Raw genomic sequence first — 144,179 nt, forward strand, 5'->3', positions numbered from 1 at the left:
AGTAAATTATAGTTTAAATGCCTTTGTTTTTAGAAATTCTTACAGCTACAGGGTTGAATACACTAAGAACAAGGTACAGTGAAACCTGTCTGTTGGCCATCATCGGTTCCATCGAAAAGGAGCCAACTTAGACAGGTGGCCAACTTACAGAAAACAAGTGTGATTGGTGTATTTTTTAGAATAGGATTTCTAGTATTACTTGATTGTAAAATTTTAATAAGCAGTAGCACGACAGCTACTTATAAATAATGTATATACGAAAAAATGAAATGAAATAAAGTTTAACGTCCCACGCTTATTGCGGTTAGGCTAAAGGAGACGTGATGATGAGAAATGAATGAAATGGTGGAATGAAGAAAGTGGGAGGAAACGGAAGAACCCCGAGAAAACCCACGAGCACTGTGATAGTCCACATGGTGTGAGCTGGGATCGAATCAGGGTCCCTAACTACCGGAGGTGAACGCTCTACCACTGAGCCACCGCGTCCCCTAATGTATATAGAGTAATCTAAAAATATACAGTACTAGAAAATATTACTATAGTATGATTAATATATGTGCATACTTTTCTCTTCCTGAAAACTAGTCTGGTACATTGGATTATTCGGATTGAAAACAACATAACACAAATAACCACGCGTATGTACGCAGCTTATTGAAATTGATATTATAGCACACTGAGTTATTCAGATTGAAAGCAAGTAAAGCAAAGTTATAAATTGAGATATTCATATGCAATTTATATGATGACTTTTCAGTTGTTACTGAATGGTGGTTCATTCTAGACGTATTTGTTTTATTCTTTTTGGCAGATATGCACATTCTAATATTGTTAACTACCTCTTGTTAATGAGCTAGAAGTGTTTCCCTCGGAGCAAAAGGTGTTTTGAGAAAATCTTGAGGGAATTCATATCTGAAAAACTCCGCTATCTTTTGACAAGCCGACAGGTGCCAATAGTTGACAATTGATATGGTTAGTTTTAACCTTGAGAATTTTCCGGCATTACTAAAGCTCCCCACTGATGAGAGGAGCTGATATAGCTAATGGTTTTACCAAAACAGACAGGGTAAACAAATACGTACAACCATTTCCTGAATTCCTATACGTGCTTTTTCTTATTCACATTTTCCTTCACCACCCCTTTATCAGGGTAGTCTTCTGGCCATTGACGTCCAAGAGCAAATCGCGCGAATCCTTGCTTCTTTTTTCCAGTCACAAATAGAACATCTGCCTCTCATATGGGAATATGAAAGAGTTAAGAAAAATAACAAAACTGTAAAATAACAAAAGTAACAAAACTTGGAAGTTGGCCAAGATACGCAGGTAAATTTATCATTATCATCATAGGATAAACATTGCTTCAGTGTGGCCAACTTCCAAGATAGACAGGTGGCCAACTTATAAAGTAGTAAGTAACGAATGTCTTATGGGAAAATGCAGGTTCAAGACGAACTAGGCCAAGATAAGCAGGTGGTTAAGTTGACAGGTTTCACTGTATAAGCGTTTATTTCTTAATCTCAAACGTTCAGATATCAAGAATGATAACTGAATCACAGTGTAGTGGTGAGGGTTATTTATATCTGAAATGCATACATACCATTCTCAACAATTGTCGATGCATTGCTGGATTAAGATCTTCCTAATACTAGTTGACAACCATCTATTTTGGATAATTTGTCTCCAAGATATTCGTAGTGCTACCTAATTTCGTCACACCACCTTGTATTAGGATACTGTGTGGGTCTCCTCTACCTGTCACTTGTGGTATCCAGTAAAAATTTTACTTTTGTCTACCTTGTATGGTTTATTTCCTAGAGTTATATTTAGATATTTACCTATCCATCTACTACATCTACTCTCTCAATCTCTCTCTCTCTCTGTCATATATATATATATATATATATATATATATATATATATATATATATAATAGAACCGGTTGTTAAAAAAATTAGAATAACACCACTGCTGGTAACAACCCTGCATATCGCTATACCTACTATATCATTTCCCGTCACTAAATAATATGTAGGGTGGACTGTTTCTCATAATACGTCCTTGTAACTTTTAGACTAATAGAAAAAAAATGATATTTTGTACTGTAGCATGCAAATATCGACAGGGGAAGATTCATTGATACTCTGCGATACTACCTGATTAACAGTGTCATCAACCCAACATAACGTTATATTTTTCAAATAGTAGTACTACGTCAAGTTAATACTGATTTCAAATTTACATGTTGAACGAAAATTAATAATATTGTGGTCTGGCTGCCGTGCTCAAGCAACCTATAAGTTCTCCAGATGACCCAGAGTTAGCACCCATTGCTTATTGTAGTCGTAGCTTAAGTAAAAATGAAAAATCGAGACATCCTTATGAACTTGAACTTTTGAGCATTATATATGCCTTTCGATACTTTCGTTACTTTTTTTTACTAGGACGTCGCTTTTTCTTGAAAACCGATTGTAAAAGTTTATTGTTTCTGAAACAGACAAAATATGTTGGTAAATTTGCGAGGTGGCTTAGTTTTATTGAACAGTATAACTTTTACTGTGGCACATGTATCTGGGTTGCCTAACGTAGAGGCTGATGCTCTTTCACGTTTTTCTCGTGCCTCCAGGGACATTTTTGACGAGCAACAGAATGAGGAAGATCCTCGAGTATTTTCTCCCACGGCTACTGAGTGTAATAATATGCTAAGTGACGAGCCTTCTCTCAGAGATGAACAAATGAAGGATCCGTTTTATAAGGATATTTTTGATTGGTTAGAAAACAAGGAAAAGAAAAATCCGAACATTGAAAGACAAGCATTTTATTTCACTGTTAAAGAAGGACTTTTGTGTATATATATATATATATATATATATATATATATATATATATATATATATATATATATATATATATATATAAAACATCTAGTGGTATGAAAGTTTTAGTTGCTGTACCTGTTTCTTTGCGCTATAAAGTTTTTGATGCAGCTCATACTTCTGCCATTGGTTCCATTTACGGAGGTTTTCCTAAGATATATGACCTTTTAGTGAAATCTGTGTATTTCCCTAATATGAAACAATACATCTATCAGAAATGCAAGGAATGTTTAATTTGTCAGACAAGCAAAAACAAACCTGGTTCTGCTTATGGTACATTGCAAACGTATCTCCCAAGTGCCGCCCTTTTTTCTCCTTTCATAGATATCGGAGGGGTGTACTCCCCGAGTAATATTTTGAGGCACAAATATTTGATTGTTGTTGTCGATGCTGCTACCCGTTATACTATTTGTGGTTCACTAGCAGATATAACAGCGTCTTCTGTAAGTGGTTTTCTTTATGAAAACGTAATTTTGAAATACGGTATTTCTAAAGAAATAGTCACAGACAAAGGTCCATGCTTTACTAGTAACTTATTCAAAGAGTTGTGTGCAATGATTGGAGCTAAGATTCGATTTGTAAATGTTCAATCAACCTCATTACGCTAACGGAACTGCTGAGATAGCTATCCGAAACATTGAACAGAGACTGAAATCTGCGTTGTGTAATAAGGATCAAGGAAAATAGGTCGAACTACTGCAATTTGTGGTGTTGGCTTACAATTTAACTGTCAATTTATCCTCTGGATTCAGCCCTTTTGAACTTTTGTATGGATTCAGATGTAGAATGCTACATGAAGCAATTTTAGACACCCCCTGTCAATTTCAGAACAATGCTGAACGTTTACGGCAACTTGGAGAAATACGAGACAAAGCCCATGATAAATGGTTCCAGAGACATAAGACAACAACGAAATTTTATGACAAACGTCATTCGAAACCCAATTTCAAAATCGGATACAAGGTGTGGATTTTGGACAGTACCATGAAGAAAGGATCCATCAGAGCTTTTATTGGACGTTATTTTGGTCCAGGAATCATTCAGGAATTTGGACCACCCAAATTCCTATTTTGTTAAGTTCAAAACTGCGCGAGGAAGATTCAAGGTTGATTCGATTGCAGTACAAAAGTTGAAGAAGTACTACGAGAAGCAGAACGAAAACGAGGAAGAAAGAATAAGATGACGTTGACTTGGATATACAAGACGTAGTGGAGGATGCTACTACGAATGCCTGCCGTGCCGAAGTACAGGAAGAGAAACAGAAGAGAGAGGATAAAGAAAAACACTGTGAAATTGTTTTTAATCCTGCGGTGAACATGATAGGAAAAGAAGATATTCCATCTGTGAAATTTCGTGAGGTTGTGATTGCCAACCAATTACCCACTTGGGCTGAAACAGGGAAGAATTGTTCCGGTTTGAAATCGAAGTTTGGTCCCAATTCTGCAATCAACAAGAAAATTAGTGTTTTTCGAGGAGATATCGCTATGATTAAAGCTGACGCTGTTGTCAACCCCACGAATGAATTACTTATTCCATTAGGAGAACCAGATAGAAGTATCCAAGAAGCTGCAGAAGAATTTCGTAAACCTTGTGAGATAAACATTCTTTGAAACCAGGACAAGTGGAGATTTCTCAAGGCCATTATCTCCCCGCTGATCATGTATTGTTGACGTGTGGTCCGAGAGATGCAAACAAGAAAATTTGGAGAATTGCTATAACAATTGTTTTGATTTTGTGTTGAAAAATCAGTTTTCAACTGTGGCTTTTCCCTGCATCGCTGCCGGTGCATTTCCCTAAAAAAAACCTGCTGCGAGGATTGCATTGTTAAATACACGAAAATTTTTAGAAGATCATTTGGACAACGTAGACTGTATTGTATTGTGTATTTTCGACAAGGAGAATTGGGATCTCTATCAGCGTCTTTTACCTGTGTATTTTCCCTTGGAAGAAGGAAAAGAAACGGAAGCTGTGTCTCTGCAATGGTTATTTTTTCTTAAAAAAAAAAGACGGTTCTCAAAGGAAGATTTGATGAATTAGGAACATCTGTGAAGTTGGTGACGAATTTTATTTTGATACTGGCCATGTCATTATGGAATTTGTTTTGGTTTGTTTCTGTTTCTAACAAGGCAGGGTACCTCGGTGTAACACGCCGATTGTGATGAGATTGCACAAAAATAAAGAACATAAAGAAAGAAGCGACCCGTGTTTTTTTATATCGGCCAACAAGTGCATTGAAAGGGTCAAATAGGGGCATAAAAATGGGGTCAAAATGCGATTATGTGGAATATAGCGAAAACGAGAAGAGATATCGGAAAAGTTTAAATGTACGAAATACTACCCATAGTCGAGGCATTGCAATAAGGCAGAAAACACCCATGAGAAGAAAGCAGAACATCCGGAAATGGACCAATCTTATGTACAACGTTGTCAAAGTGTGTTACAGAAATGAGGAAAAAGGCTGGTAAGGAATAGGAAGAAAGAAGAAGCGAAAACAGTAAATACGTGTTTTTGCTTTGGGTGCGTATGTTGCCCGTATGCGAAAGAGACGCAGATTTATCTCAATGCACGAAGATGGGAGAACAAGGAGGAAGTCTGCCGTTAGTATAGGCAGCCAGCAAGATAATACTGCACAGTGGGTTGCATATATCGCGTAATGGGAACGAAATTTCATAGCACAGTAGAATGTAATAGCAGCTGTTCCACAGCAACAGTAATATCAGTAACATGCATGAGTATCAACATTACATAACTACGGAAATACGCGTACAACATAGATAACAGTAATAGTAATATTTTTGATTTGTGTTACTACTGCCTACACACATTTTCATTTCGAACATCCATCTCATCGTTGGTCCCATTACACGCTATATGCAACCCGCTGCGCAATACTGTCTCGCTGGCTGCTTATACGAATGGCATTGATTGATTGATTGATTTTGAGTTTAACGTCCCGTTCAGCAGCGAGGCTATATGAGACATGGACCTACTGATTAACGTGGAATCCGAACCACATGAGCTCCCGCCGGGAATCGAACCCGGGCCTCCCTATACGAATGGCGTTTGCATCCGTTTGCATCTCATCTTCGTGCATTGAGATGAATCTGCGTCTCTTTCACATACGGGCAACGTATGCGCCCAAAGCAAAAACACTTATTTTCGGTTTTCGTTTTTCCTTTCTTCCTGCTCCTTACCACCCTTTTCCCTCATTTCCGTAACACATTTTGACAATGTTGTACACAAGATTGGTCCATTTCCGGATGTTGTACTTTCTTCTCATGGGTGTTTTCTGCTTTATTGCCTTGCTCCAACTATGGGCAGTATTTCGTTTTTCGTACATTTAAACTTTTCCGATATCTCTTCTCGTTTTCGCTATATTCCACATAATCGCATTTTGACTCCATTTTTATACTCCTATTTGACCCTTTCAATGCGCTCGTTGGCCGATATAAAAATACGTGTCGCTTCTTTTTTAATGTTCTTTATGTCTGTCCAATCTCGTCCCAATCGGTGTGTTACAGCGAGGTACCCTGCCTTGTAAGTTTTGCCGGCAATAACAATTACAGCGAAGAGAAGGAGAAAAGGAGTACTCATATAGATATCATTGTTTTCTCAGTTACTTAGAACTGTTGGTTAACTGTGTAGAACACGTCTCTGTCTCTTGGTTATTTTATTTACAGATTATAACCCGAATAGTTAGTATTTTGGCGCCAAATCAACATCTTATTGATACACTATGCTTAGTAGAAGAAACCAAAAGAGACAGACGCACTGTGAATTGATATTTGTATGCTATCTATGTTATGATAGTAATGAAGAAAGAATTCCTACTTTTTTTTTTTTTTTTTCATTTTCAAGATGCATTTTATGACCCACATGTGGATCTAGATAAGAATGAAGTTTTCTTTTCCTGGATTATTTTGATTTGATCCTACGATTTTTTTATTAGTTATTGGGAACATACTCAGTTAATGTATTCTTTTAAAAGGAATATACACTGATATAGCCTCTTGTGTGATTTTAGTGATTTTTTGAATGGTCAATTTTTCATTGCCTGCAGTGTATATAGTGAACTTTCGTATTTCATCATGAAGATGACTTGGGATTTATGTACGACGAAGATTTGTGCTTCATAAGATATGTATTTCTGTATATTTGAAGAATGGACTTGATTCCACATTTTCCTGAGAGTCCACGTACTTTTACTTTCATACAAGAAGAAAGAAGATATCTTCTCTCTTTTATCGCATATTTTAATTAGGGATTTAGGAATGTGTTTGGTGTTTTGTCATGTTGATTTAATTAAGGTTTTAATAGTCAGTGCAGAGGGCTATAACTCTGTCAATACGTCGGTCATTGTGGAACTAAATTCTCCACAATTCTTTTTTTCTAAAACCTGAGATCAACATTCTTTTGTGTTGTTTTATCTGTTCTTTCTATGGGTAGCTAGATTAATTTTTCTTCTACCGCGTAATAATTGTTTTCATTATAGAGTTAAAATTTTATTGGTATAGGAGTTTTTATTTACTATATATAGATATACTATACGGTTTAGTTATTACTTTTGCTTCCCACTCTGATTTTCGTTGATTTTTATTCATTCCATCATTTTATCTAATTATTTTCCCTACTCTCATATCTTACGTGTTTTAGGCAGTCATTGACTGTATCCCCTAATTTTTGTGATGTTACTATAATAAACCTGTCTACTAGGATGGAGTGAAAAGAGGCCATTTTTTTTTTTTCGAAATTTGATTTTGGATAGGGGGCAAAAGTTGCATCATATCGTAGTACTTTACAACGGGAAATTTCAATTCTCTAAAATATTCTTTAGCTGGGGCGCAATGGGCCTTAAGTTTGATAGATTTTGTAAATGAGTGAAAATGATCCAAATATTTTTTTTTAAAAAATTTGAATTCGGATATAGAGCAAAAATTGCTTCATATTGTAGTACTTTACAACGGGAAATTTCAATTCTCTAAAATATTCTTTAGCTGGCGCGCAATGGGCCTTAAGTTTGATAGATTTTGTAAATAAATACACGTTTATTGTGCATTCGTATAATTATTAGGCTATACGCTTGAAGGAGACTATTGTTCCCAATCGGGCCCCGTGCCTAAGCGTGCCCTGCGCTAGTCCTGTCTACTCTATTCTCCAGTTCCGTTTTAACAGCATATTAGGCTCCAGAGCAAAAAAGGCTCCCTGTGACCAAAGTTTGCTCCTAATACAGTAATAAATGCCATGCTGCTCCCGGGCTCCAATGCTTGCGGAGTCCCCGGCCAAGTATGGCTGTGGTACCCTTAAGATGGCACTGCTACTCTCGGTTCTCAAGTATCGTATACACAACAACATATTGGAATACTGGTACATTCATGCACTCCACGAAGGAGGGTATGTCCACTCCCTAACATGTAAATAAATAGTTTATATTAAGTTTCCCGGCATAAGCAAATATTTCAGAATATAATGCTACAGTAGTTTCTTTTTTACGTTTACAACTACTGTTGTAAAAATAGATATTTTGCATATCCCTGGACATAAAAATATTGTTTTCTTTGAGTTTGTGTAAAAATGTACCGGTATATCATTATTCTGGGAGAACACCCTCTTTTATTTTGAGCACTCCACTAAGTAAAAGTTCCTGGCGTTCTTACTGATTATGTCATATTATACTACCGTGTAACGTGGGTTCCTGTCACCACGGCATGGCGCGTCCTCAGGTTGCGGATCGAGGAGAAGGCCTCTAGATATAGAGGTTAGCTGCGAATATACTGAATAAGCAGTCGCGGACAGCCGACTAGGAGTGGTCCTCCAGCTTGGGGGTTGGGGTAGGGCTAACAACCTCATCCTGTAAAAAAAAAAAAAAAAAAAAAGCATTTGTTCAGAAATATTCACAAAAGCCACGGACAAGGACTGATAACTTGGCACGACCTCAGCAAAAGAAAAATGGACATGAGATTTGGAACATGGAATATTAGGAAAAATGAAATGGAATCTGTAAGTTTTACGTCCCATGGTTATGCCGGTTAGGCTAAAGGAGACGGTGATAATGAGAGATGAGTGAAATGGTGGAATGAAGAAAGTGGGAGGAAACGGGAGAACCTCGAGAAAACCCACGACCACGGTGTTTGTCCACCACAAAGTTCACTTGGCGGGGTCTGGGATCGAACCCGGGACCCCAAGCACCAGAGGTGAACGCTATGGAATATTAGGAGCCTTTATAGGGCAGGCGCGTTAAAATCCGTAACGAGTGAGTTAGAGAAATACAGGATGGACGTAGTAGGAGTTCAGGAAGTTAGGTGGGAAGGAAACGGATCTGAGAATTCCGGAAATTTTACGTTCTTTTACGGGGAAGGAAACAAAAATCACCAGTTAGGAACAGGGTTTTTCGTTCATAAACGTATATTACCAGCAATTAAAGGGTTGAACTTGTCACTGACAGACTTTCTTTTATTACTCTTAAGGGACGGTGGTGTGATATTATTGTTTTAAATGTACTAGCATGAGCAAAATAAATGACGCGTCTCTTTATTTTGAAGTTTTTTTGAAAATATCTCCGTTTTCTTTATATGTTCGAAATCTCGGAAGGTTTCCCCAGCAGGACAGGTTAATAACAAACCCGTTTTTAATATTTGTGTTAGATATTAGCTTAAAATAAAGAAATTAGAAGCAAAAAACATTAAATCGACAGAAATCTCGAGAATTACCAACTCTGCTAAAGTGGGAAATTTTCAAGAACGTGAGGGAATTCTGCAGTTCAACACGAAGCAGCGACATCTATGTCAGTGAGAGAAGCGTGGATTAGATCTACAAACGAAAATTTTAACGAAATATTTCTAGTATGTCTTATTATATGCATTATCAGCGAACTCCAAATATATGAATCTATGCTAAGTATTAACGTATAGATAGTGCAAATAGTGGAAATTACCTATGGAAAAAGACGAATTGTTAGCCCAATCGTAATGAAAAATCGTCTTTACTGTAGAACAGGTTCAGCTTACGCAAGAAAGCAAATAGCTCACTTAGATAAAGCAACGAGTTTGTATACCGAAGGTAGACGGTTCGAATCCCGTGAAGGACTGTTGTCATTTTTATCACTAAGGTTATTTTATTTATTTTTTATTTGGGAAAGAATCAAATTGTAACATATGTGTAAAACTCATGACGATACAAAAAAAAAAAAAAAAAAAAAGAGAGAGAAAATGTCGTCGCATTTGCATTAGTGTCTCTAATTTCTGTTTGCAAACAGATTCGTAATTATTTCCCCTGTGCTCACTGATGCATAACGAATGTTTTCCAGTAAATGTTAATTCTAATTTGGAGAATTTTATAGTTTCACAATTCCTCACTACATAGTCTTCTATCTACGTGTTTGGATATTTTGATAACAGATTTCCCTATTAAATGTTTAATTTTCTCTATAAATATTTGTCTTAAATTGAAATTGTTTTGAATTTACTACATAAGCAAAGTTGCCCGAAGGAGGAGAGCTCAAGTAATAGATATTCTACGTAAAAGCAACCTATTGTAGAATGATGATGCTTCTTACCTTCAGCACATAATCTTAACGTTAGAGAGTCAGAGAAAGAAAAATCCTGTTTTCCCTCCCCTATGACCACTCATCTTAAAGCTCTACCTATAATGATTCGTGTCACATAATTTCGGCTCTCCAAAGACATTCATATTTATTATTATTATTATTATTATTATTATTATTATTATTATTATTATTATTATTATTATTATTATTATTCCTGAATATGCCACCATTACATAATGTTGTAACTTTAGACATCTTATTTTAATGTGCTTTCTTTAGTAATAATTTGAGCAACCACGTCACAAAATTTAAAATGTATGAGGGGGCACGACGTTTTATTTCCCCTCCTCTCTTTTCAGCACCCTCCAACACAAGGTATATAATTTCTGAGAAGCAGGGCAGACAAAATGAATAAGAAATATATTTAGAGCATACTTTCCTCCTTCGTGAATGTAATATCACGTAGCATTTTTTATTCTACTGAAGACGACCCTAGGCCGTTATGGTTAGGTAACAAAAGAAATACCTAATATATTTATAGCGCCCCTTAACTGTAATATTACCTCTTCTTTATTTGTTCGAGGCTTCCCTACACAACCAAGGGTGACAAAAAGAATAGGAAAAGTGTCTAAAGATTACAAAAGACTTTATATTTTGTCAGAAACAAGGCAGTATATACACAACATTGCTTTCGTTAACAAGTGTTTCACCCTTGAGTCGCTTATAAAATTAGGCAGAATAACTTTTGCCGATCATTGTTCTAGAGGGATTTGTCGAGGATGGTTTGGTGTCGAGCTAATAACGATGAGTATGTTTATTTACATCACTGTTAAAGAAATAGCAAACTTTCTGAGAGGAACTTACTTAGGAAACAGATCTTCCTTCTACTTAGCCAGAGCCCACTCTGAAAAATTGCATCTGGCGTTCTGAGTGAAAGTTCTATGGGACTATTAGAAAAATATATTCCCGTTTCCACGTTGATGGTAGAATTTCTTAAACCGTTATTGAATTACGTTCGAAGGGTAGGCGTAAATAGCGCCCCCGCAACAATGTGGCGTGGGGACCGCACAAGCTGCAAGGCCAAAAAGTATACAGAAAGTACGCAGGGGCGGAGCAGGCCAAATTTTCACACGGGCAAAGTGACTTTTTGGCTCCCTTCCCCTAGTAGTAGCCTATATTTTACATTTTATCATAGTGTTTTTAATAGTTTAAACCAGGAGCGTCATTTCAGATTTTGCTTTGGGGGGGGGCAAGACCTCTTGATATAAGTAAAATTTCGCGTTTTTCACTGATTTACTACTATTCTAATGATAAAATCTATATACATCTCAAACTCAGGGGGGGCAAATGCCCCTCCCTGCCCTCCCTAAATGACGCCCCTGTTTTAAACCCATTTTCAAAAAGAAATCCTTACCTAGGAAAACTTCACAAAGAATATGGCCCGCTATAAACAATACCAACTCCACCCCCCTGGTCTAGTGGCTAGCACGCCTGCCTTCTGTGGTACCGGGTCCAATTCCCGGTGGATTACTGTTGAACGATAAAAGTGGTTCGGATTCCACTATAATTAGTATCCACATCTCCCTTGCCCATTAAGGCATAACCGTGGAACGCTAAACTCAAGCAAACAAACAAACAATACTTAATTCCCGGCACTCTTTATTCTACATGCCATCTCTCAATTTTTCGATACAGCCCCCTTAGTACTATGAAACTCTCTTCTTCCATAGTGAAATGGAAAAAGATCATATAATTGCCACTACTTTACAAGAATATAAACCAAAAACGTCAGTAGAAAGCACATTATAAAATTTACTTTTTGAGGCTCGTTTTGGTGCCCCTCTTTCTCTGACGCCCCGGGCAGTCGCCCGGCCCTTATTCCGCCCTTGAAAGTACGGACGCATAACTAAGGACTGCGGAGGAGAGGTTAACCTTCATGTTATGCCACTGCTTTGACGTGTTTGAAATGTTCAGTAAGTGATCGGTTAGTGAAATAATTTCGACAGTTACTGATGTTTAAAGTTTAGCTAAGACAAAGCTACCTAATCAAATACATTTGATATCGGGATTTCACAATTTGATTTTTCCTCACATAAAAAAGATAAAAACAATAGTAATAAAAACCCTTACTCGTACTGGGCTCCTAACTAACTAACAACCTAATTCTTACAGACTAGTTGCTCTGACCAACTGAGTTTCGATTTCTTACGCGAAAGAAGTCTGTTATATTAAGAGGCATGCTTTTCATTATCAAAACTGTTCGAAGTAATACGAACATGGCTTAAGAACAGAGACGGAACTGAATTACCACTCGATTGACCTTGAGGGCAAATCACCAAAGCGTAGCTATAAACGTAAGTTCAGCATGCATTTCTCTGGAGTTGTGTTCAGTATTCCTATCTGCCAGTCATGCTTGTTCGTAGGAGTAATATGTTACAAACCTGACCTTTCGATACAGCACAATAGCAAAAGAATAAAAGGGAAGGAATTCTTGCCCTTGTGAACGTTGGATACCACCATGTGCAATAAAACTGTCGCGTCTCCTTGAAGTGATATTTTATCGAAAATAACTCGTTTTCCTTTATATAGTCTATCTGAAGTTTTTGAGGGTTTCAAAATGAGGAAATGTTACTGACAAACAAGGACGCATTTAGGGGTGGGTCCAGGGGGTCCGGACCCCCTCTGAAACCCCAACTTTTCTGTAAATTTAGCCTAATTTTGGGGATTATCTTTTAAAATTTTATTATAATTTATCCTAATATTGAAGTCGGACCCCTCCCGAAATAAATTACTGCATACGTGTCTCTGACAATTTTCAATATATTGGTTAAATAATAAAGTAAAATAACTAAATTAGGAGCAAAAAGCTTTAATAATAATAATAATAATAATAATAATAATAATAATAATAATAATAATAATAATAATAATAATAATAATAATAATTGAAGCGAGCTTAACGAGTTTCAACCGTACGACTCAACCAACGTTTGGGTGCCTGTTCGTTCGTCTGCTCCTCTCATAAAAGACATTTCATTTTAATGAAACTAGTAAGTGCCTTCTTTTAGCTCTGCGGAGTAACTATTGCTTGGAATATGAATCTGCAAAACATAAGAGGTAAAATTAACCAAATGGTGCAAGTTTCCACTTATATATATAAAACAATTTTGCAATATCAACTACGTGAATCTTGTCCCATAAAGAAGCCGAAACCCCTACACCGAAGAGCCCTCCGAGATTTGATCATTGTCCACACGGACTGAAATTGTCATTTGAAGCCAAGACTTTAATATGAAGCCAATAATTTCTTTAAAATAGACGGAAAATTCGGAAGTTATAAGCATTTTCATATTTTTGCCTTTTCCCATAAGGGAGCCGTAGCCCCCTATACTGAAGAGCCCCCCCCCCGGAGATTTGATCATTGTCCACTCGGACTGAATTTGTCATTTGGAACCAACACTTTAATACGAAGCAAAATATTTCTTTAAAATAGACGAAAAATTCGAAAGTTATAAACATGTTAATAATTTTGCCTTTTCTCATAAGGGGGCCGTATTAGCCTACACTGAAGAGCCCCACGAGATTTGATCATTGACCACTTGGACTGAAACTCTCATTTGAAACCAAAACTTTAATATGAAGCCAAAAATTAAACTTTTACATCAATTTAAACTGACTGGGTTCCGGTTCCCCCCACTATTGTTTAGTTTAGTTAAGTGGTAATTTGTGACAGCTGCACATCATCAAAAGAATGTTTCACTTCCCCTCCCCTCCCCCAGGAGTTCGTGCTGGATCCACCACTGGAATCAATAGACACTCTTCCTATTCTTTTCGTCACCAATGGTGTAGAGTCTCCCTCGTACAAATAAAGAAGCGGTAATATTACAATCAAGGGGCGCTATATATTAGGTATTTTTTTAGTTACCTACCCCTAACCGCACAGGGCCATCTTTCGTAAAATAAAAAATATTACGTGATATTCCAATCATGAAAGGGAAGAGGATGCTGTAAATATATTTCTTATTCATTTTGTCTGTCCTGCTTATCAAAAATTACTTTCTGTTGGAAGGGTAGTGAAACGAGAGGGGAAAAATAAAAAGTCGTACCCCCTCCTACATGGTTGCTCAAATAAGTACTAAAGAAAGCATTTTAAACTAAGATATTTAAGATTTAAACTACGAAACTAAGATATCCTTACATTATGTAAGGATGGCATATTCAGGATTATTATTATTATTATTATTATTATTATTATTATTATTATTATTATTATTATTATTATTATTATTTGAATGTTTTTGGAGCACCGAAATTTTGTGAGACGAACAATGATATGTAGAGGTTTAAGATGGGTGGTCATAGAGGAGGAAAAACAGGATTTTTCTCTGTCTGACTCTCTAACGTAAAGATTATGTGCTGAAGGTAAGAAGCATCATCATTCTACAATAGGTTGCTTTTACGTAGAATATCAGTTACTTGAGTTCTCCTCCTTGGGTCTACTTACCTTATGTAGTAAATTCAAAACAATTTCAATTCAATACAAATACATTGTAAAACTTTTCCGTAATTAAACATCTAGGGAAAATTAAACATTTAATAGGGACATCTGTTATCAAAATATCCAAACACGTAGATAGAAGAGTATCTAGTGAGAAATATTGTGAAACTTTATAAAATTCTCCAAATTAGAATTAACATTTACTGGGAAACATTCGTTATGCGCCAGCGAGCATATGGTGAGCAGTGAGCACAGGGGAAATAATTACGAAACTGTTTGCAAACAGAAATTAGGGACGCTAGTGCAAGTGCGACAACGGCATTTTTTCTTTTTTTGGTATCGTCATGAGTTTTACACATACGTTACAATTTGATTCTTTCCCACATAAAAAAATAAATAAAATAACCGTAGTGTAGTGATAAAAATGACAACGGCATTTCCAGGGGATCGAACCCGCTACCTTCAGCAGGGTTTGTTATTAACCTGTCCTGCTGGGGAAACCTTCCGAAATTTCGAACATATAAAGAAAACGGAGATATTTTCAAAAAACTTCAAAATAAAGAGACGCGTCATTTATTTTGCTCATGGTAGTACATGCCCCAACTGAAGATAAGGATGACGATATAAAAGACAGTTTTTACGAAGAAGTGGAACGGATATTTGACCAACTCCCGCGATACCATATGAAAATTCTATTAGGGGATTTCAATGCGAAGGTAGGACCAGAGGATATTTTCAAGCCGATTATAGGGAACGAAAGTCTGCATAAGGAAAATAATGACAACGGTGTTAGACTCGTAAATTTTGCAACATCCAAAAACCTAATCGTGAAGAGTACAAAATTCCCACATCGCGACATTCATAAATACACTTGGACATCACCAGACGGGAAAACACATAATCAAATTGATCACGTTTTAGTAGATAGAAGAAGGCAATCTAGCATAATTGATGTCCGGTCGTTTAGAGGGGCTGATTGTGACACCGACCACTACCTGGTAACAGCGATAATACGAGAGAGGTTATCGTTGAATAAAGGTAATATTCATTGTCCGAAAACGGAGAGATTCAATTTAAAGAAATTAGAAGAGAGCCAGGTAAGAGAGAAATACCAGATTGAAGTTTCGAATAGATTCTCGGCTGTAGAAGATTCGGAGTGCACTAGTGTTGAGGATACCTGGATTGAAATTAGAGATAGCATTAAAATTTCAGCAAAAGAAAAATTGGGACACGCGGAAATACGTAGGAACAAACCATGGTTCGACCAGGAATGCATAAAACTAGCAGAGAAGAGAAAACAGGCAAAATTACGGTGGCTACAAAATCCGAATGAAATAACTACACAAAATTTCGCAGATATCAGGCGGGAAACTTCCAAAACTTTTAGAATAAAGAAACGCGATTTTCTGAAAGCTAAAATTAAGGAGCTTGAAGATAATAGTAAAAATAAAAACATTCGGGACATGTATAAGGGAATCAACGAATTTAAGATAGGCTATCAACCTCGTGCTTATATATTAAAGAAATCTGACGGTACAGTTCTCACTGACATGGATAGCATCTTAAATAGATGGAAAGATTTCTTTGACGATTTGCTTAACACGCAACCGAAAACTAGTGTGCGTGGAGAAGAGGAGATACACACCGCAGAACAGTATATCCCAGAAACCAACCGAATAGAAGTAGAAACTGCTATAAAGAAATTAAAGAAACACAAATCTCCGGGTGTAGATGAAATTCCGGCTGAGTTAATTTTAGCTGGAGGCGAAAAATTGTGGAACAAGATACACAAACTCATTCTCCTTATCTGGAACAAGGAAGAATTGCCACAAGAGTGGAAAGAATCAATCATTGTTCGAATTCACAAGAAAGGCGACAAAACTGACTGTAATAATTATCGAGGCATCTCTCTTCTATCAACATCCTATAAAATTCTTTCAAATATTCTATTAGCAAGACTGACCCCATACGCAGATGAAATTATTGGAGATTATCAATGCGGATTTAGACGGAATCGATCAACTATCGACCAAATATTTACCATTCGCCAAATACTCGAAAAAAAGTGGGAATACAATACCCCGGTACATCAACTATTTATTGATTTTAGGAAGACCTACGACTCGGTTAGGAGAGAAACATTATACAACGTTCTTACAGAACTTGGAATACCGAGAAAGCTAATTAGATTAATTAAGATATGTTTAAATGAATCCCAAAGTAAAGTCCGGGTAGGAAAATTTTTGTCCACGAGCTTTCACGTCGAAAATGGCCTGAAACAAGGAGATGCGTTCCACAAACGCCCCTTGTGCCACCAGTGACCCACTTTATTTTTCACTACGTTACACGGGCTATATCATTCATTTAGCCAAACCACCGTTGTTCCACTTCAGGCACACTACCCGTTCTCTTGTTGTACGAATTTCGTTCAGTTTTCTTCTCAGGTTTTCGATGTAAGACGGTATTGTTCAAAACAGTTGCTAACGAATAAAACTAGTCTTGGGCGTTTGTGGGTTAACTTCGTTCTGGAATACGCTATAAGGAAAGTCAAAGATAGCAACCTGGGTCTAGAATTGAACGGTATTCACCAGGTTATGGCATATGCTGATGACGTAAATTTAATAGGTGATGATAGGAAAACAATAGAAAGAAATACAGAGATCTTATTAAACGCTTGCAGGGACATGGGTTTAGAAGGAAATGCAGAGAAAACTAAATACATGGAAGTGCGTCGGGACCGGAATACAGCAAATTATGGATGCGTTAAAATATTAAATACCGTAATACTTTTGATAAAGTGGATACTTTCAAATACCTAGGATCAATATTAACAGAGGAAAATCATATTCACGGAGAAATTAAATGTCGACTAAAATCAGGGAATTCGTGTTACTATTCGGTTCAAAATCTCTTATCGTCGCGAATTCTGTCGAGAAATTTGAAGCTTAAAATGTACAAAACGGTAATCATGCCTGTTGTTTTGTATGGCTGCGAAACATGGTCACTTACTCTGAGGGAAGAACATAGACTGAAAGTATTTGAGAACAAGATCCTGAGACGAATATTCGGACCCAAGAGGAACGGGAATGGCGGAAACTTCATAACGAGGAACTACATAATTTATACGGTTTACCCAACATTGTTAGGGTCGTGAAGTCTAGGAGGCTTAGGTGGGCGGGTCATGTAGCTAGAATGGAAGAAAGTAGAAACGCTTTCAAAGTCTTAACTGGAAGACCAATCGGAAAACGACCATTAGGAAGACCTAGGCGCAGATGGGAGGACAATATTAAGATGGATCTCGCAGAGATTGGAATACAAAGTAGAAACTGGATGCAGTTAGCTAAGGATAGAAGTCAGTGGAGAGCTTTTGTGAACGCGGCATTGAACCTCCGGGTTCCATAGGCCATAGAATTAGTTAGTTAGTTATACTACCGTAAACCGAGATGGTATCAAGTATATCAGCCTTAATGTGACTTCATTGCATATCCTTCCTTTTATTATAACAATATAAGAAATACAAAACCAGAGGACAAACTTTGCCCTCTCCTCTGAAAAATCCCGTGGATGTAATTTTATTTTTTATTTTATTTTATTTTACAAGTATTTATTTATTTATTCTTTTTTGAAAACAATCAAGTCAGGAAAACCCAATGTATAGTAGTGCGTACTGAATAGGTGGCTGCTTATGAAGGTTTTTCTTCTAACTCGAATAATCCAATGGAAAATATGATATCCATCTTCCATCAATTCTTTCAAGTTTGTGATCGTCTCATCACCATTTCATTTTATTTGCAGACAATAACGATTTCAAGCTGATTATACCTTTCATAAGTAGCTACCTACGATGTTCTCACTAGCGTACATTAGGTTTTCCTGACTTGAATTATTTTCAAAAAGATACAGCTGTTAAGAAATCTTTGAACCAACGAATTCATATCAATGTGCATTTCATGTCTTATAAATATAAACTTGTACCGTTTTTATGGACGGAAGCACTTTAAATTTTACTTATGCTCGTTTCTTGATGTTCCACACTTCTCTGCCAAGTTTGGTCAAGAAACCAAATTTCGATATCGATGCTGGTACATAACCTTCTTGAAAAATTGCGAGGCACAAGGTGAAATATGTATTTTAAAATTCAACTGTTTGCATTTCCATTTGAGTTATTTCTCTGAAAAATTAGCTGCTATAAGCAATGAAAAGGGTATAAAGGGGAATGGGACCCGTCCATGTTGAGAGATTACTGTTAGTCAGGGCCGTGCCGTGGAAAATCAGCTCCCGGGGCGAGAGTATACGACGGCGCCCCCATACATATATTCCAAGTAATTTTTCCTTTCTTTTGCCCCTTTTTCTCCCAACCTTTTCTCCCTCTTACCGCCCCTTCACATTATCCGGCGATTTGCCGGATCCGTTTCCGGCGGATTGCCGGACAAGGTAGAAAGACATTGCAAGCAATGAAGCTCTTCACATTCTTCAATGCGGCGATCGCCGGACATGTATCCGGCGAGCAAAAACAGCCGGATCTCCCTGCTAGAATCCGGTGCGGCAGATCGCCGTGTATAGCCAAGCGGGACATTACAAGCAATGAAGTTCTTCACATATACGCGGCAAACTGCCGGCTGGGTGTTGGGGGAGGAAGCAAGTGTTGCCAGGAAATAGTAGAGAGTGGCTGCGATAATATGGATGCGTGTGTTTTACGTATATACAGTATATATATGTGTGTGGAGTGTGTTTGAGTATGTGGTTATGTTCTAGCCCAGTATACCTGGAGTAATTTTAACCAAACTTGTTACATACAATATGTTATATACAATCGATGTGAAAATAATCGGAAACGGCCGATACTACCGGAGTGTCGAATCCATAGGTCGTTGATTAAAGAGTCCAAATAAATATAAATTATTTTTTCTATGTAATAGCAGATTGGAAGAAATAAATGTCCGGGCAGCACTGGATAAATGAGCTTGTAATTTGTGGTACCCCAAAATTGAAATATACAGTATCAAATATTTCAGCAATATTATATATTTACTAACAATATCTTTATGTACTTTCGCAAAGCAAGAGAGAATTCATGATGTGATACTTGATAAATATACCGTGCCTTATATTTTATAATTATCTTTAACACTTCTATCGTTGTAATTTCTTGAAAAGTCCTTTGAATACAGGGACTAGAGCAGTGCTTTAAAGAGATTTGAGTCAATAATCGGAACGCTTAAAATAAAAGAATAAACCTGAAATACTATAATAATAATAATAATAATAATAATAATAATAATAATAATAATAATAATAATAATAATAATAATAATAATAATAATAATAATGCCTACAGATTAGCCTTGGGCTCAGTGGTTGTGTTGACTTGGGATTCTGGCAGTGGCGGATCTAGCCCGGGGCCTAGGCCCCCTAGTTTTCAGGGTTACGAAAATAATTTAAGCTATTATTTATATATTTTTGAAACTTTATAGTAAACTCATTATATACTTCTCATACTCTGGAGTCTGGCAGCCTCCCAGTTTTTACCTTCTAGATCCGTCACTGGATTCTGGGATAGATCTCAACCACTGACTGTCCTGAAAGGACTTTATCCTGGTTTTCCCAGTCACAACAGGTGAATACCAGGATCGTATTTTAAATATCCAGAATCTGGCCGCTATTTTGCTCAAGTCTATCGATTGTGGAAACAGTATAGAAAAATCTCCTTCAAGTTACCACTTCTCTAAAAAAGGGTGAACCCATATGTGTCTCTGATTTTTTTTTCCTGTCTATCTTAACAAGGCGAGTAGAAGACACTTTTTGCATCTGTCAATTGCAACCACTACAATACGACAAGAGTCACAAGGTTTTGTTTCTTCAGTTGCACAGCAACCCTGCTCGGATATTTTTCATCTGCGGCAGAACACCGGATAATATAAAAGGGTACACTTTTCATCCGGCAAACTGCCGGAAACGGATCCGGCAAATCGCCGGATAATGTGAAAGAAGCCTTACTTCGGCGCCCAGGGCCGTCGCCCCGCTCGCCCACCTCACGGCACGGTCCTGCTGTTAGTTCCTCCTGAAAGAGAATTCCACAACATAGAAACGGGAAAATGTTTCGAGACTCTTTGCCGTTAATCATTTTTCTTAATCAAGCTTATAAGTAAAGATGAATGGTATTCCGGGGATAAACTTATATGTTCAGGATCTCGACAACCACTAGCTCAGCAGGGGGAGCGCTATATATATATATATATATATATATATATATATATATATATATATATATATATATATATATATATATATATATATATATATATATATATATATATATATATATATTGGTTCTACAGACCTTGGTGCAAGTTAGTTGTAAACCTGGGGCCTCGCAAAATGTTTCCAAATCGGGCCCAGCACCCCCTAAGGCCGGCCCTGCAGCCAGGTTAAACTTAATTGAGTCATGCTACATTTTGGGAGTGTTATCTTCTGTATGTTGCTAATATCTTCCACCAATTCTTAAGGTTTATAAGGATTAATCGATTATATTTTAAAGGGTACCATCAATGATTGACAGTTTGTTTTAGCCCCACTACAGAGTTGGCAACATTGTGAAAATATTTTATGGCAAGTTGACGGCATTGTCACAGGATGATAATTTTGTTTTTTGTATTGTGTGTAGGTAGTACTGTAGTGAAAATTTCCCCGATTCATATGTGAAAGCATAGCATTAGCAGTTGATAATTCAGTAATATGTATGTATTGAATTCCTTCGTACCTGAAAGTTATTCATGTGAGGTTATGACAAGAATTTCATAAGATGGAGAAAGAGAGGTGAGTTCCTTTTCATTTGACTTGAATGTAAAGTTAACTTTCTTAACTTTTATTTTTAAACATAAATTTCTATAAATACGTACGTTTTACTGCATATGTACGTTTCTGGAAATTAGCAATATTTTGTCACTGTGCCAGGAACATTTTTTTTTTCCTTTATTAAGTTGTTATTAATCGGGATTTGTACTCTAAGCTTACTATTTACAAGGAAAATTTACACACACACACACACACACACACACATACACACACACACACACACACACACACACACACATATATATATATATATATATATATATATATATATATATATATATATATATATATATATATATATACGGTGCTGGTGTAGTTTTGGCGCACCACATTTTGGTGGATTTACAGGTAAAATTGAATACTTTGTATGAAAATACATATTTATAAGGAACACATTTCTGCAGGCGACAGAATTATATAGAAAGTAATACAACTGTATTTTAGGTTTACGAGTGTATGGTTACTAGTGTAAAATCATTACAGGTGCTTTACGATAGATAAAATAAGTGAGTACATATGAAAGATGACTCTGTTAGGTGTTATTTTCCGCCGGCAGTATATTACTGCACAGTGTACAGAAGCTGTATTTTCTGTTTACAAGTGGAGCGTTACTAGTATGAAACCATGGCAAGTGCTATTGAAACTCGCATTTTTGCCAAAACCCGCTTTTCACCATCCTCGCTTACGCGTATACCCACCATCGCTGGTGGGCCTGCTCGCTTGGGATACAGTATGTCGCCGGCCCACCAGCTTCGCTCTACCAAGCTCTGCTGCGAATGCGCCATGTCTGGACATTACTCTCTCACATACACGCAGTCGTTTCGCGCGACATACGGTTTCCTAGCTATGGGACGCGTGGGAATCTTACTTTCTGGATGCGTCTCGTACTTTAGTTCGCTTAGCTCGAGAATCTAGAGCAGTATACTATGGCTACAAATACATTTTTATTTGGCAAACAAACGCTCCCTTGTATCTGAAAATGTTTTTTTCTTACGCTGTTTGTACACTGTCAAAGAAAGCTTGAACAAGACCTTGCCACCTCACCTCATATCGCATGAATCCACTATCACGTGCAGTCCACAATTTAACTTACTTTTCCTCAATCGCCCTACAGTAATGACCTTCTAACGTCTGTTACCCTTATAATCACATTCAGGCTGATTCAGTTTATTTCTTCGTAAAGTTTCTATTTCGGGGCCGCCATCTGCGACAGTTAACCCGAATATTGTTCAAGACATTTGAACATTCGAATGAAATTGAATCTATTTGTACACCATCATAGAAGTATTAAATCGTATTATATATAGCCCACTTATTGATAGGTGGTAATCCAAAGCAGATGATCAAAAATATTCAAACAGGTAAAAAAGAAATTGCGAATTGGTTTAGTTTAGACTTGCGCATGAATTTGTGTTTTTTTCCGAACTTTCTGGAAGCATTTGGAATTTGGTCGGTTATATTAAACCTTTTAGAAGACATGTTAGTAGATTTTGTAGCTACACCAAAATTAGCTATATGAAATGCTAACAGTGCTGTTTACGCATAAAATCGTTTCCTGTGTTATATATATAATCTTTATATGACATACGGATAACACAACCACACTCAAGAAAAATTTCTCGAAACGTTTCCAAAAATTGTGAATTAGTGCCACGATGCAGTGAATGGCTTTTGGTTTTATTACGCTATGGCGTTGAAAACTTTTAAAGGAGAGACTTGAAAACACAGAAAATCAGGCGAAGAAGTGATGATTTTGTATTTTTTCTAACTACTAGGCCTACCGTCCATATCTGCATGAAAGTTTCTTCACAAACCTAAACGTATTCGGTACTGCCTCTGAATAGTCCATCATAAAAATGGTAATTTTATGGTTAAAAATAAATCATATGAAAGAGCATTGTCTGGGATGTTAATTTCCACTGTCGAACCATTTCTGCATAGTGTAGGAAATTAGTATTTTATGTTTACAAATTAATATTACTAGTGTCAAACTATTTGAAGGGCTATTATAGAGTTACAACGAGTAAATGGGATATGTGTTTGATGCACTATTCTCATTTATGAGCATACCCTTCTTCGATAACGCGCCTGGTCCCTACCTACGCTCCTTCGCGCGGGAATCCCTATTGCGCACATACCCTGAATCGTTAGATAGCATTCTCGCTTTTGGTGGAAAGTCATTTTTATGACATATGTCTTGACGGGCATTTATACCTGTACGGGGAAACCCTCATAAAGTTAAACTGTCTCGTTCCAAAAGATGCTGTGAAAGCGAAGTCTGATCTCGAGAAGTATATATGTTTCTGTTGGAAGAGTTCTGTCTCGTTTCGTCTTGTGGGCAACACTACCCTTGACAGTACACATTGACAAAAGGTCGCTATGTACATTTTTGTTGTAACTATGGTGCATATATTGGAAAACATCACAATTATATATATATATATATATATATATATATATATATATATATATATATATATATATATATATATATATATATATATATATATATATAAAAGATTTTTAAAAAAAGTTTTTGATGCTTTCAAACCTTCATATTCTGTGAGCATCTTTGTACTTACTGCTGTAAATATTAAAAAAGATCAGCATACATATTATGTTTGTTTTTATAATATTGTGGTGCTTGTTAAAAATCTGAGACCACAGATTTGAAGAATTTACGGAAGAAATGTGTGATACAGGGTGCGGCACGTAAAACCGGCCCGTAAAGTGAACACATAAAATGAAATGTAATGTATTGAATATGATTAACTACAACACATAAATGAAATGTAATGTATTGAATATGACTACTCACCTTCACAGCAGCATTCACAGCAGGTGCTGAAAGTGTCCTCCGCCCACTTCAACACACATGTGAGCACGATTGAGGAGATTCATATATACCCTTGTCAGTTCTTGTGTTGTAATGCTATTGGTGACATCCTGGATCCTGGTCTTGAGTTCTTCAATTGTGTGTGGATTTGTTTCGTATACTCTTCCCTTTAACAGTCCCCATAAGTAAAAGTCACACGTGGACAAGTCTGGTGACCGAGGAGGCCACAAGCCTTCGCTGATTGTCCTCTCTGGTGTAAACATCTCATGCACAAGGGACAATGATGCAGCTGATGTGTGGCATGTTGCACCGTCCTGCTGAAAGTAACATAACTGACGCTCCTCTTCGGTCAAGTGTGTATAAAACTCCTCCAGGATTCTCATATACACGTCACTGTTCACTGTCGTCTCAAAGAATATGGGCCCAATAACGCGTGTGGCGGAAATGGCACACCAAACACCAATCTTCTCATCATGCAAGGGTACCTGGTGGATTGCATGTGGATTTTCTGTCGACCAATACCGGTTGTTTTGGGAATTTACGTACCCAGACAGGTGGAACCACGCCTCGTCACTCATGATGAGCATTAGTGGATCCAAGAAACCACTGGCAACATTGCTCAACAGCCATGAACAGAAATGCACCCTCTTCTGCAGGTCAGGCTCCTTCAGTTCTTGCACAACACTTATCCGGTACGGTTTTAACTTCAGTCCCCTTAAAACACGTCTGCAACTTCTCTCACTCGCATGAACCTGTTGACTCAATCTCCTGGTTGACTTTCGAGGACTTCTTGTCATTATCTCCTCCACCTGCATCTTTAATTCAGGTGTGCAGACAGATGGTCGTCTGTTCCTGGGAGCATTTTGAACCGATCCTGTACGCCGCCATTTTTCAATCAATTCCTGAATGGTGCTTTTTGCTGGCACAGAACGTCCTGGAAATTTCTCCCGAAACAAATTCTTTGTTTTCACAAAAGATCCAGTGAGAATGAACCCTTCAACAATGGCAACACGCTCGGGTATCGAATACAGCATTATCACACACTGACACTCACCCGGCTTAACACAACGAGGCCTTTTTCTCAACTGGTTTCGACAAGTTTCACTGGCTGCGGCTGCACGTGACTGCTGCAGGTCACGTAAGTCGACCCGACCTCGACACGCCATCTCTTGGTAGGAAGGTAGATTATTTAAGTGTTGCCAAAAACACAATATACCAGAATATTACGACGGGCCGGTTTTACGTGCCGCACCCTGTATTATTTCAAAAGGTCAATGTGTAAGTATAAAAAATATATGGTACCTTATCACTAACATGTGCTACAATGTCCAAAACCATAATCAACGTGTTTGCTATTTACCATGTGACTCTGCAAAAGAAAGTCATGATGAAGTTGTCTCATGCATAGACGTGGAGTTTTATGCCATATATTTTTTTCTCTTCAGTATACTTGCTTTTAGACATACTCCCCCTGCGCTGACTGTTAAATACAATTCCTTTTTAGTGGCCAGAACATAGGTCGGTTAGTAGTTTTTGCACAAAAGTTTCTGTGGCATATGTCAGCAGGCTATATCTGTAATTATAAATCTCCTAAATCTAATCCTAAGGTAATCTGTACCAGAAAAGCAACTCCTATAATAGGAAACAATGTCCTAAGAGGTCCTAAGAGTACGTTACATCAAGAAAGAACTAAAGATGTGTATTATAACATAATGTATGGTCGCAGATTCTTAATCTTCATGATTGGTGCTACAGTGGCCCAGTGGTAGAGCATTCACCTTTGGTGTGTGGGTTCCGTGGTTCGATCCCAGCTCGTGCCAAGTGGACTGTGTGGTGGACAAACGCCGTGTCGTGGTTTTCTCGGGTGTCTCCCATTTCTTCCTACTTTCATTATTCCACCATTTCGTTCATTTGTCATCACCACCGTCTCCTTAACTTAGGCGGCATAACCATCAACATAATACTGAAATGTTCATTTCAATTTCTTACTCTGCACGAGTATTTTAAAGCATGCTAATGCCTTAAAAAAGCAGTATGCCTTTAAAGGTATTAGGGACTTGAAATTTTCCACAGACCAAAATTACCAATTTTTTATATTTATTTTATTATTATTATTATTATTATTATTATTATTATTATTATTATTATTATTATTATTATTATTATTTTACAACTCACTTAAAAGAAACACCTCCAAAAATATACTTGGGTTGAAATGATGACCTTAATGTAATTATAATTACTTCTTAATAGTATTTCTCAATACACGTCTAATGTCAGAATTGGCTTAAAATACGAATTTATCAAGAGAAGATCTCCAGCACAAAATACCATTAAAAACAATAATATGTGTTCGGAAATCAGACGAAACGAATTTCGTTCGCGGTCGATCGAATTCGCTGTAATGTTCAACTGTAATGTTGTACAAAATGCAGTGCTACTAGATTCCCATCGGTTTGGTAGTACAAATTCGCGTGTTACTACAAACAAATAAAATATTCTTCTCCATGTCTCAATTTTACAAATCCAAAACGCTTCACTTAAAGAAAGGAAGTTACAAAAGATTAGGGTTGACTGGTTTAACTTTTTAATTGGCAAGCATTGATAGCATTACATTTAAAATATTTAGTTTGCTTTTAGGGTTGAACCATGTCTTCCTGATCATAACTTCGTAATTTTTAAAGTATTTTTGTACTTTGGTTACAAAATACAAGATGTTTATTTCAAACCAATATTGCCATAAAATAGGTCTAATGTGTTGCTACTGAACAACATTGCCGTAATAAATTTGTAAATTAATACCTCAGTTTTAGCGTACTGATTATTTGCGTTTAAAGTAATAAGAGGATTTTCCCGGTGGCTAAGGCGGTAGTATTCCGATTTAAGGACTGACCGGACCACCCAATTTTATAATGAAACGGGACAGTCCTGATTTCCGAATAAGCGAATATACTATTGGTGTTGGAGTGAAGTGGGTGGAACTTCCATTCTGCTGTTCCAAGTCCAAAGGGAGGACAATTTCTCTCGGATGTAAGCCGAGAAGCGGTTTGGATTCCGCTTTAGGCTTGTGATCCCCTTCCAGCATAACCCCGTTGTTGCATAATAACACCAAGGGGAAACAAACCTATTCCTTTCCATATGTAATATAAATACACAGATCAAATTATTTAAACAGAAAAAACCTGGTTTAACCCCACCTCCCTCCCCACCAAAAAAGAGTGTTTTGGTATTTTCAAAAATAACGTGGTTTTTGCCAACCCTGCAAAAGATATTATACTTCTTATTTTCTGTATTTTATACTTGATATTTACGCATATATAACCGAAAAAGAGTTGCATTGAAAAGGAAACAGTCTTCTGTAAAATTATTCTTTGTGTAAAACTGTTTATGACATGTTAAAGTAAGCGGTTCGATGAAGAAGCTAGCAGCGATCGATGTGTCCTTGAGAGATATTAGAAAAGCAAGTTCATTTTCTGTATACACAGTCTTGTTATATTGATTTCATGCCAAATTGTTCATGCGAAGCAAGTTGTGGAATATCCAAAATCTGGCTTCATAGTACACTGCATACTCTGTTGTCGTTTTCAGATCAAGAAATACTGAATTCCAGAAAACCCTCGTAAGCTCTACACGACCAAGCTTTTCCCGAGAAAATTTTGTGGGTAGAGGGGGAAGGGCAAAATCAAAGTGTGAGGAGGCTGCACTTGGACACTATTTTCAGATATTGGCAATAGAGGTATAGTAATTTCTTAGCTCCTATACTTCGAAGAAACACACTACACAAGTCCTGTCTCATTATTATTGTTGTTGTAATTAATGAAAACATTGTCGTCACAATAAAATTCACAATAAGCATTTCCACTCTACCTTTCGTCTGCTGTTTAATTTTCCTTTCTTCCTACTACATCGTCACCCTATCTGATGTAGCACACTGTACTATAGTGTACTAAGACCTTATAGCAGGGCACAAAATTTCGAAATTTTGGGCACTCGCCAAGCCAAAAATGATGGTCGCTAGTATCTCTGACATACAAATTATGAGAGCTCCCCCCCTCCCCCAACGGCCTTTGGATTGACAAAGAAAGAATTACTTCAGGGCATAAAATTTCAAAACCAGACAATTAGATTCAGGATGATCAATTTTGAATTGGACAAATTATATACATATTCCGATTAAGGGTGGGAAAGGAAGGGCGAATTACAACGTTGTGGAGACTTCCCATTCTGTGTTTTCTCTCAGTGACAATTATTTTCGTGCGAAACAGAAACTGCGCAGCCCTGAGAGTTTAGGCAGGAACCATTCCTACTGAACACTGGTCACCACCTTTAAATTTCTAGTTGCCAGTGGCTACCTGGCGACCGGAAATTTTGCACCCTGCCTTATAGTGTACTGTTTTTTTGTTTTTTATTATTATTATTATTTCTGTAGAATTCTTTCCTTTGGATTCCTTTGTCCGAGGGAAAAGTAAAACACACACATCTCCTTATCAGAAAGGTTGATCATCTTTTAAGAGTGGTAGGAGACATGCATTTCAAGTTTTATTTTATTTTTTATTTTATTTATTTAACAATCACCAGATACAGCTCAGAGGCCATTTTACACTGGATATCCAACAACAATAACAATGGAAAGGATTTGGGAAGGTATCGGCCAGGGCCTGTTTAGTAGGTACCATCCCGGCATTTGCCTGGTAGGACTGAGGGAAACCCTGGAAAACCTCAGTCAGGATGGTCGGCAGCGGGATTCGAACCCACGACCTCCCGAATGCGAAGCCAACGTTCTACCACTTGAGCTACTTCGCTCGGTAAACGGTTTGAAAAACGTTTACGAGCCTTGGCTAAAGAATAACGGATCTGGCAACCCTGTCAGTAGTATACATGGAGCAGTGCAGTGGGCATACGCTTAGAGCAACCTTGAACCTTCGAGAAGAGAATAGGGTTCATACACTACCTGGAAAATCTGGAAATCTCAGGGAAATTGAGTTCAGTATTCTTTATATTTTGAATGTATTCAAGTATGGAACAAAAGTATTTACTTATTAATTACCTTAGTAGGCTTCTCAACTTAATATTTTTGTCTTTAACCAATCCTGTACAATATTCATGAATAGACTCTTGTTGATATAATGTGCGCACTAGTAATCTTCGCACTTTTCTGAAAGCGATACTGACCTATAGAAGCAGTTCTTTAGAATTTCATTCTTGCAACCTCAGAATTGACTCCCCCTTTACTAAGACTTAGACTATTGACTAAGACAATAAAGTATTTCGTAGATGTTGCCAAATTCTTGCTACTACTTTTTCTTCAAAAATTTTCTTTTTGACTTCTGTGGTATATTCGATGTATTATCATTTTCTGCAGGTTCATAAAATCCTATTATTTTTCCTATATTGAGAAATGACTCGTGAAAATTAAGCAGTGAACTTAAAACAGCTAGACAGTTATGTCCTCCAAAAAGTCGTATCTACAATTTTGGCCAGAATTAAGTTAGTGCCGCCAACTAGGTCATATCAACGTAATACATTATCTGAAAAAGAGAGATCTCTGAATCTGCAAAATAGCGGAGCTATATGATATAAATTTTTTATCTGATATAAACGTTGTACCTTAAGATGCTGGCTTATTAATAGAGGCACGAGTTTTTCGCAATGCGCGATAAAACGAAATGCGTCAGAATTAAGTAATTTTCAGTTCCTTGACGTTTTATGGTATTGTATGTGTATTTTCATTGGTTTCCGTTGCGCGATAAAACGCGAAATTGGCAGTTTTTCGCGAAATTTCTAACAATACGGGATGTAACGTGAAATTTTAAAACTACGTATTCATTACTTTAAAACGCTAGTTTTCCGCTGACAAAACTAGAACGGGGCATGAACTGTGCATTTTGGGTAATTAGGACACAACTATATGAAACATGTTGCCCGTTAGCTATCACCATCGCAGCTGGATGGGGAGTTCCGAAGTGATGATTGTTTGAAGTTTGTTGTAAATGCAGTTACATATGTGTGGCTTCTTACAAGTAATGTCAATTGTGAGAGATTTTTTCAAAGTCTGGACTAATGATACGTGGCAAACGTACAACAATGAAGGAGGAAAAATGTGGAAACATGTACAATACTTGTGTTTAATGCTTAAATGTAATTTGTGCCTATATATATATATATATATATATATATATATATATAGTTTTCTATAAATGAAATTGACATTGTCATGTGAAATATTCAGTGTATTTTGGTTTTAGGTAATTAATGGTTTATTTTTATAGTGAACTATGAATAAAAGGAACAAATATAAAAACGTCAGGAAATTCTTTTCCACAAAAGCTGCAATTTGCGAAACTATTTAGAAAATGCGACAAAACGCGAAATATAAGAAACGAAACGCGAAATTTTCAAATTCTTAGTGCGAAAAACTCGTGCCCCTCCTTATTAGTAAACAGTAAATAACGATTTACTCAAAGACAGGTTTTCTGTGGATACGACTTTTGGCTTTGAAGGGTAGAATTGTCTAGCTGTTTCAAGTTCGCTGCTTAATTTTTATCTGTTTGCAGGTATATTAACTTTGAATTATAGAGATGTCTGGCCAAAGGTTAGTGTTTAATTGTCAGTGGTCAGATCCAGCATTACATCCTGAGGGGACGACTTGGTTGAAGGAGGTTAAAGTGGATTTGCATAGTGCATTTTGCAAAAGTTTTCATTGAGTAGTATGGGAGTGCAAGCAATTAAAAGCCATGCAAAAAGACCAACACGCAGGCAAAGACTGGACAGTAAAAAATCAAAGTGTTGTGGACATGTTTAAGCCAGTTCAAAAACAAGAGGAGCAACCATCACAGAAGTCAACAGAAAAATTAAAACAACCATCTATAAAAGACTTTGTTGAAAAAGATGAAGTGACATCTGCAGAAATATTGTGGGCAATGAGACTTGTAGTGAACAGAGAATCTTGCAAATTCTGTAAAAATGATAATATACTGTTTAAACAGATGTTCCCAGATAGTGTAATTGCACAGAATTTTAGCATGGGCCCTTTGAAGTGTAGTTATGCTATTTGTTACGGCCTCGCACCATATTTTAGAGACAGTGTTGTGGATGCAGTAAATGGGTGTCAGGACATTGTAGTGCGCTTTGATGAAGCGTTAAATAAGGTAGCCCAAAAGGGGCAGATGAACATTCATGTGAGGTTTTGGAACGATAGAAAGAAGGAGGTTTCCACGAGATATCTTACATCAGTTTTTTTTTTTTTATTTTATTTTATTATTATTATTTTTTTTTTTTTTATACCATGCTACAGCTGAAGATCTCTTATCTAATTTTAAGGAAGGACTTTCAAAAATGCCTCTGAAGATAATTTTGCAAGTCAGTATGGACAGACCTTTTGTGAACTGGAAATTTCTGTCAAATATAAAAGAAGAAATTCAGACTGATTCTACAGATCCACAGTTATTAGATTTAGAATCATGTAGTCTTCATGTGGTTCATGGGGCATTCCAAACAGGACATGGAGCTGCAAAATGGAATGTTAAAATTTTTTAAAGGGGCTTTACTATTGTTTAAAGATAGTCTAGCACGACAAGGAGACTACGTTGCATCCTCTGGGACTTCCATATTTTTTCAAAAATTGTGTCAGGTACGCTGGGTAGAAAATGCGCAGTGCGTAGAAAGGGCATTTGAAGTATTTCCCCACGTAAAGAGGTACTTGAATTTAGCTAACATTCCCAGCAGTGTATCAGTGAAACATGCCAAGGAAGGAGTTGACGATTTGTTAATGTCAACAAAATTGGCGTTCTTCAAGACCTTGGCATCAGAACTAGAGGAATTTTTAAAAGCATTTCAGTTCTCCAAACCTATGGTATCTTTCTTGTACAACACAATTTCCAACCTTGTTAAAAGCTTGATGAGGCGATGTGTTAAAGCAGATGTTATTAAAAAGTGTGAATCAGTCAAGAAATTGTTTTCATTGGATTTGGCAAATAAAGACATTTTGTTGAGATACAAAGATGTTGATGTGGGATTTGGGGCAAGAAAAGTGTTAGCTAAATGTGGAGCTTCTGATCGGCAGAAAGCGGAATTTTCTTTGCAGTGTCAACGGTTTCTAGTGGCAACATTCAAAAAGATCTTGGAGGGCAGCCCTTTAGAGTATCCCCTTGTTCGTGGCGTGTCATCTCGTGATCCAGAAATTATTTTGAAGACGCCATCTTTGGCTCAGGAGCGAAAGAAAACATGTATTCAGATCCTTCATTCCAGCAATCGGTTGTCAGAAAATGTTGCAGAGAGAGCAATTGCTCAGTATGTGATTTTGTGTAGGTTGACAAAAGAGGAATACCGGAGAATCTTTGAAAACTTTTGAGAAACTAAAGATGATGTGGACAAATTCTGGGCAAGTCTGCTTAAGAAAGACAAGAAATTTACTGACTTGTGGGCTGTATTCAAAATTGTTCTTATATGATCACATGGAAACGCAACAGTTGAATCTGGTTTTTCAATCAACAAAAGCCTGTTGGTTGAAAATTTGCAGGCGGATTCAATTGTAGCATTGAGACAAGTACATAATGGCATTCAATATGCGGGTGGCATTAGCAAAATTCAGATCTTCCAGGAATTAGTTAAAGCAGTTAATGAATCTCGTACAAGATATAAAATGGCATTGGAAAGAAGACACCGTGCAGTAAAGGAAAACGATCAGAAAATTCAAATGAAAAAGCGGAAGCTAAAAGAAAAATAGAAACGCGTGGGAAAAAAATAGAAACACTTGGGGAAAGCTCATAGTCTGGAAGCTGAAGAAATAGATAAAGAAATCAGTAAGGTTATGCAGGACTTGTAGAATAAAACTACTTTTGTGTAAGAACATTATATCTTACGTTGTTCATTCTAACACAAAAAATTGTTAATGACAATGAAACAGTAGAATTGTGAATTTTGGTAAAATAAAACTGCGTGGGTAGGGGAATGGCATGAACGATTGCAAATGTATACCGTGATGATTATTTATGTTCTAAAGTTTTATGTCTTTTAAATTTTATTTATTTTAATTACTTTATTAATTTTCTTGTGATTCAATGTTTAATTGCAATCGTTCATTGGGGAGAAGGGTGGCCATTCTTAAATAACTATATTGTAAGGATCCCCACGTCGCCGTACCATGCAATAGCCATGCGTACTACACGTGTTGATTATAAACACAAACAAGCGACGATCCCGAAGAGGAGTCGCTCACCATCGCCAACAGTCGGAAGGACGAGAATCAACGAAGGAAGCCGACAATACAGGATAAAAGGGAACTGCACGCCTCGACCAGCATCAATCTTCCCGGATTGATCGAAACACCTAAAACCCCTCTCACGACGCTCGGTCACCGAGAGGTACCCATACTTATACCCACGACGCTCGGTCATCGGGTTCCTTTCCTCTTCTCACGACGCACAGTCACCGAGAGTACCTCACCTCAAAGCCCACGACGCTTGGTCACCGGGCTCCTATCTAATCTTACCTAAGTATTAGTGAAATTTTATAATTTGTGTCCATAAACTTTTTATAATAAAAAGGTGAAGGGAAAAGTCCAAATCCCGAGTACATTTTATTGCTCTGCCCAAGAAATTTTACAATATTATTCTTAAATTTTGTGTATTCTCTTACTGCTAGTTTCTTCTACTAGACCTGGAAGTTGCAAAATTAATACCTGTAAAACCTGTAAGTCAGATAGTGAATAAGCAGTATTATCAGTGGATTTATGTGAAACTGCGAGGAAGAATGCATGAGAAAGAAAAGGCGCCTCTTGTGAAAGAACAATGAATGGATTGTTCATTACGACAGTGGTCCTTCGCATACTGGTTTAACCGTTAAAAGTTTCTGGTAGCTGAGAAGACTTCAGTGTTGGAACACCTACCTTATTCGTCGGACTTGTCAACGTGCGATTTTTTCCCTTTCTTTTTCGGAAAGTGAAATCCGCCCAGAAGAGAACTCGTTTTCAGACTGTAGAATAGGTGAAGCAGAAAACAGCAGCCGTACTGAAGACGGTGACAAATGAAGATTTCCATAACTGCTTCCAACAATGGAAAGCACACATCGTATGCAAATGTGTATAAAGAGGGAAGAGTAGTATGTTGAAGATAACCACTTTTAGCTTGTAATTTGTAACATTAAACCGTACTTTTGTCACCAGTTCCGTTTTTTTTTTTCAGACCTCGTATATATTCAAACAGAAATTTGTGAGTTTATTATTGTGTTACTTCTATATTCTACCCAGTTTTAACAAAGGTATATTTTGAAGTAACTATGATGAATAGTATATCCATCTATTATGGGAAGTAGTTTCACAGTATGTCAGTCCGGAAAAATCTAATTAGTTTTACCAATTAAATATATTTCTCGAGAATGAAAAAAAAAAAAAAACGCATTCAGTACTAATAAAAAATACGTAAGAAAGAAGGAAGGAATATCTCATCTTTGGCAGTCAGATTTGATTCTTTATGGTGAAATACTCGTACTCTGTACCTTGAATATTAAGAAGGATGGACTTCTTAATTTTCTCTTGTTTATCAATTTTGTATCGATAGTTTTGTAATTTATTGCACAACGCCATTCGCATGTCCATTCAGTATTAAGATAATTAAATAAGTAAATTGAAAACCTTAATCTCAGCTTATGCTGTAACAATTAATGCCTCCGTAGAGAAAAATACACTATATTTATATTTCCCTCTGCAGTTTACTGGTTCTATTGCCTCCTCCGAATTCAGATGTTATTTTTACATCAGATATTATTTTTACTTCTTGTATAGAGGTATTTCATAACAACTACATGGGAATGGCACCATCTTGACTCTTTCATTCAGTTTATCCATTAACTGCTTACACAACGACAGGTAATGTCACAAGATTTCTTCCTCACATATGTTCGTAATTATCAACTTGTCGACGAAGATTTTCTTTGAATTGAACTTAATTCCATGGAATATCAATTTTTTTTTTATTTTAAATTCTGGAGGCTAGTGCACATTCCTAATAATCCTTTTCGTATTAAGTTTTATTCTACAAGGTTTCGCATGTAGAAAAAGTTTGAAGTTAGTTGATTGAGATGGATTTAATATATATATATATATATATATATATATATATATATATATATATATATATATTAATACTTTGAAAAAAGATTAAACTACAATAAGTTCTCTAGAATGATGAATAATATAACTTCTTAACTTAGTGTGTAGTATTATTGTCTGGTATGATTAATACTACGCAGTAATCTAACAAGTTATAATGTTTATTATCGAATTATGCGTAAAGTGAGTATTTTATAGTTTTAAATATTTCAAAATCTAAATTTCTTATACAATTGTTGATCTGAGTTGAAAATGAAATGAAATCAAATCTTTGAGTTGTACGTCCCACGTTTATACCGCCTAGGCTAAAGGAAACGGTGATGATGAGAAATTGAATGAAATGATGGCATGAAGAAAGTTACGGAGCAAACGAGAGAATCCCGAGAACCCCCCCCCCCCCACACACACACGGTGTTTTTCCACCACAAAGTTCACTTGGCGCGAACTGGAATCAAACCAGGGACCCCAAGCACCAAAAGTGAACGCTCTACTACTGAGCCACCGCGGCCTTGATCTGAGTTGAAATAACCTCATTTATCATAATTTCTTTTAGTGTGTAGAGACTGTTCGTGGAAGATTTCATTTGATTTCTGATCTTTTCTATATAACATATGTAGCAGAAATGTAATTTATGCATTTGTTTTGACATAAAATAAAAAGGTATTTTTATTTATTTATTTATTTACATATTGCAGATTTTCATTGTTGTTATTGGAGCCTGGTGAAATATATTTTGAAGACTTCAGTGCCTTTGTCTTTCCTCCAGATGTCACAGTGGGTGACTTCGATAGAAAGAAAGAATTAGGGAGGCTACGTTTATGTTCCAAGTCAATTGTTTTTGATCCTAAAAGTAACGTGAAGCCAATACTGAAGCTTCAATTACGAGAATGCACAAACATATCAGACTGGTCAGAAGAATTCAGTTTGAGGTAAGTAAGGTTACAAATTATGTGAGATTTGGCTATACGTCTTTCATGGGATGTTTCTCAACTGTCAAAGGGCGTAGAAAATCTGAGAAGTTTATTTGGTAGAAACTTTAAATTTCTGAATTGTTTCAAATTGTAGCTGCTAAGACCACAAAGAACAAGTTATGGGGCTACATAATTTGCGGATTGTGACTCCAACATTTTATTTTATTTTATTTTTAAATAAGATTTAAAGATGTAACCAAATATCTTCAAATGTATATAAGCAGTCAGTGAAAAATTGATAATGAGGATCCATATTAGTTACAAAAAATTAAATTCTACTCACGTAGGCACCTAAATGGTAACGGCAGTTCAACGCAACGTTTCAATGACCAATTGTCATTTTCCTCATGCATGTCCCGTAAGAAATTATGCTGCTTGTAGAAGTACATATTTTAATTTGTTTCCAAAATGTTACTGTTTCTTGAATCACTGTTGTTGAAATTCTTTTGTCATAAACCACTCCTTCGTCCTCTTACCAATCCCCCCTTGCCCCCTATAAACCCAACAAACCACAACAGTAATAATAAGTATTAGTGTTAATTAAAGATGGTTTCACGTTTATCTGAATATTCTCAAATTAGTGTTGTTAAAAAGTAATCACTTACCTTGCATCCACAGCTATTGTTTTTTGTTTAGGAATCCATACAGTTTCTTCAATATTTCAGCCTGCTCTTGGGCTTTGATCACGAACAAGTATTTCAAAATCTATTTTGACGCCATACATGAAATAGATCCATGAGCAAATTTGTACTGCAATTTCAAGTCGGTATTCGGATTCTTTTGATCGTGTGCTATATCTCCAAATTAAGATCGCACTCATGTCTACCCTGCTGGTCTAGTGCTGCGTGTCCCTTTGGTACACGAGGTCCCGGATTTGATTCCCGATGAAAGAGCATTGATCGCATTACGGAGGTTTGGATTCTACTGTACAGTGTAGTTGTACCTTATATAGTCTCTTAAGATTGTTTTCCCGAAACGTATCAGCAAGCAGTAAACTTTCTCACTCAGTGAGTGATTTTTCTCTGCTAAAAGAAAGGTTCAAACGGCGAGCTTAGTACAGATGATGGATATTCATCCACAATCTCAAGAAGAATTGTTCATATGGCGCCTGTGAAATAATCACTTGGGAATTGATGTTAAACTCAGTTAATTAGTCCAAACGCCCAGAAGATTTCCTCCCCCCCCTTTTTTTTTAAATGATCTCTTTAAGACAAAATTTTCGGGTAAAAATTTTAATTTAATGAGCAACATAAAAGTTACGTATAACCATTGTGGATCCATTAACTATTTTGTATCATACTAACTACTTGTTTCTTAACCGTACTGTAGTCAACAATAATCCATTTTAATCGAGCTTCCTCATGGCTTTATGGTTAGCGAAAGAATGTCCGGCACGGGAGACTTGGATTTTGATTTGATCTTGGTGTGAATTCGTGTGGTTCGGATGCCACATTAAGCTGTAGGCTCACCTTTTATTTTAACTCAGTGCTGCAAGGGAACGTCAGACTCCAAACTAATCAATTTATTTTGATATAAAGCATATTGACGAAAAGCATATTTTGATGTAAAGATGAACTCTTCAAACTAGGTCCGTGAACAGGACTACCAAATACAAGCACTTAGTTCTTAATACAAAAAATATCTACTTAAATTTCTGCAGGATGAAGACTCAAGGAAACGTAGTCGCTGTAGACTGCAACCAGTACGTTGAAATGCTAGAGGGGAATGTGATTGCTCCGTATAATTTCAGAAGGGTAAGTTTTTTCTTTTTCTTTTCTTTTTTTTAAATTAAATTCTGTTATTTTTCAAGTGTATCGTACTATGAAGGTCCAAAACGGGTTAAAAAGTCCTGGAAAACAAAACCGGAAAATATGAAATTAGTGTAAGATCGTTTCCTGAAAGCTGGTATTGATTCCAATGTAAAAATTCCTTCTTCAGACGTACACATTTATCTCTCAGCAACTTCGCTACCATATACCTTCAGAAGTACGTTTGTGTAATATGGAAAATGTATAAACTTACTACTACATTTTAATTTGGTCGTTATTATAAGATGAGCAATTTTGTTTGAATGAATTGCCAACATGGGTAGATTTTTACTTTCTAATGTTCTGTACAGGTTTTCATAATATTTTTGTACAGGGTGAGGCAAAAGTCTGGCATTTTTAGGCAGAGGCATTTAAAAAAGAGGCATTTTTATACACCCCTATAAAAATCGAACAGCGTGAGGAATTATAATGTTTGGTATGGGGTATCTATAGGTGGGGACGCAACTTATAGGAGCTATGGCAGCAGCGGCGGCCATCTTGAAATCCGCTATCTTGGATTTGGATTACATTTTTGAAATGGGAAGGGGGTCATTTGGCATATCATTTTAGGCTGCCTTTTTCTGAGGAATACACCTGTACAATATGTTTTGCGATATCTTTATTTGTATAGGAGTTACGACCTGTTAAAGTTTGGGCCACTTGTCAGAGTCGGCATTACAGCATATGCTCAATATGACCTCCATTGCGCTGGATACACAATCAAGAGACGTTTTTTGCCAGTCCTGCTGCAAACATCGCAGGGTCTTTGGGTCAACAGAGACACACGCCTCCTCAATATGCTACATTGTTGATTTTTACCACATACACAATTTATTTCAAATGACCCTATAGATAAAAGTCAAGAGGTGTGAGATCAGGGGACCGTCGTGGTTATTCTATAGAACCCCTCCTACCTATCCAGTGACCTGGAAACTGTTCATCCAGAAACTGTCTGACCTCAGTAGCATAGTGGGGAGGCGCACCGTCCTGTTGGAAAAAAAAGTTGGGAAATTATCCTGCGAATTCAACAACGTTGAAAACACATAATCACGGAGCATGTTAATATACCTCTTCCCAATCAAGGTTCCATCAATAAGCACCGGACTCACGATTCTTGTGTCCCAAGTCCCACACCAAACCATCACTTTTCTACCACTAGCACCTTTACAGGGATCCACTCTCGAGTGGTTTGCATCTGGCCAGTAACCCTGATTCTATTTGTTTACTTCACCTTGCACATAAAAGTCAGCTGCGTCACTAAACAACACTTGTCGTATGAAGTTTGGATTACTGTCGCACGGATCCAGAGCCCACTCTGCAAACTCGAATCGCCGAGGGTCATCCTCCAAGAAATGAGGTTGCAACTGTAACTTATACGGGTGCCATTCGTGTGTGTGTGTGCAACACACGCTGGATGAACGCAGACTAACACCAGATATTGCTGATAACCGGTGCGTACTGCAATGTGGACTTTTCACAACTGATGCCACAATTTCTATTGTAGTCTCCTCATTGGTGGCTGTTCTTGGACGTCCACTGCGTGGTTTGCCCGCCACAGAACCTGTTGCATGAAATTAGTCCAATAACTTGGAAAACTGTCATATGTGAAATGTTATTTCTCTTAGGATGCCGGGCATTGAAGTCAGCAGCAATCACTCTGATACTTCGTCCACCACTCATTAACACAATTTCAATGTGTTTCTCCTGTGTAAGTGCCGTTGTGGATCAAGGACAACGATAAAGAAAATTGATCACCTCCTTACAGTTTTAAACTTTAACAGGTCATAACTTTCACACAAATAAAGATATCACAAAACGCATTGCACCGGTGTATTTCTCAGAAAAAGGCAGTTCAAAATTATATTCAACATAACCTCCTTCCCATTTGAAAAACGTAACTCAAATCCAAAAAAATGGCAGATTTCAAGATGGCCGTCGTTGTCGCCATACCTCCTATAAGTTGCGCCTCCACCTATAGACACACCATACCAAACGACATTATGATTCCTCACACCGTTCGACTTTTACAGGGGTGTATCCAGACTTCTGCCTCACCCTGTACTTACCGTTCATAAATTAATACGCAGTTTTCCTGTTTATTTCTGCAACATTAATTTGAAATTAAAGTCTATTAATACGAATGATAACAATTAAAAGGGATTCACAAATTTATTTATATATATATATATATATATATATATATATATATATATATATATATATATATATAAAACTCTTCTTCTGATAATTTCTGCTCCTAAACTTTGTGTGTGTGGCTTTGCTATTAATGAATGCAGATGCCATACAATAACAATTAGAAAACTGTTAATTAATTTTATTTGTAACTGATAATTTTAAATAAAATTGACGTCGTAACTTGAAAGTCAGTAATGTTTGATGTGATTTTTGCAAGCTGATCCTGTCCAAGGTTATTTAAGAAGATCGTTACAGTTTAGAACGTATTTTTGTAATGAGTTACAAAAAGTAATGTAGTGTATCAGAGTGGAAGGTGCAAGTCGAAGTTCTATTTCGCTGTGTACTTGGCTAGTACGTAATTCGCCAATGCACCTCTATAGCAGGAAAAACAAGAAGGCAATGCAGATGGGAATTCTGCAATTCAGATTTTGTGATAGTGATAGTGAAAGATCCTTTCGATTATGGCACATAAGAGATATCGAGTATGTGCCACAAATTCCTCAAGATCTTCTGAAGCGGCGACAACTAATTGCTGGTAACATTTATACCACTGACGTGGACATGCTCACCTGTGTTGGTAGAAATTCAATTACTGCATTGCTGGTGTATGCTAATGGCAGGAAATGCCATATTGAAAGCATGTAACCATAAAATAAAGCTTTGATAGTTCTTTCCGTTAAGATATAATATATTTCACGATTCATCGTTGTGTGGCGTTGTGAACATATAAAGATCTTGTCCAGTCACTCTGTAGTTGTAAACTTTATCGTTTGATAAGAAATAACGTGTCCTAATTTTATCATTTTTCAGGAGAGGAGAAAGTTTCTTTTTCTATTAAATTATGCTCGAGTTGGTGATTGCTTGCCACAAATATGCCAGCTTCATCGAGCTTCAACGTTACCAGCAGCTGAACAAAATACAATGGTTAGTAAGAGTTGCAATTTTACAATTAAAAATTATATGTGGAACTTACTGAACTTGGTGTTATGTGGTTGTGTTGTTAAATAAGTTGTCCTTAGAGTTCTGAAAGAACATACTTGAAACTCTAAGGACAATTATCAGGTGGTTTTAGGCATATCAAAACACCTAAGTGAACCGTAGCATGTCATAAAACAAACCAACATTTGGCACAAAAGTTCTTTGCTTATAGGAAGATAAGTATACGAATCTATCATCATCAGGACCAAGGACACTAAATTTAATTTGAATAAAGGAAACCAAAATAAGCAAAGGAAACACGTCATACATTACAGCAAACAATAAAATCTATTATTTTCAGCAGGGAAAAGGAAGAAAAACCATTTATAAAACATATGACATATTTACAAACAACTGTTATGATTTTCAATTGTTTGCTTAGTACCTTGTTATGTGAAATTGATTCTTGTAAGTTGGCTGAAAATACGAATAGTGTTTGCTTTAGTTTAGCTTCCCTTTTCAGCGCCGAGGCTATATAAGACGGGAACCTACAGTTTAAGATGGAATCCGGATCATCATAATTCGTTCAAATTTTATTGCTGTCTTACCAGGAAGCAACCTGAAATTACGTGCATCAAAGACGTTAGCAGTAACCGCTAGACACAAAGAGGGCAATACGAACAACTGTTCGATGACTTTTTTGACTTGCTGGAATCTGGAGAACAATTCAATGACTAGAATTGAGGATTTTGATGCAATAAGGACGTAAGTCTGAAACATGCAGTTGGAGAAAAACGATGTTGAAATTTTTTTTCTTTCTTTCTTCATAAAACAATGTAATATGCAGCATTTTATTCCGATATTGAATTGAAATGTTACCAGGAGACTAAACAAGCATGGCAAAAGCCACAAATGCGTTTGATGCAAAAAGGGCGTAAACTCGCTTACGCCCTTATTATATTAAACTTCTCAATTGTATTTTTGCCCAAATTCCTGATATACCTCTTCTTCTTTTTCACTTCAGCCATAGGTTGGTGGTCAACATGGAAATTTTAAAACTTTATTCTCCCTTGGGAGAGCTGTTTTATATTTTGATAAGGTCTCATCCTCATAACTGCATCTGGATATTCTATCCTTAGTCTTCCTCTTCCTGGTTTTCCTCCTGCCTTTCCCTCTACCAGCACGGTGATCCAATTGGAGTGCCGGATAAGATGGCCAAGCATGTTGTTTCGTATTTTTCCTATTACCTTCATGATCTGTCATTCAGCTTCTTTTAGTGCGTCTTCATTCCTTTTCCTTTGGGTCCATGATATGTCCAACATTCTGCGCCAATATCGCATTTCAAATGCTTCCAGCTTGGATATTTCAGCTTTTCTTAATGTTCACATCTCTGATCCGCAAAACGCCACGCTCCATACCAGTGTCTTAATAAATCGTTTACAAACGTCCAACGATACAATTTCCTGATGTTAGGAGTTCTCTTTTCCTATTAAATGCTAGTTTAGCCTGCGCTATTCTGGAACTTTCGTCTTTTTCACTTCTTCCGTCCGAGGATATTAGACTTCCTAAGTAGAGGAACGTCTTAACGTCTTCAATTTTCTCTCCCTCCAACCATACGTTTGCCCTTACCTGCCCTGCTCTTGTGCACTTTATCACTTTTTTTTTTCGTATTTATCTTCATTTTGCATGTTGTTTCCAGTTGGTCTCTCTGTAGTAGAAGTAGATTTTTCCATTACTTTGAATATTTTATACTCAAGCTTATTTTTTATTGAAATCAGAAAAGTAAAAATGAAAACGGTAATATTGGAAATATTGAAAATGAATAGATCCTAGTCATTGAATCTTCTTCGCGATTCCAACTCGTAAATAGCAAGGAATTTCGTGCAGCAAGAGATCAATCAGTTCGCTCTAATAGCACAGCTTCTGAGAAGTACTATATTGTAAGATTTTGTAATACTGAATTGTAAACATGAGCATTGAAAAGTATTCGTTATAAGAATATAAGCGCTAGCGTACTGGCACATTTATTTGTCAAATAAACACATACTGTATGAGTTTCAGTATTGTATTTGTGTGATATTATATAGTTATTGAAGGCCTGTCTACATTTGTGAAAACGAAATCGGAGCTTTCACTAGAGCGTGAAATAATGTTTCCACCAGAGCTTGCAGTAGGATTTTTATTTATTTTTTTTTACTTTTTATTTACTTATTTTTGTGAAGATAGTCTGGTTAAGGTTTATATCACTGTTTCTGGTATACTTTCCGCAACCAGGCCCTATGTGGGGATGACGTTATGCTGTTGTTTTCTTCGATCACCCAAATGCAGTAAAGTTTATCGCTGCTGTATCCGGAGATTTCACAGAAATGTCCGAAAACAGTACAATTCTAATATCGGTTTTACATACTGTGAGGGTCATGTATGGAACAATTATTCGAGCCGTATGGTTGAACGCTTTGTCTCTGTGAACGGACACCTTTGATTTCATCACAGTACAAAGAAAAAAACATTTTGCTGATACAACGGCTAAGAACATGCTGTTGATAGTATACTGTATTGACCTTGATATTTGTCGGTATGCAGTTGAAGCTTTCTTTTATAATACAAACCTACAAACTTATCACCACTTGAAGTTGCGGATAAACTTTCGCAGCATGCGAATCAAGTGTAGCCGATCCTTGGCGTCTTTGAAAAGATAGTAAACAGCACGGATCTGCTTGGAAGTTGACAACAAGTTTGTGAATGCCTTATCCAGGATTACATCATTTGCCATTTACCACCTGATAAATACCTCTCATACGGCTGTTCGCTGTGTAGCATGTGTTCTCAGATATATTGTTAGGAAAGACAGTGAACACGCAGCTGATGTTCCATTTTCAGCTGTAACTACTGGCTGATGATCCCTTGCACGGTTATTTTGAGTATGCTCATGCTCTTGGTGATTGTTCTTTATGTTGCATTCCATGCTGACCAGTAGAATACTTGTTGAACCACATTCACTGTAGTTTGGGTTTGGGGTGTTTTCTTGGTGCTATTATAGAACAATCTGCTTGCTCTGATGGCGCATTCTTGTTGCGTTTGATCATATGCAAAACTTGGGGGGTGCGGTGGGTCAGTGGTAGAGCGCTACCTCTGTTAGGAGGAGTCCCTGGTTTGATCCTCACTCATACGAGTCTGTGGTGAACAACATTGTGCCAGTGGGTTTTGTGGAACTTCTTGTTTCCTCTGACATTTTCATTCCACCAGTTATTTCATAATCATTCACTTTCATTAATCATTCATCTCATTTAGTTTGAATGAATTGAGCGTGGGTCGTAATTATAGAAATTTAATTTAATTTCATTTTCAACGTTGTTTCGTGATTGTACTATAACTGTACTCTATTAGGGAAAAGACTGTGACGTATTGCATTATAACTGAACTTAGAGCGGAAAGAGACTATGTCGTACCCCTCCCAGAATGGCTGTTATTTTCGGAATCATTTCGTGCCCAACAAACTTTCCTGTGACAGCAGCAGACGCTAATGTTTAGGCTGTTTCTTGCTGTGCTTTTGTCTCGCATGTCAATTTCAGATTCCTGGTAGGTCTTTCGAACTCGTTTTCACAAATATTCACCGACTTTCTCCAGAACAAGAGCTCTTCAAACTCTTAAAAACATTTTCTTTTGCAGATAGCAGCAATAGTTCATTCGCGACAGTCTCGTGTAAGTTTTGATACCATGTGGCTCGAGGACTTGTATGAGAAAGTAATACTGGAAACCCAAGGCAGCAAGATAACTCCGTTGGTGATAAATCCAGGTCGCATACTCCTCACGTCGTCACGGCTGTATTTCCAACCATACAACAAATTGGAATCTGTGAGTTGAACGGTAATTAAAGGATAAGGTTTATTCAAATGATTGTGTTTGATGTAATATAATATACATCATTGTGTAGGTATGAAAACTTTTATATTTTTATACGAATTGTATTAAATACCAGTTTTTAATGATGGGATGAGATAATTCTAAGTGTATAATAAATATCAGTGAATTGTGACATTCTTACATATTTCAGATGTGTTCGATCGTACGAGAAAAGCAGATCGTATGGCGAAATGCGATATTTATCATGTCTGTCCTCAGACTGGCTATAGAATCACGGGTCTGATTCGCAAGTCAAAGCTCAACTATTGAAACGGAATTGTTCAGCAATAAATCATTCTGGAATAACCAATTCAACAGTATACAATCTCTCAAAATATTTGGATATTGTGATATTAGGCAAAGAATAGAGTAGATTTGCCGGCACTGTCTAGGGTTGGCGTATTTTTGGTTACCATTTGTATCGCTCTGATGTAGTCGCCAAATTTACCAGACATCAATTGTAGAAAGTGTGGAGAAGGAGGCTGATTTTATTGTCCACAACTGAACTTAACATTTCAGGTTCTTATTTGTGTTGGCCAAATAGAGTGTTAGCTTCATATAGGGTCAATTAAAAAAGAAGAAAATCACGGAAATGCTATATTTCAGGATTTGACATAATTGTAGGGGAACTTTTGGGGGCTATATTGAAGCGTAGTATAATCGTGAAAACAGCTTTCAGACACCTCAGCTGTACCTTTTGATTATAATATGTACCAAGCATGTGTTTTCGTAACAATGCATGGAACCCATTTTTAAAATGCTAAGAACTTGCGCATTTATTTTTACAGGACGACAATGATCAAATTGATCCAAGATTGGAATTGACTGTCGAGTATGAAAAGAATAATTCGCTTGATTATTTAGATTTGGTTTTCCTTGGAAATAAAATAAATAATTACATTCATATCTACTGTATAAAGGAAGCCCACTTCAAGCAACATTGAATTCCACAGAAATTTCCACTCATCAGATCTAATAAAAGCTAATATTTTTTAATGTATTTTAGAATTTACAGATTTGTTTTCACATAGGATGATCACAATGAATAAATTGATTCAATTATCAGTTTGGAAAAACAACTGATAGTCGTGAAAGGACTTAACAATTTGAGAGCAAAAATGTAACAAAAGGTATCAGTTTCCTTTTATTCTTACGGCGGGAGTTCATATGATATGATGTCATGTTATACTATAGATCCACGTCTCGCCGTGGTGCTGAAAAGAACGTGAAAATCGAACAAAACAAAACAAAAAGAGCAAAAGAACAGATAGTTAAAATTAGAATAATAAATAAATATAAAATTTAGCCTAAAACTGTCTATTAAATGGATAACCTCATTCACAATTCTCTATGTTGTTTATATGAAGTAAAATGTGCTTGTAATAATTTCTACATTGCCTTGAATGAAATAAATATTTTCACCAGAATGAAAGAGTATATTAAAAATTTTAGCAAAAGCAATGGAGCTACGTTAGGATTATCGAGGTACACTCATGTCCAAAATTATTGTCTCATGTCTATAAACATGTTGTTGTAGGAATATAATTTGATAACGAATTCGTCTGCCATTTCTTACAATGTTAGTATGTGTATAATCGGCAGAGACATGTATGTGTCAAATTTCATGTCAAAAGGACAGTAAATAGGAACGATAAAACGAAAACTAAACTTTCTTGACCATTTAGCAACATTTTGTTTTACTCATTCTAATTTTCGTATTTATAATTATTTTTCTGTGAAATTTTCCACACATATACATTTCCCGATTATACACATAATATCAGTATTAAAAGTATCCTGCAAAATCATTATCAAATTGTATTCTTACAAGAAGACAGTTATAGATATGCGACAATCATTTTGGACATGAGTGTACCTTAACTCTAAAGATACCACACTGATTTTCACTATTAATTGAAAAAAGCGTATTTGAAGCATTCTACTGTGACCAATATATGCGTCGTGGTTCAGATTGACTTTTCATTCTCATATATTCCCCTTTTCTTAGTCTTAATTTCCAGTTACGCTACGACGATTATGGTCACTGCCCATGCCTACAATTCCGACTTGCGGTGATTGGAAACACGGCAGACGAAAATGTAGACAACGTAAAGATATCTGTTAAGCTACACGTATAATAGAACTAAATATTAACTATACAACAAATGATAAAATCACTCTTTTTTTGTAGAAAGAATATAATGTTACTGTATAAGCACAAATGTTACATGCATTCAAGTTTCAAATATACCTATAATTAACAATTCATTATTATTAACGTTGAGGTGGCGTGGCTTAACTAAGAGTTGACTCACGTGTTTCTTCGGCTAGCCTTACGAGTTGCTCCCTCGACGTCCTGTATCCAAATATGTGCGTTGTTTCAGGAGTTGGAGTCCTAGGTTTGAGTCCCGACCGCTATCTTCTCGATAAGTATCCCAAGTTGGTGCTATGAATATGATGTTTAGTCCACAGTCTCGGCCGACTCGTGCTTTGAGCTTAGTTCATATTCGTCGTGGTAATTAATAAATTCGACTGACTAGTCGTATCAAAACGTTTAGTAAATAGAACTATTATAGATTCAACTTCCACACACGTTAGTATTAAACCATAAGTTGCACTGATAATTACCCAACTGGTTCACAAATACAAGCCTTTTGTAATGGATAAGATATTTAATCACTAATGCAGATATACGTATATTTATGTCACTATACAATTTGAAGATGCACACGTTATACTTTGAGGCAGCAGTCAACGCTGCTCTGGTGAAATCGCGCTACGCACGAACAAACGACGACACGAGGACTATCGTCCCAAGGGTGCAGACACACTGCTTGCTTTGTTCAGCTTGCTATTGTGTATGTGTTCTTGGGGCTGGAGCTCCCCGGTGATGACGTATAATACCAAGTTCACACTCTTTGGCTGAAGAAGTGCGGACGTTTTAAATAATCGAATCAGCGTTGGGCGATGACAAGAAGTAAAGTGTTTTTGCAACTTTCCCGTTTTTCCGGACTCAGGGAGCGTTCACAAAGGAAATCATTGTCTCCGCAACGTATGTCCATATTTGGTCACAAAAACTGACGGAGGCTTACTATCACAGACGAAGAGACATGCCAAAGCGATGAGAGAATAGTTTCTAGAACATTGGAAATATACGAGGCTTGGTTAATAAAGTTTAAATTAAGTCTGTTCTTCCAATATCTCTTTTAAATTTTGAAAAAAATGACCTTAGGCCGGTGACACTACATAAGGTCAAAAACTCTAAGCTGAATACGAAAAGTGGAATGGAGATGATGATCTATATATTATGGGAACAAATTTTATTGACAAAACCACATACATGATTAACAAATTCTTATCCACAAAGTCAATGCGAAAATTTTCGTACCATAATAAAAACTACCAGTATGTAAACACTCTTTATAGACAGGTGGCAACTACTCGTAAGAAAGAAATCTAGTTGTTTTTGTAATATAAATGACAGTAAGATTTGTATTTCTCAACGCATATGTTCCGGTGTGAATATCTTGCATACTAATTTATTTTTGTTAATATAGAAGTTTGTATGTCATAAGAAACTTAAGTACTAACATAATAAGCATTAGTGTTTTTAAGAAACTCTGATAGTTACTCTTTGTAGCAAGGTATTTTTACAATCTATAAAAGTAAATTACGTGTGGAGTGATCACTAATTAATGATTTTTTCGATTCTACAATATCCATAGTCTAATAGTGGTCAAGTGTTCTATTCTTCAAGAATGTAAAGAATAATCCAGCTGTAAATTTCATGTTGTAAATAGTCCAGACGATGGTTTACGCGAATTTCGAGATACAGAGAGTGAAGAAGTATAATTTTTGCTACTTAGGAACATACAAGTCTTTTTCTGGGTCACTGTACTTTAGGGTTGCACTTGTGGTGCATGATTTCATTTACTTTCCTTAAGGTACTATATATATATTTTTTTTCAAGGAGTTTATAATTCGTATTTGTTACTCTATATAATACCAAGAAATACAATAATAATGAAAGTGGTGATGAATTTTCTGCTGAGGTCTATTAAAGGTAGCGTGGAAAGTGTTTCTACGTATAATTCTGATTGTCAGTAGCCTCATAATATCTTTTTAACAGTAACTGAAAGAATCATTTACGACATCGGTAATTTGGTGAAACTTAAAAATAAAGTAAATTCTGATAATTAAAATAGTTATTATTATCACTTGAAGGTATGACCTAAATATTACGGTTTTTTTTCCCCCGGAACCCTTCTCAAGTATATTGAGTAAAATTGATGTAGATCAATAAAATTATGGAGAGAAATACATAAAAATAAGTTCATGGGTGGCCACCGTAAGTTTGCCATCTATCTTGAATCTCGTTGGTAGAACTTCATCTAGTTGAGCCAGCGATAGATGGAACTCCCGTGGAAGTTCTACAGAAGCAGTCCAAGATAGGTGGCAAGATTTTTTAAAGACATTTATGCATATTTCTCCCGTTGACCTAGCTTTATAGTATTTCTGGCTCTGGAAAGGGATGTAGAACTCCAGTTAGCAAGCAAGCGAAATTAGATGTCAAATAAGATGGCGCCAATTAATAGATCAAGTACAGTTTACCATTAACGCAATTCAATATAGTCTACAGGTAACTAGTGAGATGTATTTGGGAAGGAAAATATTTACTTTTTGGATACTTTTCGTATGAGCTATGACTAATCTAAATTTGTGTCGTCTCTCAGTAACGGACAACTCTCATTTATAGGCAGATAATCACGTTCCACCAGTGTCCGTTTTTCAAAAGTTTTACTGTATTTGAAAAAATAAAAAAAAAAAAAAAAAAAAAAAGACCTGCTTCAGTTCATCTCTAATTCAACATTTCATAATGCCAATCGTTAGAATATGGTTGAGTCACCAATTTTAAGTGTTTGATTTTATTAGGTTGGTGCGAATAAAATGTTTATTTTGACGTATTTTTGATGAATTTTGAAATAATTAATCCATAATTTAGTCAGTAATTGAAAGAAAAGAAAGGAAATAAGTACACTAATTAAATTCTAGATGTGCCTTGTAAGTTACATTATTTGGTTGAAAAATATGCGTCATTGTGCATATAATGATTTTGTTTTTCTAATTAACGATATTTGTTCATATGTCAATTTCAGTATCCAGTGTTAAAAATCAGACTGCAAGATATTAGGAGGATAATTAAGAGAAGATTTCTTTTAAGACAAGTCGTAAGTATTTTCTTAAGTAAAAACTAAAGCCTGGAATTAATGGCGAAATAAAAACCCGAAAATGGTTGGCAAAATTGCAAAATAAACACCCAAAAATGGTACGGAAAATGGCAAAATAAAATAAACAAGCAATCACGAACTTCGGAGAAAAAATAGATACTAAAATATGTAAAAGCTGTAATAAGCTATAATTCGTTTACTAATCGAATAAACTGTTTCATTTTGCACTTTGTACTTACCACTTAAAATTCTGGAAACTTGCGCAACCCGTGAAGGGACATCACCTAACAATTCATTCGCCATTCTTCAGTAGTAACAATGAAACAATAATTTTAAAATACTATCACATTTTATTTACATGCGGTTACATTAGCACGAACATTTAAAGCACAAGAAATACTAAAGTTAAGTCATTTTACTCTACATTAGCAGTTTATTTTCACTTACGAAAGGTTTTTCATATTTCTTTCCGCATCTACAGATGTTACTGGAGCATACTTGAAACGTAATTTGGGAACGATCCATGTCATTGTCAACAGTTGTATCAGCATCACCTTCCATAACACTAGCGATGTCCTTCAATTTTCCCAAATCTGGATTAGCACTTACAACACGATCACACGCCGAATGTACTCGTCCTTGTCACCAGGTACAACACTCAGATCGTTGAGAGTATCATTGAAGATTTTGAGAGAACTAGCGAGAGTCTTTTCAAAGTATGTTGGAATGAAGACTAAGTCCTTTTTGAAGGAATTCTTCTTAAGCAAACTTTGAGCAAGCTTAATTTAAGACGCATCATCCTGATCAAAAGTATCAATGGTACTTTTGATGAGTTCAAAGTTGTTAGCATAATAGAGAACAGCTGTAATCCATGTACCCCATCTCGTTAAGTCAGGCTGTGGTGGAAGCGGAAGTTCAGGGGGTAATTCGCGAAACGCACTTGTTCTCGAGGGAGCTTTCAGAAAACCTTTCTCATTTGACACAAGAAGGTCAACGTCAGGAAAATGAGAACGAACTTCCTCTGCAATTCTATGTAGCGCGTGTGCCAGATAGATGACATGCAGCATACGTGGGAATAGAACCTTTAGGGCTTTTGCTGCACTTTTCATATATGCAGCTCCGTCCGTCTATGACAAAAAGAAGGACCTCATCGTATTTTACACATTGGCCACAGAATACTCAGCGATTTTGTAAAAACCTGTGCAATTGCCGTGCCATTTACTTTTTCCAGAACTTCTGATGCAATCAAGAATGTTTGTGTGCCTTCTTCCCTCCCAAAGTTCCAATTACAACGTTTGCAATGGAACGTCCTAGAATATCGCAAGTTTCATCAAGTGAAATCCATATATTTTTGTCAGCAACGCTTTTACGGATATCGTCAATAATTCTGCTGTACGCGCTATCAACGTAAGTTTTTCTCAAAGATGATTCACTTGGAACTTTTTGTTTTGTGTATTTCTCGAGAAAGTTTCTAAAGGAAACATTTTCTAACTTCATAAAGGAATGTCCGCGTTAATTAGAGCTTCACACAGATCATTCGCAAAACTGTTAGTACGCGAAGCGGGATTCGTGACTTCCAAGAAGATTTTGAAGCTTTTTCACCAGCTGATTTGCGTGTCCTTGCAGAATTGTGTTTTGCAGTGTTTATATGATGTGTTACAAAATGACGCTTTTCAGCGGAAACCACAGTTTCACATAATTTACAAAACAGTACAGAACCGTCTGTTGAAAACACAGTACGCCTGAACTCACTAACAAATTTTTCCAACTTCTGTTGCTTAGAAAGACCAACTTTCGGCATCTTGAAATACTGAAACGCACATAAATACCAGTTCTGTATCACGCACGCCTAAGATTCACAATAACTGCCCACCTGGTTACTTCTTGAAAGTAAGCATCTGCGTTTGTCATTCCAAGAACCGAACTCTGCTTCAACATTCCAAGAACTGTATACGCACTAGCACCCCCTCCATTTGTCATATTCCAACGGGAATAGACCAGTTATTATCAGACACCGAGATTGCTTGGACAGATAAGAGCGACTCAGATCTGTGGTATGCTGCCATTCATGAAAAAATAAAGAGTAGTGAAAGAGAAAACCTGTGACAATGGCAACAAATTGCTTCTAAATTATGAAATTGCACTTTTCCTGAAAATATCATTGCAGTAATGACACTTATGGCATTTTACCATTAATTCCGGGCTTTAGTAATAACATTAAAATGAAACGTGCGTAGTATTGTAATGTGATCCTAAAACTAAGCTTCATGAAATCATTTAACAGATAATATCTTACACATCACGTACTTTAGTTTCATTGTACTATTGATTCGTTATATATTATTAGATTATATACTTCTCATTGAAAATAGTTATTTTCTACGTTTGTCATGGTGCTTTTTAAGTAATGCTATATTAGTGCATATATTTTCAAACTATCTAGAACACATTGATGGCATTATGTTGATAAAAGATAAGTCTGTATTTGAATTACACTAGGATGCGTAGGCCCAGGTTTCAGTTCTTTGTTGTAAAATACGCCTACACACCAAATTATACTTCATCGTTCGTCAGTAATTGAAACGTAGATAATTCTACATTAAGAAATCTAGACTCTTAAATGTATTTCTTATTCCATGAAAAATATCATTTCTTCATTGGAGTGCATTGTAAAAACTTTTCATTGGAAGTGAAAAGTATTTTTATACAAACCAATAAAACTTTAAATTAACACATAATGTCTTGGTGTAAAAATAGGTGCTGATTTATTTTTCAAATATATTGTGATTATTTCGAATTAATCATAGGATCTAAATCATGAGAGGCATGCTAGAAGGTGTGATGACAAGAAAAAGACGAAGGTGGCGAGGTTACAGTTGATGGAGGTATTAAAAGACAAAAATCGTACGTGAAGACGAAGAGGTTAGGGTGCACGAACGATTTTGGGTTCTGCAGAAAGTGATCTGCAAATAATAGCAGAATACGTATGGTGATGATAATATTATTTAAGGATTCGAAGAAATATCGCCACAGAAATAAAACCCACAAGCGATAGTTTCACATGAAGCATGGTGTTTCGTGGTGCGCATGTCACTGTATCACAATTCAATGTTGTATTTTTTAGGACTTGTTTCACATATTACTTTCAGCCATTTTTCTTATTTCCTAATTTTACTGAAGAAATTAAAAAAAAAAAAAAAAAAAAAACACTTCTTCCTGGCACGGATTCGAACCTGCGATCTTTGGCTGTAAAAGTTTCTGTTTTTACTATTACTTTACCATTGGTCTATATGTCTAGTTATTATTAGGGCCCATTTGCTGGTTTATATAGAAAGACTATCAAAAAAATTTGCTGTTCGCATATTTCGATTGAAATTTCCCGTTTTCTTCATATACCGTATACGCTCGCGTAATGTCCGATTTTATTTTTTCTAAAATCGCGGTGTCAAAATGCAGGTGCGGACATTACGCGGGTCGTTCAAAACACGCACAATTTTCAGTCTCATATTTTTTCGAAGTAAATTTCATTTTGAACTTCCTACATAATATCGGTAAATAATTAAATGAAAAGCAAATGAGGACCACTAATTGAATCAAATTTATTGCATTTACAATCAATAAACAAATTATTTAAATCTTACTTTATTTTCTCCTCGAACATAATTTTCAACCACGTCAGCACACACTTGATGTAAAGTCATAAACACAACACAATCATAAATTTAAAAATATTAAAATTAATTGTAAACAGTTTTTCCCACTCGAAAGAAACAAATGTTAATACACAAGCAATTCCGGCACTTTTGTTCCTTTTTTTTCACTCATCATCTGACAAACTGTCGGTAAAGTCCGAGTCATTATTGGTGTTTTCTTCGTTCACTTTATCTTCCCAAAGGAGATCGTCTTCCGATCCTTTCGTAACTTAGATTTTCAAATTGTGATTTTTAGGGTGCGGACATTACGCAGGTCACTTTTGTTCCCAAAAAAATATCTCTGAAGTTCGGGTACGGACATCATGCGAGCGCGGACATTACGCGAGCGTATGCGGTATATATGTAATTCAGTGTTTAAATAGAAATATTAGGATAATATTATAATACAGATAATATTATAATACTAATTTCATGACAGAAAAAGACTGAATAAGTTTGATAAAATGTTTTGTATGTGGATCTAAATTCACGATAACTGCGCTTCGGAGTGAAGTTTCAAGGTTTAACGTTCAGGAGCACGAACTTCCTCTAAATTCTGAATTAATTATGTCAGGATACCAAGACTTGCTACACCGTTGCCAGACTTTGTAGGTTCAATGTTGCCTTCTGATTAAGGTGCTCATTAGGGCGTAAGTCAATTCCTTGAGTGTACCTAAACTGAATGGTTGAATAAGTTACTCATTTGCTTTAGAAACGATCGAAATCGAGTGTATACTTGAATTTCAGCGCACCATGAAAATATTATCGTGTTCTTGTTGTAGAAGTTAATAAGTATTACAGATATACAGGAAATTAACCTTGTTAACTTTCCACCAATACTTGCTTTTTTGTATGGATTTCAAATTACAGTGTTAATAAGTATGTATGTAAGTGGGTATGAACCAAATTATTTTTACAGAATCGATTGAGAAATTCAAATTGTAGAAATAGGTTGAGCATTTTGAGGAACATCAATTGTTTTCCACTTCTAGAATAGCTTGGATTCTGTGTTCTGAATAAAATATGTAAAATTAAGTTAAATAGTTTTGTTAAGACATATACTGGATATGTAAATGTGGAATGGCAAATTAATTAATATTTATTCTGTAATACTTGTACCTGTTATCAGAATTTAACGAATCCATTCAAAATGAAAAATCATTTAAGGCCATACAGGCGGGTATATGGTGGAATCTAAATCCCGTTTTTCACCATTTCTCTTTTAGAATTCTTATGTACCCGTCACAGGGTGAGCTGCAATTGGCGTCATTATTTCATTTCTTTAGGACACTTGGGGTCATGGAGGATTAATGTAGACATTTTCATTTTAGCCATTTATTTCCGATATATATTTGTCTCTTAGATATTAATTGACTTATGTTGAAATACCTGACTATATGCAGAGTGTCCACATTCTGGAAAGTCAGGGAAATATCGATTTAGGTCCATTGTTCAGTTATTGAATTTATAAAAATAGTAAGTGTAATATCGGCCTAATGCATATGGTTGTAAATTTACATTCTTTAGGATTAAAGAAAATTGTAAAAAGAGAGAAACAGAAGTAGGGAGAGAACAAGGCCAGCTATGGGGAAGGTGGAGACTTTCTTTCTTTTTTTCTTATTTTTAAATTATTCAATGGTCAAGAAAATCTGGAACTTTGGTTATGGAAAGTCGATTTTTTTGCCCAGATTGTGTGGACATCCTGTACATAGAACATAAAATGTTTTCTCTTTTGTGTTTGATTGCATTTAAAGAATTCAAGATTAATGTTCCTTTTTTGTGTTATAGGGCTTAGAAATATGTTGCAATAATACGAGACCTGTGAATCATTTGTACCTGTGTCTTAAGAATCAAAACGAAAGGGATGAGCTGTATAATGGCCTTACGCAGCAACCAGCAGTGAAATTGGAAAACACAGAACAGGAGATGATGACGTTGCAGTGGCAGAACGGAGTACTAAGCAATTACGACTACCTTCTTTATCTCAACAGGTAATTTTCAGGAGTACAGCGGCGTATTGGTAGAGCGTTCACTGGGAAAGGATCCTCGTTCGAACCCATGCAATGTAAATTTGTGGTTAATAATAAGCGTGTTCGTTCTATTCCTTCTTTAGCATTAATCTCCTTTGTCATACGGGGTAGATATCATTTTATTTTTTTCAACACTTAAACACAATATGCAAACTCACTTAGAAATGTTAAGAATTATTTTACTTCAGATCCTTTGTATTCCTCTATAACATTGTTCACAGGGAATAAAGACAGGAGGAAAACAATAAAAACATCGGGAAAACAATAATGAACGGTGTAACCGGGGTAGAACAGTGTGAAGAACACCTTGTCTTGACTGCTAGTTACACGTCGAATCATGGTTCACCGCGCTGTATCAGTTGTGCGTCGAATGGTGGGCTCAGTTTGTGCATTGTTTCGTTCACGTAGTACGTACTTTAGTGTTGTGCTGTTCTGAATTTGGTACACGGTTTCACCTATATTTTAAAGGGTGTGGTAGGTTAATAATGTAACAGACAGTGCATGAACAGTTTGCACTGCAATAGTAATGCGCTGTTACAGTTCACGAACATCTTGGGTTACAGGTGGTTTGTACACAATGTCTTTGAGATGTTCCTACAGAAAGGTCACAAGATTAATTGCAGATTAAGTCCGGTGATGTTGGTGGTCAATGTAAAAACTGTTATGAGCAGCTAGCCCAATTCAGCGATGTGACAGTGTCTCATTAAGGTAATTTCTAACATTGCGATGGAAGTGGTAAAAGATTCCACCCAATTGATAGGTAAAGTGTACACCGTCATGTTGAAGCTGTAGCATAAGCCACGTAGTAAGCATGTTAGAAGTATTTCTCCAGTTACAGTTTATTCCGAAAAGAAGTACGAACTATACACTTTGGAAAATGAAATGATGCAAAACACATTTATTTTTGGTGAATAACGCACAATTTCATCGGTTTTTGTGAGTCGTCTTAGTTCTCCAGATACAGACATTTTGTTCAAGAAAATCATTGTTACTGCACAACTCTTGAAATAACTCACAAAATTCTTCATAAGTCGTGTGATCATTAATGTTAAATGTTGTAACAACTCTACTCGATAGGACAGGGCCGTGGTGGCTCAGTGATAGAGCGTTCATCTCTGGTGCATGAGGTTTCTGGGTCGATCCCAGCTCGCGTCAAGTGAACTTTGTGATGGGCAAACACCATGTGCATGGATTTCCTCGGGTTTCTCCCATTTTCTCTCACTTTGTTCATTCCACCATTTCATTAATTTCTCATCATCACCGTCTTCTTTGGCCTACCCGGCATAAACGTGGGACGTAAAACTTACATTTCATTTTTTTTTCTATTCGATAGGAATACATCCGTAAACGCTCATACACTACGCGCTACACAGTTGTTCGATGCATTTGTAGTTTTCGATTAGCTCTCGCTGTAGACTTTTGAGGGCTTCGTTGAAAACAAGCTCGAACTTTCTCGACATTTTTCTTAGACAAGGAAGGCCTACCAGATGATTTTTCCTTCCAAATGCATCCTGTTGTTTTGATTTTTTCGTACTACTTGCGAATGGAGCTCTTTGATGGTGGCTGTATGAAATTTTGTACAAAATTCACGTTGAACATACACAACAGACCGGCTAACGTGAAATTGAGGATGCAAATGCTTCATCTGTTCCACAGGTGTCCATCTTGAACTTGTCACTGCCACCTGACGGAAGAATTCCAAGGTACTGTGACCGTGCCAAACAAACTGGAGGATGTTGTCGAAAATATTTCGTTAAGTAGAAGCTTTGCTTTGTATATACTTAAACACAAACAAACTATTTGCTGAGCAAAATAGTATATTCACATTAAAAAGTACATACGTGTTACAGTTTCGCCAACTAACACTTTGGCTTCATAGACACTATCAAACTAATGTCTATGAAGCCAAAGCGTTAGTTGGGGAAACTGTAACACGTATGTAGTGTTTTCATGCAAATATATTGTTTTGCTCAGCAAATAGTTTGTTTGTGTTAAATATTTCGGTATAATTTTAATCGCCAATATAGTAGTTTTAACGCCCATAAAACGTTTTCTTATCATTTAAATCATTTTTAAACACACTGCATATATTAATTTACTAAATTGTGTCCTTATAATACTACATTTAAGTGCTAGTCATTTAAGTAAGCGAGATCCTGATTTAAGAGTTTTAGTGTAGTCATAACATTTATTAATAGAATTTCATACTCATCTTTCGTTGTGGTTTTGTAACCGTATTGTATTATCAGTTTTGGCTGAATAAAAATTAATTAATTTTTATTTTTAATTCGACGTCCAACGATTATCTGTTTAAGCTAAAGGAGATGGGTGATTAATGAAATGATTGTGAAATTAAATTTTTGTTCTCTCCACCGAGAATCGAAGCCGGGAGCTCATGCACCAAAGGTACACACGCTAGCCACTTGACCAACAGCAAGGGCATCTAATAGGTACGGAGAGAGAGGACAAAGAACAGAGAGAAAGCTAGATATATTAAAAAGACTTTTGGAGACCACTAACGTTGAAGATATTTAAAACTAGTTTATTTCCAGAAATCTTGATACTTACCTTTACAGTAGTCCATTCTATTCTTCTATTCTAGCATCATGGTTACGGTTGCTAGATAATTAGACTGCCAAACTATGCTATGCGTAAGTGTTGTTGGAAGTCTTACAGAATGGGTATGTCTGTCCGTTCATCCATCTGTCGACATATCAGAGCAAGAACGGTAAGAGATATCGAGAGGCGGCGTTTTGCAATCCATTAAGCGTCCCAAGAATAGATTCCATCTTAACCCTCTTTTCAAACCGGAAATGGTTCAGATTAGCCATTTCCGGCTTCAATGTTTATCGTCATAGAACGAAAAACGGCAACAGATAGCGAGAAACGGTTTTCTGCAAACGATTTAGTGTCTTAAGACAACATATCATGACTATTCCAAACTCTCTGAAAACCAGAAATAATACAAATGTACTTCAGGTTTCAATATTGATTTCCATAGAGCAAAAAATATTAATGTTTTTTTTTTTTTTTTTTTTTTCAGTCGATTCAGCGTCTCAAAAGTAGACTTAATCTCATCCACTATTCAAATTGGTAGTGATTCACCATTTCCGTTTCAGCGTTTTTCGTCGTAGAACCAACATTTTTATTAACATATAGTGAGAAGCAATTTTTTTCACTCGACTCAGCGTCTCTAGAGAATATATCTTTACCACTCATAATACTGTACCAAAACCAAAAGTTGTTGAAATTTACTAATGTTTCCGGTTTCGATATTGATTTCTACAGAGCAAAAAGAGAAAAAGATATCGAGAAGTATTGTTTTCACAATCGACTGTTTTCCAAGAATAGGTTCTATCTCCTCCGTTAACCCTTTATTCAGACCGGAAGTTATAGAAATCAACTGTTTCCGGTTTCAACGTTGGTCTCCATAGAACACCGAAAAGCGTTTTTTGCAATCGATTCAGCGTCTTCACATAGAACGTGCCACTATCACTTGGAACAGTCTATCAAAACCGGAAGTGATTTAAATTTACTAATACTTCTTATTTCAATACTTAGTTTTATAGAGTAAAAACTGTAAGAATAATCGAAAAGCGGCTTTTTGATACAAATTCAGCGTCCCAAGAATGGGTTTTGTCTCTAGTTTTATATATTTGTTCAAACCGAAAGTGGAGAAAAGTTACCATTTCGGTTACAACTGTCATTGCATAATGGATAAAACGAAAATAGATAACGACATGCGGTTTTTGATACGGATTCAGTTCGCAAGAATATGTTTCAGATCTAATTTTATTCCTCTGTTGCAACCTAAAGTAATATACATCAATTAGCGTTTCCGATTAATATCCATAGAGCAAAAGCAGTAAGAGATAGCGAGTAATGGCTTTTTGATACGGATTCAACATCCGAGGAACAGGTTCTATCTTTGATCTTATTCCTTGTTTCAAATAGTTATAAATTTACTTCTAGAAGCTTCAGTATTGAATGCACATAGTTTAGAAGTCTACTATAATTTCATACTGTGAAACGAAACTCACTTGTTATTCAGAATGACTGCATCATAAATTTTAGTTTTCAAAACGTAAAATGTTCATTTGCTTAACTTCCTTTTTCAGCAACCAAGCTGTGTCAGACGTGAATTTTCAGTTGAACGTGGATTACGAAACACGTTATTAAGAATTAAGTGCGGATTTCCTGCACCAGACGAGAACGCTAACCATTTAGCACTCAAAGTAATACTTGTTCTGCTGTAGTAAATCAATTTAATTACAATAAAATTAGTTTATATTTGGATAGTAGCTAAGAAGCAGACAAAGATTTCCATTATAACTTTTAAATTATTGTATATTTTAGTATTTGTACTGAGCTTATATTATGCAGTAATATTAGTTTGTAGATTAAATTGTTCTCCTTTCTCGTTCCAGCTTGGCAGATAGAACATTTAATGATTTAACACAATATCCAGTATTCCCATGGGTTGTTTCGGACTACATATCACAAGAACTAGACCTAGACAATAATAAAATCTTTCGGGATTTAACAAAGCCAATAGGAGCTTTAAATGAATTACGGCTAAAGAGGTTAAAGGTAGGTTGCTGCTATTTTATTATTATGCAAATTTTATATATTTCAGCCCAATCCTGTTGTCTGATTTTGGGACGGAGGATGCAGATATATCTAGTTGTACAGAGGAATCTCGAAGCGGACATAGAAAATAAATTACGTACAAAATGTTTCTTAAAAGAAAAGTAATTTGTACGAGGGCTACTTAAAAAATACTGAGAATGATTTTTTTTTTTTTTTAACTCATGAAATCCACTAGACTGGGTCCAGATTGGTGTGGTCGTTTTCAAAGCAGTCTCCATTGAGTTGAATCCACTTTGTCACTTTTCCCAACGCGTCAGCGTTTTAAAACAGCCTCAATCTTTGTTACGACTCCCTCCAAAGAACCAAAATGTTCTTCCTTACCTGCTTCTTCAGATAAAGAGAAAGGAAAGTGTTACAGGGAGCTAAGTCTGGAAGTGTGGAGAATGAAGAACACATTCATTGTTTCTGCGGGCTTAATGTTGGGTAATAACGTTATAGACGCGAGGGCGTGCATTGTCGTAGTGAGGTCACTAACCAGAAGGTTGCAATAATCTTCGGACTCGTCTCGCATAAACATGGCTCATGTTTAAATGATCATGCAGAATCAGAGACACACTGCCATGGGAAATGTGTAACATGTCTGCAAGTCTGACAGATTGTTGTTGATTGGTCTTTACAAACAATCCATGCTGGATTTCTGTAGACTGAACGCAAAATTCAAAGCCATATATTGCTCTGCACGAGTCAACTCCATTTCGTATATAGGCGACTGGCGAACTGGTATAGTTTAATCGTACATTGCGTACAAACGCATGCACGAACGAACTTTTGTTTTTATCTAACAGTCAGGGCTGATCTGTTTTCATCATACAATATAACTCTCAGTCTTTGTTGACGGGCCCTTGTAAGAATTGTGAAAAACCGTTTTTCCTACCTCCAAGCATCCGGTTAAATTATTTCGGCGTACAATTTTAAAGCGCTACTACTTCTTCATCTGCGCACCGTACGAAGACTTTCTGCTAGATGAATTGCAATATGTCTATACAGTTCCCTTCATATGCTAGAGACTACGTGAAATAATTCGTATTATTCCAAATCTTGTAGAAACAATGATTACTGCTATGTACTTTTAAATTTCTCTTGAAATATAACTAGCACTGAAAAATTTCTCTTAAAATATAACTAGCACTGAAATTTAAGTAAGATGCAGAGATGAAGGTGTGAATTGTACTCCGATGCAATACGCAACATTATATTTCACTGGGTGCGTGGAGATATAAAAAGTTTTCGTAATTAAAATATGCATCGCATTGTATCGTTAAGCAATTATTTATAAGCATTTTCGTTGGCTCTATTTGGCAGGGAGGGATAAAAGGTGTAGGAAGAAAAATAAGCGGATCTTAAGGAACGTCAGTTCCAGCGCCGTATTGACGTCCAGAGTCATGTGATAGTGTTTCCAGGTTGAAATAGAGGAGTTCAGTGGAGAAAGATTACATTCGTGGGACTGGTTTTTCGATAAGAGAATAGCGGTAAAGACTAATCAGTTGAGAGAGAATAAATATTTAAATAAGTATAAAATAGAAAAAAGAATATATAAAATATGAAAATAATGTTAAACCTAAAATAATAACATAAGTAAACATATTTTTGTCCTTTCTTTTTGCACTGTTACAAATTAACCTGTTACAAACCAACACTGTTTCATCGTCCCCAATTAGAATCTACTTTCAATCTCGGAATAAATGCATAGCTAAAATAAATAAATAAATAAATAAATAATAATAATAATAATAATAATAAAAGGATTAAAATTTAAAATTAAGGTAAAGTGTAAATATTTGATTAAATTAAAAATTAATGTCAGAAGAAAGTAATGGTTGAAATTAATCAATTATAATTAAAATGTACAATTTTCACAATTGTGCAGTGAAAAATGTGTTCAGTTGGGAAAATTAATGTATAAAATTGAGGACGTGGGAAAATCTATCGATAATTATGAAAAGTTGCTGATTAATAAAAAGCCCATTAATAAAAATGTCATAAAGTTTTAAACGTATTAGTGAACTTATGTATTTTTGATATACAAGATGTATCAATAGTCCGTTACCACACTTTTTAAAATCCATAATTTGTAGTTGCATTGAATGTGAGATGGGCGATACACATTAGGCACAGTGAAAAAAGGTGTAGTAAACTTGAAAGTTGTCTCTCAGCAACATTATTTATATTGTATTACATGCTGATTCTTGTAGGAAAGATACGAGGAGATTTCACCACCTAAATTTCTTTACGGGTCACACTACTCAGCCCCTGGATTTGTGCTGTTTTATCTCGTGAGAAAATACCCTAACTACATGCTGTGCCTTCACAACGGAAGATTCGATCATCCAGATCGGATGTTTAATAGGTAAGTGAGTAAATCTCTTTTCCATTACACTGCTTTTGCTGTTGGTTTTCTTTTCATAAGTCCCAGCTATTGTACAAAAAGCTATTACTGCGTGAGTAACTGAACTGTGCATTTGATAAATAGAACAAGAACTCTTTCATGTGTAAAATGTCACATATTAATACAGAAAGCACATATTATATTTACCTATGTAGAAATAAATAAATAAATATAAAGAGGCCCTAGCGTTTATTCGGGTGTGTGAAAGTGCCAATGTGAAGAAAAATATTTGTGTGTGACAAAATACAGTACACACGCCAGAGTGAAAGAGCACAGTAATTCGGATTTCGAGTCTGGTTTGTCCATAACAATAAATGATGGGAAGGTAACGACTGAAGCCAAGAGTTATATTGAAATAAATTTTCTTAGACATAGTTTGTTAAAAATTAAAGAGAAAAAAAAAGTTAAATTTGAATAAAAGGAGTATCGATAGTAGAGGATTCCTCTCATTGAGCGTCACAAGCGAAAGATACACTAGAAAGAAACAAAACAAGAAGAGGTTAATATAGCCATCATTGACATCTGATTAATACATGGAAGTTAATTCGCATCTTTAATATGATTTACGTCCTATATGCTTTTAAAAGTGTGTATTGTGTAGATGTTGGGTTCTGATGCATGTTTTGTTCTATCGTTTTCCATACCATCTTTACTAATAATTCAAAATGTTAACCAAAAGAGAACGAAAATTTATGAGTGAAATTGAAGATTTGAAGGTGCGAAAATAGTAACTTCATTGTGTATTCGATTCAGAAAAATACTTTTTTTTTTTTTTTTTTTAACCCAGTACAAGTTGGATTAGTTATTGTTAATAGTTCTGAAATGAAATGAAATTAATGAAATCTTTCAGTTTTACGTCCCATGGTTATACAGTGTAGGCTCAAGGAAACGATGATGGTTAGAATGAACGAAATGGTGGAATGAAGAAAGTGGGAGGAAACAGGAGAACCCACTCAACAGGGTTTTTGTCCATCACAAAGCCCTCTTGGCGCGAGCTGGGTTCGAACCAAAGACCTCACGCTCCAGAGGTGAACACTGCTACTGTATTATCGCAACCTCCAAGTTAGTAATTCGCGAAATTAAAATATAATCGTTTGGAATTAAAATTATTCAAGTTAAGGATAGAGGATGAGAGGATGATTCAAGTTAGCAAAAAAATAGTTCCTTACCAATTAATCATCCCGTAGGAAAGTTAAATATTCTCCAAACGTATCGGAACAACGAGCTAGTTTTGTTTTCAGTGGTAAGATAACAAGAATATAAATAGACTAATTTTTTGTTAATAACCAATTTTTTATTAATCGGATTGGAAGGGAGGAAACTGATAGGGAAAAAGCAGAAATAGATGTCCGTTTTCGAAATCTCGATGGAGGTACATATTTTATAACTCTATAATTACCGGTCAAGCAGGTTAAATGTGCGTAAAAGGCTGTTTTATGCCACTGTAACACCGCTTTGTAACGTCTCATGCCTTTTTTTTTAAAAAAAAATCTCATTAAATGTGCTAGAATATATACAAAAAATTATTTCGGTTGTATTTTCTTCTAAATATGTATATATAAATGTTAATTTGGTTTTCAGTGTGGCAGATACATGGAAGAATGTAACAACAAATATGTCTGACTTCAAAGAATTGATACCTGAGTTCTATGACGTACAACAAGGTGGAGATTTTTGCGTGAATTCATTTGGTATTAACTTTGGCTATAGACATGATGGCAAGAAAGTTGGGGACGTGGAACTTCCTCCATGGGCCAAAGGTAAAGGATGTATTTTATACGTAGTAAAATACCATTCTCTGACCTTCATATTTAATTATATTATTTGAACTTATTTTTATGTATTTCCATAATTTTTTTATTCACTTTATTTTACTTATTCATTTTTCTTTACTCAATATACTTTTCGCACCGTTCAGTTATTACTATTTATTTCATTATAACATAAAAAATGCTATATTTAAAGAATACAACGTGTTATGAAATATGTTTTGCAAAGAAACATAGAACGAAGAGATGATTACATTTTTTTTAACAATTTGTATTTGTACAAAAGGATCACGGCATAATGAAGTAAAATACTGTAAACTGCATCCTCACTGTATATTCCTCTTTTAATGAGTTGTAAATCTAATTCTCGGTCGTTGGCTATGATTTTACACTGGATTTGTTGTACAGGAAGGTGGAAAATATAATTTGATTTTGGACTCTAGCCTTTTTTAAATATGAAAATTACTGTATCTCCTTAAACTTTGGAAGGCAGAAAAGAAGGCTAGTAACAAAAGTTGACTTATTTTTAAATTGGTTTATCCGTATCAAAGTTATCAAAATAGCATGTGTATTATTTTGACTTCTGCTGTGGGAGAGACCAAACTACTTGTGGATTCTTAAATATTTTGTTTTTTGTAGGTCCTCAGGATTTTGTGAAGAAATTACGCGATGCTTTAGAGTCTGAATATGTTTCAAAAAATCTCCATCACTGGATAGATTTAATATTTGGTTGTAAGCAGTCTGGTGAAGAGGCACATAGAGCTGACAACAGTAAGTCACGTCGTCATTTCATATGTTTAGAATCATTTATATAGACTTTCTTATTAGCTGATACTAGTGACAAAGTATTGAGAGACATGCAATTACTAATGAAGAGCGTGAGAGAAATCTTGTTTTTATTTCAAACAGAGAGAGACGAAGAATTGCTTCCAGAGTACCCACTGGAAAAACTGCATGCCTTCAAAGCTGCATGCCTTCAAAGCTGCATGCCTTCAAAAAGAAATTGATAATAAAATATGACTTCTTTAACAGTTTCAATGGAAAATGACCAATTTTGCTCTTTTTTTCTTTCTTTCTTTCTTTTCGTAATCGCTCTAAAAGTGCAAGAGATTTCAGTTTTCTCTTTGAGTGGATGACAATTAAACTAAGTTTGCAAATGAATCGCTTCTGATAATGCATCAAATTAGCTAGGTTGTGCAATTTGTAAAACATAAATGCAACGCTAGCTTGATATAAATGTGTTATTACATGTAAATACTATGTAGGTAAAGAATTGATTCTGTACCAATGGAAACTAAATGCAATGTACTAGTCAGTATCATATTCGTGAGTGTCAATGTTCAATACCGATGAAGACATGACTTAATGTTAGGGTGTTTACCTCTGATTTCATCGTTATTATTGATCTTAGATGTTTCCACAATAATAAAAAATAAATAAAGTATTGCTTTTTCTTTGCCAAAAAATTCTTAATTTTTTTAATGCTGATGTAAAGCAGTGTTATTGTATACTGTGGGCAAAATAAGAGAAAAAAAAATGATATTTTGAGGAAAATGTGTTACTGTTTGCCAGATCGTAAATATTTCGCTGAAGAATCCAATAGTTATATACAGAATGCTTTAGCGAAATACTTACGATGTAGCAACAGAGTTATGTCTTCCTCTAAATGTCAGTTCGTCTCTGATTTTGTTCCGAGTATAATAATTCAAGTTTTGTGACCGGTCTTTCTCTTAAGATAAATAATTGAGTCGATCAAATTGTTAGGAAAGTAGAGCGGCTTTTGAATAATTTGACATGTTCTAGTTACCAGAAATATTCTATTTGTTGCTTTTGTTAGATGGCGAAAGCAGAGATAATTATATGTTGTTAGATTGATGGATATTAACATGGAAGATTAGATTAGTACTCAGATAAGGAGTACTATTAGGAGTTGTAGAATCCGTTGAAAATAATACAGGAAGTCATATACATGTATTATTCCTTATGTTGGTTGCTATGTAGTTATGTGTTCTGTGACATACTGTAGATATTATGCTATTCCATTTATGAAATGTAACCAGAGATATTTTCAGAAACATATTTATAATTGTTCCATGTCGGCCCAAATTAGAATTAGGAAGGCAGCAGATATCCCTGTATTATATTCAGTTCTCGGCTGAGTTCAAAACTTGCTTATAATTTTCTCTTAACAAAACTATATATCCATAAAAGTATTAAGTATAACCATGTAGGGGGTAGATTACTATTCTCTACGTTTCTTCTATGAAGACACATTGAACACTAAAATAATTTCTCTTTTTTAAATAGTCTTTTACTACTTGTGTTACGAGGGTTCGGTTGACTTAGATTCTGTGAATGACCTCAATCAACGACACGCTCTGGAGGTTCAGATCATGGAGTTTGGCCAGATTCCAAAACAAATCTTTACTCTTCCACATCCTCAGAGAATTATAGGGCTTCCACCGTTGGTGTCTGTTGACACTGAAAATCAATATTGGACAAATGATGGTAGGTTTGTTTGATCTTCTGTAGATAATATTATTAGTTTTTATGCATTAAATACTTAAGATCGAAAACACTGTACTTTAAAAAGAAGAGTGTAATTGTAATAGTATTATTGAATCCGTAGTGGACTATTATCATCTTCGAAATTGTCAAGCGATTCGAAAATACACGCTGTCCTGACACATTTACTATCATAAAAAAGATAAAAGTTTATCTTTATTTGATTTGTAGCTTCGTGGAGTAAATATGGTTCGAATCTCACATTAAACTATCGGCCTAGGTTACATATAGCCTTGATGCATAAAGAGACGCTAATTTTTTAAAAAATCGTGATATACGAGGAGTGTTCAAAAAGTATCGAACCGTATTTTCTCCCGCGTAAACCAATGATGCTGGGAGACTTTCTTCAGTGTAGATGTAGAGGGGACACTCATGCGCAATCGTGATTTTTTTCCCACCCACAGAAAGTTTGACGATGCCTAAGCGAAAACCATTCACAAGATTCAACAGGCTTTCGAGGACAATGCCATGAGCACATCACGCATAAAGGAGTGGTACAACCGCTTCAAAGATGGTCGCACATCAATAGACAGTGAACCACGTTCAGGTAGCTCCTCAACAAGCCGGAAAGACAATGTCATTAAGCAAGTGCGGACAGTGGTCTTGCAAGACCGTTGTATCACAGTCAGAGAAATTGCGAACGATATAGGTGTAAGCATCGGATCGGTACATTCAATTTTGAACGAGAATTCGGGTGTGAGAAGCATGTCCGCGAAATTTGTGCCGAAGCTACCAACAATAGAGCTTATTCTGCGCATTTGATTCAGGCTTTCATCGCCAAACACAAACAACTTTTTCCTGTGTCGTCAAGCTTCCTACTCACCCGACATGACTCTGTCTGACTTTTGGTTATTTCCCTAGCTGAGAATGCCACTAAAAGGGACCCGATTTGGGGGAAGAGAAGACATCATGTGGAATGCGACGGTAGGGTTGCTCACCATTCCAAAACTGCGTTCTAGAAGTGTTTCAAACAATGGCGGAAGCGCTGGGAGAAGTGTGTGCATTACCATGGAGACTATTTTGAAGGTGATTAGTGTTTCGGATTTGAAATCAATAAATGTATTCTTGCCAACCAAAGGTTCGATACTTTTTTAACCCACCTCATATATACACGTATGTAGTGTACGTATGTATGTATAGTTAGAACATGGAAATCTCGAAACGGGAAAGAAAAATCAGTTCTTTAACAGAGAATCGTAAAAGTATAATCACGTACTCTTGAAAAAAATGGTATACTGTAAACCACTTCATCAGGGTCTAGAAGAAAGAGAAAAATTGATGAACAGAAAACTAGTTGTAAGGCATCCAGGTGGGCGGTAGGGAAAATAGTGTAGCACATGTTTGGAGTGAAGAAATTACGAAACGTAAATGGAAAGTGAATGAATTACCAGAAAATTGTGACCACGCACTAAAAAATAAAGCACATTGTAAGCTGTTTCACTAAACGCTCATTAAGTTAGAAACGTAGATAAAGTAGGGAATAATGGAAAAGTATCTGTGAAGTTTGAAGATCCGTGCCATGTTAGAATGCAGGGCCACAATGAGATATAGTTAAAGATTATGATAAACGTTAAAATTTCAATTTTTGTTTAATATTGCCCGAAGGTGTGATATATATATATATATATATATATATATATATATATATATATATATATATATATATATATATATAATATGAATCGATAAAATAACATGATTGAGGATCCAGTCTGATTCCTAATTTTCGAGAAAAATTAGTTCTAATGATACTGAAAATTATATCGTTCGTTGCGTTAGTAATTGATGGTGTTTATTCTGCTAGAATTATTTATTTATGTAGAAAAAGTGCACTGTTAACTAGCAGATTATATATTTTAACGGTACTCACGTATTCCTACCAGTGATGCACGTAATACTTGATATTTCTGTTTCTTCATTACTTCTTCTTAAAATAATTACTGTAAAATGTTGATCTTCGGTTATTTGTATTTAATTTTGATAAACTTTATGCATTATGAAAATTTGTGTCACTATTTTATTCTCATTGTAGATCAAATGTGCGACAAATTTCGGGAAAGGGTTTATAGTTCCTCGGAGTATCCTGTGTGGAAAGATTTGGACTCTTTGAAGATTTGGTGTTCCTTCCAGTCTCACAAAGAAGCTGTGACAGCAGTTTCTGTGTCGAAGAGAAAGAATTATGTGTTTTCTGTTTCCCAGGATTCTTTGTTGAAAATGTATTCATTGGAAGAAAAGAGACAAGTGAGAAGTGTGAATATATCCTCAATGGCACTGTCGTCTTGTATTGCAATGCCAGACGAAAAGATGTTGATTATTAGCTCGTGGGATAATAACATGTAAGTTCAAATGTGGATAGCTGCTGCAATAATAGCAATAATATCAATAATAGAGTTTGTAACAGTAATAAAAATTGAACCTCATTGCTTTCAAAACACAAATTGTCAATACATTAAATCTTCCACTTAGCAAACTAATTGGAGCCAAAAGATGTCCACACAATCGAAAGTCCAAATCACTAATTATATTTTGAACAATATTGTAAAGTTCTTCCCTTTGTGGGGATAGATAGAGCTAGGTGGAGTAAATTGAAGTCCGGAATCGAGTACCACTACGGGCTTTTATTATAAAAATCTTCTAATAAAAGACAACAATATTTACAGTAATACTACATCATAACTTTCTCTAATGTAAGATAGAGAAAAAAGTGGCTTAAGACCGTTCAGCCTTTGGGCAGAATCTCTACAGAGCTCCGAAACAAGCTAAGTAGAGTGGAGTAGGAAATCTCAATGCTCCGAAGCAAGCAGTGATGGGGTTAAGAGTCACAGAGTTCCGTGCAAGCTAAGGCGGGGGGAAGAAAAGCCTATAGTTCCGCAGCAAATTAGAGGCTTTTAGGTTAGTTTCTCCTAGAGCTCCAAGCAAGCTAGAGGAGGGGTGACCAATTGTAGACTGTCCATTGAATCCTCTTCGTTATATAGGCGCTGCTGTTCCCTTGCCATGTGACTGTAGATGGTGCTGGTGATCCGTTGTCTGCTCCTGTAGTAATCCCAACATGAGGTGTTGTACTTCATCGCAAAATATATATGGTTGTTGTTTACAAACAGGAGCGCGTGTCATGTTTATAAATACAAATACATGGTACATTACAATATTTAAAATAAAATTTTACAGTTGAAAGTGTGCTGTATAATATAAATAGAAAATATTTAATGTACATACTATATTAGTAACAAAAAGCTTCTTAAAATTAAGTATTAAAAGGGAGAAAACAGCCTCAAGCTTCAGTTGCTTTTCCGCTGAATATTTCTTAGTAATCAAAAACCTAAACTGGATACAAACGTGAGAGTTTAGCAGTTATTTGTTATGTGCTGGTGCAAAGTGTTCAGTTTCAGCGATTGAACACAGCACTGGAAATAAACGATGCGTTTGATTGGTGTGTGAGTTTTGTCAAGTTAAAATTATGATGATATAACTAAAATGCTCACCTATTTGTACGTTTTATCAGTGAATAATATTATGGTGATTAATTCAACAAATATTAGGCTCTTAAATAATTGAGTGTTAGAGGATTCAAGAGGCTTGACGGTGGATAAGAACAATACATTTAGTGTATTTCTGATTGATTTGTGTATGACGATCAGCTTGTGAATAAAGAACTAGATTACTTGAAATAGGGATTTACTTAAGTTTGTAAGTAACAGTGATACTTAGTGGATATTTAGAGGACGTGGTTATTTGATAAAGCCACGTACAAATTTTCCAATTCAATTATAATTTATCGTACATGAAGTTTTCTGCAAAAATTTACAACAAAAACGAGGTTAGGTGTTCGTTTTCATTAGGGCTTTCCTAACAACTTACAGCTTACTGAAATGAAGGCAAGAACCGATTTTTTTCTAACATTTAATTTTAATTAAACGTGAAATTAGATTACATTTGAAAAAAAGGAAAACATGTGGCTCTTTGTTTTACAATAATTCGATTTCAATTTGTTAGGAAATTAAATCGTAGAGATGTCATAATCGAGTGATTATTGTTATGCTGAAAACAATTCAAATAATAATCTGTTATATTTTTGGTGGAAATGAAGTTTAAGATTTAAGTAACAACGGCTTGTTCAGCTAGTTTTGTGTATAGTAGATATTCTACATTTCTTATATTTGTTTTAGAGATGCAAAATTATATCCTATAGAGAAGTGTTTGAAAGACAGTTGAATAAAATAGCATGTATATATTTGGTTAGAATTTGGTTTTAAAAATATCTAATAAATGGCGCATAAATCTCAGTTGACTCTGGATTTACAGAGTTATTTGTGATTTGATAGATTTTATTAAAAGAAATATTAAGGCGAGGATTGTAGAATACGTAAGAAGGGAAGGGGGGGGGGTCACAAAAGAATCAGATCTTGGAATTAACCAGGGAGTAGTACAACATAAATAAAAGAAAAAAAAAATAATATTGAAAGTGAGAATCTGTTGTTGAGATGCAAAGTTCTAGATATAAGGTTTGAACTTTGCAGACTTTGCAGCGGTAAATATAGGCCGTTAACAATCTGCAGATTTGCAACTTAAATTAAGTCTATCTGTTGTTAAGAAGAGAAATGTAAATAGTTTATATTAGGAGTTTGATGATTCTTGAGGAACCATGTGCTGGCGAAATTTAGATGTAAAAGTTACATTCTAATTTCATGTAAGTTGACATAAAGAATGTATTAAGTATAGCGATTAGGAGATTAATGAGAATAAATGGAGACGAGAATGGGCATTTTTTGTGTATTTTGTACCTAGAGAGTAGGTAATATTTGCAATCAGCAGAAGTAGCATTTCCGAGTGCAAATAGGTGTAGTAATAGTCAGGTTTTCAGCACAATAAGGCTTGCTGATGACATAGCATTGATGGAGAACGAAAAGGACTTACAGGAAGCACTTTCAAACTTGAATGACCAACTGGAAAAAACATGCAAAATGAAGATAAATAAGAAAAAACCAAAGTGATAAAGTGCACAAGAGCAGGACAGGAAGAGGCAAACATGGCTAGATGGAGAGAAAATCGAAGACGTTAAGACGTTCCCCTATTTAGGAAGTCTAATATCCTCGGACGGAAGAAGTGAATAAATTCTAGAATAGCACAGGTAGAACAAGCATTCAACAGGAGAAAAAGGACTACTAGTATCAAGAAATGTGTCGTTGGACGTTCGTAAACAATTTATTAAGACCCTGGCATGGAGTGTGGCGCTTTACGGATCAGAGACGTGGACATTGAGAAAAGCTGAAATATCCAAACTGGAAGCATTTGAAATGTAGTGTTGGCGCAGAATTTTGCGCATATCATGGACCGAAAGGAAAAGGAATGAAGACCTACTAAAGGAAGCTAATGGACGACAGATCATGAAGATAATAGGAAAAAGATGAAACACCATGCTTGCCATCTTATTCGGCATTCCGATTATATCAACGTGCTGATGGAGGGAAAGGCAGAAGGAAAACCAGGAAGAGGAAGACCAAGCATAGACTATCTAGATGCAGTTACGAAGAAGGGGCTTTATCAAAGTATAAAACAGCTCTCCCAAGCGAGAGAAAAGTTTTAAAATTTCCATGTTGCCCACCAACCTATGGTTGAGGTGAACAAGAAGCTGCATGGTACATTTATATTTTGATTCTGAGTGCTTGACTTTGTCCTTGGAATTTATTTTTCAACTATTCAGCGCCTATGATTGATTCATCATTTTATTTTACTTTTATTTATTTATTTTTTATTTTTTTAAGAAAGGAAGTGAAATACTAAACATGTTCATCGAAATAAAATTGTTGGGTCCTACGTTGAACAATTTTATTGACTGGAAAATAGGTACAGAATTCATTAATCCTAATAATAAATGGCACATGTCTCAGTCTGTGCGTAACTAATCCTAATAATAAACAGTAACGGTAATAGATGTCGCCACTTATTTTATTGCTTACCTGTATAACGAAGTCCTTAAATAATTGCATAAATATAGTAAAGTTTGGTGTGGTTGGCAGCACAATTTTAAGTATAGTGTACATCGGGCCAAAGCTTGGGCGGAACAACTAGTGTTCGTATTTTAAACAAAATTAAATGTTATTCCTATCTTACAGCCCTCTTTTGCGTAATGCTACTGCTTTTAACATCCCTGTGTTTCCTGACCAATTGTGTGGTCCCAGACAGATTTGTATATTTGTGTTATTGTACCTACCTTTAAAGAGAGTGCGAAACCAAATATTTTAGTTTGGCCTGTGCTGTGTTTGCTTTTGAATTGTGAAGAGAGAATGACTGCCAAACTCTTTGATTTGGCTACTGAATTCAGATGTGAGGTTTCGTTATCTGCCCTTAACCATGTGTCTCTTTTCCTTAAAGTTCCATGTGACGAAATGAAATTAGCAAGTTTCTAGTGTTGATATGTGTTTTGAAAGCGTATCAGATAACATGGTGGTTATACATTTTGATAAAGGAAGTGTTTAGACCAAATTGTAAATTACTATCGAACTTCGTGCTTGTAAATCTTTTTACAATGAAGAAGTTTATGTATTTGTGTTCATATTTTAAATTTAATTTATCCAGAGGAATGAAGTATATATTATTTTCTTCGTAGCACTCTTTACAATTTAGAGTTTGGCCGTGTGGTTGATTCAGTACGTGGTCATGAGGATGCGGTCTCGTGTTTGGTCTATGGCGAACGAAAGCAGATTCTGGTTTCAGGGTCGTGGGACTGTACGGTGAGAGTATGGCAAGGAGAAGGTTCTTCGTGGAATAGAATTAGACCATCATCGTCACTTGCTGCCCAGCTGGACCATGACGCACACATCACATGTCTTGCGCTTAGGAGGTAAATATTTAATAATGAAAACATGGAACTTACTGAAAGTTTTTTTTTTTTTTTAACTTTTTCTTGAACTTGTTTTATAAGAAATATTTGTATTAGTAAATTTAATGTGGTTCAAGTAATATAATAAAAACATAATCTAATTTAAAGAAGAAAAAATGGGACTAGGTCGGGATCGAACGTGAGTCTTGCGCTTACCGTGAGATATGCTAACCAGTACACTTCTCCATATCAGCCATATACTGTCATTGTTGAGGCAAAACATATTTAACCAGCTAACATTACATAGATCATTTAGCTTACATCTCTTGTGTCTATGATTTGATTGAATTGATTAAGAGTAATTTGGATTCGAACTAATAGACCATATGGTGTAAGTAAAAATCGGTTGTTTTCTTTTATTATCCAATATGTTGATAAGAGCGTAACTGTATTGCTTTGCATTGGTACTGTACTTGTGATATCCTGATTGTCGAAACATCACAAGTACATGTTCATCAGGAAAGTTCAACAACAACAACAAAATTAATTGATTTAAAAAATAATTAATTAATTAAAAAAAAAACAAGTATATAGGAAATGTGACGTTTAAAGACCAACTCATGTAAGTTCTCATCATTGTTGGGTTAGGCTTTCAGGTACGACTTCAGTATATTACTCTGATATTATTCTGTACTCTAAAAATTGGTCACTGCAGCATTGTTCACCTCGTGTGGGTGTTTGTTCCGTGCATAGTGGTATATAAAGATTTGTAAGAGGCAAAGTGATGGTATATATATATATATATATATATATATATATATATATATATATATATATATATATATATAAATAAAATATCAGGTGTTCTAAAAATGGCACCCACGGATCATAGAGCACTATTCTACAGCCCAAAGTGAGGCGAAAATTTTATATGGTAGTATGCCCTCTGGGGCCTCCTTCAGCCGCTATGGGGAATCAAAATTTCACAATGTGGCAACATCGCAGATTAACTTGGAGCCATTAGCATTACTCTACGAATACACCAAGCAGTTGAATCGATTGCTAGACTAATAAGTGATGATAGTGTAAATCAATATCGATTTTATCTGCCATCTGGAAAGAAACGATATAACTATTTGATAGATTGGTCGATCTAATCTATGGTTTTTTATTTGCAACGTTGCCACATAGTGCAATTCGTGTCTCCAGACGAGGACTCGAAAGCTATACAAATATATATAGATGATGATAGATAGATTTATTTATTTATTTATTTATTTATGTATTTATTTATTTTGACTTGTACAGTAATGCTCTGTGGTCCTTGGGCGCCATGATAGATATAGATAGATATGTATTAAGAGAAGCACTGTCTGGTAGCTGGATGTATAGCTACCTTGGAAATTCTAATTGCATCGAAATTGTCTTGAATATTATGGCTGAGTTCTAGCTGACAAGTGTTTGGTGTTAGAATGATGTTTTAGAAGATAAAGGTGGATGTTCTATTTAAGAAAATAGAGTAGAAAATAATAATGTGAAGAAGAGAGTAAGACAGTAATCCATGGGAAGATATTAATTATTAGATTAAGTTAGGGTTAACAGTGGAGTTGAGACATATCTCTCCTGTGAAGATGTTTTATGTAAGCAAAGTATTATTATTATTATTATTATTATTATTATTTTCAAAGTTCCGCTGAATTTTGTGTAATGAATTCCGATCGGCTTGTAATGTGGATGTGATAGTGGAAAATTTTGGAAACTGTGTGATACTCTGACGTCAGCACACCATGAACAAGTAGTAAGTTAATTACAGGATGAACGGGGTATTCTGTGATTTGCGAATTTAAATCATGTGTTACAGTGTACAGAGTTCTAAAAAAGTTTACAAAAACAAAACTCAGGATGGCAGGAGCTAGCGATTTTCTGTCACCAAATCCACAATTGGTGTGAAATCATTGATATACAGAGAGAAAACGGAATGCATGACTGGACCGGGATTCGAACTCATGTACCGAAACAGTAAGCCGGAAATACATTCGAATCCATGTTCAGTCATTCATTTCTTCACTCTGTATATAATTGAATTCGTACCTCTGAAAATGGGTTATTTCTTCAAACTATCATGTAAAATATAAATTCAACCGTCAGAGGTGTTTAAACTGACACTGGGTTATCCACACACACAAGGAGTTGTAGTACAATCCATGCGGTCCGAGTGGCTGAGCACGGACCTAGAATATATGACTGCTCAGAGAGCAGACTGGCTTTACGTATCGGCACGGTAAGCTGGAGACACCGGTTCCAATTGCATTCCAGTCGTGCGCTTTCTTCTCATTGTCACTTTTTACTGTTAGTAGTAGACATTGTTAGGATGAAGCGGTTGAATCGGTGAGATGAATGTGCTCAGTAGTCCCAAACATTCCATTAGAAGAAGGATTGTAGAAGGAGAAATGAGTGCCATTACGACGTCACATATATCCGTTTGTTTTCAACAAAGGACTTTTCAGTTCCTCTCCGCTCCCTTCACGTATCTCTACAGATGAATCGTATGCAGTCTTTCAGTTTAGCGTCCCATGGAGTAAGAATTTGTGGAATGAGAACGTAGGGGAAACGGGAGAACCACGAGAGAACTCACAGGTATGATGCTTCCACCACAAACTCACATGGTATGGGACCGAACCAGAAGTGAGCGCTCTACCACTGAGATACCATACCCCGTAAATGAGACATTGGACAAACAATTTGATGAGAAATGAATTGGTTGTAAACTGTTTTTCTTCCTATATTGTATCCTGATTGGATACGTTTCTTCTGGCTTGAGAGAGGAGGAGGCGGGGATAGGGAATAAAAGTGTGTTTTAAAAAGAAATAAATGAGAAAATGTGCATAACTTAGATGAGAAAATTTGTGTGGTCATTCAGAACATTAAAAGTGAAAATGGTTCTACATGCAATTTCGGTTCCAGAAACAGCTTAGTAGTGTTTGGGTATCAGTAGAGGTCATTTGGTGGTGTAGCGTTGGACAGCTGTACGTCTCCATCAAAACTTGAAGTTTAAAATATATTAACACAAGTACTTCATATAAATTTGAAATCCACAACGCCTTGATTAAGTTTCTTTTCCATTTTTATTATTATTTATTAAATGTTTTAATCAGACACACACATACATATGTACCAAGGATTTAACAGTTGTTTCAAATGCATTATCCTTTTTCAACACCAAGATACATAAAGTGTGTAATTGTACAGAAATAACGAGAATACTAATGTAATTATTGATATTTACTATATGATGAATTGATTCTTCAGTTATGTTGAAGCTGTTGAAAATTTTACAGTCATATTAAAGGAAATAAAACCTTTTGCAATTTAATTGATTTACTGTTTTTACTTTTAATATACTGAAATGTGTTTCTTTATATTAGGGACAACAAGCAGTTAGTGTCTGGAACTCAAGATGGGGATATGTTCCTTTGGTGCATGGATACACATACGCTTATTCAACAGTTACCAGGTACTAATGATAAGCATAATAAAATTATTTATAATGTATATGTACAGGGATATATCATAAGTAAATAGAGACTTCTATTTGCAACTTTTTCCTTGATTGAACTGTACTCACTTGATACAGAAACCAGATGATAACTGAAGGATACAGATTAATATCTTGTTGATTAATCTTCAGCTTAAAGTAGTCTTAAACCATTGAGGTATGGAATTAATGAATTCCTTGATTTTTGGCTTTTTTTTTTCTTTCTTATTGTTCACCAAACGTTCCAAAAGCTCTCCACGGGAAGCAGGTTTTTGAGGATCCTATCTTAATAGTGCGATCTAGAATAGCTTAGACATGTTAAATTGGGTTCATATCCGGGGACTGACTGACCCATTGGTAGTTTTTAGATGCCAGGTGTGGGTAGTTTTGGCAGTATAGTAAGAGACGCCATCTTCCATAAACTGAATTTTTCCTTTTTGAAGCAGCCAAGTAAAAAATATCAGTACCAGACCCCTCTGCAAAATAGCAATGTATCAAGTGCTGTAGAGGGTACGAATCCATTACAGCAACTCGAAACGTCCAAAGCACCAAATGAAACCCCACACTGTCAGTGTAAGTCTTCTATGTTTAATCGTTGGTTGTGAATGATTCAAGTGGAATTCTTAAGGGCATTCACTAGAGCGAAATTAAACTACCGGTTATTTTAGAATTTTTCTGTAATATCTTCAAAACAAATAAAAATATTCAAAAAGCAGACATGTAGTGAACTAGATAATACGATTTTGCATATGATACCTTTATCACAATTCACCCTTCTGCTTTTGGTATGCCGCTATTTACAGAACCCGCAAAAAGTGCTAAATCTATCTACAGTTACAAATCGAAAGCAGATAGATGAGTTGTGATAACGGTATTACATGCAAAATCGTATTGTCTAGTTCACTACGTTTCTGCTTTTCGAATATATTTATTTGTTTTGAACATATTACAGAAAAACTCTAAAATTAGCGGTAGTTTAATTTCGCTGTAGTGAAGACCCTTAAAGGGATTTGATGTGCGTCCGCTTGATGAAAATTGGGAAAATATGAATTCATTAGAGAATATCACCTGGCGCCGAAAGTTAATATTGTGGTGCACCGTGTTTGTTGCTTACTGTTTCCGCTTAGTAATATTGGCTATGGTAAGCAAGGGTTTACGTCCTGTAGTACTCCCATGATAGTTTAGTTGCTGCACATATCTGACAGCTGTAATCCGGTTCACTTTCAGGTGTTTTCCCACGTCTGCAGACTTACACTTGGGATTTTGTTCCACACACCTTTTGATAGCCTTCATCTGACGCTGCGTTGAGTCTGGTCGGTCACAACATGGACTCACACTTTCCTTTCGATGTCTTTTAAACTGGGTAATAACTCGATTGATGTTGGACAATAGAATCTGAGTGTTTCAGGAAATTTGACTTTGGGTTGCACTGTAGCCATTATTGCCTCATTATCCTACGACGTTCAAAATCTCCCAAGTCTGGCTCCATTGGGTCGCGGTATCGTTGTTTCTCGTGTGGAATCTTCACACTGTCCACATCTAGAATAATAAACAGACTATGACCATTAGTGACTTCGAAATTGTTACATATATTATTGTATTATATTATAATAGATTATATTGTAAGGTGTATTTGTACTTGTGTATAAAATTGAATTTGCACGTATAGAAGAATTGGTGTGTTATAAAATGGTTATTTCCTCCATTTATTAGTCGTAATAAAAACTTAGAACTATGTTAATGGTTACATTTCTTCTTTTAATGATATGTAAAAAATTATATTGGAAAGGAATTGCAGTATAATTGATTATTATAGATTTGAAATTGACATTTTTTTTTTTAAGTCATGTTCAAGACTTTTATGAAACGACAGTCAGTGAATTCATTTTCCGAACAACGCCACAAGGCGACCAGACAAAGGTGTAGGCATGCCATTGTTTAACCATAAGAATTCACCCAACATGTTTTGTTCTTTAGTCTAGCTCGGCAGCTTTGCGAAGGTGTGTTAATTTTTTACACTCTGAGTTTTTCGAGTTGTGAGTATGAATATAAAAACAAGCAATATTGTGCGATTCGGTATTGTATCGGCCTCGGCGACTGGAGAGAAAATGAAGGACGTTTATAAAGAAGAATATTTAAGTGAGGAGACATTTCGTTGACATAAATCGTTTGTCGAAGGTCGCGAGCCAGCTGCTAATCCCATACGGTGGTCGGCCGTCAATGACGATTACTGAGGTAAACAGTAACACAGTAACGGCGATTATTTGCGACGATAGATATTTGTCAGTTCGAAGCCTTGAATCATCGATCCACATTCTAAAAACGTGTGTGTCCATGCATTCTGACCAAGCACTTGAACATGCGGCAAGTCTATTCAACGTGGGTTCCTCACATGCTGACTACAGAACAGGTGAGAAATCAAACGAAAGTTTGCAACCAGTGACTGAAGATGCTTAATGATAATTCAGATTTGTTCTGTGAGGTCGTCGATTCGATGAGAGTTGGTTTATTATTTCGATCAGAAAAGTGGAACTTGGAAGACCACACGTCCTCGAGAAACCAAAAGAGCTGTTGATCACAGTTAACCGGCTTGACCCTCGTGGCCTTGTTTATTAGCATTTGAGCCTCCGAATTCAACTATCAATAGCGAGTATTACTCCAGTGTGTTACAGACTGTACGAAAACGCATCGCTAGAAAACAACCTGATTTGACGACGTCATGAGGGCTGCATTACGATAATGCGGGATCACAGATATCGAGTCTTACAAAAAAGTTTTTGCAGCAGAAGAAAATCACAATACTGCCCAGACCTCACTTCATGCTATTTCTACTCTTCCAGACGATAAAGAAAAAAAATTACGTTGTCAGCAATTTGTAATTGATACTGAGGTCAAAATTGCACTGCAATCTTAAGTGAAAAGCGTACTCCAAGAAGACGACGTTTACCAAATTGGCAAGAAAGAATGCGTTTGTATTAACGGCTCAGTCCGTTACTTCGAGGAGGAACAACTATAGGTATAAACTTACTCGTAAAATAAACATGCGTGGTTAAATTTCTGTAGATTTTTTTCGTAACTTGCCTACATTGCCGTATCGATCGTTGTGTTCGAAAAAATACGAGTGCTACTGACACGAGTTTTGGGACAGCCTTTGTGTTATTTTCACAGATCCATTTATTTTTACTATTTATCATAACTTTTATAGATTGGAGTAGTATGGGGGTCGGTTCACCTAACGTTTGAGTCCCTGGGTTCTTGGTTCAGGGACCATGATGCAGAGGTGCATACGATCACTTCCATGGTGGGGTACCTTGGTCCACCTCCGGAGATGCGTACAGATCCATGACATATGCTTCTAGAAGGTTAGAGGTTCATCTTGTTCCCTTTTATGGATATAAAATTACCAAAAATGTAAATTACGAAAGCCAACGTAAGAAGCGTACACGATAGCTAATGCTTGTCGAGATCTCTGCTGTCGATCCTATGCGTCACTTAAATGAAAGCATCTATTCCTCGCTTTTTGTACCCTTTGTTACTGTCACAGCTACTTCTTGTAAATCTGTGGCAACCCAAACACTTGACGTTTCCACTCAAACAGATCTTGTCCCCAACAAAAATCCTGAAAGTTAGACCCCAGTCACATCGACTAGCGAACTTGCTAAAGCCTCACGTTTTTCTGTTAGTGTTGGTCTTCGGCAAACTCCAGTTCGTCGTTCTCACCTTATATTGTCGGCCTAAAACTTATCCAGCCGTTGGGTCAATGATACGGTTCTTCTCCGAAAAGAACAAAATCTACACCTGTTCGTAAGCCCCTGCAGTTTCTTTGAAATCTGACATGGTGGAAGACGACCTGAGGAATACTGAGTGAATGATACTTGGCCCACATGGAAAGGTTCGCCTCAAACATTAATCTCTTCAATTATGGCGCTTCTTCAGTGGAACCTCAATAGCTTCCGGATCATCTTAAGGAATTGACACTTCTCTCAGGCCACTCATCGGCCCTTGTTTCCAGGAAACTCATTTCAAGCCTACCCAGTTCTCTTTTATTTCTGGCTATACTGTCTATCGATGTGATAAGTCTGGTGCTGATCGCGCAGCGGGTGGTGTGGCCACATGTGTCTCTCATTCTCTTCATTCTTGACAGATTCATATAGTTCTTCGACAGCAAGCGGTTGCGGTGCGAGTTTTATCATTTGTTCCTTTATATATTTTCAATCTGAATCCTTTACGAATGCCGATCTGCTTCAGCATTCTCATGAGTTTAAACCGCCAGTCTTGCTTTTTGCAGATACTAATACCTTTCACCGTCTGTTATTCTGACTTTTTATTGTTTTCTTCTACCATTTATTGTTATTTATTTGTGATTCTCATATATATATTATTTTCTCTCTTCGTTTAGGTTTTTATTTTTATTTTACAGCAGTTTTTTTTCTTTCTTATATTTTGATATGTTCGTTTTTAAATTTTATTTAAGGCAGTCAATGTTTGAGCAGTCGTGTTGATTCATGACGGGAACAAATAGCCTCGATGTAGACGTCTCCATTAAACCTCAATCAAAATATCCAAATTTAAGGATGAGTCTATACATCCCCTTCCAGGAGGGGTATTAATGTACTCCTGTCCTGGACTCCTGTACTCAGTCATATAACCAAATGAGGTAAGGTAATAAGACCTCATCAGAGATGATAAAATAGGTCAGAAACCTCCGAAATTTACATTTTTGGCAATTGTATACCCATAAAAGGAACAGTCCTTTTTTTAAAATTAAATAGCATCAAAACTACTTGTGTAAGTAAAAGTACCAATGTAAACTTGTAGACATATGGAGAGCACCCAGTAATAGGTCAGAGTATATGGATGCCTGCACCGGCGTTTCGTCCGTTGTTTGAAATACTCCATAGATGTTCAATAGGATTTAAATCTGGAAATGGGGTGTTGAGTGCACTTGATGTAACTCATACTCAAGATTCGCTTTGTCGCTTTGAAGACAGAAAGAGCAATGAGTATCTCTTATTCTTGTATCTCCAAGTAGGCATACTCGTTTTATAGTCACTTCAAGGAGTGTGTGTACTGTATGTTTCGAGAAACATCTCCACTGCATCTAGAACCAGATATTATGTTATTTATTGTCTACTAGTCCGACGGATCATTGAAAAAGTTACTCATCTAACGAAATGACTATTAGTTAACGGTCTCCAAAATAAAGTTTCGGTGCCGCCGAGCTAATTTCAAATGCATAGGTTTGTAAACCACTGTTAACAGAAACCTTTTATTGCAAATGCTTATCGTATATATATACTATCCTTGTTAGTATATTTTCTGCTTTGTTTGAGTTGAACGTGTATTGACTACCTGGAGAGTTTGTTAGCCTGTTTTAAAACCTATTTGCATTTACCTGGCGTAAAACCTGGAATGTGAGGTTTGTTAGTGAAAGAGGTTTCCGTGCGCATTGTTTCACCAATTCCTAGTTGGCAGCGAAGTATCTTTCATTATTCATTACTCTTTGGTTTACCAGTAAATATGGAAACTTCATTCGCTGTGTTTCCATGAGAGTACTCAAACACGATCACTTCGTTTTCATTCAAATTACATTTGTGTTGCGACTCATATCGAAAATCAGATAGAATAAACGTTGCTTTGGACTCGACCACTCTGCGTGTAGCAGGTGACACTTTTTTAGTAATCACCTGCCATAATAACGTTTTCTATGGAACAACGGCGCTCGTATAGTACCATGCTTTCTTTCGGTGTGCGGGTTTTCAAGTTTGAAATCTGCTTGAAGTACAACGTCTCGAATTAAAGAATAAATAAATTGAAAGTAGCTTGACTCCTTTTTCAATACTTGATCCCATCTTATATTATCTGAATAAGCAACAGTTACAATTGCAATTCAGTGGTCCGTGTTTTCCAGGAGTTACATTTTTTTAAATTTTCCGGCTAGTACTTATTTATTGTGGTAATTTTTAAAACGTCTACATCCTTGTATTCGTTATTATTTGATGTTGTTCTTCTGTTTCAGGTCACGATAATACAGTCAATGATGTAAGCTTTAGTCCCGATGGACAGAAATTAGTTTCCTGTGGAGATGACCAGAAATTTAAGGTTCTTGATCTTACAACTGGAATGCAAGTTTATTGCAAAGCTGTTGATGAAGAGCTAAGGTAAATTGAATTCTTTAGGAAAAATAGCGATTATATAACGCATTAATGGAAATTTAATAAAAATATCTAGAGTAACTATGAAGAGATTGAGATTGGGACTCGTTTAGTGTATTTTTTAGACAACCTAATACTTGGACATCACAAACATTATGTTTGAGAAGCTTGAAAGACCTTATATAATAGCACTGCGTTCCTTGGAATCCATTATATGCTTTTTGATCCTGCTGCGAATATTTAGTCATGCCTATGCATGAATTATTCACATTGTACGTCATAAACACTACATTGGAAGCTATTGTTTTTGTCAAAAGTAAAGACATTTTTCATCATTAATAAAGTTTTTTTCTTTTTTTTTAAATATCTAGGACAATCACATCTAAGAGAAAAATGTTTATATAATGCAGTTTTTTTCTTTTATTTCCATGTGTTTCTCTTAGAACGTGCGCCAAGCCATCGTTAATATATAACAACACCATTTCAGGGTATTGTGAAAAAAAAATTAGGTTGTGTTAGCTTTAGATTTTCTAACTATGTCTAACCTACAAAGATACGATACGTTCAGAAAAAAAAAATGAAGTTATCATCTACTAGGGCTAATCTAACCTAACAGAATTTTAATTCATACGCGCAACGGAAGATGTCGGAAGATTTCAAGTTCTTGTTTCAGCAGCCAACCAAGAGTGAAAGAAAATTTAACTCTGTTATTGAACTGATATTTCACTTTGTTAAAAAAAAATATTGCATATAAGTAGTTAGAATTGTATGTGCTTAAATCTATGGGCAGTATTCGAAATTACAAAAAAAATCGAATTGTCGTGACTATTTATTCGTGCCAATCGTTAAACAATTACATCATAACAAGTATCAGGAAAAAAAAAATGTTGTTAAATATTTGCCTACATCGCAATATATCAAATACATTTTACGTATTTTCCATTGTCACATTGTCTAGATTCTCAAAAGTTCAATATATTCATTAACATACATTCAAATCATGATCACTCAAAGAATTGATGATCCATTCTCCCTTACCTACTTATTTACAAGAATGTGGCCGTTCGTTACTGCTAACCCCTGTCATTCATCAGATGAAGCAACAAACATAAGCTTGTATTATTGCTACTACATTTTTATTCCAACTTAACAGTGAGTAAGTAGCATATATTACTTTGCTTTAGCTTATGTATTTGTTACCCAATACCTCTACTATGATAAACACTACTATTAATGTGATATGAAATATTTACAGATGATCAATGGTTTACAAATCAAAGAAAATACGTCTGTCAGGTAAAGTAAATTTCAAATAAGGTTTAAATATATATATATAAAGCTCGGTTTTTTTTAAAAAACAACGTATATAATATGAGTGAATCTATTGCTGTAACTTGAAACAAATCTATAATAACTAGTTCTAAAGAAACATTCGAATTTTCGGATTAAAATCCTTGGTATGTGTTGTTTTCGTGTCTCACATCACAAACCAGCCTAAGTACATTTATTGCCTCTGTGCCATTTTTTACTAACAACGAGAACGAATTAGCATTACTGAAAAATATAATAAACAACGTAACACTGATAACAAAACAATGTGATTGGTACAGTAGTACCATACGGGGGCCAACCTCAACATAAATGTAAACAACCGGTAAAAACGCGTTGTTACAAATATAGTGGGTGATATTATTGAGCTGCCAAAATGTATTGATTCGTGGCAAAAATGCAAACTAAATCTCACACCCACGCGTTGAGCCAATAAGGGTTCAGCTGTTACTAAGCGAGAGAAAGGGAGTAGAATTCCTTCAACCGATAGCAGCGCTTGGAACGGAGGACTAGGTGTAACTCTGACAGTGAGAACATCGAGTGAATTTGAAAAAAATGAAATCTTTAAGTTTTACGTCCCACGCTTATGCTAGTTAGGCTAAAGGAGACGGTGATGATGAGAGATGAGTGAAATGGTGGAATGAAGAAAGTGGGAGGAAATGGGAGAACCCCCGAGAAAACCCATGAGCACGGTGTTTGTCCACCACAAAGTCCACACGGCGCGAGCTGGGATCAAACCAGGGATCCCAAGCACCGGAGGTGAACGCTCTACCACTGAGCCACCGCTCCCCCTCGAGTGAATTTGAATCTTGCTCAAGCCATTAATGCTAACTATAATTTTTCATGTATTTTGTGTACTTCTGTTTCAATCTGGATAGTGCCATAATAGATACTGTGATCCTCAAAGTTTTCTAATAGTTTTCGGAGGTCAATAACCACCTAAACAGTGAAAATTGATCAGTGAAAGATCAGTGTTTACCTTAATACGTCATTATCCATAATCTATTCCGAAACTGTATTGATGGACACTAGTATCAGTGAACCTTCGTGTTTATAATCGCATCTTTACTTTAAATGTTGCTGGCATCACATCAGTTATTCAATCCTGCTAAATACGTAATGTTTTTCTACTCAATTCAAGAACATGCTTAGTGTTATTCCACTCAATTCTACTAAATGCATAGTGTTATCCCACTAAAGGTATTATTAATTGAATAATTATTCATATCCTAATTGTTTGTTTGTTTATCTTGTCACTTGTATTGCAAATTTTTAGCACTGTTGTGCCAGATGAGTAGAATTGTTCACTATGTAATTAAACTCTTTAAAAATTGAGAAAGAAAAATATTATGTTTGCATAAAGTGTTGATTCCGTGTTCACTCTTGTAGCTATAGGATGACGCATGTATGAACCTCATTTGTAAGGTGGGTACTTTGACGTGTTATAGTGCAAATTTTAATTTAATAACTGACTGATGATGCTATATTTAAACTGTGTTTGATTCCTGCAGATGCCTTGCATGGGATGGTTTTACTCTTCTACTAGGCGGAAGTCAGGGAAATCTCTTCTTATGGGATCTCGTACGTGTGAAATTATTGAAGAAAATCCAAGCCCATAATGGTAAGTGATTCTCGATATATTGATTTTATTTGATGTAGGAAATATGTAATGGAGCAAAGTATTTTGTTGAACTGGCGAACGAACCCACATACATACTTAAGCTCTGGTGTTGATACGTGGCTGTCATCTTATTCCTCATATATATTCACTTGAGAAATATTTGTTGTGGTTTTGGTAACGAAACAAAATGAAGTGAAATTTTAGTTTAATGATCCACGCTTATGCCTTTTAGGCTAAAGAAGAGAGGTGATTAATGAAATGGTAATGGTTGTGAAATTAAATTTTTCGTGCTCTCCCACTGGTAATTAAACCCGGGACCACGTGCACTAAATGTACACGCGTTGGCCACTAGACAAGCGGGAAGGATTATTAGCATTTAAAGGTAATTAAATAAATCTCGTTAAGAAGAACGTGCTTTGATAGGTAAACAATGAGATTGATTTCATTACGGCCAAACTAAAATCATCATCGGTGAAGCAACGCTTGACTATGGAGGAGAATTCTCCGAGTCCTAGCCGATTATTCAGTACTTTTGTAATACATAGCAAATTTTGTTCATACAGCCTTATTATTCTGTTCATTGCATCGATACAGTGAATGGTACAATCTAATAGAAACTGCAATGAATTTTGCACGATAATAAATCTGCTCTAGTTGTACACAGCATCTTTTGACTCCCCAAAAGCCTTCATGTGTATTAGGTTGGTTGTCCATTTTTTCTTGAGATAAAAACGGGACATTGGTTCATAAATTTTCTTTATCAATGTCAGTCATTTCCGTGAAAACTCTGGTCATGGCGAACAGAATAATAAGCTGTAACATCTTTACTGTGAGATGCACCCGGTATGAGACGTGCAAGTTCGCCCAGCACGCATGTTGTATTTTCTCGGAATAAATCACTCGATATATCGATATATAACATTGAACAGTGCGAATCCATTGTTATACAAATTATTTGTATTCGTGGTATTAATACAGATTTTATGAATAATAATTTACTATTGACCAAAACTAAAAATGGAACAAAATTGCCACTTTTGTTAAAATGACAGGAGGCCGAGAATTAAGATAAAAAACCTTACTGTTCCGTTCAAAACGGTAGGTGTGGTCAGCCTAAGCTGTACCCAATAATCCACCCTACTCTTCAGATCTGTTCCTTGTCTTTATTTTCAGTTATTGAAACTGGAGTTACCATTGAAAGAATGCCTCTTTGACATGCTGAAGACATCCAAACTAGATTTGCAGAAACTGTGCCAGTCACCACTTACTGTATCGATACAGGAGGGACATACTTTGAAATATCGTAGTGTTCGTTTATTTTTAAACGTACCCCATTATTTAATTGTCGGACCTATAGGACTTAAAAATATATCCTACAGTTGCCAGCGAAAATGCTGCTTAACAGTTTGAGGGGAGAATTAGTTCTTAAACGGATGAAAAACAAATTTTATGTTGACATGCCTTTTCAAGTTCCGTAATGTTATCTTAATTTCACTGAATCTTTTCGAAGTGGAGGGAGGTGGTTACAAATTCTAAGTAAGTTACGAATTCGCTCTACGAAAAGTTTAAGAAAATATATTCTTCTTATAAAGCACATTTCTTATTTTCAGTTTTCTCCCGCTCCCTCCCTCCTTCCACTATACATACATACACTGGCGAAGAAACAGGTACAGTTTGAAGGGTTTGGGTCAGTAGTTCTTAATCTTGTTCACCCCCGCCCCCTTCGTAAACCCAGCATACTTTATACTTCTCTCAGTCCAACTTGTGAATCATATGTGCTTGTCTCAGTTCTGCGATTTCAGATGCAGTATTGAATTATTAAATTTTCATTAATATTAATAACTATATTCCCACAATTTATATTTATTTCCAACAAGACTTTTGCATACCATTGTAGAGCAGTTTTTTTATTTATTTATTTTATCTGTTTTGTTCTTAATGAAACTACAGTTCTTACTCAGTACCTACAAGGTAACCAGCAAAAGTTCTTTCCGTTCGTGGTCGTCAGAGACAGACAGACGTATATACAGCACGCAGTACTCAGCGTTAGGTCTTGAAGTAATCTTCCCCCCATTAGATCCAGCACTTTCGTCAACGTTCCCGCAGCTGCCGAGAATACTCGGGGGGTTTAGACGCAAAGAAGGATGTGAGTAAGTTCCTTGATCTACCTCATTGTCGAGGGATTTCCCACCGAGTAATTGCCAGAAATTTAACAGGTGGTAATTTGATGGCGCTAGGTTCTGCTAGGCACAGTGTCTTCCAGCCAAATCGCTGAATTGTATTCCATGTCGTCCTTGTCACATGTGGTCTCGCATTGTCTATAACACCTTTACGCTTAACCAACTCTTGCTCCATCTGCTGCAATGCACGTTGCACCTGCTGCGAGTACAGGTTCCCATTGACGGTGTGACGTGGTGATAGGAGCTCGTAATGCATCACTTGGTAGGTAGTCCACTGGACATAGAACGTGGTCTTGCGTGAATACAGAGATGGTCTTGAGGTGTGAGGCACAAGGTCACGTGGTGACAACCAATCTAGTATGGTTTGGAGTGTTATATTGGACCTACTTTTCGTCACTCTGAGCACACTCGGCTATGTGTTGCGGTGCTAAGACAGTAGCGACAAACAGCTTGTTACTAATTAATCCTTTTGGAAGCTGACACCGTGTAGGGTGCCCACTTGCTCAACATGGCATTGCGGGCGAAGTCTTACTGTTTCGTTGGAAACCTGGAAGCTTCCGGCAAGCTTACTACACATTTGTCTGCTGTCGTGCACTGCAAGTGTGGAATTCGAGAATCACTCTTTGGCTGTGAGTTTGTTCACAGAATCGTACCCGATTGCCTCATGTACTGAATGACTGGATGCAGCTACTAACGTGTCCATCTTAAAGTCATACGCAAACCATCTTCTTTTATTTCTCCATTTCTCTTCAACGCTGCACGTACAATGATTGCTGCGTGCGTGCAACGTACCTATATTGGTGCCGAAAGATAGTCACACTTACCTCATTCCTTGTGTTTTCAGGGTGTAAATCACTATAAATTGTTTAAATGTTGTTTTGATATTTTTTTAATACTTCCAACACCGACAACTCTTCCGACAATAATAATAATAAAAGTCAGTGCCATTGTTGACAAAAAAAAAAGTTACGAGTAGTGTAGAAAGAGAGTAGCATCCATTAATGAAACACGTAACATCTGTGAAACTTACTAAACTTAAATTGTAACTCGCACCCCTTGTTACCCGCCCTCTCAGGTTGAGAACTGTTGGTTTAAATGAAATTAAAATAACTCTATAGATCTTGATAAGTGCAAGGTATCAGTTTGAGGGTCTAACTTTTAGAGAATTGTTTTTTCTTTACCTGAGAGAAAATTACTAAAATTAGTCAATTCATGTCAAAGTTAATAAAGAAAAATGCAGTGATGAGTCAGCAGCGATAGGTACCCACTTCAGATTTGTTCCGGGAGGGGGGGGGGGCATTCTCTACCATCATAAAAGTCACGTTTCTTGTTAATATACGAGATACATGTCAAAAAAGGGCCGATATTTAAAAAAAGAAGAAAATTAGGAGAAATTTATTGTGATCGATATATAAGTACATACCTTGGCTATTTTTCGACGTACGCACCGTGAACCTCCAGACATTTCTGATAGCGCGGCATAAGCTTCCGTATAGCTTGTGAATAAGAATTGCCACTTGGAAGTGCAGCCGGTCCACAACTGGTGTCTTGAGCACTTCATTTTCGTTGAAACTCTTTGATGCAAACCACTTTTCCACGTAAAGAGAAAGAAAGAAATCGCTGGGGAAGGGGGGGGGGGTCGTGGCTGTAAATAGGTTGATTGAATAGTTCCCATCGAAAGCTTTGAATTGTCTCAACAATACGAACATTCTGTGTGGGCGGGCGTTGTCATTGTTGTGAATAATTCCAGAGCGTAGTATTCCTCTCCGCCAATTTTTGATGGCACGTCGAAGATTATTTAGTGTTTGGCAATACATATCTGTTGTAATTGTACGACCTGGTTCCAAAAGTTTCACAAAAATCACTCTTTTGGTTTCAAAACACGGTTGTTAGGATTGTGTGGACTGACGGTGACTGAATTTCTTCGCTTTAGAAGAACTAGAAGTGCTGTCATTGTATTGACTTCTACTTCTACTCCTCAGTGGCGTACGATATCTAGGTTTCATCCCCTGCCACTATGTGAGAAAAGAAGTCATCCCCATCCCAAAAAATCACGTGCAGCTGTCATTTTTTTGCTCTTTGCAAGCGTCAGCTAGCATTTATGGCACTCACCTTGTACGAAGTTTATGATAACCCAGCGTATTAGTTACAATTTGATGCACTGTTTTCGCAAACACTTCTGAAATGTCTTTGGCGAATTCAGTTATTGTGAACCGGCAGTTGGATCGCACTTTCTCGTTAACGTGTTCTACCAGATCCTCCGTCTGAACACTAGACATTCCGCTACGCTCACCGTCATAAGCATTAAACGCCCTTCCCAAAACTCCCTGCACCATTGCTTGACCTTGCTTTCACTCGTTGCTGTTGGTCCGTAATGACACGCAGTTCCTGATGGATGTCAGCTAGATTCTGTCCTTTTGGCGTTTATAAATCGTATGACATGCACCACTTCATATCTGGTGGGATTTTGTATTAGGGTAGCCATTTCACCTTAGTTCTGCTCACACGCATGCAATTCACTCGGATGATTCTACCTCTGTTGCAACCCCGCATTAACAAAAAACAACCCTTTTTATGACATGCGTCTCATACAATTGCTTAGAATATATGTATTATTCAAACTTGTAAAACACATATATAATTAAATATTGCGGACCCTGCTCGATTAAAATTACTTTAATAATACTCAAAACTTATCACGATAATTATTTCAATAAATTAAACTATTTTTGTTACTTTTAAACTTCGTATTTCCTTAACACTTACCATTCATTTTGAACAAATTAAAAATACACTTCAATCAGTTATGGCTTTCTCACTTGTTATATCTTTAACAGCATAAATCAAACAAGTTTAAACAAGTCTGGCCACAAGATTTGTTATCATAAGGCACTGGACTATTGTCCTTGTTGTCCTATAATTAAATATACATAAATGTTATCGTTGCAAACTCAGGGAGCAATTCCCCTCCCCCTGCCTTCCCCGAATAACGGCCCCGTGATGAGAGTCAGTACGTAAAGACTGTGATGAGAGTTCGCTAGCGACAGTACGTAAAGACTGGTATTTAAACTCGTAGATATATATTAATGAAATACCATGTATTATTGAGAATATGCTTGATATATATTTATGTGAAAATAATGCATATTGCTGCAACAAATACTTTCCGTTCCTTGTAGGATCTGTAACATCTATAGCGGTTTCAGAAGATGGAGAACTTGTAATTACCGGCGGAGAAGACAGAGGTGTTATTATATGGAAACCAGGAGTGTGACATTAACAATAATTCTCCAAAGCAATCGTACCAACTTGTCTGTGATAATCAATGAAAGGTTAAGTTTTATGTAGTTATTTAGTCTTTGGGTTATGATGTAAATAGTAAAGATTAGTTGCAATTGTTAGTTATTTTCTTTTTTTGTCATTGAAAGAGTTGTATTTATTTTTTTCTGTTAGATTTATTTTGTAAGGTAATTGTTTCTTATTGTAAGTTGTATGGTAAATGCAGTACTTGTTTAATAGAGTAAACACTATATCTTTGTTAATTCGTTATAATTATGAATGTACTGTATTTGAGAAATATGTCTTGTTGTGTACTGAATAATACCATGATATACAGTATTATATGATACCATGTCAGAGCATTCGCGATGCATTTGTTATAATGGTGTAGTTCTAAGTCAGTTTTATGAAATTACTTTTACCTGATTTGTGATAGAATTCGAGCGTACGTTGAAACAAAAAGGCTTTAATAAATAATGTGATTACATTATTTTTTTTAAATATATGCTGTGTATACATATATTGAAAAGTCAAACATTTTTAAAAATGTTTTATTTAACAAACTTTTTGTTGTATACAATACATAGGATATTGCAAAAATAATTATAAATTTCCAAAGAATATGAAATGTTATGCGTGACAAATATTTGATTGTTTTATTCTATTATATTGTATTTATATCAAGTTCATCACAATAAACTTTTTCTTTAATAAGATCAAAAAACTGCCTTGCCTTTATTTGTCTTTTATTGTTACTATTCGGAATTTTTCTCATAACATAACCTATAATGTGTTCCAAAATTTCATTGCAATACAGTCAACCATAACTCCCAAGCCAAATGACAGAGCATTGCGGTCCCTAAAATGCAGCTCTCAATGTGTGCTCCTTTGATTGCCTGTGAGATGTCGAAGTGATGTTCCACCCTTATTCGTGTCAGCGTCAACAGTATGTACAGCAATCATCAGCCTGTGCAGTATAGCAACATCCTCAATAGGATCTCTTAGCCATAATGCTTGTAAAGTATTCCGAAAGAAAGAAAAAAAAATCACGAGGGTTATACTAGGGGATCGAGGGGGCCGGGATATTGGTCCATCTTCCAGGGAAATACCTATCAAGTACATCTGAGCCATAAGGAACCAATGAACAGATCGATGATTACCTTCATCGTGTTAAAAAGTGATGGACTTTTGCAACTGTACCTGCGGCAGAAGATGCTGTACATGTTTCCTATAATGCTGTGCTTACTGAAGAGAAATGGACCGAACCACACATACATCCTAGGGGTATCTCAAATGTACATGAGTGTCATAAAGATTTTCAGAACCTCATATCCGCACATTTGGCTGCTGAACGTCTCATGACATGTAGAAAGTATATGCATTAGAAAGCAAAATCCTTTGTAGGTATCAATTGTCTTCAGTGATTTTGTTCTACATGAGAATAAACAGATTTAACAAGCAGAAGACATTCACGATTTTTTTTCTTAAAATTAATTTTTTTAATAGGAATAAATAGGTAGCCATTTATAAACGACCGTTGTGTTTGTTACCTGTGAGGTATGACGAATTGATGTTTTGAGGTGTACGTTGAAATACAACTTGCAAGTTTCATGCGACACTCCTGGTCTTTCATTCTGCGTCCTAGATTTTCGTACTTCGGTGCGAGCGGTCCTGGATTCAATTCCCGGTGGGAATACTTGGTCGAAAAGGTATAACAGCTTGTTTGGGCAGCCCGAGGTTTTTCCTAAGTTTTCTTCATGCATATCAGGCAGATGCAAGGATGGTACCTAATATGATCCAAGCTCACTTCCTTCCTTCTCCATGACATTCTTCATTCCCGGGTAGTGTTGATCGCCAAGGGACACCACTCCTCATACGTGACCTAACATGGCTATATATGTCGAAAGCCCAGAAATCTAACTCTTAATCCCAAATTTCCCTACCTATCACAGAATACGGGCTTGGAGGAGAGATCACTCCATATTGACGAGGAAGGTTCTTTCTACGCGGTAATTGACAACGTGATCTCATACTACAGAAGAGTCCGGCCATTTCCTAAAAGCAAAACAGGATTAGAAGTTGGTGGCATACAAACTAACTTTGGTGAGTTATAGTACATTTTGTAGAGAACCGCGATGCTGTGTATCATTTGGTTTGCGAATTGTGACTGATTGTAATGGTAATGTAACTTTGGGACACCCTGTATTTTTTCATTCCAGCATAATATATTAAACATCCTTAGATTTTACACCAAAACCTGTTAAATTTACCACCTCAATTTTGTGAGCTTGCATTTTTCTGTAGTATTACTATATAAGTTGGCTAGTTGTATCTTAGAACTGCTGCGTTGAAGTAACATTGTTTCTACGGTGTTAATATTAAATTTACTTCTGTATGTTGGACACTAAACAGAACGTTCAAGATATAGTGATTATTTCAACTTTTCAGAGCATCTTCTAGTTTTGTTATGTTTCGGGAGGTCAACAGGTTCAAAGAAGAAGAAAGGAAATCTTGGCTGTTGAGAGTAACTGGTCCAAAATAGAGGAAGAAATGGGCCTTCAAGTGTGGCAAGTGTATGAAGAGTTTAGCATCGTTTAAGCCTTCCTATTCATGTTCTGAATGCCAAGTCAATTCGTACTAGACATTCGGTAGTCTAATACAAATGGATTTATTCGACTCTGGGCGTTCTTTGTCTTCTCGTTTTCGAAACACAATTTCCTTCAGGGAAACACTTGTGGGAGATTCTAATAAATGTTGACTGAATTCTCGCAACATTTTGAATCGATTTTTCCAGACTTTGGCATTATTGAATGTTTGTTTTTACGTTTTTTCCCGACTGTGTCTGTATAAAGACGGGACCTACAATTTAACCAGGGGCGTCGTTTCAGACTTTGCTTGAGGGGGGCAAGAGCATCACCGACGTAAGATTTTCACGTTTTGTACTAACATATTACTAGACAATCGATTAAAGTACCTGTATTCCTTAAACTCTTGGGGGCAATCGCCCCCTCCTGCCTCCCCTAAATGACGCCCCTGAGTTTAACGTGAGTTCCGAACTATTCGGCCGCACCGGGACCACACGCATCAACTGCGGCATGGAAATGAGGTACAATATAGGATTTTATCCCAAGTCTAAGGGATCACCTTGTATAAACTACTAGACAGATCGAAAAGTGTTTTACACAAGCTGAAAGTCCGTAAGAAGTTGTGATAATTTCTCAAATTTCATTGCAAAATTTTCACAAACATCGGAAGCACATCGTATTTCACAGAGGAATATACAGTTAATTCAAAGTGAAATTCAAATTAGCTGCAGAGAAGGAAAATACTGTATGTAGTAGATTAATATCCATTGACTACTAATTCACTTGAGTAAATTTCCCGTATAGTTTTAACCTGCATCCGTAGTGCAATGCCTTTGAGGGTTATTTTAGAAAAAATAAGAAAAGGTTTAGGCCTGAATGTCATACATCCAAAATGTTACTGCCTTTGTAGTGCGCTCGGCTGACACAAAGGGATCTTGTATTTCAGGTGATGAAACTTCGGGACTCGTTCTCTCACAACTGGTTGCGTAGTGCACGGCACGAATATACGACGTCATATCAGGGATGTAATGGAGGTATACGGCGTAGACCCCTATACCCACCTCTAACTTTAGGAATGTCGTAACCATAAACTTGAAATATTCAACCCAGGTTATTCTGATCATGACGCGCAATTAGTTAGCTTATCACTTCCATCAACCAAGTTACCGGTGTTGCAAAATACTACCAGAATTGAGAAAAGATTATTTTCACCGAGTAATATTAGTTACTTTTGTCATTTGTTGGCTCTTGAAACATGGAATGGAATCTATTCAGCTTCCACTATGGACGAGAAATTTAACTCTTTCTTAGATGCATACTTGCACTGTTTTCATGTAGTTTTTCCTCTTATCCCAATTAATAAATGTAATAAAATGGAAAAAGTTGGGTTACAACTGATATTCGTAACTCCAAACGAAATTTAATTAAGAATCCTAAATTGCTTAATGATAGAAATGTTTCTGATGTATTCAGAAATTACGTTAAAAAGTATAAACAAACATATAAGAAGGTTATTAAGAGAGCAAAACTAATGCATAATTCGAAAATGATTAATAATTCTAAAAATAAAATTAAAACTATGTGGAATATTATCCACCAGTCGGTACAAATAAAGGTGATATTGCTAATTTGAATCACATAATTTTTGACAATAAAAGAATTACAAACCTGCCGAAATTGCAAATAAATTTAATAATTATTTCATAACTTCTCCTGAGATAGCTCTTGGTGCTCTATCCCACCAAGCTGATACAAGTGGTTCTTCAAATATACCTTCTTATCCGAAATGTATTTTTCTTACCCCAGTAACTGTTGATGAGATATTAGCTATTATAAGAAAGATGAGAAATAGCAGCTCTGCAGGTCTTGATGAAGTACCATCCACTATTAAAAAACAATCTGCTTCGATAATTGCTCCCCACCTAACTCATGTAGTAAATTTTTCCGTAGAATCAGGCTTTTTCCCACAGCGGTTAAAAGTGGCTAAAGTGATTCCCTTCTTCAAAAAAGATAGTCGTTACAACATTAAGAATTATCGCCCTATCTCGGTTTTGTCTGTATTTTCAAAAATGTTCGAGACAGTAATGTCAAATAGGATAAGGATTTACTTACATTCCAATAATCTAATATCATTATCACAACATGGTTTTTAACTGGTAAATCTACTGATTCTGCAATTTTCGATTTTTTTAGTACTGTTATGCACGCGATAAATAATAATAAAAATGGGCAGTTTGACTGTTTGTTGATCTTACTAAGGCATTTGACACTGTAAATCATGCTCTCTTATTTAAAAAAAAATGTTTTTATGATATAAGAGGAACTGCCTGAAAGACAGGTATCAGGTAATTCAAATCACGAACGATAAAAATGGCAAAATTCGTAAGTTTCGTAGTTATAAAGGTAAAATACTTACTGGTGTACCTCAAGGATCAGTGCTTGGTCCATCGCTCTTTCTTATATACATTAATGATTTGACACAAGAAATGTTGCTTAATAAGTGTGTTTTATTTGCTGATGACACCAATGTTATTATTACAGGTAACTCACGACATCATATTGAATGTAATCTAAACACTGCATTTTCACGATTAAATAACTGGAACAATAAATAAGTAAGTAGCAATAAATTAGTTTTAAATAATGATAAAACTTCCTTGCTAAATTTTTGTCCTCTTCAAAATAAATTTATTCCTTATGTAGTGGCAAATAACAAAAAAGTCGACTTTTCTATTTCAACTAAATTTCTTGGTGTCACTATTAGTTCAAAACCAACTTGGAATGAGCATATTTCTCAACTCAACTAAAAATTAAGTAGTATTTGTTTCGGCCTCCATAGACTAAGAGGTGATGTCACAACACAGGCTTTACTTTCAGTGTACTATGCACAATTCCATTCTTTAATAAGTTACGGTATTATTTTTGGGGGTTATTCTACTGAATGTATTAGCACGTTTCGCTTACAAAAGAAAGCACTAAGGGTTGAGTTTGGATTGTCACCAAGAACTTCTTGCAAGCCCATCTTTCGAGGACAAAATATATTACCATTACCTTGTTTGTATCTATATAAAATTATCTTATTTACTGTAAGTAATAAACATTTATTGAAAACAGGAGCGCCCATAAATACAATACTCCATTCGTTAATAATTTGCATGTTATCTCCCAAAATTTCTCGTTTTTTTTTTTTTTTTTTTTTTTTTTTTTTTTTTTTTTTTTTTAAAGCAGATATATTAACTGTACAAACAAAAATCAATAAGTTACCTGGCTTTCTAAAGTAAAATAAATCATATTCTATGTTTAAATCTGCTCTTCATAAGTTCTTAGTAGATAAGTGGTACTACTCGGTAAATGAGTTTTTTGAAGACAATGTATAAATGCATTTTGTTAATTATATTATGAATGTGTAAGCTTATAATAATCATGGTTATGTATGTATTTCTTTCTTTCTTTTTTTTTGTAAGTTTTTAGAGCATATACAGTATATGTAATTATTTTGTAATTTTGACAACTGTATGCGTACTCGAGAATACTCTCATTTGTATGCAAAACAGGCAAATAAATAAATATCGTATAGCCACCAAAAATTTAGGAAGTACGCGGGTATATGCTACCTTCAATCCGTAGTATACTCATTTCATTGGGACAAATAACAACTGCTTTTTATGCACTGTATTTAAAAAAAAAAACTCACTAAATACCTGTTCGTCAGGCTTTGCCACGAATGATGTCTGAATTCTTTTAAAATGTTTGCGTTTTCGGGGTGTGGGAATCGAGTTTTCCGAGGATCCTTTCTACAATGGAAAACAGCATTCTGAACCTGGTGTGGTTTTTCTTCAAGATGTCAGATGAGTTGTCCCTACCTTCTGAAAGCTGACCTCTGGCATTACTATATAAAGCCAAGCTGTTTCCAAATGTTTTTCTTGGAAGCTTAGAAGCTCTTTTGTTTCTAAAGATTAGTGGGAGATAGAGTTGAGGGTGAGGAGTAGGGCCTATATTCATGTGGTGACATTGAAATTTTTGTTTTCACATAGGAATTACCACAGTTTTCACGCCCTCTTTGATCCAAATTCAAAGTTTCAATAGGATATAATTTGAGCAAGGCAATATAACTTTAGGATGGAATCAGCTCCTTTCTAATCGCAGGAGGAGGATCTGAAAAGATGTGGACTTTACTTTAGTTCAAGGGTTAAGAGGAAATTGAATGAATACATTTGCGCCAAGAAATCGTTGACCTCCACAAAAATATCAAAGCATGTGAACTATCGTCTGTCTAGTTTGAAGCATTCGCCTTCGTTCCCAATACCATAAACAGCGTACCTTGAATTAGTACTGTTCATTTGTAGCCGCAATTCACATCAAAGAAAGCGGCAATTTATTTTTATAAATACTCGGCAGCTAATACTGTAGTAGTAATTTTCCTGCAACCTACTAGGCAAAGAAAAGGAGAGGGTAAAAATAAACATTTTCTTTGTTGTTTCGGTTTCATTCAGATAAAAAAAAAATATTTGAAGAAAATTTGTTAACAGGAGAGGTTAGAAAACAAAAGTCAGGAAAGACTTCTAGCATATGAGCATGCCACAGCAATCTTTGATCATCTCAGTACAGCCATCACTTCGAAAATATTCGCTTAGTAATATTTAAACTTTCTTTGTGGGTTGACGAATTAAGAGTTGCTTCGCAATTTGCAAGATGTCCAAGAAGGTGCTAGAAAATTGGTTTTAAAAAAGCAAAGGAGACTGTTGGGGCAGTTACACTTCTAATGTCTACTTTTTATAATGAGAGTGCACAATATTATTTTTAAGTATACAACATCACAAAAGATAGAAAAGGCTAGCCTTTAGAAATATTCAATCCAGACCATCAGTGGATAGAGGTAACATCTTTTCTTATATTCTCTATCAACTTTTTTAAAAAAATAGGATAGGTACAATAATTACACATCCAATTATGAATGGTACACAATATATTTTAAACAATAATCCTGTTCAAATTTGCAATAGTATATGTATAAGATACTCATATTATTGAATTAAAAATTTTCCGGAATTATTTAAAGTTAATATCTGATTATGCAGAAGTTGAGTTCATTTTAAGGTTTAATTTAACCTGAAAATATAGAAGTTCTCAAAATATACGCTATCAGAGGAAAAATTACACAAATTATGTGAACTTGCTGATTTCAGTTTCAATGCTTGTGTTGCACGTAACAGTATTTAACATATTTCTTTTATACCTTTTATTCAGTTTTATTGATTAGAAATACTTAAAAAGAATCATAAGTATTTCTTTCACTCCAATGCTTGCAGTTCCGAAATATTTCGTCCTGTTTCCGTTTTGCATATAGGTGCTCTAGGTATTTAGGCTACTTGTTGTTAAGAAAATAAAATGACAACGAGAAAGATGTGAGGTCACACTATTTCAGTCTATACCTTTGTAAATTCCGTTGATGAAAATGTAAAAGCAAAGACATCGAGAAATAGCGAAGTAAAAGCCAAAGAACATGTTAATTTGTCAGCTACCACTTCAGAGAAAGAGTAAGCATATTTATTTATTTTATATAACGTACATACGAAGCCGACACATATGGATCTTTATCTCAACGCAACCAGTTTCCATCACAAGTCACAACGTCTTAGAGTACTAAACACCTTGATGTACAGAACAATCTCCGTAAATGATCAGGAAAGTTTACATGAGGAGTACAATCATCTTCGAAGCTACAAGAAATGGCTACAGTCTTATAGATATAAATGTGGCCATAAAAAGGGCTGTTACTTACCAACACATAATGATCAAAAAAGTTAAGAGTGAGGATTATTTCTCAACTACTATATAGCCTTTAATTGGCCGCACCTCTGGCAAACAGCAGAATACGTGCCGTGTCTGACATAGTATGGAAGTTATTCATAAATCTCTAGCCAACACCAAATCACTACTCAAATCAGTGAAAGACGACCTTCACTTGCGCACTCCTGATGTATATCGTATACCATGTAAATGTGGCAGATCATACATAGGACAAACTGGACGTACAGTAGAACAACGATGCAAAGAACACCAAATTGATTTTACAAATACCACCATAGTAGTCGAGTGCAGCAATTTTTAGGATAGAATAATAAAGAAAGTCATAGCTGTCTCGCATGAAAGGAACATTCTCAACAGATACAATGGGTTTCAACTCAGCCCTTTTCAGGAATAAAAAAAAATATTCAACAAAGTCATTTCTCGTAGCGACAACAATAGCCAATCAGGAGCCAGCACCCCTCAGTCAACCAGAAGCCAGCATTTCCGTCAGCTAATCACAAGCCCTCATTCATAGTTCTGATTCCTAAATAGTCACCATATATACATGTCCACATGCAGCAATAAAAAACGCATCCCAAGAAATACTGTCAGCAAACTTCAACGTCATCACCTCTACTCATGTAAACATATACATCACACAAAGCTCATACAAACAAACCAAGAAGCCAACAAAGAAGAATACGGAAAAACAGAAAACATAAGACAACAATACTGCAAAAAAAGCACGTAAATACACAATAAGAACCTAGATTAACCTCGTCCCCTGAGATTTCATTCTTCCTTGCACTCACATATCAGACACAAAACACCTTATTCAATATCACTACACAAACAAAAAATTCACATACCACCAGACAACGAAAAAATCACAAACAAAAAAGAACACGTCCCGCTGGTACCTACTGCCCTCCCTGCCCCCAAGAAAACTACAGAACACAAAAGAAATACCGACCTACAAAACAAAATGAAACAATCTATTCACTGGACAAAGTAGCCATTAGCTAGACGTCCCACCTTCTCTTCATCACGAAGGGAAGGTAAACCGACGAGCCTTCATTTCATTTCAACTCTCTACGACTTAAAAGAGTCAAGCACTGTATGCACGAAACTTAAACAACTGTGCACAGCACCAAAATGAGCTTTTGGAACAGGCAGTGGACGGATAGTTCGCGCTAAGTACAGCGTTAATAACGTCCGGTTACGCTACTAATAACCAATATAATTAAGACTACAGGTTTTGCGGGTTTTTATTAAGACCAGACTTAAGACTCGTACAAAGGATTGTTCTGTTCTTCTAAAAACAGCACTTATCCGGCTCCTTTTAGAGAGAAGAGCTAACGTATTTCCTCCTTCCCGACGGTGCTGACGTTTGACAAGGATGATTCTGTTCTTCTAAGAACGGTACTTATTCGGCTCTTTTTAGAGCCAAACACCAGTGTTAATTAACAACGTTTGATTAGATTATATGTCTAAGACTACAAGCTTTTCTGGTGTTTGTTAAGATCGGACAGCCTCGAGTAAAGGATCGTTCTGTTCTTCTCAGAACATCCATCCATCCTTGTATCTGACGGTTTACAGGTGGGGAGTACTGGGTTCCCTTTTGGATCCCTTGCCTCTTATATGAGTTGTGAAAACATGTGAAGTGAACGCATCTGACTTGATGTGTTGAAGGGCGACTGTCGCACCTTCATTGACGAATGTGGTTTCCTGATCGTTGTGGTTGTCAGCGGTGGTGCGATGATGCCGATAGGAACCCTAGATGGTTTATATGAGCACTGAGGAGGCTGTATTCGAACGTAGCCAATCAGAAGTAGAAAAAACGGCCCTGAAAAGGGATGCGCCCTGTAATGCGTCTTCTTTTAATCTTGAGATGAACTAATTTTTTCCAAAATTTCACACAGAAGGGAGAGCTTAGTCAGGATGTCAGGAGCTGCTTTGAGAGCAGGAAGTCTTTTGTTAACTGCTGATAGTAGCGTAGTTAGATGAAGATCACGAAATATGTTTAAAAGTTCTTTCAAGGTTTCACTAGTGTTAGTTGCACTATGATCTGGACTAGGGGCAGGATTCACTGGAGGTATAAGAACCGGTCTTTTTGACATATGTTTCTTGAGTGGTCACTGATTTATTAACTGGTGATGAGAATTCAGAAGTTAAAGAAGGAAAATCTTGAGACTTGAATATCGGCCGCTGAGAAATTTGCGCGACAATATCTTAAAAATAGTGGGACATCGTTTATAATTTGCAGGATGCCCCCCTCCACAGTTTGGACATTTCACTGCTTCGTCTTGAATTTTACGGGTGCACTCATAGGTGAGATGATTCGCGGCACATTTAGCGCATCTGGGTGTAGCATAACAGGAGGTCTGGGTATGACCGAGTCGTTGGCAACGAAAACATTGAATATACGATGGTGCTTTATAGCGTTCCACTTTTATACGGTAGAATTCCAATCTAAGAACAGTACTTATTCGGCACCTTTTAAAGAAAAGAGCTAACGTATATTCTCCCTCCCAATGGTGCTTACGTTTGACAAGGATCATTCTGTTTTAAGAACAGTACTTATCTGGCTCTTTTTAGAGAAAAGAGCTAACGTATTTCCTCCTTCCCGACAGTGCTCCTCGTTCTGGTCTTCTAAGGGCAGTACTTACCCGGCTCTTTTTAGAGCCAAGAACTAGTGTTAATTACCAACGTTCGGTTAGGTTAATGACTAAGATCGCAGGCTTTCCTGGTGTTTATTAAGATCAGAATTAGAGTCGAACAAAGGATCGTTCCGTTCTTCTAAGAACAGTACTTATCCGGCTCTTTTTAGAGAAAAGAGCTAACGTATTACCTTCCTTCCGACGGTGCTGATGTTTGACAAGGATCATTCTTTTCTTCTAGGAACAGTACTTATCCGGCTCTTTTTAGAGCCAAGAACCAGTGTTAATTACCACCGTTCGGTTAGGTTATATGACTAAGACTACAGGCTTTGCGGGTCTTTATTTACATCAGACTTAGGCTCGAAAAAAGGATCGTTCTTTTCTTTTAAGAACAGTACTTATCCGGTATCTTTTTAGTGAAAAGAGCTAACGTCTTTCCTCCCTCCCGACGGTGATGACGTTAACAAAGATGGTTCTGTTGTTCTCAGAACAGTACTTATCTGACTCTTTTTTAGAGCCAAGACCCAGTGTTAATTACCACCGTTCGGTTAGTCATATGACTAAGAGTACAAGCTTTGCCGGTCTTTATTTACATCAGACTTAGATTCGAACAAATGATCGCTCTGTTCTTCTAAGAACAGTACTTATCCGATTGTTTAAAGAGAAAAGAGCTAACCTATTTCCTGTTTCCGGACGGTGCTCAGTGATTCAGACACCCTTCAAACCTGGCCAAAATCTCAAAATTAGAAATTATCAGAAATTTGAAAGACCTTACAGATTAAATCAGGAAAAACGTAAGGTGTGTAGAAATATGTAGGTTTTCCTAAAGGTTGGGCCTACATTTTTTGCCAATGTGAAAGATTAAAGTCGTAGAAGGCGGCCATGTATGCCATCCGGTAGCAAAGTTCATGAGTGAAAACAAAATAACGTTTCGTTGTTAGGCGTCAATAATGATTGTGCAGAACATTGTTATACATTCGTCGTTCGTGATACATACGTAAAACTCTAATATGCTTTTATATACCAGTCAATGTGTGAGTAAATCAAATTAGATCGAAAACCAAAATTGGTATACTTGATATTGAATTTTATGTAGAGTTTTATTTTGTATACAGCCTAGTCCAGTATCTACTATTATATGCTGGATTTGATAGTAGAGGTTGTTATCTGTTAGAGAAAAAGGTAGGGTATTGCCTGTCTATGCCCGATCTGGTTTGAAAGGCATATTTGTATGTGAGTAGGGTAATATTGTTGCCAGTAGTATTTAGGCTAATGACTGTTTTTCCTTGGCATTCCAGAAATGTCATCGAAACAACACGAAAGAGGCTTCTACAAATCCTGCAGAATGTAGAAGAAAACAAGGAGACCAAAAGGCAACACCTGATTTGTTTCCTTGAAAAAGAAACGTCCACCGAATTAACGACACTGTGTATTGTATTGTCTAGTCAATTTGGTGGACATTACTTTCCCAAGGAAAGAGTAATCAGATATTGCCTTTTGGACTCTTTGCTTAATTATACATTCTACAGAACTTGTAGAAGCCTTATTCGTGTTGTTCCGTATGACATTTCTGGAATGACAAGGAAAAACAGTCATTAACCTAAATACTACTGGCAACAATATTACCTTATTCACATACAAATATGCCTTTCAAACCAGATCGAGTAACACTCAGTCTTTTTCTCTAACAGTTAACATCCCCTACTGTCATATCCAGCACACAATATAGATGACTCGGCTGGATTCAAAACTCTACATGAAACTCAATATCAAGTATACCAGTTTTGGTTTTCGATCTAATTTCATTCATCCACATATTGACTGGTATATTTGTTTATTTATTTGGCTGTTTTGCATACAAATGGGAGTATTATCATGAAAGCATATTAGACTTCTGCGTATGTGTCACGAACAACGAATGTATAACAATGTTCTGTACAATCATTATTGATGGCTAACAAGACATTGTTTTGTTTTCACATCACGAACTTTGCGCCCGCTACTGGCCTTCCACGACTTTAATCTTTGACTTTGGTACTAATTGTAGGCCCAACCCTTACGAGCTACACGAAAACCTACCTATTTCTGCACACCTTATGTCCTTCCTTATTAAATCTGTAAGATCCTTCATATTTCTAAATAATTTCGAATTTTGAGGTTTTGGCCAGGTTCGGAGGGTGTCTGGACCACTGTGCGGTGCTGACATTTGATAAGGAACATTCTGTAATTTTAAGCGTGTGTATTTGATAGCGTGTGGCATGATGGATTAATTCACAATCTGGGCCAACCTCAATCTACCGACTACAATCATCAGGTGGATTTATTTCTTCTTACTACAAAGAGAAACCTGACTGAAATTAAACGAAGAAATGTTAAACGCAATTCCCATCCAAGCCGCACCTCTGGCAAACTCAGAAGAATATTGCCTTGTCAGACTGGATGGACTCGACGTCATTTAGGGGGGCAGAGAGGGGCAATTGCCCCCCCTTGAGTTTGAGATTTATATAAATTTTATCAATATAATAATAGTAAGTCAGTGAAAAACGCGAAATTTTACTTATGTCAAGGGGTCTTGCTCCTCCCCCCAAGCAAAATCTGAAATGACCGCTCCTGAAACAAATTAGTAGAACCACATTTCTACAAGGAAGATTTCGATTAAGCAAAGATCACGGAAAACTCGGGAACAATAATCGAAACAATAACCAACCTCGCAAAACATTATAATAGTAATAATAAAAGGTTTTTCAATTGAATTCCATGTCGTGGGCTTTGCCTGTTCTTCGCGAGCATTGGCGTTTAATCTGGATGAACTTAAAGAATATGATTCAGAACTATCTAAGATGATTAATCCTGCTTCCAGTATAAAATCCTATCCACACAAAATATAATATATACCCTACCCTAACTTCCGCAGCAAACACATTAACAGAAAATATACACATTGGACAAAGTAGCTGTTTTAAGCATAGGCGTCCCTCCCGTGTTTGAGATGAAAACAAACTTGACTTTGACTTCGGTCTCTTCACCAGAATCCTTGTAGATGAATGGAATGACTGCATTCGAAACGTCGGATGTCAGTACCTTCACCTGCTTGATAGCTCGAGAAGACTTACCAAATTTATAAAGGTTGTTATGATATCTCCGGCTTGATGAAGAAGATGTCAGAGAAATAACGTCCTTCGTCAAAGGCATTGGAAAGGAGACTACTTGGGGCCTACAAGTTAGGTACCATTTCGACATTTGCCTGGTGCGAATAAAGAAAAACCTCTCTTAGGATAGCTGTTTTGAAAGGTTTTTTCACACTTTCTTGACCTATTTATTATTATTATTATTATTATTATTATTATTATTATTATTATTATTATTATTATTATTATTATTATTATTATTATTATTATTATTATTGTTGTTGTTGGAATTTACATCTGTGTGATGACTGTTTACGGCCCCAGTAGATACAGAATTTCACAAATTAGTCAAGGTGTCATAGATAATTATGGGTTGAATGGGACAAGATTTAATAAAATCTTGCGTAATTTCCTAAATATTTTGAACGTGGCATTTTTCGAAAATACAGGTAAGGTTTCCTCTGGAATTCACCATACAGCTTCTTTTAACACTGTTAGTCTTTGCGCAATTAATGCTCAAAGTTCAATTTTCAGAACTTTCCCGCGCTCATAACTCGGAAAGGACGCCGCGTTTGACTCCGTCATTCATTTTGGATGTAGATAATAAAACAAACTTTAGTGATATTAAAAGCAAGTTCAGATAGCCAACTTATTCAAACCTAGATGCACTAAAGACAATACTTTTAAAAATATAAGCTTTTTTCTCATTTTAGGAGACGCTATTAGACCTTGATATTTTTGAAAAGTATATATATTTTTTAAAAATTAGCTTACGTTATTATTAACGGAATGGAGCGCAATTTTTTTCTAAGATTCTTTGTGTAAAACCGAAGTATATTCTTCAAATTCGGTTAAAAAATAACAAATAGTTTGCCCGCAGTAAATTTTTAAAGTTGATTTTTATAATTTTTGACTTACGAGGGAACCTATCCAAGTGCAACTCTGACTTCGAGTCGAGACTATGGTCGTTGGATACCTTGTCCCAAAAGAACATAACACGAAAAGTGATACATCCTCGATCGCAACCATTGCAGAGATATAAGCGTGAAAAGTTAGAAATTGAGCTCCATACTATACATTACAAAGTCAGCTTCCGGGTCAGAATTTTCGGAAACGGTCAGGTAAGGAAACTCAGCGAATACATATCAAATTAGTGTTGGGAGCCCACCACCTTTTGAATAAAAAAATGTTGCCCCCGGGGCACTCGCAGGGTCCCAGGCGGGGTCCAACGCAAAGTTGGCAAATGGAACCGGGGGTCAAGTAGCATATTGTATGAAAGCTATTGTTAAATAAAAGAAGATAGAACAAATCTCAACTCTCTATGATGACCCTGTGCAAACGGGCAACTGGTCAAAATGTCAATACAACCTACATCAGAAAATATATGGCCACTCTTCTAAATCCGTTAAGTTGTGACAATAACAAAACAGAAAAACACGTTTAAAAGTGCAAGGTATTGAAGTTAAACAAATTGTTGCAGAGTCTCTCACAGAATTACACAACGGACCTTATCCAAGTATAAGTGTGACTTCGAATGACCAATGGACCATAGACGACCATAGTCTCGACTTGAAGTCAGAGTTGCACTTGGATAGGTTCCCTCGTTAGTGCAAAAAGCCCATGTAAGGTATGCAAACCAACATAGACTTCACTTCTAAAACAAAAATTCAACTTTTATATTTGTGAGTCGATACTATAGTAGATAATACTTAGTGCAATAATAACACCCTAAAATGAACTTTCCGCAACAAAACATTCCAATTAATTAACTAATTAATTAATGTTTTGCCAAAAAAGGTCAATGGAAGATTGGGGTACATTTCAACAACAAACTCATGGTTTTCCATACATGTTACAAAAACATTTTCTTTGACTTTAAGGAAAACAATTTATTAAGCTAGGAGATGAGAAAAGTTGACGTAAATATTTTTCTTTTTTATCGACTACTTGGGGACGATGCGACCGGTTGAAACGATAGGTGGGTAGGTAGTAGGAGTGAGTGTAACAAGGAATGGAGCGTATACCGACCTAAAAATTGTCTTTACATCTCTGCATATATATATATATATATATATATATATATATATATATATATATATATATATATATATATATATATATATATATATATATGAGAGAGAGAGAGAGAGAGAGAGAGAGAGAGAGAGTCGGAGAACTTTAAACTGACAACACTGTTTTCTGTAGCAGCTGATGTTACAGTTCTCATTTGTTCTAAGCTTAGTTTGGTTTGCCAATTCATCATAAACAGACTCACAACGGAGCAATGTTTGCAAATTGTGCAACTTTGTTTTGAAACCTTAGTTCAATTCGACACTCATCGGGCATTACATGCATTTTACGGTGCTCATAATCGTCCATCAGAGCGTTCAATTCCAGAAACCATGGGTCGTTTTCGCAATACTTTACTCTAAACGATAATACGCATCCCGCAAAACGTCGTACAGTGCGAACACGCAAGCGATTGATGGTGTGTAGCGTAGTGCTGGCCAGAATGTTACAGTCATTGGTGAGCGGTACAGAGACATTATTACTAACTTTTTCTTGTCCTAATTGACAGACATTAATGTTGCAGACATGTGGTTTCAGCAGGATGGCGACGCATGCCACACAGCGCACGCTACAATTAATTTACTGAAACATTTATCGATCGATTAATTTCACGAAATTGACCTGTTAACTGGCCACCTCATTCGTGCGATTTGACCCCATTTGATTATTTTCTCTAGGATAGTTAAAGTCGCATGCTTACATCAAGAAACAAGAAACAATTGAGCACTTGGAAGCCAACATTCGACGTATTATTGTCGAAATACAGTTTGATTTACTGCGAAGTATGTATGATAGGGATGTGCACGAGACGAGTCGAGACAGGATTTTCCTGACAAAATTCGAGTCGAGACACGGCTCTTCCAATAGTAAAATATACATTTTTCGAGTCGAGACATCACTTTTACAGCACATTTTCGAGACGAGACAGCCACAAAATCTTGTCTCGTGCGCATCCCTAGTGTATGAAAATTGGACCTCCAGATTACGCCTTGTACGCGGCAGCCGCGGTGGCCACATGCCCGAAATCATATTTAAAGTTTAATGTCATAAAAGGGACTGTCAAATAAAGCCAATTTCATGGGTATTAAAAACATTCTTTGTTTTATTTTAACATAAAGTTCTCCGATTATTTAAAAAAAAAAAACTTTAAATATTTGAGATGTTACACCACCTCCACATGACAATCATTCTAAACTAAAATTCCTCTCCTTAGAAAATGTATTTTCTTGATACAGAAAATGAAAACCAAAACAGTTAAATTTCGATTCAAAACGAAGAAACGAGGTAGATCGTAACAGCGTTCTTTCATCTGTCCTTGTGGATGTGAGAACGCAACCAGGCCGGTAGCCAGCCCAAAAATGTAAGAGAGGGTCGATCCAACCATATTATAGTTCATCACAATATTATAATTCATTTGCAAGCCTACCGTGAAAATTTACAGGGTCCGGCTCCCTAGACTCTCCTTGGATACGGGCTTGAACACAACACAACATCAAACTGAACAGAGACTTACTGACTGAAGCTACTGTAAAAGGCTCTTTGAAGATGTTCTTGGTCACATCTATTAGTCGGGAAATACAAGCAAGGTTTGGTTAAATTAGAAATAAGAAAATAAAAGCAACCTAACAACATAATCGAACCCTCAATCTTCAAGTTAGTAGTCAATGCAGTAACCATTTACGCTACGGAGACCGACACGCTACTAATTTAAGTTGCGCTGGATTACGTGATAGGAAAAAAAATCTTCATTTCCGTTTTCAAGAAAATAACTTTTACAAGTAGAGAATATGATTTAAGAATTTTAGTTTCGAGTGACCTGTAATTTTTCAATTAGTGAAGAACAAGTGAAAAACACATTCTTGTAAAAAAAAAAAAAAAAAAAAAATCCTTCATAGATTTTTCTGTACAAAACGGACCTTTAGTTGCTATTTAAACGGAATTTATTATGTTTTTGTTATATCCAATGATTTATAAATTGATTGTGTATAATTAGGGAACCAAAAGCCTGCGCAAAGTAATACTTTTTCACACCACTGGCGTCTCTGGCGTGTAAAATTTGGGGGGGGGGGAGGTCATCAAAGAAATTGATTTAAATGGTACTTCCTACTCCAACCTCTTTATTATCTTCGATTCCATTTTCACCCTTCTGTATCTTCACGGATCCCCTGAGATATATCAAGAGCTCTGTTATAATCGTTTCACAGCCTGAATATTCCAAATAAAAAAAATATATATTTATGTGTTATTCTATCGCTAGTAAATAATTAAATTAGAAAAAAATATTAAATATTTTATACTTCAAAATATTGGTGGGACGTGTCCCCCCCCCGCCAGAGACGCCCGTGCTTCACACTCTAAGATCAATCAACATGCCAAGTTCGGTCCCAATCGGATGAGTTTGGTGTATAGATTTTTGTTTTGGAAAATATCATGGGAAATTTGTCCGACCATAACTCGGAACCACAAGCCTGAACAGCGTAGTATAGACGCTTATATACCAAGTCAAGGTTACCATTATGATGATTTACATATACATGGGTTTTGGTTTTGAAATACGACGCAGAAGTTTACCGCTCATGACTCGGGAATTGTAAGCTTGCACAACGTAATATTTCACATGTTTGTATAGTAAGTAAAGTTCTACCGTCATGCCAGAGGTTTCACGTAAGGGTTTTTGCTTTTGGAAGTATGACACAAAATTCTAACGCCCGTAACTCAGGCCTGCATAAGCCTGCATAACATAATGTATTTCATACGCTTACATAGCAGGTTAAAGTCTATCAGCATGTGAAATTTGATCCAGATCAGATCATTTACATGTATATATGGGTGTTTGGTTTTTAAATGTATGACCGAAAATTTGATCGTCCATAAGTCAGGAGCCATAAGCCTGGCTACCATATTATTTCACATGCCTTTACAGTAGATGAAGTTCTACATGATGGGCATAATTCACAAAGGACTTGCAACATGCATGGGCGTCTCTGGCGGGGGGACGGGGGGACGCGTCCCCCCAATATTTTGAAATACGAAATATTCAATATTTTATTTTAATTTAATTTATTTAGATACTCACTAGCAGTTAGATCATTTCCTTTGATGTCCCCCCCCAAATTTTACATGCCAGAGACGCCAATGGCAACATGTAATATTTTCCATGAGAATAACCTTAACTTGAATGTTTCTTGTGATTCTCATAGTACGTAGAAGTATGAGAAAATATTCTTACCAACATTTTCCTCTTATTTTGCAGATTACATCAAGTAGTTCAGAAAGTGGGAAATGGAAAAATTCTCAGTTGCGCAGAGCACAAAAATTGTTGAATTTTGTTTTGGAAACCAGAGGTTAAATGTCTTAACAAAAGAGCGTATCACCGCCAATTTCGTGTCAGGGATGCATCTTCTGAATCAATGATTCATCATTTTGTTGGTGGTTTCAGAGTGCATGGTCCGGTAGCTGATTTATCACTATCGGGATGACCACATTCGGCAAGAACACATATATCAATTCAATGGGTTCGGAGTAGTGTCGGAAAAACACAGAGGTTTTCACAAGAAGACGGGCTAGATACGTGAGATTGAATCGAACTATACTACGCCGCTTTCTAAAACATGATTTGCACGATTGCACCTGTATTCCTACAAGTGCAACTGGTGCAACAACTGCAACAAATAGATTATGTTCAACGCCTCAAATTTGCTAGTGCATTCAGGAGTTGGTTCATGAGAACGCGTATTTTCTTGACAATTTGATTATGATTGACGAAGAACACTTCCACTTCCAGAGTACGTAAACAAACGAAGTTGCAGGTTTTGAGGTACCGAGAATCCACAGGTTATCCACCAACGTCCACATCACCCTGTGAAGTACGGTATAGTATGGTGTTACGTCCCAGAAAATTATTGGGCCTTACTTCTTCGAAAATGGCAATGCAGTGACTATTACGGGGCTCGATACCGGGCGATGATTCAAAAAGTTTTGTGTCCTGCAGTGGAGAATATACCAGACGTTTGGTTCCAGAAACATGACGCCACAAACCATATACACACATAGCTATACTTGCATACACCTGGAAAGAAACTATAAACTCACATGCTTACGCCGGGAAAAAAGGCATAACAATGGGATCACAAATGGAACTTATTCTATGTAAGCAGATTACCACTTTTCTCGGGGTACTCTCATTTCCTTCCACATTCTCATCCCACTGATTCTTCTATAATCACTCACTTGTCTTAATCATCGATCTCCCTTAGTCTAATGGATATAATCATGGGACGTCAAACTGAAAGATTTCATTTAATTTCTTCCTGGGTTCTTGTTGACTCCACAAGTCCAATACTATTCTGTTCAATGTCAATCACTTGAGCATCACAGCTCTAACCTTCTGCTCTAAATCATAGTAACTTGGTGCTTGCCTGTTTTACTATGGAGTATCTTTCACATCACACTCGATTGACTTTTGATCCACTTTGGCAATCCAACATGACAGACTTACAAGGAGAAGGCACACTTTGGTAAGTGAACTTCAGGGCCATTTTTTGCGAGGTGATAGTGCACATTTAAAGAGTTAATATTACAAACTGGGAGAGCGCAATGGGCAAAAATGACGGAGAAAAACCGTCTTAAAGTTTTCTACTCGACGCATATATTGTACTATAAGCAAGCTTATCAAGTGATAGCATGGCAGAGTGAGAAGAATCAGCGACTCAAGTGCAAATGGTCCTGGGTTCGATTCTCGTTCGAGTCAAACCTTTTTTTCCTATTTTTTTTGCTTCAACCAATAAAGTACGCATTTGTAACTATAAGTAAAATATTAATTCACCATATATTTATATTGAATAAAACAATAGAAATTTTCAATCACTTGTAAATTCTTTTGATGTTCCATGTTAACTAGGAACAAAATTTAATTTCTTCCGTAAATATTATTCTTACTGCAGTCGTTGTGTAAAAAGTGTTCTTGAAGCTTCGTGTCTGCATCTGTTGACAGTGTGAGAATTACAAGGGGAATGAGGGGGAAATCTGCTTTGGTTATAGCAACATTCAGTATTAGCAAAGGAAATTTCCTCCCTCAACTCCTTTGTAAATCGCACACTGTCAACAGATGTAGACACGAAGCATCAAGAACATTTATTACTCAACGACTGTCGTCAAGGGCGCCAATCATGGGGGTCGAGGGGCTCGTCCCCCCAAGCTCATGTGGGCCCCATGTATTTTTATGAATATGTATATTTTATTGTTACATGTATTGTTGTATGTATTTTTTATGAATGGGCCCCCAAATTTACAGAGAAATCGGCGCCGTTGACTGTCGTAACCATAATACAACTCGTGATATCAGTATATTTACGGAATAGATTAAATTTTCTTGCTAGTTAACATGGAACAAATTGAAAGATTTTAAAATTTTTATTGTTTTATTCATTATAAACATATGGTGAATTAATATTTTATTTATAGTTACAAATGGTTACTTTATTAGTAAAGCAAAAAACAAAACAAGGATTGATTCGAACGAGAATCGAACCCGTGAGCCTTGAGTTGCACACTTTACTCACTCTGTCACGCTGTCCCTTGATAACTTTGCGCGTCGAACAGTATATGTGGCGAATAGAAAACTTTTGAAGACGGTTTTCCTCCCTTATTTCTGTCCATTGCGCTCTCCCAGTTTGTAATATTAACTCTTTAAATGTGCACTACCTCCTCGCAAAAAATGGCCCCGAAGTTCAAACTACTACTACTACTACTACTTATTATTATTATTATTATTATTATTATTATTATTATTATTATTATTATTATTATTATTATTATTATTATTATTATTATTATGTCTATGAGTGTGCCGCGAGAATGCAAGTTACGTCCAAGTGTGCCGCAAGTTGAAAAAGGTTGGGAAACGCTGCGCTAGGCCATTAACCTCGAAAATTTCTAAATGAAAGGAAATTTAGTTTGTTACTGTGGATTGTTTTCAGTCAAATCTTACATCAGCAATGCAAAGTTTTTGGGAACAAAAATACCAACACAGAGACTCAGGTGTCATGCTCGAGTCTCCTATCGTTAGATCTGAGTAGTATCAGGATCGTTTCATAGGCGACAACCTGGATGGAAGGAGAGGAATGCTATACTGAGACCACGTCAGGAATAGGAATAATGTGTTTGCTATAGTTAAAAAATAAAATAAAATAAAATAAAATAAAATAAAATAAATACAGATAAAAAGTAAAGGGAAAGAAGGAAAAAATCACAAGTAATAAAGAAAATCAGGTGCTTTAAAACGTCTGTCATCAGACCAGTGAATACAAGATTAGACAAATGATAAGTCAGCGCGGATTTTCTGTGAACTATTGGGATGCTATTATGGACGACAGGTAGCAAGCTTTCAGTTAACAACAATCAACGTCCCCATCAAATGCATCACAGTAGGAGATAAATTCAATCGTGTGTAATCAGGTGTACAGGAGAACTAGATCGTTTTGAAAATGAGATGACATAAAGTATAGCAGCTACCTTTCTTTCCGGCACGTCATGATATTTTGCATCCTTCCGTCACTAATGCCCAGGGCACATGCCCTGCTTCCCCCACTCTAGATACGACACTTCCTACATGCTTTTGTATTAAAGTTTATGTTTGAATATATTGTTCTTTGCAACATTCTAAACCTATGTTATGTAATATAGACAGTACATACATTGTTGCTGAGGTGTTGAAACACAGAAAATAGGTTACTATTTAAAAAAAAAAAAAAAGTGTGTGTGAATATTTTATCATTTGGATTTTGGACCATTTAAAGTAAATAACAATGGAGTTTTAAAAGTTACTGATCTCATAAATTAATGCCTTTACATGCCATCCTATCTACTTGATATTAAACAACCTTCATAATGATATAAAAACCACAGTATGAAAATGACACAGCAAAATAAAACCGCTATAAAATACCAAAGAATAAACACCGAGTCAAGTGTTGCTTCACAAAACGTCATCTGAAAAGTATTTCCTGCAATTCCCAGTCATTGTATAAGATTGAAGTTCGTCGTGTGTATGCAATATAATTTTCTGCCGAAGCGGACTTCCGTATTACAACGTTAATAGCACCACTGTAAATAATGTGATGGACATGGTAGTAGCGCTCAAGGCCATATACAAATTCGGCTTCCGCTCACAACAACTGATTTAAAATACTTTGCTTATCATTCCTTTCATTTTGATTTGATTTATGTGTTCACCCTAATGTATGTTATACAAAATGATGTAGGCTATGAAATACAGGAAGAATTCATTACTCCTGACCAACAAGAGGTCTCATTGGAAAATCTCGAAAAAGTCACACGCCAAGAATAATAACTGCAATATATTTAACAAACAATACTGATAAACAAGGTTTCTCGTAGTTAAGTGGTTACGAGCCTTTGGCGCGGGAGACCCGGGTTCGATTCCCGGCGGTATCTCATATGGTTCGGATCACACGTTAAGCTGTAGATACACGTCTTACATAACCTCATTGCTGAAAAGAACGCTAAAATTAAATCAAATCCAAAATATTAACAGACATTCGAAAAATGCATATCATGTCAAATAGTAAAAGCTTGCATTTACTCGCTTAAAAAAAATATTCTAAATAAAACTTTCGTTTTTTTTTTTCTTTTCTTGCTAAGTTACATTTTGGATTGTAAGTAAACAGCAGTAATATGCAATAGCGAGAGAGAGTGGGGGAGGGGAGATAGAAATGAAGCAAAAGTGAACAATGACAGGAGGAAATCCTTTGATTCACTGCATAACGCAATGATGAAGTTGTGTCGTCCAATTGCAACACAGTTATTTTATCAAAGCGTTTTCTCAATAAGGAAAAAAGTGCTTGTTTTTACATCTAGTTACCACAGTTGGTCGATGCACGAAAGAGGCGTGTCCTGCGAAATATTGAAAGGAAGCTTCTTGCTAATAATATTAATAACTATGCGTGTGACCCGCGAGAAAACGTCCAATCATAGTCTTTATTTGAACTTAGCGTGGGAAGACCATCAGAATTACGACAGTTATCCTCTAAGCCTGGAAAATTTCGAATTTATGTTTATAATCTACGATCTACGCATTATCTACTAACAGATTAGCATTGGGTTTAGAGTTCAAAGGCTAATACGACATTTAGTATTTAAGTAGGCCTAAATTTGGGTAGTCACATCTGCAGGAGTGTCCACAAGTGGGTGTTAGAGCGAAGATTGCGCCCATGAAATTATTTAGGACGGAAGCATAACTTCTCATTGAAAATTAGGCCTATACAATCAAACTAGAGAGCGATAAATTTGAGGGGTACAAACATTTTTAAAGTGAACTGACTAAATTTTTAATTGTGACACAATTCATTCATTAGGCCTACTAGGAATTACCGTCGCGTGTTACCACGGACAGTAACGTTCGCCTTTAGCCTGTAAAGCTTACCATGGGGAGCAAAAGTTTCATTTCATTTCATGTTTTTTCAAAAGTTGCTCCTTGAGTACTGAGCATATACACGAATTCTATGGTAAAATATTTATCTATAAGTACAGTATTTCCAATATTTGAAAACAATAATTAAAAAAAAAAGGAGCAAAAGGGTATATATTACTATCTACAGGATGTTTCAAAAGTTTCTCACAATATTTTGGGAATAGATTCCTCACAAAAATAAATAAATAAATAAATAAAATAAAAAAGTTCATATGACCTGTGGTCGGAAGTGCATAGTTTCGTAGTTATAGGGTGCCGAAACTGTATATATATATATATATATATATATATATATATATATATATATATATATATATATATATATATATATATATATATATATATATATATATATATATATATATATATATATATATATATATATATATAACTGCTAGGCCTATAGGATTGGTCGTAGTCGGGTCAAGGCATCACTCACAAACTAGTATGTGAACTATCCAAATATCCATTTTTCAGAACCTCCGGTACTTGCACAATCATTTTTAGAGAGGCTATTTGGAAGTAGGGCCTACTTAATCACTCTCCACTTACCTTTGTAAAATTTGGTGTGCAAGTATTGGAGGTTCCAAAAAATGAATATTTGGATAGTTCACATACCAGTTCCTCAGCGATGTCTTGACCCGACTACGATAGGTCCCATAGTAGTGAAGCTATGAACTTTTAAAATTCAATTTTGACACACTTTCGGCACTCTATAACTCTGAAACTATCCACTTTTGAGCACAGGTCCATATGATCGTTTTTCTTATTTTGAAGTGAGAAATCTATTCTTAAAATATTGTGAAACATTTCTGTAACACCTCGGGTTCGATTCCCGGTGGGAGCTCATGTTAATCAGTAGGTCCCGTGTCATATAGCCTCACTGCTGCAAGGGACGTTAAACTCAAAATCAACTCAATTCCATTTCTGTAGCACCGTGTATAAGACTATATTATGTACGCATATATTTTTCTACTTCAGGATAAATATGACTGCTTAATTGTATGGAAGTATACAGACCCATAAAAAGAATCCACTAATCACAGTTTTCAGCTGAAGAGAAACATGAAATTAAAAGAATAATTTTAAGAAATACTGTGAAAATGAATATTTTAGTTGTGAAAACAAATCATGAATAGTGCTTATACACTAGCGTTCACATATAGTTGATCATCAGGATGAAGAATTTTGCTCACCCTATATATAGGGGTCTATATATATATAGGTCTCTCTCTCTCTCTCTCTCTCTCTCTCTCTCTCTCTCTATATATATATATATATATATATATATATATATATATATATATATATATATATATATATATATATATATAATGTAGGTTTATGGAATACGGTCTTGGAATCAAATATAATCGTACACTACGGCTCAGAAGTAGCAATTTTACAGTTTTAAATCAAAACACACATACAAAAAAAAAAAAAAAAACTTGAATAGACCCTATGATTTATCACCTCCGCGAGCTGTTATGGAATATGCCAGTGATTCTCAAACTTTCCGATAACACAGACCCCTGTTCATTCGGAAAGTGATCTGCGGACCCCCTTGCAATGCTATCTGAAATTTCACATGGTATTAAAACTATATACTAATTAGAATTACCACTGACAAGAAAAGATCAAGATAAATAATTTATTCTAAAGATACATGATTGTTTCCTAGTGAACGAAATTTTAATTGAAAATGAAAATATAGTAACTTTCAAGACTGAAACTCAATGTCTTTTTTTTTTTTTTTTTTTAAAAAAAAAGGAAATCCACTTAATAAACAATGTTCTCAAATGTGGAGCCACTAATGTGAGGAATGATATTCTTTGTTTTTCCATAATTGCATTGAAATCTGGAATAAGTTTTGTCGTCATCAATCTTAGATCAAATTCCACATTAAGACGATTTCGCTTTAAGGTTTTAATTCTGCAAGGAGTAGAAAAGGTCTGCTCACATAAGTAAGTGGTAGAGAAAGACATCAAATGTTGCAGTGCCTTTTTAGACAGCTCTTCATACTCACAGCGCACATGCAACCAAAAGCTACAAAATTCATTTTCTTTTATATTTTTCCACGAATATGTCACGGATTTCTACATTAATGAAAGGATTTTTAATCCAACCATTACAGGTTGTGGGACAGGGAAATATTCTCGAAAACTTGTAGCTAATGCTTTCAAATGTCCTTCAAGCAGTGGCGTATTTACGATTTGTTTCGGAGGGGGGGGGGTTCCTAACTTTATTACTGGAAATGTGAAAATTCTGCAGGATATTTCATATACTTTAATACAGTAAATAAAAATTCGGGGAGCCTTAAGCCCGGAAGCCCTTTAAATACGCCACTGCCTACAAGTGTTTTGGGCATTTCAGTAGAGGATTTTTTTCACCTGAAGAATCAATGAACTTCTTAAGCACTGGAAATGATGAATAGTTATTGTTTTGTACTCCTACTGCTCTCAGCTGTAGTTTCTTAATCTTAAAAATACTTCTTACATAATAGCTGTGAATTTCATTTTATTAAAACATTTCAATTTTTAGGCGTCGCGGACTCCCTGTCTAGGTCCAGCGAACCCCCACTTTGAGAACTACTGGAATAAGCACAATAAAATTCTTTGTTATAACATGCAGGCTACAATGATACATGAAATACCAATAAAAGGCATGGGCTACTGCACTAAAATATCTCGCTCCAATTTCGGAAACTTCCATATTATGCTGTCGTTATTAGTGAAGCATTTATTTGTGAAAGACGAATAAAATTACTAAGTGATTGCGGAAAACTTCATTTGAAGAAAATTCAAGAACTACCTATTGTGATTTTTTAAAATTTATTTATGAGAAATGACTTCTGCCATACATTGTTTACGAAATATCAACAAAATCAAATAAATCGTATTTGAGGGAATGAAAAAAAAAGGTAAACTGCCCTTTGTGGATATTTTCATGAAATGTAACAAAGAATTCCCAAATTATACAGTTTAACCCCATGCATTACCGCGGACAATATTTTCATCTCTTCCTTTCCCTGTGTTATATTTGATATTGAATAGAACTGAAAAATACAAACAAGCAAACGCCCCTATGGATATGCAATTCCCAAAACCTCTTTCTTTTTACAGTCTAGGGCGCAAGGAGAACATTTATACAAAATTTCTACTTTCTCCGCCTTACATAGAGATCTGGCGAACGCAAAACGAAAAATGGTCCTCCCCCCATCTTTCCTTAGCATACGCAATTCCTGAAACCTTATCTTATTTACAACCAGTGGGGATATTTGGGAAATATTTATACAAAAATTCAAGGTTCTCTGCCTTACAGTATTAGAGATCTGGGGAAATTTTTAAAAAAAAAAGAAAGAAAGAAAAGTCCCATCCTTCTTTACAATATGCAATTGTGCAATTCCCGAAACCTCGTCTTATTTCCAGTCTACAATACAAAAGGAATAATTATTCAAAATTTCAAGGTACTATACAGGGTGGTCCAAAAGTAGGTATACACCACTGCATTGATCAAGTATAACGTTCTAGCTCTTAGGTTTATTTGCTTATAATAATAATAATAATAATAATAATAATAATAATAATAATAATAATAATAATAATAATAATAATAATAATAATAATAACTATTATAATAGAGAAACCAATGAGTTTTTATAATGACTCTATGTAGCAATGAGCATTATTGGTACCGCTGAAGGTATTGACTAGTACAGTTTATCTCGATTTTGACTCATTATTGTTAAATTCTTCATAATTTAAAAATTTTAAAATTTTGCAACACACCTTAGGGGACTGCGTGACACACCAGCATGTCGCGAAACATCGGTTGAGATTATTATCGTATCGGACTGCTTTATACGATAATAATACTAGATCTTTCAGTGGTCACGTTTTACACTAGCCCTATAATCTAAATTTATTTATTTCAGATGTCACATAAAAATCGAACTGCATATACGGTAATTATACATGCACACAAAATAATTCACTTTTGGTTTAAATTATTCAAAATAATATCCATGGGAGAGTATTTTACAAACTAAAGTTATTATTTAGTTAGAAAACGCATAAACGAAAATAAATTCATTTATTCATCTAAAAAAAAAAGAAATACTGGAATATTTTAAATTTGTTATACAAAATAAAAAAAAAAAAACAATACGTATAGTTCTTTTGCATCTTTAAATATTTTAAGAGTATAACACTAAACTATTGGTGAACCTGGTTGGAAATCTTATTCGAGCGTCGTACAATTAATTATCATACTAGCGTGATAATTCTGGAATTTGCTGACTCTTCTTAATCACCACTGCCAGATTTTTTTTTCCGGGAGAATCCCGATTTTGTTTTAGAATGACCTGTGTTTCCACTTGGTTTGTCCCGATCGTTCTTGATAGCTCTCATGAAATATTGATTTGAAGTACCTATCCTATTTCTTATACACCATAAGGAGAAAAGAGATTTTATTTAGTATTCACACAAAAATTGAAGTACAATCTTGTTTAAAGGGGAAAAAAACTTGGCAAGCCACCTACCTTTAAAAGTCCACATTCTTGCAACTGAATGCGTAATAATAATAATAATAATAATAATAATAATAATAATAATAATAATAATAATAATAATAATAATAATAATAATAATAATAATAATAATAATAATAATAAAGTGCTTGGCCCCTATTCCCGTTAAATTTACCATTCTTACCCCCAAATATGTAATTTTCCAATTTCATCCCAAATTTAGCATTTACACTTCCTCTCAAAAGTAGTAGAGGAGACCGAGTTGCTTGTGATAAAACCAAGATACCTTCCTTTATTCAATTTTGGTTTTTTTTTTTTTTTTTTTTTTTTTGTCTTCTCAATAAATGTATAAACTTTAGCTATCAATCTAAATATATTTGTTTTTACTTATTGATGCTTCACAGCGTTCTCAAAATCATCATTATAGTATACGTAAAGTTATATTTCCTATTTCCAACGAAAAATTATAACTCTCCTCCCCCAAAACTACATCATGGACACATGGACACCCCTGAAGGAGAGTTGACTTCGTGTCTTTGAATGAGTGGTAGATTTGGCTGCGCGCTACTTCGTACGAGCCGAAGGGATTTTCCCGATAGTTCGTATCAGAGACGCATTCACCGCTTTCACCTCTCTGCGTCTCTGGCTGGCTCACAAGTTCATAATCTCTTTCCTGAGGTTGTTGTGCTGTTGGGAACGGGACGGGAAGGTGTTTTTCAACGTGACCTTACAGCCTGATAAAAGAAAATTGCTTTTCTTTTAATAAGGTTTTCTACTGAACCCGTAGAGATGTCTTGCTACTATTGCGAACGCGAGCATAATTTGGAAGCTTTATTATACAATTTTTGGACTGATCGATTTCCCTGGTGAGTCCATATTGAAATTCATAAATAGCCCTACCTGCAAATGGTAAAGAATTGAATTACCACGTGTTAAAAACTTTAATACCAATATACCTAATATGTAGTTCAAGTCTGAATCAATTGAACTAGTAGATACGCAAGATAATGTAGTTATTGATTTAGTAGTATATTGCACTTACGTATCAACTTAAAGCTATTTATTTTTCGTTCGATATTACTGTTTCATATTCAGATTATTTTATTATTTATTTGTTGTTTTTTTCTATGTAGATTTAGAATTGGAAGTACTATTAGCGGTTAGTAGATTTATTTTTTAGAAAAGGTATTAACCGATCGCGTAAGATTGTAAGTTTTGTGTGTGTGTGTGTGTGTGTGTGATTGTGCCTTAAATAGGCTACATGTAGTTTTTGTTTTCCAGTAGTGCCGCGATTTATTTTCAAAAGTGTGGCACAAAAATCAATAAATAACATTATTATTAATATTATTGGCGATTCTTGCGCTTTGATAGTATAGGAAGACTGAGTGCTTTATATCGGAGGAGTATTAATGTCTGCATAATGAATCAACAGTAAAATATGACAATGAATGATGTCTTCTAACATGGCATCCGGAGGGGCGCGGTGGCTCAATGGTAGAGCGTTCATCTATGGTGCATGGGGTTCTTAGTTAGACCCTAGCTCAAGTCAAGTCAACTCTATAGTGGACAAACACTGTGTGCTTGGGTTTCTCAGGGTTCTGCCGTTTCCTCCCACTTTCTTCATTCCACCAGTTCATTCATTTCTAATCATCACCGCCTCCGTCTCCTTGAGCCTAGTTAGCATAAACGTGGGACGTAAAACTTAAATATTCCATTTCATTTTTACACGGGGTATCACAAATCCTAATTTTTATCCAGGAGCGTCATTTCAGATTTTGCTTGGGGGGTAAGACCCCTTGATATAAGTAAAATTTCGCGTTTTTCACTGATTTACTACTATTCTATTGATAAAATCTATATACATCTCAAATTCAGGGGGGGAAATGCCCCTCCCTGCCCCCCTAAATGACGCCCCTGTTTTTATCCTATTCCTGTACTTCATCTCTTAATTTCCAGTCATAACCCTTTTTGGACCACACGGAAAGAAATTTGTTACCCTAAACATAGGCGTAAATAGCAGCCCCGCAACCCCTGCGGCGCGGGGGCGCGCTCGAACTCCAGGGGCGCAAAAATATAGAAAGTAGAGCGCATAATTAAGAGCTGCGGAGGCGCTGAAGCTTCAAGTTACGCCACTAACCCTAAACATGCGTAAATGGGTTTAATACCCATGCCTAGCTATATGAGGGTAGATGGGCTAGAACTTGTCATCGAGAAGAACATTCAGACATAGTGTAAATATGTCTTGTTGTGATGTCTGTATGTATGTTGTGCCCAATTCAAGTTCTAACCCATTTGCCTAGCAGAGTTAAGCAGGGTATTTAGGCCACTAGAGATAGAATAGGAGTAGACAATTAATTTTTCCTTTCCCTTGGTTTTAGGGGAAGATAAAGAAGCGGAACACAGTCGGTAAACCGAACTCTCAGAAATTCCTGGCATGCAAAGCTGTGGAAAACGATCTCTATTGCCAAACTACTTGCCCACACCAAATTTCTTTCAGATCTGCTCAGTAGTTACCTAGAAGCAGTGGCATATTTAGGAGGGCTATTGGGCTGAAGCCCCCGAAATAAATTTGTTTGTTTTCCGCATTCCATGTACAAAAATAATCCTTCTTATAATAATTCTTATAACAAAAATAATTCTTATACCATTTGTAAGAATTTTATTGACTCCATTTTCTTACGCTCTTTGTTCAGGAATAACACTGTTTTTGTCAAATTTCATTCCACGTAAGAATTGTGTTCTTTTTCCTCTTTCTTTCGTTTCTGTTATCATACTTTTGACCGTTGTTAGCTGTGATTCAAATCAGCCCTCGTCAGTGACACCAAAACTAAGACGAGCTGGTAAGCAAAACTAGTGTTCCATACCAACTTGCACGGATATCAACATAACAGGACTTTAGATATTATAGCAAAGGAATATTTACATATTTTAGTTATTGAATTGAAGAAAATCAAGAGGGGGAATAAGTAGCCCGGGAAATTAAGTGGGACAAGAGGGTGCTTCTTTTTTCTTCTATGAATAGAATAAAATGTTAGGCTCACTGCTAAATTTTTGTGTTTATCATATCACAAGATTCACCAGTCTGCAATTCTTGCCATTAAAACTACAATCAGTATATTTCAGCTTCAACTTGTCTTCACATTTTCTTTCAGGTGTCAGGCATATTTCTGTCAGGCATATTCCATTTTTTTTTTCTAAAATGAAATCAGTTAAAGTGAAATGCGATTACAAATATTCAACGTGTGTTTGCAGGAGAGTCATTTCAGATTTGCCTGGAGGAGGGTTGAGTTGATTTTGAGTTTAACGTCCCGTTCAGCAGCAAGGTCATATGAGACGTGGACCTACTGATTAACGTGGGATCCGAACCACATGAGCTCCCGCCGGGAATCGAACCCGGGTCTCCAAAGGCGCGTACGCTAACCGCTTAGCCACGAAGGAGCTCTTGCCTGGAGGAGAGGTAAGATGCTCTATCGACATACGGGTTTCACATTTTTTCCTAGTATATTAGTAGACAATCGATTAAAATATATTTAATTCTCAAACTCAGGTGGGCAACTGCCCCTTCTGCTTCCCCATGTTGTGCATAGCCTCCCCGAAACAAAATCCTAAATACGCCATTGTCTAGGAATAAAGTACTACATACAAGCGAAGCCGAGCCGAGGCACGAAGGGCTACTTGCTCACCAAATGTAGTTTAGATGCGGACAAATAGTTACCGAGAAATAAAGTATCAATACAACTCGACCCGAGACTGTCACTGACAACGTCGGTCACCAAATATAGCAGCCTTCATTCTTTAGCCCACCAAATTAGGTTTAGATCCTGTCAGTGGTTATCGATAAATAAAGTACACCCCACCACACATTCACTCACACATGTATTTAAACTGTAAGCTCCCATGAAGTTAACCGGGAGCTAAAAACAGAAAATCAGAGAGCTAGTGTGAAAGAACAAGAGTGAGAATTAGAAATAGGCCTACTCTGTAGACAAATAGGCTGTACGATATTGAGCCTACATATTATTCCCTTCCAAACTAAACGCAATTCCTTCAACAATACGTGCAAGAACTAGAACAGAAAATTAATCGGAAAATGTACTTAAAAAAAATAAAAAAATAAAAAAAAAAATAAAAAAGAAGAGGATCTCTTAAGTGCACCTACCGGTATCGGTTGTTCAGATTGCAGCAAATAAAAAAAGTGTATAATTTTGTTTCTTTGTAACCTTCATCACCAGGATATGCGCCGACACATTGCGTACAGCTGATGATGATTTTAGATTTTCTCCGGGAGTACTTTCAATACAAGGAAGGTAAAAAGTAGTACTGTGAAAATATGGACACTTGAATACGATTGTTGATATGGCCCACGGAGAGATTTCGTATGGAGCGATGATTTATGGACTCCCAAGGGGAAAATCTCCAAAGCATTTCTCCGATTGGACTCAGTCTGAGTTTACCATTGTTTTTCACAGTACTATTTCCACCCCTGTTTATTCAGTCCCACTAGAGGTTATCTGAAATCATTACTGTTTAGAACTACTGCGAGTGTAAGGAGAGAGCTTGTAAAAGTCAGTAAGCCCGCAACTAAGGAGAGGCGTGGCCCACCCTAAATTTTCTGTGCCCCCTCCCTCCCAGACCACAATGCGTCACTTTGTGTTGTATTAATGTAAAATACAATTTGAGTATTTGTAAGAGATGCTTTATTTTAAATTGATATTACAGTAGAGCGTCGATTATCCGAAGTAATTGGGGGACATGGGTGTTCGGATAATCGAACTGTACATGTTTATTTGCCAAAAAGAAGTACTGTACAGTAAATTTATTCATAAAAACAGGCATCTCTTTAAGTATTACAAAGTAACGTACAAAGGCAACTTTAGTAGGAATATATAGTATGTGGTACAGTTTATTAAACAAAAATATGTACATATTACATACGCATTTTGCATGAACAATACACACAGTACACAAAATTAACGTTTAAAAAAATCCTTTAAGCGAGCGAGTACACAGTTCGGTTAAGCGGTCATTCGGTTGACCGACGTTCGGATAATCGATGCTCTACTGTAATTCCTTTTAAGAAATTGCGAGATGACGAAATACAGAAAACAGTTAGAGAAAAGTGATAGGAACGGAGAATGCAAGCAAAATTTTTACAAGAATTCCTTCGAATTCCGTACTGACATCATAGATAAAATGTAGCGGATGGAATTAAATAACGGTAATCATAGTAAGCCCAATCGTGCGAGACAAATATGGGTTTAGAAAAGGCCGAAGTTAGGAAGGGTACAAAACAAGTCCCAAAACCCACGAATTCCGACTGAAATTGCGATGTTCTTTGTGTGTTTGGGTAGAATAGGAGCTCGCAGGTGAAAATGAGATTGATAACTTATTAAACTAGCAGTTGAAAATGATATTGATAACTTACTAAGCTAGCAGGTGAAAATAATAGGTAACTTATTAAGCTAGAAATTTAAAATTATAGTGATTACTTATTGAGCTGACTTAAGCTAGCAGGTGAAAATGAGATTAATAACTTATTAAGCTAGCAAGTGAAAATGAGATTGATAATTTATTCAACTAGCGATTGAAAATGAGATTGATAACTTATTAAGATGCAAAAGGTTTATTTTTCAAGACAACGTGGTGTGATAATTTTTGTTTTTCAATCGCTATTCTAGCAACTAAAGGATAGGAAAATGTATGTTATTGAATTTTAGAATTAATCTGTGCTACTATCGAATACAGGCCCATAAATTTGCAAAATTTTGGAGAAAAAATGTCACTTTACCAAAATATGGTACTACTACACGGTAGTTGCGCAACTTGATATAACTAATCATGCATTATTGCTGGAAGGTTATGCAATATTGTACTACCAGTCCTTCCTGTTCGTAATAAATAATAGTAGAGTTTCTACATATCTTTTGTACTGTATGTCCGATATTCTTTTATATGTTATCTTATTTCTGATTCCTACTTTTACTTTCGAGGGGCAGGAGGAGAGAAAGAAATAAGGTGATCGTGAAAAAAAAAAAAATGAATTCGAAATTTCAACTGATTTGCACGTCTCATTATTCTTCCCGATAAACGAGCCTCGGTTTCTACCCAGGGACGTTATTTCAGACTTCGCTTGAAGGGGGGGGGGGGGGCAAGAGCACCACCGACATAAACAACTTTCACGTTTTGTACTAATATATTAGTAGATAATCTATTAAAGTATATGTATTCCTCAAACTCTTGGGGGGGACGGCAAATTGCCCCCTCCTGCCCCTTCTAAATGACTCCCCTGTTTCTACCTCAGTCAGGTTACCTGTAATAAGCTGCCGGAACTATGTATAAAGTTGGAGTATGCTATAAACGTTGAATAGTGACACAATATTGCAGGACAACAGGGTGTTACAAACATTTTTTTTTTCTTTATGGTTAAGAGGGGTGGAAACTTAGGCTCAATTCACCTGTTTGGAAACCATAGAAACGTCATTGATGTACGTTATGTAAATAGGTAACAACGTCATGTACGTTGAATGACAATTTATAATTTGGTGTAAAACGTAATTTTAACTGCTGAAATTAACAGAACACTACAGAAAACATACTCAATAGATTGGCGACTTATTAGAGAACCATAAAGATAACTAAAGTAATTTCCAAAACAAATAACAGAAAAATTAGAACAGTCTATGACGTTACTTCGAATCATTTTTTTCAAAGCAAAATCAGAGTTTAAAACTGCGTGAAAATGCAAGACCGTGAGATATTAATAGAAATATTTGTCTGTGTACATCTGCATCTATTCTTTATGAGAGGTCTCTATATCTGCAACTTGTTAAGTGGATGCAAATGGGAATAGCAGTTAAAAACGAACCGAAACTGTGTGTTTTGGACAAAAAGAATCCGTCATACAATATCAAAAATGTTTTTAATCCATGCTGATACGTTCCGTTCAAAACAAATTTCAATACTCGTATGTGGAACTGTATTAACTTAAAAGTGCTATACGCCTTCGGTGCGGGAGACATGGGTTCTATATCTGCAGGGTCTTCATGTGGTTCCGATCCTACTTTAAGCTGTAGAGCCATGTTTCATATAGCTTTGCTGCTGAAAGAGACATCGAACTCCAAATCAACCAACGAACATTGACAGGAGTTTATTTACAAGTAGTATGTGCGTCAGTGTAAACGAACATAAAACATCAATGGATACAATCTGCTAATAAATGGTTTATATTTTTCGTATACAGTACATACAGTAAATTAAAATTTAAGAATCTATTTCAGAAGTATGTATCAAGTGCATCAAATTGGTAGGAACGAGATGCTTTTTTTAATGCCATAAAATTTAATTTGTCTCGATTTTCACGCGGACCATGCATGAGAATTCATCGTCAAACATGTCAATTTGTTCATCTCGGGCGACACCACGAGGTTGGTTGTGGAGACATGTGTGCCGCCCTTTTTATAGACCTATATAAGTTATTGTACTATTTTATTATGATTTGATGTAAAACTCCTATTTCAAGCCTACACTGATCGACCAGGATGCGATCCGCCTCTCCAAACGACTCTTCTAGGGCCGCTGATGATTTGGATGAGATATATCAATATGTATCTTTGCAAAATATAATTGAAAAAATTAAAGTTAAGAGCTGATCGTAATTTTGGGTTATATCTCAATAAACCTTTCTATACTGTCCTCTTGCTAGTGTCAAAATGAAATACTTAATTAGCATTGATTATCCGCTTTGGTGGGTTAAAATAAATAAATAAATAAATAAAAATAAATGCACAACTCTTTATCTCGTGTGTTTGGTACCCGTAAAATATGCTGTTTTTGTTTTTTGTGGCATGGATTTAAACAACATCGGAAGTATCAGTGTTCATCTCAACGACACCAAAAACTATAGATTTGGCACTAATATAGGTCATTTTCAATCATTTTTAAATATATATCCTCCCTTCCCTCCCCTAAGTTGCACCGTTAAAATGATATGATAAAAACCATCCGAGGTCTGAACCTCATCTATGTTGAAAATTTGATTGAGATCGGTCCGGTGGTTCAAGAATTATTTATTTTCTTATATCTTTCCCTTCTTCCCCTCTCCCAAGTTCTACCGTCAAAGTGAATAGATAAAAGTACTCCCAGACCCGACCCTCATCTATGTGGCGAATTTGATCGAGATCGGTCGGGTGGTTCAAGAGATTAAGAAATGAAATCTTTGAGTTTTACGTGCCACGTTTATGCCGGTTAGGCTAAAGGGGACGGTAATGATGAAAAATGAATGAAATGGTGGAATGAAGAAAGTGGGAGGAAACAGAAGAACCCCGAGGAGACCCACTCACACGGTGTTTGTCCACCACAAAGTTCACTTGGTGGGAGCTGGGATTGAACCCGGGACTCCATGCACCAGAGGTTAACGCTCTACCACTGAGCCACCGCGGCCCTTCAAGACATTAAGAGTCATATTCAATTTTATAATATAAATTTCAGAATCAGTTTTATCTTAATAGTTGGTGTCATTATCATGCAGCACACATTTTGAGGTTTAGAAAACAGAAACTTTTATCGATTTTCTCGAAAACTACACATAAGAATTTACACTAACCACACCATTTTGTTCACCGTAATAAAATCTAATGATTCTTCTTATGTTTCATCTCGGTACTTTTTTTTTTTCGTTAAACACTAATAGTATTCCTGAGTAACCAGTATTTACTGCGTGACGATTTCATCAATACAGGTTTTTTTCTATGGTGTTTTAAACGTACCAAATACTTAGGGGTCTTAATTTCAATGTTGTCATTATTCAGAAAATGCACTTTCTTCTTAGAAGCCTACTTCATCTTTAATTTATATCAAGAATGAGGTGTAAAAGTAAAATAATACTCCCACAGTACAAATCAAAAATTAAAATACAGTAACTGGAGAAAAATACCCTGTAAAGCATGTAATTTCTTAATTTTACACAATACGATAGTAATGTTTCTCATGTAGGTTATCACAATTTTAAACAAAATTGCAATATTCCAGAAAAGTTCTTTCCATTACAGTAGCTCTCTCCCTGAGAGGTTACGTCCCAGGTGAAATGCAGAACCATAGCTTGAGGTTTCTGCACCCGTGGCGAAGTAGAATTCGGCGCCCCCTACACTCACCTTATCAAGCTTTCCCTTATTATTATTATTATTATTATTATTATTATTATTATTATTATTATTATTATTATTATTATTATTATTATTATTATTATTATTATTATTATTATTATTTTACATATAAGATACATATAAGAGAAGCAACTTTTGTTATGCTTCGTCGAATTTTTATCTAGTTGCTTGGACGGACCATTTGCAACAGCCAAAAGTGATTATTATGTATTCTTTTACAAATAAGAACTGTTTTCAAGAGGCTCTTATTTGAACTTTTTGTTAAACTTGACAAAACTACCTTTGGTTGTATACAAATCCACTTCGAGAACAGTTATGGTTAAATTATTTACAACGTTTTGTATTATCGATAAGAAATGAATAATAATTTTTAATACCTTAGAAACTATGTGCTTTTAAAATGTTCAAAATCGGTGAAAACATTAATTTCCAGTAATGATTGTAAATTTCTGTAAATTTATTCTGTATTTGACCACACAAATAGCATTTTAATTTTGATTCTTTTACGGTAAAATATTTTGTGAAACGTAACGGAATTTCAGAAGGAGCCTTCTTTGTGAATTTCTCACAGCGTTCATTGTAGAGACCTGCACGGGCCGGGCCTGGGCGGGCCGACTCTATTATTTCTTTCGGCCGGGCCGGGCTTGGGCGGGCCGACACTGATTTGTTTTCAGGTCGGGCCGGGCTGGGGCCGATTAATTGCAATTCTTTAATAATTATTGACATTCGTTAAACGATAATTAGAATAAAGGCAAACGTTGAAGAAGTGTGCCCGTGAAAAATGTTACAAAATGAAACTTCGAAAATTTATCGGGCCGGGGCTGGGCTTGGGCCAAGAATTTTAAAAAACTTATCGGCCGGGCCGGGCTTGGGCCGAAAATCTCCAAAACGTTTCGGGCCTGGGCTGGGCCGGGCCTACGTACATTCGGGCTGGATTGGGCTCGGGCCGAAACATTCGGCCCGTGCAGGTCTCTAGTTCATTGTCACCGTCATGATTAATCCGATTGGGTAGAAAAGCGTGATTATCTAAGCAAACTCATCACCATCAGAACGCCTAACACGTATTTCAGACTTTGAACGTTTCTGATTTTGATAACGCTCCTGCCTCCTGGATAGACTATAAGTCAGAAAATGACACGATCTAATATTAAATAGTGTATTTCTTATTTACGCAAAGTGCACAAGTACAGCTATAATCAATCTGTTCCAGCAGAACTGCCGAATTATTGGCAACGAACGATGTATTTTCTAGCGACATAAAAGTTCGTTTTTTCCCCTCGATTTCTTTGAAAATCATGCATCAGAATTTACCCTTAACATGTCATTTTATTAAGCTCATTGTGATCTTATCAACTGGCAATGGCGTATTTAGGGGCTATCGGGCTCAAGCCCCCCCTCCCGAAATAAATTTGTTAGTTGTTCGCATTCCACGTACAATAATCCTTATCATTTCTAACAATTCCATTGACTTTCCGTTTCCTTATGGTCTTTGTTCAGAAATAACACTGTATTTGTCAAATTTCATTCCATGTAAGAATGCCTATTTCGACTCTTCTGTTTGTTATTCTTAGTTGTTACTTTCTTTTGTTTCTCCTATCATGCTTTCGAGCATTATTAGTTGTGATTCAAGTCGGCCATCGTCAGTAGCACCAAAACTAAAAGGTGATAACCGAAACATGTTCCACACCAACTTAGTTATTATAGCAAAGGAATATTTACATCGTTTAGTTATAAAGAAAAGTAGGCCTAAATGTTTGAATTGAAGAAAACCAAGAGGGGGTAATAAGTAACCCTGGAAATTAGGTACCGGTAGGCCAAGAGAATGCTTCTTTTTTTCTTCTATGAATAGAATAAAAGGTTAGGTTCACTGCTAAATTCTTGTGTATATCATATCACATAAGATTCACCAGTGTACAAATTCTTGCCATTAAAACTGCAGTCAGTAGTCAGCTTCAATTTGTCTCAACATTTTCTTTCAGGTAAAAACGGGCACAGATAAAACAATATTTCATATTTTTTCTAAAATGAAATCAGTTAAGTTGAAATGAAATTACAAATATTCAACGTGTGTTTGCTGGAGCGTCATTTCAGATGCCTTGGGGCGGGGGGATAAATTCCTCCACGATATACAAGCTTCACAATTTTCCTTACATATGTTAGTGTATTAGTAGACAATCGATTAAAATATATTAAATTCTCAAATTCAGGTGGGCAATTACCCCTCCCCTGCTACCCCGTGTTATACATAGATCCCCTAACAAAATCATAAATACGCCACTGTATATGTCTTACTTTTGTACTATATTTTTTTAAAGAGTTGATCATAATTTTTGCTATATCTGATATTACGTGGCGTGGTTTTTCTTCAGAATAGTTTACAAAATAATTTGTTTTTCTGAATTTTCTCAAAAACTATACGCATGGGCTTTTACACCGACACATATCGTTTTCTTCTACTCACTGTGATCTACTGATTTGTATATCTGATCTTTGGACAATATTTTTCGTTAAACGCTAATAATATTTCACAATTTATTTATTTATCATTATGTACAGCATATCTGTGAGTGGCCCCGCCCCGTTTGCACCCTTCTGCCGTGTTCACTGGTTTCCTCTGATGACATGTTCAGTTACACACGTGTTTTGCTCTGTGAGTAAAATCAAATTCTATAGACTATTAACCCTTGTCCGCATGGTTCAGTGAATATACGCTAATGCATATGCAGGGCCTCGGAGGCCCTGTATGGTATTTAAAGGGTTCTATTTGGAATTTGATGCAAATTACTACTTGCAGCCCTATGATAGCTTAATTTATCACACAATAGACCAAAAATGGGCATTTTCATAAGTATACAAGTTTTAAAACAACGTTTACAATTATTTTATATTTATTACAATTAGTAGAAAATACAAAAAAAAAAAACACAGTAACAAAATATTTTCTTCAAATATACTTTTGTCAGTTTACTCATATACTTCATAATTTTCTAGTTTATTTTAAAATTCTAAACACACCTGTGTGAAATGGTACTATAATCGTCAAAGGAGCAATATTTATATAATTTCTGACATTCTTGTATGTAAATGACATCATTGTTTAGCAGTTTTGAGGAAAAATGTATCTACAAAATGCATGAATTGCAAATCATTTTATGTGTTCTTTGCAAATGCTTTTGCGACACTAGCAGCATACCAACGCTCTCTTTCTATGAATACTGTATGGACAAAATTCATATTATCTTATTTTTTCTCCTGCTTATTCCTTTTCAGTTCCGTATATCTTCAAAACAGTAATTGTTGCTAGTGGCAAGTTGGGTATTTGTGATCTTAGAATCACCTGGCTTCTCATTAAATTTTCTGCCAGTTCCTGCAAGAATAATGGACGATTGTCTTTCTTGTTTTCATAGAAATTTGGAATCTGCATCCTGAAAACAATGTGACTATTTATCTGCCACATCCATCATATTTGACCAGAGAGCAAAGGGTTACCTTCTAGCCAGTCTTTTGCATGTATAGTCTCTAACGTCTTAACCCATAACATCATCTCCACATTTAGTTTTGTTGTAATAGTTTATAATCACTAGCTTTCTTTTGCTGCTATTTCCATCAACTGTCTTATCATGATGCATGTTGGTTATCAAAATCAATGTCTTCTTTTTCTTTGGCACTTAGCTGAACATAGTGACATTTTGCTTGAATGCAAAAATTGATGAACCTACTCCTCAAGGAGATGGGGCTCTCATTTCAACTGGAATATCGCGTGTGTTTCGCCTTAGTGCTCCCATAACCGTATGTCATTGTTGTAGCATATACTCTGCCAGATCAACACTATCAAAGACATTATCCATAGTAATATTTCGTGAAGTTCCAGAAACGGTTTTGCAGAGGTGTTCTATCACATTGTTCCCAGATTTCTCTTCAACTGATTTATTTTGGTTTTCTTTCTGTGTATACAAAACCATCAACGGCATATGATGATTGAGCGCCGCATAGCCAAAATATTTTTATTACGTACCTTCAAGATTTTCGAGGCGTGTCAATATACGTGTCAATGAACCCACACCTACCTCGAAGTGGCACTAGCTGTTGATCTACAGTAAGTTCTTAACACGGAACAATCACTTTTGTACAGTTTTACATAAATATTTCCTACACAAAACGAATAGGTGCCAGTATATCATTTTCAAGATAGATTTGCCTTGTACATTTATTGTCAATGGTAAGGCTTTCTTTATGTCTTCAAACCTGTTGACAGACATAATGCCTTTGAACATTGGTTTGAGTTCATAGAGATGAACAGTTCAGTGATTGGCACATGTCAGCTTTTTTTCTACTCGTACTAATAGCAAAATGCCAAAAAAAGCATTTATTTAGTCCAGACTATCATTTTCCCACTCTTTTCGTTTCAATGTTGGAACCCTTCTTCCCTCAAGTTTTCTATAGTATAAAATTCCATTCAAGATTTCCTTATAAATGAAACAGTCAAACGCATCTTTAGGACGTATTCTTTTCCCTCCCTTTGAAACACCTGGGAAAAACTTCATTATATTATGTGCTGGAGTCCGTGCTGGAGGTGTTTTCTTTTTCCAAATTGTGTCGTTTGGACTAAAATGTGTATCGGAATCACCAATAGCTTCATTCCCACTGGTGCTTTGAGAGCGTGATGACGTATCGAAATGTCCATCACTTACACTTACACTTACACTTCCTTGATGAACTGTATTATTGGATTCTTCATCCTCAGATTCCTCACTATTACTGTTCGACAGTACATTATCATCAAGACACTCATTTACAAAACGGACAAAATCATCCTCACACACTCTCTTCGTAGTTCATCTTCCACTAGCCGTATCTGTCATTTTGTGCTGAAACTAACACAAATTGCACACCAATGTAAATGGGCATTGCAAATTGCACCTAGTCACAATATAAAAGCAAAAGTGGAAGATATATATATAAATTAGAACTTTAATGTATCAAGTCTGTTGCTGTAATTGTTCGAACAAAGGAAACAAGGTAGCAAAAAGCTCTAATAAATGGCTGATAGATTATATAAACAATCTTATATACAAACGATTGATAAAAGCTTGCATACGTATTGCAGCGCTATCTACTGGGCATAAAATAAGCAATTATAAATAGAACTAATTGCAAATAAGTACGATAATAATAAAAAGAAGTAATAAAACTAAATAACATATTCGTTAGGACCAATTTTATTTACAAAATTATGTCAAATAATTCGCATACCATTATTATTTCATTAGGGCCTCCCAGGCCCTGCATATGCATTTAAGGGGTTACTAAATTAAATCAAATATTACTGTTTTCCAGATAATGTAAAAAATATTTTAAAGCTACCCATGAATGCATAAAAGAATGTTAAAAGAATACACAATGAGCAAGGCTTATTGATTGAATAGATTTGCAATAACATTGAAAATAAAACCCCACAGGGCCTGAGAGGCCCTGCATATGCATATAAGGGTTAAAAAAAAAAAAAAAAAAACGAAGCAAGCGGACTCCCAGTGTTAACATTATTTCTGCAATACTTGACAGTTGGAATTTACTTCCTTGGGTAAAAACGACGGGACTTAACCTTTTTAACACCGTTAGATGAAGAATTTATTATCGTCTTCTCGAGAACTGGCTTTAGTTAGACATTTTTATTTTCTATGTGATGCCTAATACGATAATAAAGTTGCAACACATGCCAACAGATGTGTGAACACGAGGACCATTACGAGACGGGAACGCTTAACTTTTGTGTCAATTAGCTCTCCGGGGAATCTCCCTATCATGATAATAAAACAAAGTATTTCCTGCTTCTAAATGGAGATAAAAAAAAAAATATATATATATATATATATATATATATATATATATATATATATATATATATATATCATGTCTTCCGCAATTTCCTATGCACAGTTGCGACAAGAGAAGCTCCTGTACTATCAACTTACACATATACAAGAAAGATTTTTATAATCAGCTATTAGGGACATTCATGAGGCTCAGTCCACATTATCCTGTAGTAATTTATGTTTTGTACAGTATCTGCAGCAGCGAAATAATAATTTATTTATTTACTAGCAAGCTGTATTCATTGTTGTTTGATTTTCCTTAACGTTGACGCGTAAAATCCCGCGAATGTTCGTTGGTTGATTTGCAGTTTGACGTCTCTTTCAGTAGCAAAGCTATATGAAACATGGACCTACAGTTTAAAGTCGGATCCGAACCACATCAGGACCCTGCAGATATAGAACCCATGTCTTCCACACCGAAGACGTATAGCATTTGTAAGTTAATGCAATTCTACACACGAGTATTGAAATTTGTTTTAAGCGGAACGTGTCCGGTATGGAAATGAAGATTTTTTTTGTTCTGTATGACGGATTTTTTTTTTTTGTTTAATTGACCTGTAAAACTTGTCGCTTAGAATATAAAAGATACCACTGAGCCCAAACAGTGTTTTGTTAGTTCTTTTGTATAGGCTATATTCAAAAGCCACGTATGGGAAGACGAACAAACATGAAATTAAATTTATGAAAACATGAACTTCAAAATATGGTATCATAATATGTTATCTTGATTAAGAAATGTCACACCGAGAATCAAATGAATGTTCGAGGTTAAGCATTGATGTATGAGGTTCGAGGTCAGCCACAAAATTCTGCAATAATGCCGCAGAGATAATATTTCAGCTTCTTCTGGATCACTAGGTCTGTCTAGATCTCTGGATTTGAGAGGTTACACTCAAACCCAGACGAAAGTCGTGACTCAAGTAACTCATTCCATCACTCGCCCCCACTTTTTAAACTTTTAGTGAATAACTCAAAGGCAATGAAAAACATTTAAAATGTGGAGAGGTAGTATTTACAAAATGCTATTAAATAAACTAATAACTGTTTCTAAACAGTCTGATAACTGTCTGATTTCCCTATTGACTAGAAATTTCGGTAAGGAGTGTATGACGTCATAATTGTTGGTCACTCAAATTTCTGTACTATACGAAGGGTCTTGACAATAATTATTAGCTCATATGATAACGTTTTGTAGATACTATCTGGCTCACTTTCTATATTTTATATATATATTTTTCATTATCTTTTAAGTTAACTAAAATTAAAAAAAGAAAAAACTACGAAGTAGGATCCTTAATGGACATCCCGACTTCGTAAGTTAAATATACCTCTGAAATGGTACTGTAAATAATGCATGCAAAGCCACAGGAAAAATGTTACATAAACATGAATTTGTCTTGTTTTTACTACTCGAAAGGTAAGAATTATCGTTCCTTTCGAGTTAATTGTCAAGTCATATAGGGTAAGTTTAAGGTGGGAAACACTCAGAGGTTCAGTAAATTCGGTCACCACTAGACTTATGGAACTTAATGCTTATTTTGGAGCTTCCTCTGAATGAATGATTAGTAGACATAGGATTTTTATGCACTTAAAATTCATTAGATATGCATGCAACTATGCTGTTAAATGTGATACACTTAATATGCACTAATAATGCAATAAAAGAGAACATTTTCAAACATGCATCAAAGTTGTGACAACGTTTTGTAGTTGAAATAATACATCGAAAAGGTACTTTACCTTTCAGGGGCTTCTCTTCAGAATTTATTTTTATGACAGTTGTTACAGTTTATATATTCCTAACTATTTAAAATCCACACAAATTAGATGAAAATAAACACAGTGATACGAGAACACGATCTCTATTTTTTCCTCAAATTGTATTTTAGAGTGCACTTACTTTACGAAACAATACGGACGTCATTTTTCTACACGTTTCCACTGTACAAAAAAAAAAAAAAAAAGTTTTACTCCTTCCCATAATTAACCTTACAGTATATCACAAGCTGCTTCTATTCATTTTATAGTATTAATTTGTGACATTTGTAGCCAAAATGATTTGTTATCTATATATATAAAAGAGAACGTACAAATCCTTTGTCCGCTCATCACGCTAATACGGCTGAACCAATTTCTTTTATTTTTGGGGGGTTATTAGGATTTGGACCCTAGATGGTTTTTATCATATCACTTTAATTTTCAATTACCAGTGTCTTGAGATAATTGACCATTCAGGTGTCCATTACGTACAAATCCTTTATTAGTTCATCATAGGTATAAAAATAAACGTATGTATATGCAACCCGCATGACCGTGTCACTCGGCGGGTTAACATAAATGACAGGCGTTATAATGGTTTTTATCATATCACTTGAAAGCGAAAAAGTAAAAATTATCTAAGTAACAAAGTTTATTGCGTTCGGGGGTGACCGCAGCGAAGCGGGGCGGGTTAACATAAATGACAGGCGATATAATGTTAACATTTACTGCAATCTTCTATGGTTTTTATCATATCACTTGAAAGCGAAAAAGTAAAAATTATCTAAGTAACAAAGTTTATTGCGTTCCGGGGTGACCGCAGCGAAGCGGGGTGAACGCTGCTAGTCATCAATAGATGTTACTTCACAATATTTATAGAGGTGAGCAAGTTTAGTATCTGTATTTTCTGGCAAATTAAAATTTAACCTTGAAGTTATTTTCCCATAGCTTCAATTGTTTTATAGTGGGAGCTTGTGGCAACAACATCTGTCAATTTATTTTCCACAGAATTCCTGAATTTACCACGAACTGACTGGAGCTTTTGCTGAACATCAACTAGAGCTGAATGTTCACTGAGCAGCATTCCTCGTGTCTCTTGTTTCTGAATTGATGTCAACATAATATTACAATGTCTTTATTATTATCAGATTTCTCTTAACGTCTTTGCTCTGCTGATCAGTTGCTAACATTATTGATCCTCCACATACTAGGCATTCTTCCATCCTTCCATGCATAAAGCCGTTCTGATGTATAGACATGGAAATGCATTGAAAATACAAACTAAAGCTGGGTTTATTCCATGCTATAAGCATACATCTGAAATAAAAACTTATAAAATATGCTCATTAAGTTCTTAAGCACTAATATATACACCAACCTTTGAAATATGTATTTATATGCACTTTAAAACTTCAAATTCGATCTGTATTATTGTTGTTGAAACCCCTACCAAGTTTATCAGAGGTGCATATAAGCAAACAAAATATGCATTTGCATGAAAATTCAAGTTTAATGATTAACAAACATGTCTTCTGCAGAGGATACCAAGATTCAATTTTCTGTAGAAACAGTGTGATTTAGATTCTACAACATCTGTCCAGAAAGTTCGGTGAATGGGTCTATATTTCGAATGGAATTGTTGTCTTACTTGAAGCAGCAGTTACTGTCCTTTGAACTAATCCCCGTTGATTATAATGCACTTCTGCGAACGGCTGTACAAGTCCTGGAAAATTCTGGCGTACTCGTCTTTCGGGATGGCCTTCAGCTGGGTCATAGCATTAGATTAGATGTCCGAAAACCTCTGGACTTTCAGGGCTGATTCCAGTTTAGGGAACAAGAAATATTTCAGAAGAGACAAGTCTAAGGAATATGGTGGGTGATTGTGAACTCCTCCATTGGCCAGGAACTGATGTATCAGAATTGTGTCTGTGGCCGGGCATTGTCGTGGAGCAGGATCCCATCTCCTTACTTGGCTTGCTGGGGGCGTACCCGCTTGATTCGTTGCAGCAGACGTTTCAGGGAGGGATTGGTGCCCTCAGGGAGGAATTCTTTGTGGATGAGAAACTTGGAGTCGACGAACACCACGAGCATTGTTTTGATGATGGATCTCTTACTTCGCGCCTTCTTGCTTTTCGGCGACTCTAACCCCCCCCCACTCCATACTCTGACCTTACTTCTGGCATTGTACCTGAGACACCAGATCTCATCGCCCGTGAGACGATTTTCAGGAAACTTGGATCACTATATCCCCTATCGATGAAGTCTTCACAGTTGTCAAGCCGAAGTTGCATTTGTTCCGGCGTCAAAGTGTGGAGCACAAGTCGAGAGCAAAGCTCGCTTTTATTCAAATTCTGGGTCACTATTAGGTGGGCCGTCTCACGACCAATTCCCACTTCCTCTGTTACCATTTGCACTGTTACACGACGATCCTGGACCGAAAATGTTTTCATTTCCTGTATGTTGTTCGGGTTACGTATAGTTGCAGGGCGGACAGTTCGGGGGGCGTCTTCTACGGTGTTCCGCTCTTTTCGTAAACCACTCAAAAACACACTTCATGTTGACAGCACGTACTTCGTAAACTGTTCTTCGTTGTCTGTTTCATGAGTATGACGTCATTCACCAAACACTCTGGACAGAGGTTATATGCTAAACAGTAGGTCTGTGTCTTAGCGCTTAAAAGAAATGGCCTAATGAATTACTCATTTGCTTTAAAAATAATCGAAATCAAACCCATACTTGAATTTGGATACATCTTGAAAGTATTATCATGACCCATTTTACAAGTTAATAAATATTGTAAATATACAGGAAATAAACATAGTTAATTTTTCTCCATTACTTAGTTTTTTCTTTTCTTTTTCTTTTCTTTTTTCTTTTCTTTTTTTTTTGTATGCTAATATGTACGTAACCGAATTATTATTTACAGAATCCATTACGAAATTCAAATTGAAGAAATAGGTTACCAGCGTTGGCAATATGAATTGTCTTCCACTTTTCGAATTCTTTGTGCTGTCGTAGTAAAGTATTTAAAATTAAGTTTGTATGTAAGACATATTGGATACATGATTATGTAAAGCCAAATTCTTTGTTATTTTTCTGTGATATTTGTATCTGACGTGAGATTTGCCTTCAAATGCCTTCAAAATGAAAAAAAAAAACTAGGAGTCTTAAAGCCGTGGAGTTTGCGGAGAGGGGTGGAAAATTCAATTTCACTACTACTACTACTGTCAGTATGGCTTCCCACTTACTCGCGGAACCGATTCCGCCGGAACCGGAGCTTTTGGCCATCCCTAGTTTGGACATGGAAGGGAGACATATAGAACATATCTTCTAGTATAATGTAATCTCATCTGTATATATATATAAAAAAATAGTTATCGTTTTCACTATTTGAATGAAGAATTATGACTCAATCTGTATTTGTAATAATATTCCACTGCTAATATATGCTTTTAGTGCGAGAGTTGCCTGCTTGGGCATAAAAATGCATGGGTCTTTACTGCTCGAAGATATTGAAATACGTTGAAAGAGTTTTCAACAAAGAAAAATACGATAAAGGTTAAATATACCCTGGTTAGTTCATGAGCCAGACCCCGCAAATCTGGTCAATGGTACTATTCAGAGGGGAGGGGGATTTCCGAATATTTTTGAACAGATAAGTGGTCCAGTATGAGAAAACTGCTTGGTGGACTTTCGTTCGGCACAGCTTTATGGCAAATATGACGTCAGCAATATGGCCGCCTACTGATTTCACCATAGCAATTTTAAACGATTATAATTGCACTATCGTTCAACATTGAAACTTTTCTTACTTTATTGTCGACAAGATACTCCAGGCCTACATTTTAACACCAAAACTTTCCTAATCGTTGCCGCCACTTTGAAGTATAGTGCTTGAAAGTGGAGAAATATCATGGTCTCACATTCAGTCGCAACATTTAATGGCGAATAACTATAAAACAGCTATATTTAGACAAAAACACCATGAAATAAAGTTGTGTATTTCAAGAGCTTTCGAACGACACCTGAATCATAACTGTATCTTTATAAATAACGAAAATAATACATTTTATGCATTTCTAGATTTAGGTTTCTAAGAATTTAAATATTAGAATTATTACGTTGTCAACATATGGCTCTGACTTTTATTATACGATATGAATAAAAACTTGTAATATTGATTTCAGCAGAAATATGTAGTGTTTAATACCTAGTTATCATTTATTTGATTTCTAGATTTACAATTGCATTTTGCCGTAAAATTACAGGAAATTAAGGAAACATGCATTCACAGTAAAATTTACTAAGCGAGTATGAATAATTACGTAACCGTAAGGTACAAAATATTATTTACGAGGCAGTATTAAGAAGTATTTATATGGATAAACATAAACTCTACACTCTCTGTTAAACACACACGAACTCATACATGCAGTATACATAGGCCTATTTACACTCACAAAGTACCGGTACATCAGTGTTTCAAGTCATATGTTGTATTTATATACTATTTTAAAACTATTTTTCTATCTTTTGTCGTAAGCTTGTTTATTTATTACTCGTACACACACAATACTTTTTATGATGATATACGCAACAACCCAAAATATTTTTATAATCTGAAAAAAATAACATTATTGAAATCATCTTTAAAATATAAGGGAAAGCTTTGTGTATGTAATTTATTATGCCTCGTAAGTATTATGTGAACGTTAGTATACTTGGTTTCACACCCTATTTTACAGGTTATTTTATCGATACATATGAGGAGTGAGAAAACATGCTAAATCCAAAAATGGACGATTTTGAATTGAATATGTAAGAGTATACTATGGAACTTTTTAAGTTAAATTTTGTAATTATTTTTTGTCAAAACACATTATTATCTGTGGTAAATTCTGTTTGAAATATCACTTTAGTGCCAAAACATGATAAATCCGAAAAGAATTTATTTCCTAAATATGCTATATCCAATTTCATGGCATAAAACGTATGCTAGTGAAGATGACAGAAAGAAACTTGTAGTTAGGTGTATAGTGCATAGAGCTAGAGCAAAGCTTTTTTTTTTTTTTTTTTTTTTTTTTTAAGAATTGAATCGTAGGCCAGATAATACAATCACCGTAAATTTCGATTTAATACAAAATCAACCTCTTCCGAAGACGTTAAAGAACAGGCTTATTACTCACGACAGCTGTGGTACTACATCTTCACAGTGGTTTTGCATGAGAAGGATGGCTTGCTTAAAAAAGAAAATATTCATTTTTTTAGATGGCTGGAAATCAAATATGGACGTGGCTGCAATGAAATTGTATCATGTTTGTCATATTTTCTTAACAGAGTGCTCACTCCAATTACTTTGGACCAGGGGTAAAAGTGAGGGGGTACACG

The 144,179-nt window shown here is 35.9% G+C and overlaps 2 protein-coding genes across 2 annotated transcripts in view; both read left to right on the forward strand.

The window, feature by feature from the left end:
- Positions 1 to 21,482: 21,482 nt before the first annotated feature.
- Positions 21,483 to 93,414, forward strand: LOC145687410 (protein FAN-like). The gene is made up of 18 exons (XM_081760868.1): positions 21,483 to 21,730; positions 36,408 to 36,641; positions 38,344 to 38,437; positions 41,498 to 41,611; positions 45,275 to 45,460; positions 50,665 to 50,736; positions 56,217 to 56,419; positions 60,886 to 61,048; positions 63,301 to 63,455; positions 65,076 to 65,254; positions 65,903 to 66,034; positions 67,571 to 67,771; positions 69,861 to 70,164; positions 74,436 to 74,669; positions 78,074 to 78,162; positions 84,203 to 84,344; positions 87,179 to 87,288; positions 92,648 to 93,414. Exons 1-18 carry the CDS (start codon positions 21,717 to 21,719, stop codon positions 92,740 to 92,742), a joined length of 2,721 nt encoding a protein of 906 aa, XP_081616994.1. The 5' UTR covers positions 21,483 to 21,716; the 3' UTR covers positions 92,743 to 93,414.
- Positions 93,415 to 122,650: 29,236 nt separating this feature from the next.
- The window catches only part of LOC145687413 (uncharacterized), an 85,619-nt gene continuing 64,090 nt past the window's right edge, over positions 122,651 to 144,179 (forward strand). Inside the window, exon 1 of the mRNA XM_081760871.1 lies at positions 122,651 to 122,865. Within this exon, the coding sequence (XP_081616997.1) occupies positions 122,789 to 122,865 (77 nt within the window). The 5' untranslated portion in view covers positions 122,651 to 122,788. The remainder of the gene's footprint in view (positions 122,866 to 144,179) is intronic.

This window comes from Thermobia domestica, chromosome 1 (assembly GCF_964235325.1).
Source record: "Thermobia domestica chromosome 1, izTheDome1.hap1.1, whole genome shotgun sequence".
NCBI classification, from domain to species: Eukaryota; Metazoa; Arthropoda; class Insecta; order Zygentoma; family Lepismatidae; genus Thermobia; species Thermobia domestica.

Excerpts from the sequence above, each read along its gene's own strand:
- LOC145687410 (XM_081760868.1), top strand. Across the intron at positions 41,612-45,274 it reads CAGCTGAACAAAATACAATG|ATAGCAGCAATAGTTCATTC; the intron begins GTTAGTAAGAGT and ends TTTCTTTTGCAG. Across the intron at positions 70,165-74,435 it reads AGCTCGTGGGATAATAACAT|CACTCTTTACAATTTAGAGT; the intron begins GTAAGTTCAAAT and ends TTTTCTTCGTAG.